At 42.5% G+C, this 140,206-nt stretch overlaps 2 protein-coding genes and 2 long non-coding RNA genes across 11 annotated transcripts; 2 read left to right on the top strand and 2 right to left on the bottom strand.

Annotated features, from left to right (window-relative positions):
* The first annotated feature begins 988 nt into the window (after nt 1-988).
* LOC110990299 (ankyrin repeat, SAM and basic leucine zipper domain-containing protein 1-like) lies at nt 989-108,020 on the top strand. 7 transcript variants are annotated; one of them, XM_022255204.2, is made up of 11 exons: nt 994-1,489; nt 10,885-11,116; nt 17,911-18,039; nt 22,555-22,666; nt 30,928-31,039; nt 52,600-52,731; nt 54,919-55,010; nt 57,079-57,265; nt 84,784-84,896; nt 105,291-105,516; nt 106,417-108,020. In XM_022255204.2, the coding sequence occupies exons 1-11, from the start codon at nt 1,367-1,369 to the stop codon at nt 106,576-106,578; spliced, it is 1,620 nt and encodes a 539-aa protein (XP_022110896.2). In that variant the 5' UTR covers nt 994-1,366; the 3' UTR covers nt 106,579-108,020. The 7 variants fall into 7 exon arrangements, 5 of the variants coding, with proteins under 5 accessions (XP_022110899.2, XP_022110902.2, XP_022110896.2 ...); XM_022255203.2 differs by having other exon boundaries at nt 995-1,489; nt 10,882-11,116; XR_015425082.1 differs by lacking the exons at nt 84,784-84,896; nt 105,291-105,516; nt 106,417-108,020 and adding exons at nt 78,114-78,425; nt 79,197-83,428 and having other exon boundaries at nt 989-1,489; nt 10,882-11,116.
* Nucleotides 33,071-33,900, bottom strand: LOC147799357 (uncharacterized). Its single transcript, XR_015425084.1, has 2 exons — nt 33,815-33,900; nt 33,071-33,618 (listed from the first exon to the last, which is right to left on the bottom strand). It is a non-coding gene; the product is annotated as an uncharacterized LOC147799357 (long non-coding RNA).
* On the top strand, nt 36,085-43,412 carry LOC147799358 (uncharacterized). Its single transcript, XR_015425083.1, has 7 exons — nt 36,085-40,395; nt 40,560-40,589; nt 40,899-40,973; nt 41,727-41,821; nt 41,969-42,016; nt 42,215-42,328; nt 42,716-43,412. It is a non-coding gene; the product is annotated as an uncharacterized LOC147799358 (long non-coding RNA).
* A 23,562-nt stretch (nt 108,021-131,582) lies between the features above and the next one.
* On the bottom strand, nt 131,583-137,545 carry LOC147799359 (uncharacterized). 2 transcript variants are annotated; one of them, XM_087136302.1, is made up of 3 exons: nt 136,071-137,469; nt 133,338-133,418; nt 131,583-132,281 (listed from the first exon to the last, which is right to left on the bottom strand). In XM_087136302.1, exons 1-3 carry the CDS (start codon nt 136,369-136,371, stop codon nt 131,752-131,754), a joined length of 912 nt encoding a protein of 303 aa, XP_086992428.1. In that variant the 5' UTR covers nt 136,372-137,469; the 3' UTR covers nt 131,583-131,751. The 2 variants fall into 2 exon arrangements, with proteins under 2 accessions (XP_086992428.1, XP_086992429.1); XM_087136303.1 differs by lacking the exon at nt 133,338-133,418 and having other exon boundaries at nt 136,071-137,545.
* Nucleotides 137,546-140,206: the final 2,661 nt, after the last annotated feature.

The raw sequence follows: 140,206 nt of genomic DNA on the forward strand, positions 1-140,206 counted from the left end.
AAGCATGTTTCCCTAACAAAAGTAATAAGACTGATTTTTCATCCTTTAAACTAAATTGTTTATCACACATTTCCCTTCAATGAATGTTTTTTGATTAAGTTTCAATATGATAGATTGGTATTTGTGAAAAAAGAGAAATTCGTTCAATTGATCATGGAATGGAGTACCGAGTTTTGGAGAAATTACTGGCTCGCTTTACGGCATGAATTATTGTTTTTGACGTGAAACCGAATCGCGAAGGAATATGTATCAACACTTATGACGCTCAATTCTCCAATACAACTGTGCATATTTCATCAACAGGCTTCACATACATATATTGAGCCTCATACTCCTGATCGCGTATACAGGCTGAATCGTCGGCTGGGTCTCGGGCCGAAAAACAAGCCGACTCTCGCCGGGCTACCTTCAGTACGTGTATCCAGGCTATTGCCTGCGTTCGCATTCGGAGGACGTCTGTAAGACGTCTGGAGACTAATTTAAGCCGCATTGAATGAAAACAGTGTGAAATCAGCACTGTTCAGGGCCCAATATCATGCATACCAACATCCCTGAGATTTCAGAAACACCAATGAAATTGTTGTCTGGTCCTTAATCTTTCAATTTCTTTTCAATTTTTTGCAGGTTAACCAATTACATTTTTAATTATTCCCACAAAACAAAACCATCCGCCGAAAAGTGATTTTTCCGAAGTCCGATTGCAGCCATTTGTCAAGTGGTAACCCTCAGAATGCGGGGGCACTTAGGACCATTTTTCAACCGTTGTTTTTAGCCATTCTGCTCTCATATAAAAGCTAAAGGACCCAGGAAGTTGATCCTGGCAACGATTTACACAATCTCACCATTTTGGGGGCCAAACAATCTCCTTTTTCAAAAGGTATTGATTTCGTGCGATAGTGATCTGCACCAGTCGACTATACCCAGTCGACCGTCAACAGGAACCAGTCTACACACCCGGTCCGTCCACGTGCGCACGCGTTGGCGGTGCACAACTTGACATATTTTCAATGCAAGTTAGGCCAAGGCCGTTTTCCAATACTCGATTTCGGCTCCGTCGCAGGCTTCAACTGTTTACTAGCTGACTTTGAAGCTGTAAGCGTAGTATTCAGCCTAATACTGCCACAGAACATCAAATAAGATGTAAAAAAAAACACAAATTACAGTAATCTAATTTAATTTAAACGCTTCAGGCCCACAATCAGGGATTGGTTTTGGGAACGAAGCCTCAAACGGAGACGAATCGAGTTAAACGGCCGTAGTTCTCACCATGGAGGTAGAATCACACTTACATGCGACTAGACTCAGATCGATCAGGGACTAGTATATAGTAGAAGGAAATGAATGACGCGTAGCGTGCGAAAATCAAATGACAGGCATGGCAGAGCATCGTCTGGGCTTCACCTCTGCTTTTCCTGCAGGCACTGAAGATTATTCTGACGACGAAGATGGGCTTTGCATCATCGACGGCAATGCACTTTCAAATATGAATGTAAGCAACTTAAGGCCTATTATCAGGGACAGGGGTAAAATAACCTACAGACATGACAGATGGGAACAACGATTTTGCTACCGTTAGGCCAACCAGCCATGGAGGTAGACCAGCCAACGGTAGGCCTAAGGGGGGGGGGGATTGGGGGGTTGCAAACCCCCCGTTCAGCCGCAGACTCAATGGAACTATTATTGTGAAATGACAGAAAATGAGTAGGCCTAGGTCTACTAGCTCTACTAAGTGGAGCAATACTTCAATATATTGGCAGTAGTATTCCTCTTTTTCGATTTTGGACGGGATCGTCAAACCTGTCATACTAACGCTCCACGCCTGTACATGAAACAGTTCTCAAAAATTCCTAAGACTCACCAAAAATACCTCTATCACCACCTACTGGCTTCCGTAAATGCCAACATCAAACAGTTGGGCTTCAGTGATATTTCGAAAATCCGACCGTTCGAACCGTTCACTCGACACACACATAGCACTTTTTTTCGCTGCCTGTTCCTTTCAAATGCGCATGTTGAGATTTGGAATACGCAATAACACTACAGGCGAAACATGGACCTCCCAGAAACATGCATATGAGTGTCCTATATGTGCTCTTTGGCACAGGACTTGTTGATCATGACGGTTGGGAGAGCTACAAGTACGGGCGACTGTTTCCTAGATAATACGTCTTGTGCCCCAACTACATTTGGGCCTCTTCTGCGATTTCGTTAGAGGACCATGTTCGCCCATAGAGGAAACAGTCGTTGGTAGCACTCTTAACCGTCAAGATCAACAAGTCTTGTGCCCAGACCATAGGACACTCATGCGTGTTTCTGGGAGGACCATGTTTCGCCCGTAGAGTTATTGCATATTCTAAATCTCGATACGCACATTTGAAAGGAACAGACAGCGAAAAGTTTTAGTGCTATGCATGTGTCAAGTGAAAATAGTCGGATTTTGAAGTCAGAAATATCACTGAAGCCCCAACTGTTGAGGTTGGCATTTACAGTATGACGATCTTGTCCAAAATCGAAAAAGAGGAATACTAACGCTCCACTTAGTAGAGCTATAGGTCTACCCAGAAATCGATTTCCGGTGGATCCCCTTAGCAGGGCATCCCTTCATTATGCCCATCATCCCCCCCCCCACCCTGTTTCCTGAAAGCAACAATCCTGGACTAAACTCGTTGGAACATGCCTCCCCCTCACCCCCTGTCAATGTTGGGTAAGCTGTGCTTAACCTTGGTCTTATAAATGACCACTACATTGAATGGGGGAGAGGGGGCTCTTTCACAAGGTGTTCCTACTATTTTGTCCAGGATTGTCTGAGTTTATCAGTGGAAAGTGGGTGTCATGAGTGTGGGTTTGTGTTACCTGGGAGGGCGGGGGTTTGCCGCGTTGCTGTTTTGGGTGCTGCTGTGTGATACTGGAAGCATTAGATGGTTATGGAATGGAATAAATACATGTAATGACTGTTATAGGCGAGGTGTGGTAGTATGCCCTATTAAGAGCCTAATAACCCCCCCCCAAAGAAAGTATATGATGTAAATAGTTATTTAATATTTAGTGATACAACAACTATGGGTTATGATCACCCATCGGTATGGGATTTTTTTCAGTGGAAGGGTTTATAGTAAATTTGCAAGGATGTGATTGCTGCTCACAGGTATCAGCAACAAGAGTTAAGTTGACCATTGAAAGTAGGATAAGTTGGGTGCATTGTGAACGGTGCACCATACAATTTCAGCACACATCTCTCTCAAATGAATTTTTTTTATTTGCTCTGAAGGGCTATATGGCTACATGAGAAGTACACAATTAGGTCTGAGCTCTTTTTACTTTCTGGTTGGGTTTCAGATGAAACATTTCAACAGTGAACCAGAAAAAAAAGGATGTGAGTTACTCTCCCTTTTTCAGTTGAGGTGAAGTACCGTTGCGGTTATTATCATGCATACGCGTGCAGCATTTTTTAAGAGTGGGATGTACGCGCTCCCTATTAGGATTAGGCAGACTTTTTATAGATAATCCTGGACAAATCTCATTGAAACATGCCTCCCCCTCACCCCCTGTCAATGTTGGGTAAGCTGGGCTTCATCTTGGTCCAATAAATGACCACTACATTGAATGGGGAGAGGGGGCTATTTTCAGCACGCATCCCACAAGGTCTTCCAACTATTTTGTCCAGGATTGTAGATCCGTCTATGCTAACAGTGGGATGGGGACCCCATTCCTATAGCATGGTGTTATTTGTTTTCGCTAGGTTAATGGAAAAATTTCTCCAAAATGGAAACAAAAAAGAGAAATTTCAAAAAGTTTCAAAAGTTTATGATCTGTTGATATCTGCAAAATTGAAGTCTTTTCCTCCGACCTATCACCTGAAATTTGTAGTGACAGCCTGTCCGCTAAGTAAACAGCGTGTCGTGTTTTCGCTAAGTGGCAGAGAGCGCTCTTTCATCAATATGAGGGATACAGTTGTGTGCAAAACTGATATTTATGGAAGTACTGCCCAGACTGTCTATGTACATGTACGTGTAGTTTGTAAGTAAAGGTTCTGTAACAGTTTTGAACGGGGAAAATGCATCTGACAGGTTCCTCAAAATATGGACTATTAGATAATGTTCAACTTTGCAGTTCATTTTTCCTGAAATGAATAGCAGTGAATTAATTCCCAGTGTCTGATGAAATGAGGGAAGTCATGGCTGATATCTGGAACAATGATGACCGTGTCCATCTTTCTTTGAGTCGATTAATTAAAGTCTCGAACGTCAGCATTGTGACGGACATGAACAACCTGTTGAAATTCTAGCCAATAAAAGTTGGTGGGGAGTGATTATACCTGAGGCTGTTTTACACAGATTTATGTGTGGTGAAAGGTGATAATATTTTCACATATTCAAACCATAATTGCGTAATTAAAAAATACCTCTCAAAAATAATTGGGTCCTGAAGTCGGCAGTCGTGACATGTCTTTCGATTCTGTCATTAGAATAAAAAAAATTGACTGCAAAAAACAGCCAGTAAAATCAAAGTCGATGTACAACACAAGCTTTGAAAAAAGTGCAAAAAAGCACCCCCAAACCATCATCCTTTCACGAATGGACCGATCACATTTTCTTCAAGTACGTTTCCGAAAACCGCAGTGCAAAATACCGATCGTGGCAATTTAGTGGCTTCCGTCATTAATATACTGAATTCTCCTTGTTGTTGAGAGGAGTTTTGAAATCGAGTTCTCTGATTCAAACACTTTGACGTAAAACTTTAAATGAATTCAACTCCATTTCATTTGCACTGGTAGCCAACCAAATGTACACAGCATGCCTAGTTATCCTCAAAAAATCATTTTTATAAATCTGAAGGTGCTAATTTGTATTTTACAAGTCACTCTTGTAGAAGTTTTGAAAAATGACTTGCGGAGTTGCATTTTGGTCCATTTTATGAAGAACATGCCATCTTATAATTTATTATTTTCTCTTAGTCTTAGGGGACCTATATGTTGTTGAATCAACCAAAGGAAAGGTTTAACAAGGGATCACTTAAAACTGAAGTTTTGGCTGTGAACACAAAGAGTTTTCTCTCTCTTTATTAACATCTTTTTTGAAGGGTGAAGGGGGTGCCAGCTAGAACAGCATGTGATACATTCACTTAGAAATTTCCCTTGCCATATCATCATAATGTATTTTTGATTGCAATTTGTGGTCTTTAATAAATATTGCCACAGAGTATTACAAGTTGAAATACTTTAAAAGCCAGATTGTTCAAAGTATTTGGGATTTAAAACTAGTACAGTGCTGTACTCAAAACTTCAGAATAAAATCATTCCTTGTGATTCCTCACATTCAATTTTGTATCTGTTTTATTCTTCTACTGATGACGAGTTCACGAGACTTTTGATTGAGCTCAAACAACAAAAAAAGGATTGATTTCATTTCTATACCTGTATTTATTTATTTACATTTTTTTGGGAAGTTGAATTAGGACTACAACTGTATGGTCTGTCCCCTTGTGTAAACAAAACTTAAATGATAAGTTTCCCTCCCATCACTTGGCCTTGTTTCATACCCCAAAATCAACGATTTCTCATGTTCTGTAATCTTTTTTTGTAAGATATATTACAGAATTTTGTACTGTGAATTATGTTTCTTCAAGAACCTTTAAGAATATTTGGCATTTAAATACATGTAAGTCAGTATATTATCCACTGCAATTTTGCTTCTTTGTTTTATTCTTCTGACTGATGATGACAGGGATAATAGAATTCTGAGGTGGCTTTGGTTCTCATCTCAAGTGATCAAGGTTTCTGCACCGTGACTTATGGCCAGCATACCATGAAGTTGTAATTCCACTGCAGTGAGAGGGGCTTATCTACTTTCTTCCTCTTCCCAATTTGTGGGACACATTTTTTGGGTTCTTGAGTTGGGGGGGAGGGACAAATCAGTAAAACAACTCCCACACTGGTAACTGTGACGTTTTGACTGTGATTTATTATGAAAAAAGGATGGCAGAAGATACATGTAGACTGCTGAAATGTGTAGTTCACTCTAAAGCACACACTGCTAAGAGTGACCAGCACACCCAGCACAGTCCACCCTCTGTCCACTTGGCTGGATTGCAGCATTTTCCGATGGGGGTTCTTCCACCCTACAATTGTCCCACATTATAAAGTCATCCTCCTCGATGACAGGTATGAGAAACAAATACAGTGTGCCATTGAGCACATCCAACCACTGCTGCATCCAAAGGAATACAAAGATGTAGTGAAAGTGAGGTAATATCGGTGATCTAATTTTTTTTCTTACTGGCTGGATGAATATTAAGTTATTTAGCAACAAAGTGCAATTATTCATTTACACAGTGAATAGCACTAATATTCAGAATGTCCTCTCCCGTGCTGAGTAGGTGGAGCAGCTCAAAATGGCTTGGTCATTCTGTGTTGGAAGAGTCTGCATTGATGTCATTTGTAACCAACTGCTTGCTTTGGTAGAGTAGCTGGATGATGCTTGACTGATACCTGTACCTCACTGGTGGCTTACCCTTGGTTGCATGGCTGGAACTTCAAGGTTGTGGGCGAGGCTCCTTGGTATCCGCATCGGTGGTAGATTGGGCGCTTGTGTCTCTGTGAATAATGTTTAAGCCTGGCTCTCGCATGCATCCTGTCAGCCATCTTGGCTAGTGCTGGGAGGGCAGCATTGTGTGGATTCTTCTGGTAGGGGTAAGACTGGTGAGATACGTCTGTCTGTGCTGGAGTAACCTACCAGTAGCTTGACAGCGGGGTCACTGCTGTGGAGGAGCTGTTGGAGAATCAACTGGGGGACGTTAATCCGCAGCTGGTAGCACTGTAGCAGCTATGTCAGCCCCATCAGCCTTGGGTGCCTAGGTAAGTATCTTCCCCATTGAGCGTTGCTATTTGATGGTGGAGTTGAGAGGCAGACAATGAGGTCTCCTTGGAAGGGGCTTCCGGGTGTTTGAAGTGAACTTCCCAGGGGCAGTGTTTAAGCTCCATCCAATAGAGAACTCTTTGCTACCAAAGGAGTTACAGACTGTAGACCAGCTGGCCAGTGTATGGGCACCCAACCACCATGTAGGGCCTGAGTTCCTAATAGTGCTGGATCTTGGCTCTGCCCCAGTGTGATATGGCTCGTATAAGCACATACTCTCCTCGGTTGACGGGGCGCTCAAAGATGTCCTTGTGACGGGCTTTCCTTGCTGCAGCATTCTTGTCCAGGTTTTCAGTGGCTATCTGCCCCACCTCAATTCGTTTGGAGTACGTCAGCACATAGAGATGAGGGATGTATCCACACACTCGAGGATGGTCTACCCCTAGCAAGAGATGCTGAGGCAAGCGTGCTGTACGTCCGAACATCAGATATACCAGTTCATAACCAGTTGAGGAGTGAGTCGTATTGTAGAGTGAAATGAGGTGTGGAAGGCTGTCTGTCCACCCGGCTTTCTTCGCAGCAGGAAGTGTGACGAGGAGATTGTGTAGTGTTCTGTTAAACTGTTAACACTGCACTGCCTGTCCCCCTGGGGATGATGGGGGGGTGGTGTGTGAGCGATCAGTACCACAAAGAGCACACTATTCCCAAATCACTCTAGCCTCAAAGCATTTCCGGTTGTCTGAGTGTAGCCATAGGGGTGCTTCAAAGGGAGTTATGACGTGTTTGACCAAGGCTTTGGCCACAGTTTCAGCACGCTGATTTCTGGTTGGCACTGCCCAAGCATACTGGGTGAAAACATCCGTAAGTATCAGGATTTCTTGTATCCATCAGACAAAGGCTCCAATGTAGTGAAGTCTACTGCAAGCATTTCCAATGGGGCAGTTGTACAAAGTGTACCCATCTTCTGCATTGCTCACACCACGACTTGACAGTTGCCTCCATCCTGGGCCAGAAAAAGAGGGCCTTATCAACTTCAAAGTCCATTTGGCTCTGAAGTGCCCAGCGTTGTCATGAAGATAACAAAGCACTACATCTGTGAGTACTGCTAGCATGACCAGGTGTTCACCCTCTGACCTATCAGGGTACTTCCACCGGCAAAAAAGTACAACTTCCTTGAAGTAGAGTTGGTTCTAGTACTTCAAAATCTTGAGGACCTCATGCATCTCCTGAGCCCTTTCATCCCTGGTAGGTTTCTGCCCCCCTTGAAGATACATGCTAACCTTTCTCAGGGCAACATCATCTCACTGAAGTTGTCGCAGCTGAGATGATGTATACCTAGGCAGGCATCAGCTCCCATTTGTCTTTACGATTCGGATTTGGTGACACAACACTGGTGGGACCACAGTGGTCTCTGGTACAAGACCAGCAATAGCAGAGATGGCTCCATAGGAGATTTCAACATCTGAAACTTCTGGACTGTCGGCAGGTTCATTGGAATGGTTGCTGAGCTGAGACAGAACATTAGCTACCTTGTTCTTCTTTCCTAGGTGATACTCAAGATTGAAGTGAAATGAAGACAACTGTTGAACCCACTGGATTCAATTGCTTTCAAGTTGGCACTATCCAGGTACTTCAGTGGCTGGTGATCAGTTACAATCATGCATTTGTTCCCCATGAGGAAGTCACAGAAAGCCTGACAGACGGCCCATCGGATGGCCAGAAGCTCAAGCTTAAATGCTGAGTAGTTCCTGTCGTTCCTCTCAGCCCTGTGTAGCGTCTGTGAGGCATATGCAATTAAAAGACACAAAGCTAAAATCAACTGGCATCCATCAGGAGCACACTCTGTTACACTTCAGTGCAGTGTCACTTCTATACAGGTAGAATAGTAGCATGAAAATCAATTTATGCATAGTGTTTACAGGGACCATATCATAGAAAATATTTTTCTAAAACCTTGAAATTTTTTTTACATTTACCTTATTTCAATTTTTGTTTTGTCATTTTTTGGGAGTATTTTGGGGCCTTTCTGATTTTTATGCTATTATGAATTTGCATACTCATAAGCAAAACTGTTCACAGCACCAAATCTGAATGTTGTGTTGATTTGTGCACAAAAAATTGCCAGATTTTTGTGTAACTTTGCTGTCAAAGTTATCCATTTCCTTTGGCAATGTAATGTCGTAGTTATATTACCATAAGTCGGCAAGCAACATTTTCTCAGAAATATTTTGTTAGAGCAAAGTTTGGGTTCAAAATTTCAACAAGAAAACACGTAAACTGAATAGTGTGCTCTAGGATTTACATGCACATACATGTACATCATACAAACATCGCCCTCACTTTTTTGAAAAAGCTAAGTCAATTTTGAATGTTGGGAAAAGTGCACTTCACAGTTCTCTTAACTCCAAAATGCTTTCAAACAGTTTCATACTTTGAAAAAGGGTTAAAGATACACAAAAAGTAATGTAAAAATCATTGCATTGATCCGTTAAAGAGGGAATGAAAAGAAACCCTTCTTTCCCCAATTATAGCTTTGTTTACAGGTGACAAGTCCATCTTTCAAAATTGACAAGAGAAAATGGGACAAATTTCTCATTTCATGGTCGAAAACATGTCAAAAAATTGGGCTCCTGTGAGACCCTTTTTCACTGATTTGAGAAACGCGCCTTATATCAATGATATGCCGGTGACCCTGAGATGTTGGGGGGAGGGGGGCTATGGCTGTAGACACTGCATATTTACATGCGAGTTTCATGGTGGAGGGCATGCTAAAATTGCAATGTTCCAATATGTTGATTGTTCCATCCATGAAGTTAATGATTGAAGTGCATGATTTGTTGTGTTCTTGTCATAAAATAAAACGTACCCCAGCCTTGTGCAGTTTGTAGTTTTGGACAGGAATCTCGTTAAATGAGAGTTGGTGTTCTCCAGGTTTCTGTGCCATAACGCCTTGAATCAATTGTTCCGGGACATCACTCAACACAATCAAGGTAGATTTGAAACCTTCCTAGTTGTTGTAGAGGAGTAATATGCAAAGAATTTTGGAGGACTGCTTAGACAAATACCCAGTGTCGGCATTTAGAAAAGCAACACATATGCAGCTGCCGTCATGGCCTTGGTCATGTCAGTACTGTGCTGCTAGACCACCGCCAGTTTGTTTGGAATACAACCCCGTAACACAGACAGGTTCCATGCCATCTTCCTCATTCATCGAAAAGTAAATTAGAGTTACTGTCACAGGAATTGAATCCACTCACTTTCACCATTAGAATCCGATGTGTGTTCATCACTTTTTCTGTGACACACTAAAAACTGTAGACAGGCAATCAGGCAGTCATGTGGGTTGCTACACATGTGCGCACATACACGTGACTGACTGTTTGATACAAGTCTGGATACTCTACGTTGATTGCGGTGTATGAATAGTCTCGTTACCACTGCACATGCACATGAGTGCACATGTATGCCACGCAAATATGTTACGGTTCCACTCCACCTTCAGTGACTCGTACTTCTTTATTTCAAAACCAATTTCACCGTTATTTTTACCAGCTAAGAGAAAGATTTTAGGTTTGTGAAGAGTAATGTCTATGTTTTGTATTTTCTGCACATCATCAAAACTCCTCATTTCAATGCATTTGGGGCACAATGAAGCCAGCTTGCATGTACCGGTATTTCGCTGCATGCTGGTCGTGCATTTCTCCCTGTTATGTCTTCAAACCAACACAAACACAAACTTTGACCTCATGTATTTCTGAAATCAGTTCGTTGTGGAAAGAAAATTACCCTTATTTCTCTCGTGTTGATTTTTGGCCCATAAACTAATTGTTTATTGGATTTTGGGTAGCAAATCTATCTCCAAAGCCCCTAGATGTCAAAATATTTGGAGCCTTTTCAGTGCCTCTTAAAAAAAGATACTGAATAGTTTTTTGAATTGTGTATTGTGTATTTTGTGAATTGTGTCAATATATAAATATGCAGGTAAGCTTGTGCAATCCATTTCTTTTTCATTTACTCTTTCTTGTAGCAGCAACCATCATCTGCAAATGTTCCCGAATGGGATACTGTAGGTTCAGTCAAATCATCAACAGAAACTCCATTTCAAGATAATGACAGGAGCTTGGAGGGTGGTAGGAATGCTGAGTCATCAGCAAACAGTTCTACAAAAAGGGACAGGCAGGGATTTCCAATTATTTTGGATGACTTTCGGAAAGCAGTATGCCGAGGAAACCTACAGGATGTGGAAGCTTTCAGATTACAAGGTATTTGCATAAACATCCTCAGAGAGAACACCAGTTTTGAGAATTAGGTTGTCAGAAGTCTGTTACTGGTTCGCAGAGGGTATTTTTTTTCTAAATAGATTTCATGAAATGAAATGAAGAATTTTGTTCAAAATCAAAAATTTACTTCTGTGACCACAACGACTGGGAGCTGCTGGGTCTGTGCGCAAGTGTCTTCCACTTTTGACATAGCTACATGTATTGTGTCTTAACCTCACCATAGTGGGAAGAAGGACAGACACTGGACATGTTCTTGCCAAGGTTTTTCCTTTAAATTAATTAATTTAATAATTGGTTTAAATTTTTAAAAATCATTAAAAAATCACATTAGAGAAACCTGTTCTTTTGGCAATTTGAAAGGAAGAAATTGCTAAATTTGATATACATGTACTGATGCCTTTAAAACATTTGCATACAACCAGAATTAGTTCATTTTTTACATAATTTTTCTTTTCACACATACTCAAAATTTACCTGATACTGTATACATGTACATGTACACCGCTCTCCATGTTGTATGTGACACAATTTTTATTTGTTTGTTTACATAAAGTCTCTTGAAATGTTATATAAGGCATGTACATGTTTTAACAAGTACAAGAATTCTATCCCAATTTAAGACTACAAAGATTAATCTGTAATCATCTTGTTTTATCATCAAGATTTGCATGAACAGTGTATTCATACCAAGAGTTTGTGTATACTTCAGGGTACAGGTACATGTAACTGTACTAAGCCAACTTTGTTATTTGATTAGAAGTAAACAATTCAATATATGACAAACTTAGTAGCCTCAGCAGTCAGCAGTGGATCCTTTAGTCATCACATGGTGTTTCATGTCTTGAACTTCAGGACCAAAAGCCACATAAAAAGAATGATTTTAAAAAAGGGATTTAAAATTTTTTTTCCTAATTTAATAAAAAAATTCGATTTTCTTGCTTTTCCACATAGTGTGGGCAAGCCTTTTTAAAAACTTTTTTAGATTGCTTTTGTTTTTAATTTTTGTTTTTAAGTTGGGGCACCGGCCATAACAGCTTTTGTTTTTCTTATTCTTTTTTACAAATTAGCCGTTTTGGGCACCAGTCGAAACAGCTTTTGTTTTCTTGATTTTTTTTAGCTGGTGCTGCACCGGCTGAAACTGTTTTTATTTTTCTTAACTTTTGGGGGAGGGAGGCTTTATTGCAGTTTGTGAAAAAGGCATTCTTTTTGTGAAGTTTTCTTTTTGTCAAGATTTTTTTCTTTTTTTTCGCCTGTTCTTCCTCGCAAGTCGATATTTTCATGTAATTTGCACAAACCAAAGACCTTAAGGCAGAGATGTGCCTTGAAGCATGAAATTATTATGATGTCATGTGATTTATTATGCAATTTTGAATATTCATTTTGTGCCATTCATTTTTTTACACAGATTGCAAGGGTCATTTTGGTCACTTAGCAGTGATATATCTTCATAAAAGTTACACCATAGGAAGACCAAAGAGCACTGTTTACTCTAATACACTGACGACCTCCTAATTGACTTTGTGCACAGTTTTCAAGAGGCCTTTTTGGTTGAGTAGCAATCTTGAATCTTACAGTTACACCAAAGAAGGACCTTAACAAAGAAATGGTCCTCAAATAGTGATGTCATGATGACATCATCAGGTGTCGAACTACAGTCCATTAAAAGATGGTTGAATTTTAATCTTTAAAAATCCATATGAAATCAACCATGACTTCCCGTGACTTGAGGTTTGTGGAAAGTGGTAGTAAATAAAAGGAGATGTTCATTTCATCTTGTGTGCGTAAAGGTCACATGACCCTTACTTCCGGTCGAAACCGGAAGTTGCTTATAATTCAAAATTGGTGAAAGATATGAAATTGCTTTAGTCTCTAGCCAAATGGTACTCTTCAAAACATCTACCAGAGATTTCATGAAAATTTGGAGCGCCCTGTTGTGACGGGTTGAAATTGTTAAAATTGTATTTTGAATAGATGTCTGTGGCAAAGTTGGTTGGAATTGCTTGAAGTTAGTTGATATAATCCTTTATGCTTGCCGTTTGTTTGAAAATTTGGGATGATGACACCATCAGACTGGAAGTTGTAATGAAAAGACCTTTAATCTATGATAAATAGCGGAAAAAGCACTCCCGACAGTTACAGTCTGAAGTTGCCCATCTAAACTAGAGTAAATATCTGCATCAGTTGTTTGTAATTGCAGAAATTAGGGGACAAATTCGTGCCCCTGTTACATCTGACGTTTGTTACTTGATATGGAAATATCACTGTGGAATTGATTTCAAACTATTATTATTTATTTAGCAGGTAAAGTGTGTTCTGAACTTACAAAATCATATGTAAGATGTGACAGGAACACACAAAAAATAGACCCCCAATTTCTGGAATTACCCTTGTCCAAGTTGTTTGGCTTGTTGCATTGTTTATACACGCTGAGCACTGCTAATGGAAAATAAATTGCCATTTGCTGGTAGTGCCAGCAAGGTGACCCGTAGGAGTTCGAGCTGTTGCGGTGAGAGCCATATTGTACGTGTACATGTATGCTTTGCACACGTATGTAACGCGTATAATGGACCCACACTGTTTCGGGACCATTGCTTTGGCGACGTGCAAACCACGTGGCAGGGAAATTGTGTGTTGTCATGCTTTGGCAAATGGGTGGGCAGATTCCTCAAGCTGAAAGGAATCAGTATGTAGAGTAACAGCTGTAGCTAGGAGGGTAGTGGTCACATAGACCCAAGTTTGGTTGTGTGCCAGCAAAAGCATGATACATGTACATGTATATTCTGAAGTGTTTGTCCGATCAGGTCAAAACCATGCATGTGCTCTTAGTGTACATATATTTTTTTTCTTTTTTACAAAAATGCATTCAATTTGTACACTTTTTTCTCGCCTGGACTTTGACTTTGTACACAGTTTTTGTTCAATTAGCAATCTCGGATCTTACAGTACATGTACAACAAAGGACTTTAGCAGAGAGATGGTCCCCAAGTAATAAGTAAATGTCATGATGATGTCATCTTGGACTTTATTATAAATGTTGAAGATTGAGGTTGGGAGAGTGATTATGGATTCGCCTGCAAAGAGCTGTAAACTGGATCCCATTCCATCCACGCTACTTAAGAAGTGCGTCGACGTCTTGCTGCCAAACATAACTCAGATCGTCAACTTTTATCCCTGTCATCTGGGGTTGTACCACAAAGTTTCAAATCTGCTCGTGTTGTTCCTTTGATCAAAAAGGCCAAGCTTGATCGAAACAAATTGGGAAGCTATCGACCGGTGTCGCTCCTAAGCTTTATGCGTGAGAGATGTTGTATGCAACAGTTAAAGAACTATTTCACAGTGAATGATCTTTATGCGAAAGCCCAGTCTGCTTATCGATCTCATCATTCTACTGAGACTGCTTTGCTCCGAGTTCAGAATGACGTTCTTCTCGCCATTGATGAGCATCAAGAGGCAGTTCTTATTCTCCTCGATTTTAGCTCTGCATTCGACACAATAGACCATGCCATCTTACTTGATCGCTTGGAGCATCACTACGGTTTGACTGGGTCTGTCCTTGACTGGTTTCGATCGTACCTTGCAGATCGTTTGCAAACTGTGGTTATTGGCGACTTTGAATCTGCTGCACAGCTTATGCCATGGGGTGTTCCACAGGGATCTGTATGTGGTGCTCCTCTGTTCACCTTCTACACTGCCCCTATTAGTGACATCATGGCCAGACATAACGTCAACCATGTCATGTATGCTGATGACACGCAAGTGTATCTGATCTTTAAGCCGACTGAAGCTGCCAGAGCCATCCACCGCCTTGAGGAGTATGTAAGTGAGATCAGGGCTTGGGCTGTTCAATGATGAGAAAACTGAAATCCTTCATTTCAGATCTCGATTTGTCGACCATGCAAACTTGCCACCAGTTATGATTGGAGATTGGATGTCATCAGGGGTCACATGAAATGACATTAGAATGGAATCTTCAGATATATACATGTGTAACTGAAATTGATTGGTCCTCAACTTTGGTTTAGGATTCCATGAGAATTAAAAAGAAATTGTATAAAAATTTTCCCTTCATTCAATTACAAATATAAGTGTCAGAGTATCAAGTACTATTTTGTAAAAAAAATAGATTAAAGGTAGTTTTCTCCATACGGTTTTACATGTACATTGTACATGTGGTATGTCATATGCTCAAGCATATCCATCTGACAGACTTCATCCATCGTCCCTAAAGGGTTTCATGAAAAATTATTACTGATGTTTTGAGGTGTTACGTGACATGAGATTAAAGATGCATTTTTCTTCAAAAATTTCCTATACTTTCTTATAGCCACAGACTTGAGCATTCTGTTTATGTGAGTGACTTTATTTGTAGCTCTTGGGTATATCTTTGAGCAAGAAGTGTGAAATTGATAAGTAGTTTGCAACCTACATTTACAAACATGCATTTATATCTAATAAAAAGAAAATGTGAAAAAGCCATTTGCTCTGTCTCTAAGACAAGCAAAACTTCTAGTTTCCAATTAATGTTGCTAAGTAGTAGCACCAAGTCCATCATATCCATTATCCAACAGCAGTGGTAGTTGCCAGCTTAAGCCTTCAACTGACACCCACTCAACTGGCACCCGCTGAATAAGAAAGTTTTTGAGGCATGTAACAGGCTATTGTTTACTTAATTTCCTAATTTGTCCCCTTATCACCAGTGTTGTAGTTGAGTACTTTTTTCCGAGTACAGAGTACGGCTGTGTACATGCACATGTACTTAAATTTCCAAGTACCTGAAAGTCTGAGTACTTTATCAGCCGAATACAAGAACTGATTTTCAAGAATAAGTACTTGTACCTCCAAATACAAGTACATGTATGAGTACTTTTATCTCCGAGAGGTAAAATGTAAAAGCATCAAGAATTTAGCAAATGCTTTTGATGCATAGCCCAAATTTACAAAGCTGCTTAAGTACAAAATTTGCTGAAGTGCCGAAAAACCCTGCTCAAAAACAAAGGTTACCAGCTAAAACTCTCTGTGATTGTCATGCCAACCCCAAACATGTAAATTCTGGAACAACATACATTGCAATGTAGTTGTGATTGGTGATCTGTGCTTAGACGTGGCCATGGACATGTACATGTACCAGTACAACTCCAGCTCATGATGCATTATGCATTTAGATGGGTGAAATCTGCTTTCCGGACTTAATATTCCTATGCCAGTGTTTTGTCTATGTTCCATGTCAGGGCCAGGAACCAGACTACATCGTAGCTACAACTGAATTGAGTGTTACTAGTCTTGGACTCTAGATACATGTACCTTTTGCGGTGCTGCAATTCGTCATTGCATGCAGTGTGCTGTGTACAATGTATGTGTACTTTACAAGGGGACACGCAGTGACAGTACCCCTTCTGGCCGTTATGTCTAGTGATGATTTGTGTTGCGGAATAAACATGAAGGTCTTGGAACCAAGACTAGGAATATACCGGCGTTTCGCATTCGTAATTAGCGAAGGCGGTGAATGTGTAGGCGTTGTACATGTATTTGTCAGACCGTACTAAATATTGGTCTTTGAGGATTGATTTTCTTGCACTGTTGTATTTCAATGGCCATTATGAGATTCAAAGGATTTTTATCGAGTACTGTTAATCAAGTACCTCCGTGCTTGAGTACAATTTCATTCCGAGCATTTTGCAGCCCAGGTACAAGAGCTGTTGTTGGAGTATGAGTACTTGGAAATTTGAGAACAAGTAAGACACAAGTACTCTGAAAACTTACTTGAGTAGTACATGTACTTGAGTGCAAGTACTACAACACTGCTTATCACATGATGAGTGAAACGAGGTCACACCTAGTCCCACGTTAGTGCTCTGACATATTGTGCGGTTTCAATGAGGCCACCATCCGGAATAATATTACATTTCTAACAAGGCATGTGGTTTGCCATGTTCAATGATATACATTTCTAGACATCTAGTGGTATGCCAAGCACTGTTCTAGCTAGAGAAATATGGAAGGGCTGCGTAGCACCGTGATCGGAATATCAACAAGAATATATAATATCAAATCAGTGCTCTGAAATCACTGATTTGATATTATGCTGTTCTAGCTAGGACCATTTTAGTGCCATTTTTACCAAGCGCAGCAAGCGCAGTGAGTGGAGCTCTCACAGCCCATACTGTAGCTGGGTTTTTAGGGGAATCCAAGAAGGGATTTCCCCCTACGTCATTGTGAAGGCATGTTTACAATAATGCTTCGCAATCAGCGGCTGAGTCGATACAAAGAAAATGAGAAATTTATTTCTTAGGTCTTTACTTATTTAAAATTGCAAAATAGTGTAAAACTGCAACTTTGTAAGCTTGAAATACGATCAAATTGGTACATTTTCAGCAATATTTCAGTTAATTTTTTGGAAAATCCGTGCTGGGCGGCACAGCCAATTTTAATCCCAGAGCTGGGTGGAAATTTACAGTACCAGGTGGTACCGCCCGGCGCTGCCCACCCCAGCTAGAACACTGATGCCAAGTGTACCTTTCAACTTGTTTCATGCTCTGGTTAAGCTTTGACTGATTCTACAGACACTCATCATGACGTATACAAACTAGATTTTTGTCTTTCATTGCAGCTGCCAGTTATTGCAATTTTTAAAACTGAATCCCATGTACAAAATGAACATAACTTTGAAAAATAACTTTTAAGCCTGCTTTAAACTTTTCCATGTGTACATTCTGATTAAGATTAAGTTCTCCCCCCCCCCGAAAATCACAAATGTACGTGTATTTTTTGTTTATCAGGTGTTCCAGTAGATACTTCCTTGAGAGCAGGATGGACAGCTCTCATGTATGCAGTGTTCTATGGAAATACTCAGATTGCGGAATACCTTGTGCAAGAAGGGGCTGATGTTAACTTTAACAAGGCATCATGTAAGCAAGCTGTCTGTTGATTTGTTAAAAACATATTAGGATGCCATAAATTCTTATTGAATTTCAGTGATTCAAATATTACTCCAAGTTTTTAAAGAGATCTAACCTTTATGAAGTAGTGGACCAGGCCTGTAAAAATGCAGGACACTGTTAACAATTAGGAAGAACTTTACAATTTTACTTCCAAAGCTTTTCAGCTGAAGCTCATCTTTGTTTCTGGCATTTCTACCAAATACTGGTGACAAGTTGGAAACCAAATGAAAAATTTATTTTGAGTTGATGTCTGTTGCAAAGTCTGTTCTAATAACTTGAAAATTGATACATTCACTTTAATTCATGCTGGTGGTGTCATCGGGTACAGTGAAGAGGCCTATTTTTAAAAAATTGCCAAAAAATCAATACTGTAGGATGAACTTTTGAATTGCTTGTCAAATAATAGAGTACTGAAGTGTGAAGTCACTGTGAACCAGAAAGTGCAGTGCAAATGAATGGAGTACGTGCGCGTGTTGGTTCACGCGCTGGTTCTCACGCTAATGCCTTTTACACACTAATTGTGCGTGTGACGTATTCACTTCGATACTCTATAGATTAAACATTGAGTAGGCAAGATAGATGTGTGGATTGTTTGGAAATTTTTGGCATCATAATTGCATTGTCAAAAAGTACTACTTCTGATTCTCATATTGAACACCGTCCGGTCAACTTGAAATTCACTAGGTAGGTAAAAGCTCCTTGGCCTATTCATGTAATGACATCTTGATGACATCACCATTCGAAATTTTATTGAATATTTGAATATTTACTACTTTCTAGTAATCACTGATTAACCCCTTCACCGTGGAATTATTTTAACCGCGACTGTTGGGCTGTGGTATGCCCTGAAGGGAGGGCTTTGTCCAGCAGCAGGCCCCATTGAACCAGCAGCTGCATGGTGAATGGACTGTATGTGTGGTATGCACTAATCCTCACACAAGGGTGCGGTAGTAGCAGTCCTCCATAGCGCAGGGGTTAAGACATTATCTTGCATTACATTGTACTTGACACTTAAAATATAAAAAAAATTAAAAATACATGAATGTTTTCTCTTTTTGTAATGTCGTGATCACTTTATCCAGTGAATTTTTCAAGATTTTTATGCATTTTTTGCAAATCCAATAGACTTTTCATATGTTTTTCACTCCACTGTGAATGCCTTAAAGCACATGCCTGTACCATGTGACAAACTGTGTATATTTTTCCAAACCGTAGACCTTGTTTCTTTTTCTCCTGGTTCTCCCCCTGATCCATAGACTTTGTTCATATTTTTCAGCATGGGAATTTAGTCCTTTGGAAGTGAATGTAAGCACCTTCATCAAAGTTTACTCATGAAAGACCTTAGATAGTTCCAGAAGCATACTGTCTTGGTGATGCTATCATGTATCGCAAGAATTCGTTGCAGGCCTTGTTTCTAGAACCATCCTTCCAACTGGGTTGAAACTTGGCACAACACAAACCAAGATGTATCATATGCCAAAATTAGACAGATTCCATATGATGATGTTATCACATGATTTTTTCAATGAAAATTTTACAGTCATTTTCTTGATTTGGTTTACATACCATGTTCCTACTGACCCCAAGTTTTATAGTGAAACAAAAATAACTTAAAAAAAATTTTTTTTTAAATGTGCTGTAAGTTTGAAAAGTTTGCCAAGAGCAATAATTGTGTTGCATTATTAGCCGTAATTAACTCTGCTGAGCTGCCTTTGCAAGAGCTGGTTTCATTTTACTTTGGAACCCTACACTCCTATGCTAATGAAACTTGGCAGCGAATCAGAGTTACACTGTACATGTTGGTTCATCAAAGGATTTAGTGCATGATTTTGTAGCAGCGTGCATTCACGTTGCTACTTGTACTTAAATGTCAGTCCAAGTTTAGTGAAGTTTATGGATGAAATACACGTACCTCTCTGATCAGAAAATTTCAACTTCCCAGGAACAGACTTGGATTTCCCGAGTAAAGTATAAATATTTCACTGAATATCACCAGGAATAATGCCTCACCAATGAGAGTACTACTGTAGGAGTTTGCAGCCATTATAAGGCCATTTTATGTGAGCCATGTGCATTGCATACTGTAGGTTGGCAATATACTGTTGCACACCCACAAATCAAGCACCCCCTAGCTACATGTAGCATGCCTAGTTTTACTCGTTCTCGGTCTTTGCATTTCTCAGGGTCTCTCATCTAGCTCAGCTATGCATTATGGACATGTAGCAGAGACGCTAATTTTGTATTAAGTTATTCATGCTGTACTCTGGCGTAATCGCGTGTTCCTTCACTCCTTTGTCCTGGTGTTTTCTCTGCTCAGTTTTGGCATGTCGAAATTCCCCTCCACCTGGCTGCGTGGTTTGGCGTGGTAAGGTTCCCTGAAATGCTAATGTTCAGAAACCTCAGACTTTGTAACTATCAATCATTCGCCACAGATGACTGGGTAAGCACTTTCACGCACGGGGCTCTACACTTTGTACACATGACTTCCTATTCTGTATTTTACCTTTTTACACACAACACTTAGATTCTTGCACACGACTCTAGCAGGAAGTCATGTGACCTTTGAGATGGAAGATTTTCATTGGTTGAGCTGTTCAGCAACACTCTCAATTCCTAAGCCTCTAGAATCCTATAAATGGAGCAGATTTTCCCTGCTCGTCGGTCAGGTGTGGCGGACCAAACCCTTGTTGCCAGAGCGGAACCTAACGTAGTGCGGCGGTTGGACCCTTTCCGAGAGAAGTGTGATAGTAACCATTCTTATGGCAAAGAAATGTAATCATATGAATGGCTAGCTACATGTAGCTTAGCTTGGACCGATGTGAGAGCGGCACGGACTAGCCCAGGGTGCTAGCGAGAGTCCTGGCGGCCCGTCACTGCTACGTCCGAACCGATCGCCGGGCGAGACACCCCCGTGTCCCTCGCCACCCTTGTCTTAATAACTAGCCCCAGTCCTCCCCGTCTCTATGCTGAGCCAATGGTACATAGTGCGGTGACTTTATCATTGCGCTCATCACATTGCGGTCTGAGCGGCAGTGCGGTCGGTACATACCGGCGCTGGCCCCATCCAGCCCTTGCTAGTCACCGTGGTGGTCCGGGACAGCTCCCACCACGGCCCGGCCTGATGAGTGTAGCCTAGCTGTGCGATGCTACACACACGTACCGTACCCACTCCGTCTGACTTGCATTTCCAATGGTCCTGCCAAACCGTAGTTTAGTTACACTCGTGTACAACTTCGCCTCTCTATAACTTTGCCTTTTGTGTGTTGTATTATGTTAAGCTACACCTTCTTCAAACCCACATTGACCTTGATGAAGAAAAGGGATCTCGAGTAATAAACCAACTATACAGTTTGACTGTCACCCAACGCCCCTTTTTCGGTCCACTTTTTAATAAATTGTTGACCCCAAATATCACATCCTGTAAACACTAATAAAGTCCATGCTACCATTGACTTGATATTTCGGGAACGCAACAATACCATGTGTGTGGTACTAATATGCATATGTGTATTGATGGTGTGTCTATATATCAGTACATAGTTAGGCATGGTTCCTGGTACACGTTATCGGATCCATGGACGTGATACTCGGAATATAATCAGTGTATTAAAGTGGCCTTGTTTTTCTGTTACATTATAAATTGAATTAAACGGGATTTTCTACATTTTTAAGGTGTAATTGTGTGGTAGTAATAATAATATCTGTATGTTCATGTGATAGGCCTATGGTTGATGCAAATGTCAGAAACTGGTATAAACCTGCTGCAATGATGAGAAACTTTAGTTTGGCTCTTGAATTTAAATATTTCATGCTACATGTTTCTGCTGCGAATGAAACGAAAGAGGGCATGTTTTTTGGGTATGTACTCACTGCATACTGGTAGGCGTGCGTTTATAATGGATATCAGTGGCACGTTTGACACAGCATGCTGAGTACGCGTAACAAATTTATTCTTGAATGTATGGTCTTTGTGTACATGCAAAACGTGTACAAAAACCTGCTTGGAAAAATTACTACCATTTGTCTTTCTTTTGCTGCTCTGGGGTGCACTTCATCTTGGGGCAGATTACACTGTACTTGACATCATGATAATGAAAATCTGAAGTTGGTATTACGTTTAGCACAATTTGTCACTACATGTAAATCTGCCAAATTTTACTGAGATTCCATTCACAATTCATTTTATTAACTTTATTTGAAAAATACATGAATGCTGAAACCCAAGTCCATCATCACAGAGTTGGGGAATCAGTTGTCCTATGTAATCCACCTCTTTTTTATTCTGCATTCTAAAATTATCCCATTCTGGATATCTTTGAGAGATCATAACTCCTGAAATAAATGACCGATTTTCAAAATTTTTAAAATACACTATTTGTCAAACTTTTCAAGTGTTCGTGTATGAATTTATTTAAAGATTATAAAACTCATTTACTTCAAGTCCGTGAAGTAATTTTGACTGTCATTTTTTTAATGTCACAGATATGTACACGCCATTGATTGCAGCTGCATCAAGTGAACAGGAAAAGGGTCATGTTACATCATGTTTGACCATTTTACTTGAGATGGGTGCTAATCCAAACGTGCATGAAAGGTAAGTGTACATGCATTAAGACATCAGATGAACCACATGTCATACATGTACATGTACATGTAGATCCGTGAGCCCAGTTTCATGGAGCTGCAAAGCAGAATATAAGGTCGGTTTAATAATTATGTTCACATTGGAGAAATCAGTGGGACACTGTTTACAAGAAAACAGTATCATGAAATTGGCCATTATACTGTTTTTGCTTTACATACTTTAATAGGCAGAAGTTTATGGTTCACATCTTGAAATTGGACCTTCATCTCGCATCATGTGTTGTACATTTAGGACATCCTGCTAGCTATTCCTCAGCTTTATATTCATGTGAATGTACATGTATGATGAGGTTCCGTTGCAAATTAAAATAATAGCCCTGGAAAGTTTTAAGCTGATATATACATCTTTTGCAGCCATTTACCTTTTTGAGCAGTTCTGCTTGTAAATACTATTTGTTTTTCACTATTTGCCCAGGAGTATAGCCAGGGTTTGTAAAAACATGTACAATATTTGGCTACTCTGGTGACTTAAACGGTGTACAGCTAGAAACTGTTCAGGAGGCATCGTAAAAATGACCAGCTGTTCCTTGCCAGGGAATTATGGAGATCACGCCAGTCCCTGCCAAACAAAAGACCCCTTGACAACCAGACACACCCACAGAAGGAACACAATATGCAAGTCTTATGTACATTATCAACCTCATGAGTACATCCAGTATTAGGCGGCTAACACGCTACTTGCTTTTGTAGATTTTTTGAACAGAAAAGATGGAGAAAAAGTAGTCTAAAACACTTCCCTTATACATGTAGCATATAGCATAGATATAGATATAGCATTCTAAAGGATGCATCTTTCGTGTCACAAGACTTGATGACATCACCTGATGACATCATCATCAGATGAGGTCAAATTTCGCCTTTAATACCTTCTTTTCTAGCTAAGTTTCAACCAAATCGGATATGTACATACATGTACATGTAGCTCAGGAGGTATTGGGCTTAAATGATGCACCTTTAATTTCAGGCCATGTGACACCTGATGGTGTCGTTATGACGATTTTGTTTTGTGTAGCTGGTTGGTTAAGACATATGAATTCCATCAGATGGGTAATAGTGCCAAAGTGCGCCTGTTGAAAAATGTGTGCAGAACCTTTGGAGTAAAAGTAAATCTTGTACAAAATTTGTTTGCAGAAAATTTGTAGAAAGAAAGTTTGGCCAGCTTTCCAATTTGCACTTTGACATTTTTGAGGGGTTTGTAAAAAATCACAAGTGACAAAAAACAAAAACCTAAAAAGGGCGATAAGTCGCTCACTATGTGTGATTCCATAGTCTTTCGTCATATTAAACAGTCATATCAACTTTTGCATCTATTGTCTGTTTAATCAGAATGGCTTTTAGAGTTTCCTTTTTTAAGAAATTGGCTGAAAACTGAACACCTCCCCCCCCCAGTTTCAGACCACGCGGCAATAAGTGCACTCAAATTCGTTGCAAACTCAACTATACTGACGTAGCAGAAATGAGTGAAGTAATGGGTTCATCAACTCTGCGGTGCAGGGGAAAGTATCTTGGTCAATACCGGTAGCTCCTTGGGCAGATGAAAAAAGTAAAGATGGCACAAGTATGCACAATTTTCCGGAGACAGGAAATTTCTGAAAATTTGGACGACAAAAGTCAGGCTCACACAGGCAATGTAACAGCTGTCTTACATTGTATCAACCACCAGGGAGGTACAGTATGTGCTCGCCTGACCTGTGCCTCCTAACCTAGTGCCTTCATCACTGGACCACAGAACACTTGACTAGTCTCTATGCCAAACACATTTCCGGAGCGGAGAACAATCTGGCAGATGCTCTTTCCGGATGGTCTGTCCTACCGAGCGGATGCTTCAACCTGAGATAGTCAAGACTGCATGATTGACAGACCTCACATGAGTTCCTTTGCATTCCCTTAAACGCTGAGCTTCCAACCTTCTGCACTCGATATCTGCATCCCCAAGCATGGTAGACCAATGCTTTGCATGTCCCCTGGGATGATGACTCCAGTTCCTTTAACATTTACAAGAATGATTTGGTTTTGTGAACAAAACCAGATTTTTTATCTGTTCCCAGTTTTATCAAGTTCCCTTTTTATGCTTCTTTATGTCAAATGCAATGTTGCTCTGCACAAGTTAACTTCAGTGTTATAATCACGTATTGATTTTTGTTGTGAATCTTTGTTGAGTCTCTCAAAATTGAAATTTACCATAAACCAGCCTTTGACTATCTGCTGATCTTTTGATAAATTCCTGTGCAATTCAATGATGCCAACCTATCTACATGTAGATGCATACATGACAAATCATGAGGTGGTTGAGTCGTTGTTAGGTCATGGTGAGCTTGCTGGGGAGATAAGTGGAAAAAGCCATTGCGCTAAAGACTTTACGTGGTTTCGGAATTTCTCCATTCCTTTTTTTCAATTTTTAAATCCTGTTGTCACAAATGCATCTTCTGTGCATCGGGCCCATTGGGACAGCTTTTGTTGGGAAGCAACGGTACACTTGTGGTGTAGTACTCCTCCAATGCACTCATCAAAATGAAGCCATGGAAAGTCAACGAACCTTTGTTTTTGGAAACGTAGGTTGCGGTTTTGAAGTCTTTGAACCAGGATGCAACTACTGTAACTGGAGATTGATATGGCTGATCTAGGAGTGTTGGAAAAGTGCATGTACAAATGTACAATTGCACTTGGGGCAATAGCTATTTCCTGAGAACTGTGCTTCCCTTCCAGTGAACTTGATGTTGCCTTTTCTGTCAATGAGGATGATGATGCACTCATATCAGGCTTGGAAGTTGAAAAAACTTCCTGATGTCCATTCTCTGTGGAAAAAAAAATGAAATTAAGAATTATTCAAATGTAATATTCTTCACTTACTGAAATATTCCTCAATAATTTAGCATAAGGTTTGATCCAGTTTACAGGGGTGTGAGAATTCAGCTTTGTAGCTGAATTCAACTTTTTTGTTCTGCTGGTCTGTACCGTTTGGAAAGGGTGAAAGATTTCATGTATTGTGATTGGCCAACGTGTTGCAAACTCTTAGAGGCACACTATTATGAATCGCCCATATTGATACAATATTACCCAATTGGAAAATTGGGGGGGGATTGATGCCCATGAAACAAAAAGTAACAGTAGTAAACAAAAATCTATCCTCACCCAGAATAATACCAGATGTATGTAAATGTAGTCGTCAAATGTGTCACAAAAAAAGTGGTAGAGCTATTCCTGAAACCATCAGGTCTACTGCTTTCAACCATCCTATATGATGTAAAGTTAGCATATTTTCCAAGTGCCATCATGTAAGCACCGTCAATATACATGTATCAATATATCGATATTCTTGATATGAGTTTGATATTGATATTGCCGATGTTAGTTATTTGGTAAGATCGATATATCAAAAAATCAGATTTTGGAGAAATATCTAAAATATTGAAAATTTGAAAATGTTAATATTGAAAAATATATTGAAAATGTCGCTGCTGAGGAATGAACTCTATTAAAAAAGTGCATTGTCACATTACCATAATTTTCGATTAGTTACAGCTTACGTTGGTTCTCACGCCGAGTGAAAAATATCCCTGTAGCTACTCTGAGCAGCTTGTACGGCGACATTTGAAGAATAAATTTCCCGTATACATGTACTTTGCCTAGAAAATATCACAAAATTTATCCTCCAAAACAGAGAATTATTTGCTCAGCAAACGTATGTAGACTAGCATCACATGCTGATGATATCGCTAAGCACGGCAGCGTGTATCCCATCCCATGTAGGCAATGTATACAATATGGACACTAGAACATGTCGACAAAGTGAATTGGATCACACCATTAGTTGTAGGGGTGTACCCTTAGAACAATTTATCAGCAATTCAGGCCTGTTATAATGCATGTTCCTTGAAAAATAAAACTACCATGCTTACTGTGACTATAGAGAGTTCCATTGCTGAAGCCCCTGTACATACATGCACACTGTAGTTGGTAGTTTGTTAGAGATTGAAGGGTGGGTCTTGTTGGCACGTTTACTGGACAAATGGGTGCTTAAAAATCACTCAGAAGGACACAAGCTTGGGTTCACGAGTGCTCCTCCATCTGACACATTGCTGAAACCAACTCCTATTCTTCACAAGAAGTCTAAATGACAAACTTAGGAGGCCAAGATGAAGGCTCTACTGCAGAAGAAGACTTCTTACCAGTTCCACACAGCAAGATGAACACTAGTTTCCTGTCCACCCTTTTCCTCACCCCAAATAAAAAACACACAACAGGCTCTGTATCAAAGCAAAATATTTTATGGTAGCATTAGGCCCATTCCCAACATACATGTATTTTGTGAAAATAAAAGTGAGAAATATTAACAGGGGCCAAAACTAGTAATTTTGTCCAAAGCTCTTTTTATGAGCATCAGTTTGTGTACTTTTTGGTTTGACTTTTTAAGGCCTAAAACAAAGAATCAAAACCTTTTCTGAAATTTCCAAGATTTGGCTGTGCCAGAGAGCGGTGTGAAAGTTTCAGATTTGTTGACATTTTATGCAAGATTCTTTCCTTTTCCCAACTGGATGAGTTTGCATGTCGACCAAAACTCAACACTGATGGCGTTACTTCCCACATTAATCGTATGCCTTTATGGGCGTAATATTGTAATTGAGTGCTTTGAAAATGAAAAACAAAGAAAGAAGTATATTGAGTTCACAAGAAGTTCATCATTGAAATTGAAATCTTTTTACCCTTAAAACATTGCAAGGAGACCTACATGTACAAATTCACAGTGAATAGCCCTGTTGTACTATACATGTACATGCGAACTACATGTACTCTGCCATGCTAATATATGTCAGCATATACGTAGGTGCTGTACATGTACGTAAGGAACTGGCCATTTATGGTGCCATGCACAGTACCTTGCCGGATCAGTTTTGTACAATTCATAGATTGTGCCAGCTGCACAGATAGTGTGTAAAACAACTCACTCAAGTCAAACAAAAGCAATCCTTTTTAGTCAAGGAGGACATTACATCATCACGGAACATGTATGCTACAGGGATACACATGTATGCTAAATGTATGCTAAATTTGACTATAGTGTGCAACTGCCCAATTGTCCCTGGATTTAAATTTGTGATATAAATCAAGGTGCCTTTTGACAAGATTCAAGGGATAAGCCAGAAAGGAAGACGGGAAAGGCAATGTTTCTGTAAGAAGTGGGCTTAGGGGGTGGATCCAGCTTCGGGTGCAAATTCAAAAGAGAAGTGTGGTTTTGAACTCATTAAATATGATGTTGGGGACACAAATTAAAGCCTTACTCTTGGTCCCAACATCCTTGCCTTTATTTGTTGGTGTTGTTTTCTTAGGGTTTTGTGGCTAATATATGATTGGAAGACACCAAAACACTTTCTCTCTCACTCACCTAGGATGTGTTCTGTGTATAAAAAAAAGAAAGAGAAAAGTTGACGTCACACTGATTGAGCCCTTACATGTATGGAATGTGTACAAGGAGTACAAGGGACCAGTCAACCTGGCATAGGTGCAATGGAAGGCAATCAGGGCCCTGGTGATCATGGCCGGGAAAGGTGATTGACCTATATCATAGCCAACCATTTTAGTTTTATGCCTTTGAAACAGTTTTAACAACTCCCCCTCCCAAAAAAGGAGCTTTAAAACAGTAGCAAAGACCGTAGAAATGGAAAATAAAAATGTATGTGTGTATGTGTATAATTATATTAAAGGGCGAGGAGCCCTCTGACTATGAAAGTAATCGAAGATTAGCTCTGTGAGAACAGGTGAGGGGTAAACGAATTGCCCAAAAGGGAGAGCAAACAAAGTTTGGCTCGGCAGAAAAGCCAGGAGACTGAAGAAAAGAAGAATAAGCCCCGTAGCTATAATAAAGAAAAGCAAAGACAAGCTCGCCAAAGGAAAGGCTGGAGCAGGGAAAAGTCAGGGGAAATCCCAGCAAAACTGGGAAATGCCCTCCAAAATGTTGGCTTCTCTTCCAAATCTCTGACTCCATTACTTTGAAGTTACTGGTTAAAAGAGCAATATGCCCCGTTTGCTTTGAAGGCATGCTTAGAGTCACTCACCAATTGACGGGAGCAAAGTAAAAGGGGAATGAGGCCTTAGAAATGGGTTTTTACAGAAAGAAATTGCATTTGACAAATAAGTCGAGTCAAGTGTGTATTGCATTTCTGGTGTACTGAAGAGGAAAATATTTACCTTTACATTATTGTGTGGTGTACATGTACTGCTGGTGTCCTCAGCAAGTAAATAAAGATTAAGTGGTGCAGATCTGGTGCAGTTAAGTGGGGACTGATTGTTTCTAGTGTAGTTCTGGTCAAAGTGTGTGTGGTGCACTTTGGTGCTATTACGTACATTTATTTATTAGTTGTGAGGTATTCTACTGGTGTACAGCATCAGAGAGATACTAGATGTGTACACCTCAGTTCAGTGAGAGGGTCCTTTGATTTTGTCTATGTATGTTTTTTTGTACATTTTGCCCCATTTTCTTGTACAGTTTTCAGGGTTCTGCCCGGGATGGTTTTAGTGCCGGCAGGACTATCTAAGCGGAGCGCCACCATCGGTTGGCGCGGAGCGTACCAGAAAATTTTTGGAATCTAAAAGCCCCCAGATGGCCGGAAACAGTACTTTCTGGGTGTTTTCAGCTGTGTATACGCAGCCTAGAATTAGGGATCTCATGTCCGAAATTTCTGAAATTTAATAAAAAAATTGAAAATTTGTAATTTTGGTCAACTAGGATGAGGTGATAATTTTAGACGGGCAATTGAATTAGAAAAAAGAGTAGAAATAAATATTGATTTTATTCTGTAAATCCCTTAAATATTGAATTAATGAATTAAATCTCTATGATACCCATAATTTTTCATTGCTATTCAAATCATTTTTTTTTGTGTGTTGAAAATAAGGCGAAACATGCAAAATCTTGGCGGAATATTTTCCTTATTTTCTTTGTACGAACGTTCGTACAGTATGCATATGGGATAACGACGTTCATAAATGTGGGCAGGGATTTTCTGAACAGTCATTTTAAAGTCTGCATGAACATAATGTAGATTGGCCATTTGCTTTTCTGACACATCTGGCCATGTGTCACGTGCATACTGAGCGCGTGTATCTTGCCATATGGAACTCGTTTACGGAAAAGGCAAAATCATGCTGTTACTTTTGAATAAAAAAATTGCAGAGTTAATATTTTCACCGTGGGACAAACAACAATTAACGAATGCGGTGCGATCGTTGGTTTAAAAAACGATCGCAGTGATCGTTCTATGCAACATCGAGCAGAAAATACATGCACCGAATGTTGCTAACCATGGTCGGCGCGGCGAAAAACAGTCACGGTCGATTGTCAGTTTTGCAAGTACATGTAAAATTGTTTTTCTGCCAGATTTTTAAGTGTTTAAACGAAGTGTGAATGGGGTCATTTGCAATTTTGTCTTTCTGAAAGTTAAGCCAAATTTTCTTTTCAAGTTGTCGAACTGGGTAAAATGCGGAACTGGACAAACAACGCTGTACATCATGGAGAGGGGGTTTTCCGATCTTCGCGCACTGAGAGCGTTGCATATGTGTGGCCTTCCAACCAATGGAAAGATTTGTTACGCACTATGTACACGTGCATTGCGCGTACCAAAGCCTCCTATTGGTTCATGTTAATATTTGGTCCAGATATGTTGCATATGCACGTACGTGGGTGCGCAGACGATATGCATGGCAGTGCAAAGTGAAATTTACGAAGAAATTTTACGGTTTCTTCACGATCTTCATACATGTATCTTCACGATCGATCCCTCGACCAAGATGCTATTTTATTTGGGTTCTTATCGGGAATACGTGCCGGTCGGAAAAGTTGATTTGGCAGATTGTGGCGGTCGGCAATTCTGCGTGTCGGTCGGGCCTGACCGGCGCCGACCGGCAGCGGCAGATCCCTGAGTTTTAGTATCCTTCTTTTTATGTGTAATTTTTTTCATTGTACTTCTGCCATTTTTATCGTCCAAATAAAAAATAATCATGATAGTAATTGTTACATATGACACAGGAATAGTACTTATGAAACAGTGTAGTACATGATTGAAAAATCAACATTTATGTTTTGCTTTTTAATCTCAGGGGTCTTCTCAGAACACTTATTGTGTTCATGTAGCTTGAAACCACTTTGACATCGTGCTTTCATGTCAACATTGCACATACCGGTAGTGTACATTTATTCTCTGTGTAATATTTCAGAAGTCACATGACTCCACTGATGTTTGTTGCAAAGAATGGAAACATGGATGCGGTGCAGAAATTAATTGACTTCAGAGCTGAGACAGACAGACAAGACAACCGTGGGTGGACAGTGAGTTGTTTGTTTATCTTACATTTTGTACCATATTGTTAATAAATTTGAGTTTTATTTCTATCACTAAGTGTGTAAAGCCTTGTACTTATAAGGGCAGGGCTTCACTGCATTAAAGGGGACCATTTCTTTTGTTAGGAAAATGAGGGCTGAGTTGTACTGGTAGGTGGGGACATATCACTGTCACCATAATGTTATCGGTCCCCATAAAATCTGCCTTTATGACAACTGTTTTTCCTCACAACTATAAACAATAGAGGTCCACATAATGCAGGTTATGCAGGCTATGTGTGGAAGCAAGCTCTGCGTTAAGCTATGCAAGCTATGAGGTTACACAAGGTTACCTCATTTCTGCAAAACAGGTTGATGCTGGGGCGGGATATTTATCATTGTTTTCTGTCATCTTCTTTAATGGATACTTGCATCCAAACGAAGGACTGTCTGGTTGCCACTCTAGCCTGACGGACAAAATCTATTATTATAGATTTAGTGTTAGTGTCATATAACTTTCTTTTGTTCACGAACCTGGCACAGTGCACTGCTGACCTCTTTTCAATAGGGGTCAGATTGGCGGTTCCAGGTGGTGGAACGCTTTTGTCGCGATGTTAATCTGCTCGTTCTAAATGCCCCCAACCATGGTATACTGTTACAAAACAAGGCTGGATTATCTCCACTTTTGAGAGTGAAAAACTGTCAGTAATTCCCAGCAGCCTGGTCATTTGTTCCGAGTGCGGTCTTTTGTTACAAGGCCCAGTTCCCTTTGTCCGAGTCCGGAGACCTGGCCACGCATATAAAGCATACGTGTCCGGTACCAAAATTCCTGGCAGGAAGTGGTTAAGATGCATTGGGAGTAGTAACGATTATCTGTTGAAAAATTAAGGAAATAGGCATCCAAAATCTGCCTTGAAATATAATATACAGTAATGATTAAATTGAAGTACTCCTCACACTCGTACTCGCTCGAAGTTTCCGCTAAACCCTCGTATCTCCTCGTAAAATTTGCTGCCGGTAACGAGCGCTTGCGGGTACCCGTGAGCATTTACGAGCGCTCGTGAGCGCTCGTGAGGGCACACGGGCGCTATCGAGTGCAATAAACAGCGAGTGCCTACGAGGGATCACTCATGCGCAACACGTGACCTCGGTGGAAAGCCCGGTCTGCCGGCCCGGTTGCGAATCGGTTCCCCCACACTGATGTCGTTGCGCATACAAGTCCAGTACATTGTGTTTCGGGACACCGTCCGGCCCGGACGGTAGCACCTATTGACGGCATAAACAATCATGAAGACCCACTACTTCTGAGTGTGGTGGAAGTGGAATGTAAAATCTAATAACCTCTGTAGGGATATCCTGAAAATTTCAGACGGGAAACGTTGTTCATGGAAAGCAACATACATGTAATGACATGATTTATATTGATCAATGGTCTGATTGTTCGTTTTATGTACAGTTGGACCGTTCCATAGCTTTTAGCGAGACACAGATCTTTTCTCGTGTTGGAAAACTTTGTGGAATTAAAAAATGGTCGAATCACTGGCCCAGTAACTATCTAGGACTAGGCCTAACACGTGGGTGTCATGGGCACCAATTTTTGGCGGATACGGCGTGTTTTAATTTTTTATCGTTGTTATTGTTACTAAATCATAAATGCTGCGATTGATTTCTCTCTTTTTTTTTTAAGTTTTGGATTTGGGAGTCTTTTTAACCGACTACGGTTCGTTTTTCCCTCTGTTTCTTTGTTTTGATGACAAGAGCTGTGGAAACATGTTGACCAATAATTTAAAAAGGGGTTTGGACACATTTTACTGATTTGTAAATCCGTACGCCTCTGTCATGTCTGTTTGCTTCCAGTTCTGAATGGGATTGACCGATCAGACAAATAGTAAATTATTCTATACCTATCTTGGGCATTGCCGTACCTGTATGTGCATTGTTCTGTCGTCCAGAGAGCTAGTTGAAACACTTAAATGATGTGAATTTACTGCCAATGAGCAGTTTGGTTGGGAATTTAACAAAACAAGAGTGAAACCTTGGTTTTCTTTGAGTTCACTTTAATGAAGTGTCTGAACATGCCTTTAAAAGCGAAGACTTTTTCTGTAATTCCCCCTTTCATTGGATAAGCAAGACTACATGTACAAGAATTAAATTCTTCTTTCACAGTCATCCAAAGTTTACGTAACTACATCAAGAAAATGCTCTCTTCTTCGCTTATTAAAAAAAGTAACATCTTGTGAAAGGGTGGCGTTGTTATAATCTACACATTTCCTTCACCAAAGGGAAATTATAAGTTGGTATTTTATTGGCCTATTTATTATGGAAAACACAATGGTCGATTTCGTCTGCATGGGGTCGGGAAACGGCTTGAGGTGAAGTCACAGGCTTGCTGTGTTCTTGCTCTACGTAATACGTTGATTTTGCCCAATGGAAGAGTTCCTTTAATCAGTGGACATCCTTGCCATTCTATGTGAACTTGTATGAAGACTTCAGTTGCTTTGTGCCATTTCCGCATCAGCACCTCGTCCGTTCAAGCGAGACTTGAGACTTTTCAATCAATAGCGCCTTCTCAGTCACAAAGCAGTAATCTGAAACCAGACAGAAGAAAGGTGACACTTTTAAAAACAACCCCATTTGACACTGATGCCCGCCATGTTCCATCTGATTATTTGGATAAGAAAACGCGCCCGCAGGCACAAATACCAAACAGAAGTATATCTTGTGTATTTGATAAATCTGTTCGACGGATATTATTCAGAGAAAACGTAATATAGGTACATGTACGTTTTCACATGTATATTTCCTCAGCAAGTTTACGCCCTCCATCAAACACTGGTTCGCTAAACTAGTGAGCTGCAGGCCAACACAGGTTGCTTGTGGGGATTTGGGGAGTCTGTAGATAAATAGAACACAATATCGATATTTTTATTCGATTTTTTATGAACATATAGTTTTTTTCTCGAAAAGTTAATAAATAAGCGGGACAGACAAATGGGTATTTTAGGTCAATTTTAGGGGTGTTCGTTTGCTGATGTAGGCAAGAATGCCGGAGTCGATCATCTGGAGCCATTTGCGGGTGCTTACGTGGGCATACGGGTATGGGTGGACAGACTTGTGTTTGTTTACGTGGAAATACGGGTGCAGACGTTTCTGTTCTGGTGCCCGCGAGGACATGCAGGCAAGTGGGTGAGTGTTTTCATGCAGGCGCAATAACAAAGCCTGAGTCTAATAAATCAAGCTCATGCATGTAGGAGGTTGAGCTGTTTACTAGGCAATTTCAAAATAGGCTACCGCTCCAAGTTTTCATTGTTGTATTTGTGTGTGCGATTTCAGAGAGTCTAGCGTCAGTAACTATTGTTAAAGATTGCATTCTCTGGTTCTTACAAACAGCACGAGCATGCATTGCAATAAATGATAAAAACATCTCAATGAGAAAATCGATACAGTTTTATTGGTGATTTTATGCCTCTTAAGACTCAATTGTAGACAGACAAACTAATTTTGAACAAAAAGGAAGAGACAAACTCTTTGGGCTGTGATCATGTGTCTTCCAGCAAAAATAATTCCAATAATTTTCCAACGAGGTTTCCCTCATTGCTCGGTTAAAAAGTTGAAGAAAATCACTTTCATGTAATTTTTAGATAATCAAAAGATCATCCCCGTAGTCTAGAAAAAGGGGACTATCTTTTTATGTCCCATTGTTGAAAATCTTTCCGTGCAAATTGTTTTTTATGGTTTTGGGTTCATATTGAATACAAGATCTGAAAAACAGGAATTTTCTTAAGCGATAATTGAGGCCATAAGCTGAACATGCATCAATGTCTTTATACATTATGTATGGATGAGAAATACAAGCAGCTACATCAGTACATGAGCCTCGTGTTCCGCCAGCTATGTAAATATACATGTGTGCAATGACGTGTACCGCTTATTAACCAATCAGCCCAACGCTTGGCTACACAATGGATTAGAAAAATCACTTGTGTTGTCATCTCCCCCAAAGGCCGGTGTTCTGAAGATTAGGTAGAGTTGCTGAAAGCGCCATTAAAACAAAACAGCAACATTAGGTTCCAAAGTTTTCTTCCAGCAACATGGTGCGGAGACTGTCGCTGTACGTAAAAACTAGAATTAATTTGCTGCACCCGTCCGGAGTTCGGCAAAAAAAAAATCATCAAAGACCTCAAGAAAGACGGCATTTCTGTCACGGTAAACGGTTCGGTTGTTCCTCAAGAAAGTAAGAGAAACAGGCTCTTTCGCAAAGTCCACGTGTGGGCTGGAATATCCAAGTGGGGGAAAAGCCCCATACTCGTCTTCGAAGACATCATGGATGGACAATTCTACTGGGAAGAGATTTTGCAAGAAACGTTGCTTCCGTTCATCCACAAGCGATTTCCTGACGGCCATCGCTTTCATCAAGATAACGACCAGAAGCACACAGCTAGGGAAACGCGGGAGTTCATGAAAGAGGTCAGAATAAATTGGTTCCCATTCCCCGCCGAGTCCCTTGACCTAAATCCGATTGAGTGCTTGTGGCATGAACTCAAGCATTTCTTAAGACGCCAGGTAAAGCCAACTGGCAAAAACGAACTTATCCAGGGTATCCACCTCTTCTGGCGCACCAGAGTGACCGTAGAGTCATGCTCGCGATACATCAACCACCTACAAAAGGTGAAGATTCATCATAATCCAAAAGGCCCTTCTCAGGGCCACCACATCTTCGAAAAAGAGATAATTCCCGTTGCTCTGCACTGTTACCAAATAAAAAGAAATGTTTGTCTGTGTTTTTGTTTTTATTGTCGCAGCTGCAGGTGGACTTGAACAAAAGGTACCAAAGACGTTCCTTCTCACAATACTAGTTAAATAAAATAAAAACAATTGAAATTAATTTCATAAATTCAATTTCAATGCTGGAAAACAAATTTTGGAGCATACCGAGTAAGGTTAACTCAAGGGACTGGGGGAAGAAGACGGAGTGATAATGAGACGGAGTGATAATGAGAACTCGGACGTACATGTACAATGTACATGTATCTTGCACTTATTAAACAAAATCCACTACATGATTAATAGACAAGTGATGTCTCCAGACAACAACTTACAACATGCAGTCAAAATCATCTGCATATTACATTTTATAATACTGAAAAACTAATGTTAAATTGGGAAAATGAGGGCATCATGCTTATTCGCAAACAGAAAAACAGGGCAGTGAGGAACTTAACGGGAAGGAACTGACAAAATGCTTCGTTAAAAATGAATGTCAGAATTGAAAGGAACAAGATCTGCCCCAAAATGGGTACATTGGGAGTATGGAAGGGAGAGACGAAGGGCTGAAAGAAAAAAAATCAACGTAAAGATGTTTTGAATACAGGTACATGTTGTGGGGGGGTGTAAAAAAAATTGGAACGTGAGGTGCGGGTGTTCGGTTTCAATAATAATAGCGCACAGAATGTATGCAAGAAAACCATGTAAAAGCAAACACAACAAAAATGGATGAGTTGTGCCGCACCGGTGCTGCTCTAGGGCTCGACACTATTCTTGTGCTGTTAACTTACGATGGCCCTGGATCACGCTTGTGCGATGATTGTAAAAAGACGTGGAAAGATTTCACTATTGATCAACTGAGAACACGCAAGATGCAGCATTTCCCCTGCACAACAATTCTAACTACATCCAATTGTGCTTATGTATATTCAAACTTAGCATTATGTTTGCCAATCTCCGGCAGCCACGCCCATACGTTCCATATTAGGCCAATGTTGTAAAAAAAATGGCGCCGTGCAAAACGTTTGATTGAATACTGATTGGAGTAGGACTTGAGCTCATTCAAAGGCAACTCCGGAAGGAAAACTGAAAACCAGGCGGGCCGCGCCGGTGCAGCGCTTGTGCTCCGGGCGGTGGTAACACAGGATTTTTTTAAGTAAAGGAGAGGATTGTAAAACGTAATTAATAAATTGAAATTAAACAGTTCAATCTTTGCAAGCAAAGCAGCCATTGGTAGGATTATCCGCTGATGACAATAATACATAAAAGGGTACGAGTTGAATGGGGCTCCAGAATTTCCTAAAACTTTGCTGCAGTTATTGTTGTAAACGTTAAAATGGACAATTGGACCGTGCGATTATGGCAAAAATCATTACACCTGTAAAGATATTACCAGTAAATTGTTACATTTCTTTAAAGGTTTTTCTCGAACTCCTCCCCATTTCAAGCACAGTGAAGCCTGTTCTCACTTGATTCTGCTGCCATTTACAAGTACAGGCAGTTACAGGTGGGCGTCGACAACCACATATCACATCTCAAAACCACCAATGCTCGTTTCCACTTAATGTGGATTTCCGTGTATGGCATGTCGCGTCGGCAACCTTTGAGCGATTACTCCAGCGTCGAAGTCAGTTTGCTTTGTTTGCCGATGCCGGAAAGCGACCTTGTGCTGGGGTAGGGTCCCTTGCTTCATCACCAACAAAAGCTCCTTGTCAATTGTTACCCTCCGTCTACTTCCCAATACCGACCAAGACCGTGGTTAGAATAATCCCTTCAGGTCGAAATCCTTTGTGTTGTTTTACAAGGGACATACATGTAAGCAATGAATTGCTAATGTAGAGGAACAGCGTTGGACTTTGCAAATCAAGGCGTCCATCCCTGAATTCGTTGTTGGTCATGATGAAAATCTGGCTTCACAGTACGACTTGCAGACACGGATGTATATAAAAAACTTGGACTTGCAACGCCTTTGTATGGAAAAAGAATCCAACCAATGGCCATTTTACCGAGCCGAATACAAATGCATGGGTTGGCTCCCTGCTATTGACGTCAGGAAGAACAAAGGTGAGCATTGCCAGGAAAGCTTTGTATTCGGCTCTGTAAAATGGCTGCCAGTGGATTCAATGATCTCTATATGCTGATTTAGGGCATTGCGAGTCCAGATTTCTTTGTACACGTCTGTGCTTGCAGACCCAAACCTCTCCACTCAGATTGATTTTAATCATGACTCCGGCGATATTACAAGAATTGGGATGTTTATTAAGATATATTCTGCCTCTGAAAGAAAACAAAAGGTACTATACTTTTAGTTTTGTCCGAATAAGAAAGGTCTCAGTGATTATTGCTTAACCATCTACTCAAGCATCTTTAACAACTTGCTTAGATTTAGAGGAAAGTTTTGCCCACCGCATGAAGCTTCATCAAGAAAGTTCTTGGGATAAGATCAACTATAGCGGGGACTGCTGGAGTTACTCTGCAAAGAATATACATGTATCGAGTATTATCTAAATGGAAGTTGCGTGGAATTACGTATACACTGTACTGTTTTCATTTCTTTAACTGACTGCCATGAATGAAAACAGGTAAAATATAAAACGGGCTTCTGAAAGGTTACCTTTAATTTACATTAATCAACACCAGTAGGCTGCCTTAAAAATATTATCGGCTTTACACTAATTTGGCTCAAATACTTTGTGGTCTCTGTATAAATGGCGTAAGAAAACATGATCTAATAGGTTGTGTGACCTCAGCAAAATGCTGAACCTATGTTATATAATGCAAAACCATTAGTATATACATGTATACACTTCTAGCAAATGCTTTCTCGATAAAGATACAGACAATGGGAATTGCAACAAATGACTTGGAGAAGACCAGAGTAGGAACAGTGTAGAAAAGCCACACGATCACGATCAACTAATATAAGACACGGATAGAAATAATATCTAAATGTGAGATCATAAATCTTGCAATTCAGTATTCAGCAAACAGTGTCTTTCTAATGCAGATTATTTAGGATTTGGGGTACACCCTCCAACAAAAACGTTTGGGTCAGCACATAAGCTTCGGTAAATCAAACACTGCATCATGAATTCCTCCATGTTTGCAGCATAATGGACTATGCTTTCACTTGAATCAGCAGCTATTCGCAGTAAACGGAAGGGCATCCACGGCCCGCATTTTTGAAGATCAGAGGTCGGGCCGCGGAACCTATCCAGCTTATGCTGCTTCGCCAATCTTTGAAAGATTACCATAGCCGGTTGCGGTCGTTTGCTTGCCGATCGGCAAGCCACCGTTTGTGTTAGGGTGGGGTCCCATTGCTTATCCACTCACAAAAGCCACTGTGCGCCTAGTAACTTTTAATCGCTTTCTGCTGGACAATACAACGTACGGACCAAGACCGTGGCCAAAGTGACCGCATTGAAATCCTTTGCAATTGCACAAGTAAGTTCCCTTGTCGGGATGGTACATGTAGCTTTTGGGGGGAAAATGCGGTTTCCTCGTGATACCTGGGCAACATGCCTTTCGTAAGTGGCTGCCAACAAAGACTTTGCGTTCCTTTTGAAGAAGGAGTTTATCACGTGACACCCGCATCATACCGATAAAAGTTCAGTGATCCGTCTCTGACACGACAAAGTTGCGTCGCACTGCAAGGAGAAACTAGTTAACGAGAAACAATGTCGCTCAGGAACTTGTGCAAAATCCCTTGCGAAGCACTAGTTGCTTTCGAAGATAAATCAACGAGCATTGTGCCAAGTAAACTTGTGAAGGACGTAAGACCGGGTTTAGAAGCGGGACAAAAAGTTGAAGTGCTTTGGGAGGGAGAATTTCTTCCATGCGAAGTTCTCTGAGTATCGGGTAAGTGAGCATCTTTCCTCTAAATTACACATATCATAATTTGATAGAAACAAAATGGACAAATTTTCAGTGATTTAATTGGGAAGTTGGAAAAAGTCTCATTGCAAGAAAATTACGATATCGGGTATGAAACAACAAGTAAACAACATCCGTAAGCCCACACAGAAAACACTTTTTTTAAGTGATAAGGTAAATCTGCTGTCTGAGGGCGATTGGAATCCCAGAGAGGCATAGAGAGCAGAATTCATGATATTGGATCATTGTACATGTGCTACAAAAATACGATGTATAATGGGGTTTATGCAATTGCATACAAGGCGCATTTTGCGGTAACAAGCGTCAAGTAAATGTTGGCAAATTATAAAGGCATTTCCATGCAATTACTTTACCGATATAACTTACCATGCAAAACATGTTTAAAGCTCAAATGCTGAATTGAACTCAGCGGTGTACAGGCTAAGTATTTCCAATCGTCCTTACATGTTGTATTAATTTGAGAAATACATGTAACTTTCATATGGCATTATTCTTGCCAGATACCATGCGCTTGACAACATGCAGCAGTTAAAGAACGACCGCCCGAGCTCGAGATCTACCCTTCCAGGCTATCGCCATTGCATCCATTTTTCCTTTAAAGAGACAGGATTGGACAGAGACAGCCGAGAAACGTGGGTCACTGAAGTATACTGGAACGGCCAAAAGACTCCCAGACGGCAAGGAATGGCAGAGTTTCCAAGGCGAAGGTACGCAAAGTTGAATGCATAAATTAGAGTGTCGCAATCTAGAGAGTTTACACAAGTATTTAATTTTTGGATCATAAAATTCCATTTTTGCTGGGCACGGCATTTCACTACATTCACGAGTGATCAACAACAGGTTTGATTCTTCATTATATATTTTGTAACAGGCACAGACAGCACAGAAAAGGCCAGTTGAGGTGAGTGTCGACAACTTTTCGTGTTCTTATGAAACTTAATATTATAAACAGCCTAATACATCGTACACCCAGGGCACCGTCATGGAAATAATTATATTAACGTGATCACTTAAATGCTGTCATATAGCCTAAAAGTTATCACATAAACGTACTATTAATTGTACCTTACATATAAACTATACATATAGCTGCTCTTTTCAACAGCACAACTTTAAATACATGTTGAAAAGAGGAGGGTATTTCGTCTTTTAAATAAGGAGAGACTGGTAATATATATTTTTTGTTTTTGTCCCTTCCATCAAAATAAAGGAGAAGAAAAGAGCAACAGTGCTGGCCCGTTTCTGTGTTGATGACGACGACGTGGTGATTGCAGAACATGAGTTGGTAAGTTGAGGAATTATGCAATGTATATAATATTAAAAACTACATGTGCTCAAAGCTGCAGAGATTAATGATCATAAAGTTTAACACTGCCGACTGCTTCCCTGCGAATAGACCTGACCATTGTTTAGAGACAAGTGAAAAGAAAAGATCATCTTGTTGATGCCTTAGCAACCGTCCAAGCAAATTTGCTTCACTAAACAGTTTTCAACGTACCCAGTGTTACAGTGCATTTTTGGTATTTTTCTCATTGACTAAGGTGTCATGCTTCCTGCAAAGGTGCACGCGCATAAGCTGCGTATAAATCCCAACCTTCGACAAAACCTACAGTCAATACTTTTTTGCTATGCTTTCCAAAATGTTCTTAATACCACGGTTAGTTTTGTTACATTTTAAGCATTGTTGGACAACTCTTTGTGGTGCTGCATTCACATTTAGCAGAATAGGTTTTCCAGATTGGAGCCATAAAAAATCTCACTAGGGACTTCAAAACGAAGTAACCAGAACACTCCAATATAGAATGTCAAAACAATGTGCCAAGAATGGTGTCAAGTGGGGCTACTGGTGAAGTTAGCCGAAAAAAGGTTTGTACCGAAAATCCAATCTCATCCGTAAACAATTCGTGAAGTCTTCGTGTACTCTTTAATATGATACCACATTAAACTGTGGTGTGCATTTTACAATACCTTTATTTTTTATTAAATATACTTCTGGTCGATTTGAAAAGTAAATTTTCTCTCACCTATTTTTCTGAAGACTGTATATCAAGGGCAGCAAGTTCAGGCTTCATCCCCCACGCCTCCATCTCTACCAGGGAACCGTCTCCACTTCACACGGGAAGCCCTGTCCAGGTATACACCAAAAAGTTAACTCTGAATATGGAGAGATGTAATGTTACACATATTCATCAAGAGGCAATTACATCATAATTAAGCCCTCTCCAAATTTATGGAAATATAACTTGTTTGATGAATGATATTTCTCACTCTTTTCTGCAGAGCTTAGGCAATCAGGGGGAACAAACCCTCCAGGCTCAATCTCCCATGGTAAGCCCTTTCAAGGTGTACATCAAGAAGTTGACAAATGCCAACTTCACCCGCATGTTTACATTGAGAATTGTTATGTCGCTGTTTTTTCTCTGTGCGCAAGGAGAGATGTAATGTGAAATGTTTACAGTGAATGTCAATGAAATTTTAATAATAATGGAAATGTAATTTTAAAAAAATGACTGACTTTTTGTGCAGAGCTTAGATGACCCAAGCTCTCCGACCAGCCAACAGGGAAGCCCCAGCCAGGCATTCTTCCCGGAGCTCAGCTTCCTTTCGGATGAGGTGACATCTGAGCAAAGCCCAGCTAAAGTAAGTACAAGAACTCCTTCCAGATTAATTCCGCAACGCATACATTAGGATGTGACAGGCAACTTACCACTTGTCTCCCCCTCCGTGACTTTCAATTCAAAACTTCGAAGGTTGGGAAAAACACAGCCTAAGCTCTAGCATTTTCTTACAAAGATTACACCGAGCAAATGTTAAAGCTCGCCTGGTGAGAAAAACTGCAAACTGTTTGATTTTAACTTGTGCATTTCTGAAAAGTGAAGCTTAATTTTGGGCTTTTACGTGGAATCGAAATTGTCCAATAATACCACTATATGAAATACACTAGGTCATATAACAACATAAAAATCTTTTGTAAGAGCTAAGATTATACATGAAATACTATCTTTTCCATTGTTCTTCAAAATACAGGAGTCGTGGTCACCCAAGCTCACCACTGGTGACCATCCCACTGCAGGATTTGCAGATGCTACACAAGATGGCGAGTCAGATTGATGACTTGTGGAAACACAAGTTTGTCACTGACTCGTCATCTATGCCTTCGTCTGCTGGCCCTACACATCCCCTGTCACCATCGAATATCACCAGACCGTCTGCTGCCTTGGCCTCCTTTGCTTCTCCTGACCCTTCATCCCCTGCAATGAAAATCGAATCTCTCTCTTCGGAAATAATCACGGACCTAAAGAATGGTTCCTCATCTGAGGCAAATTTTGCCCTTTCTTTGGTCCGTGTATTATTTTCCAAGAGGGAGTTGAAGATGAGTAATTGTAAGGGGGTGCGGGGGAAGGAGAAGCTCGATATCGTCCGCTTCAGTGCCGTCAAGGCCATCGTCAGGGAGAAGTCTGCACTTGGCCTGGGCCAGTTTGAGGTGTTCTGGCGCCGGGAGTGCGTCAAAGCTATCGATGAAGGATGCAGACGCCTCAATCGTTGTTAAATAGTTCGTTTAATGTTTATTGTTTCATAATTTATAACTCGGCTGTACAATTCCCACAACTTGGTGTAATCTTTTTTTTCCTGATCTACTGTAATATTCAACTTAACGAAGACATAAAGAGCAAAAAGATCACAGTATTGTGCAAATAAAAGTTCATTGACTGAATGAAAGAAAGGGTTCACTTGTATCATTTAAGAAATGTGAGTTTTAAAATTCTGTTAAATTTATGTGATGTTCATCAAACACAGTGACCTCTTTGCTTATTACTACTCCCAGCTCTAATCTGATAGATCTAATGAATATCTGTACCCCAACTTTGGTATCAAGGTAGAAGAGTGCCATCTGAAAAATGGCTGCGTGCACACTTCGGAAATATTTCTCTGGGAGGGGTGATTTTGTTTTTTGCTAATTTGTTAATCAACAGAAAATAGAAAAGAAAGAGAAAAATTAAGGACTGAAGACAAATTTTGTTTGAGAAACCTCAGGGATTATGGCTTGCCCGTTGAGCCCTGAACAAAGCTGATTTTATCAGACGAATGGGTTGTCGATCGACGTGGAAAACACGGCTACGCCGAGACAGGAACAAAAAGCGAAATTTTGCTAGTGGTGATTGGAAAGGTTCCTTGGAAAGATTTATTGAGGCAAATTCTTCTCAATTTTTAAGACATTTCTAATTTTTTTTTTAACAATTACATTACTCTGATTTGTCCTTTCATGGAAGTGTTTGAGGTGCTTTTGGTATTTAGCTGCATGCTGTATCAATGCTTTTGCCCTGGAAGTACCGTACTTGATACGAGCACAACACTATTCACACCATGCTTCTCCAGGGTCGTAAAGCTTATGAAAGCAGTCGCCCACCACATGCTCGTCTTCCGTATCAGCATGTAATTATTTGTCACACCAAGACAAGTTCCACTTGTTTTTTACCGTTATATCAATCTCTCTCAGATCGGCAGCCCCCGCTCGCCAAACTTTAAGTTCTTTCCTTCTGTCATGATTTAGATCTTGTCCCCTGACTGCATGTGTACAGTATGTACATGTACGTAGATGTACACTGTACAACGCGCACTTTGACCATGTACTGTTCATGTACACGTAAGGTATACACTGTACATGTACCTATTTCCAAAAAGCCACTGAATTCGGCCATGCGGCTTCAAGCCTCGCAGCACTGCCAAGAATAAGTCTCTAAGGGTGCATCCGAATCTCTGGTCTAGAGCTAGGTCCAGGTCTTCGCTCCATTAGAAATGCGTGGAGACGCGTAGACAATAGACCTAGCCATAGCTCTGGAAGCCCGTTTCTTACACGGCCTGTGAAATACAGACCCATTCGGAGTCATGCGCATGTATGATAATTAGGAGAAAGGCCAGTCATGTGAGAGGAATTAACCAATAACAGGTAAGATTCTGATTTTTATGCGAGTGGGATATTTGTGAACACTGGACATATTCACGCGAAATGGCTGTGGAGACAGCACTCTTCACCGGTTCCCGCCTTTGGTTACGCAAAGAGAATTCCCGTTTTGTGGGAATCCACGAAATTAGTTCCTGGTACATTTCGAATGGTCCCGAAGTGTCGTGTAAATAGAATTATTTTAACGTACAACTTTCACTAAGTTTTAGGGAAATTTTGAGCTCCGTGTGGTCAACTAACATTTATCCCACCAAAACTTACCTCCCAGATTTTATTCCATTTTTACACTGAACTCGAAGATCACAAATTTGAATGTGAAAAACCGCAATTCCGGTCTAACCGCAAAGATTCCCATTCCTGTTACAACTTTTGATAATATCAGCGTTCGATTGAACCTGATTGATTGCACCGGAATCATTGCACGCGCGAAACGTTTCACTCAGCTCCCCAGCAAGCTATGTGCGACCACAAACCAGTCGACCTGATACCTAGTACCTAAATGTGCACCTATGTATCTGAACCTAAATGTATACTCATGCTGTGTGTACAAACTAGTAAGATACTGCACGATATCCTCAACTTCGTCTGTGTGTCAGGCTTCGTGTAGTGTTTTGCAATTGCATGATTTTCTACCATTTTCCTATATTTGGATGTGAAAAAATTTATCATTTGTGTTCAAATTTTCAGGAATAAGCCGAAATCAGTCTTCGACATCATGCGTCAAGTTTGGGGTCAAAAGATTGAACGGTTCAAATTTTACGGTGAAAAATGTGTATTTAGGGATTTGCCATAGTTCCGAGCAGTTACATGATTTTCCATCATTTTCCTGTATTTGGGTTTGTAAAAATTGATTAATTGTGTTGAAATTTTCAGGAATAACCCGAAATCAGTCTACGACATCATACGTCAAGTTTGGGGTCAAAAGATTGAACGGTTCTCTTTTTGTGGTGAAAATATGTATTTAGGGATTCGCCACAATGCTGTGCAGTTACATGATTTTCTATCGTTTTCATATATTTGGATGTGTAAAAATTGATCATTTGGGTTGAAATTTTCAGGAATACCCCGAAATCAGTCTTCGACATCATGCGTCAAGTTTGGGGTGAAAATATTGAACGGTTCAATTTTAAGGGTGAAAAATATGTCTTTAGGGATTCGCCACAATGCTGTGCAGTTACATGATTTTCTATCATTTTCATATATTTGGACATGTAAAAATTGGTCATTTGGGTTGAAATTTTCAGGAATAAGCCAAAATCAGTCTTAGACATCATGCATCAAGTTTAGTGTCAAAAGATTGAACGGTTCAAATTTTACGGTGAAAAATGTGTATTTAGGGATTCGCCATAGTTCCGAGCAGTTACATGATTTTCCATCATTTTCCTGTATTTGGATGTGAAGAAATTGATCATTTGCACCTGAACAAAGAGTGGCGTTGATGACAAAAACGTACAGTGTCTGTCAGTCTTTTCCTTTTTTTAAATTCATACATTTCAGAACTAATAATAATAAATAATAACAAAGGGGAAGGAGGAAATAAATTGCATACATGTATTTTTGCCCCTTGAAAATAAAAAAGATCCAATGATACTACTTTCAAATGGCAAAATTTAATTGCCAACAACAGACAAAGCAAAAATATCTATGTGAGCTTCTCCACAATTGTCCGAGTTGAAGGTACATGTACATGGTATCTCTTGTAGAAACATCCACCCCAGTATCTGTAAAAGAATAATATAAAAGTTAATCACAATCTGAACCAACTAAAATAACGGTACGCAGAGTCATTCACGAAACTTAAAGCCGTGACAATTGTGTGTAAACACGCTAAATTGGAGACCATTGGGTCACGAATTACATTTAGGTACGAGTTGAGCAAAGTTCATTCTTAACTAGAAACTCACACGTAATGAAAACTATTCGAATCACATGTGTAAACTCCTTCACGAAAGACGAAGGCACTAAACCCAGTCACTACAATGAACACTGGTTTTGTTTTTTTTACGAAATTCAAAACGGACGTGAAATGCTGGCGTAAACATTCAACGGACAAGCAAGAGTCGTTCACTGGTCACACACACGGATAAAACCTCACACAAAAAACTCATTACCACGACGGATATTCACCTAACAACTACGATGAATACCACTTTCGACATTGTATGATACAAATGGATAATGACCTGCACATTCAAGCCGTATTTAATTAATGGAACATAGAACAAAACATATCGATAGTTTATAACGAAAGCTATTCTCTAATACGTCGCACTAAAAAGGAATCCGTTATACCAGGCCCGACTACGAAGTTGCACATGTCGCGTTGACCGTCATTTTTCCATCTTACCATTCGACCGATCAACAGTCCGTCCGCATTAATGGTTCGTAGTTGGGAAGTAGCCATCGTTTCACGGGTCAATGAACCCTCGCAAACGCTCGTTCGAAGGTTGGTCTATTTACGTGTGCACACGAGGGTTATCGAGCGAGTTCGAGCGAGGCGGGTATTGCGAGGGTTTGCGGGACCTCTCGAGCAGTTACGAGACCCTCGAAAGCGCACGTAAACGGCCGTAAGTCCTCGTACTCGCTCGCATTTTCATGGGTACTTCAATTTAATCATTAGTGTAAAATGTAAAACCAGCATGTCTACATGTATGTGTCACCACTGTTTCCTTGGGAAAATCTAGTTGTACACTTGGGCTTGGACAGTCAGTCAGTAAAGAGCACCTTCTTATGGTAACATTTGTCCAGTTTGGGGGACATCTAATTTTTTTCCTTATTTCATTCTTTAGCTGATTCCACTGCAGAAGCAGCCACTTTTTTCCTTAGAGGGTTTACAGTTTTGTAAAAAAAACGTTCTTTTTCTTTTGATTGGCATTTTCGCAATGATTTTTATTTCAATTTTGCCAAAAGAGGTGTCTACTGCCTGCAACCTACGCAGATTACCAATACATATACATTATTTCCTAGTCCATTACTTCCATTCGCTAAATTCTTGATCACCAGCAGTGCACCCTCACTCGCTCAACTCCTGCGAAGGCGGCCGCCATGTTCTTCCTCTTTTTCTTAGCGCCATTACTATTGGATGTGTTTTTGTCCGGCTCCGAAAATTTCGAGAGTTTTTCCTTTGCTACCTGTCAGTTGTTTTTGTCTGGCTCCGAAAATTAAGTCGTGATGAGCAAATTAAATCTGTGCCCAGCGTGTTGCTTGCCTTCGTCAGTATGCTACTTGAAGGACCTAACATTTAAGACCAAATAGATCAGACAAGGGTCCAGCGAAATGCTGGATTAACAATTGGTCAATTACTTGTCTTCAAGAGTGTCTTAAAGAGTTGTGCTGTAAGACACAACAGATCACAGGAAACCCCTCTGCTAATTAATGTTGGCCTAAAGATGCATTCAGAGACCAGGAAGCGTGAACTTGTGGATCGGTTGCAAACCGTCTTTGCACACAGTATGAAGAGGACGGTGTGGTCTGCCCACTGCAGCTTTGGAAGGGTGTATTCACCACAGGTCAAGCTGATGATATAGATCACAACCCAAGTTCAGTTTCGGCAAAAGATTCCATTCACGGGACTGCTCATTCGCTTTGTCAGCATCCAGATGGAACTGATTCTGGCCAAATACGCTCGGATGTGTCTCTGTTTCAGGAAGAATCTAGTCAGACTGAGCATGTTCAACCGCTGCCAACACAGTACACTAGCATTCCTGCTGCACAGGCTCTTCCTAATGATGCATATGTTCCTGTATACTATGGTCCTGTTAGGCCACCTATAGATCAACTGTAGATACTGAAGGAGGACCGTAAGCTGGAGTATATGTGGCTGGAACACCAGATGAAGCTCTGCCTAAAGGAGACCCTGTGTGACACTGATAATGCGTCTTGGGCAGCATTCCATACGTCAAGGAAAGAGGAACCCCCAGCTACAAAGACCAATGTGTTGTTGCTACCATTTTTCCGTGAGAAGTCAAACTCTGTGGCTATGATCTCCCATATCTTGCACAACAATGCCGCTGCTGCACAATTCCTCAATGCAGGACAAACACCCGTCCTCACAATGGATCAGCTGTTATATGCCATAGCGAAGCAAATCCAATGGCCGTTTCCCAACTTGTATGGCGAGGACAAGTATGTCATTATGCTAGGGGGATTGCATACAGAGATGGCTGCTTTGAGGACGATCAGAGATATTCTTGACGGAAGTGGATGGACAGACGCTCTGACTCAGGCAGACATTGCGACTGCAGGCACCTGTGAAGGATTCCTTCACGCATCGCATGTGACCAAAACCCGCAGGGCCCATCAGGTTACAGCTGCAGCTTTGTATCAGTTAGATGGAACAGAGTGACAGTGGTCAGATCGAAGCAGATAGATTCACACAGTGGTGTGCTGAGAGATCAGAAATGTACCCACAGTTCCATTTTTGGTAGACAGTCTTAGATTTTGAACTGACTATTTTCCAGTTTGTGAGGTCCTTGCGAGTGTCCGATTTTGGCCTGTACATTGCATCGCAAGCCGAGTTAGTACCCTGGCTCTTCGCATTAGACCATCCAAATTATGCACGCTGGTTACCGGTTCATGTGAGAGATATGTCAACCTTGGAGGAGAGGTGTCCAGATGTTTTCGCGAGTTCAAATGTAAGGCATTTACTGCCAAGAAGACAAGCAGACCGTTCTCTGCCTTTTCATTGGGCCAGGCACACGAACAGATTAATGCTCTGGTTAAGGGCGACGGTGGAGCTGTTGGCCTAACTGAAATCCCTGAAGCACTTCGGAGATGGATAGTGGCTGGGCCCGAAATAGCGAGACTAGTTGAAGAGTTCAAGGATGACTTCGACGAAGGTTGGACTGTCACGACCCCTGATCGCCACAGTGAGCAGAAAAAAAGCATCCAAGAGGAATTCGTTCAAGATGTACAGTCACTGGTGACCACAATTGAAGAGATGGGCAACCCATTTATGGAGGAGAGTATGGACTTGCTAAATCTCAATTCCAAAGCCATCATGCCAGAGAAAGTTGTACTTGCCACGAGGAGCGTTCATTCACTGGGGAAGGCAAAATATTACCAATTCATGGAAGAGCGTTTTAAAGTCCAATTCGAAGTCAATTGGAGACACCATTTCCCGCAACAATCTGGCCATGTTTAGCAAGCCTGGTGTGGAGAAGACCAAAGCAGCGGGGAGACTGATGGAGCTGAAGAATGACAGGGCTCTGTTTTCAAGGTTGTACATTGCCAGTCAAACTAGAGAAGGTGATGTTGATGAATTCTTTAAGCATGAGAACCAATCTACTCCACCGTCATTGGCAACTGGAGGTCAAATGTGCCAGGGTGACAAGCATTACCTTTTGGACTGTATCAAAGGAAATGTGACAACCAGTCACGGTACGTCCTTGGTGATTGATGGTAAAGTCCTTGATGAACCTGCTGTAGTTCACTTTCTGGTTCCTGGAACCTGTGGTACCTTCGAGGAGTATGCCCAGGAGGTCTTCCTACCATATGTTGTGAAGGAACTACATGGTGTCAGACGAATTGATATTGTATGGGATGTGTATCTGTCCGACAGCTTGAAAAAACGCAACGAGAGAGAAGAGGGGCCGTGGCACTAGGCGTCGGGTTTCATCCTCCACGAGAATTCCAGGCAACTGGCCAGGATTTCTTCGGAACAATGAAAACAAGCAGGAGTTGTTTCAGTTTCTTGCACAGAAATGTGTGGAGTATGAAACTGCAGGTGACAAGACAATCTACAGCGCGGTGAACAATCAAGTTGTTTGCTCATCCAAAGGTGCCATAACTTCAGCACTAGTTCCTTGCTTCCACGAGGAAGCAGACTCAAGGATCTTTGTCCATGTTAATGACATGGCCCAGCAAGGACACACGAAAGTGATGATCCGCACTGTGGACACTGATGTTGTGGTCATGGCAGTTAGCAAATTCAAGGAGATTGGACTAAGGAGCTTTGGGTCGCTTTTGGGACTGGTAAGAACTACAGACACATTGCAGTACACCAGATAGTCAGTAACATTGGGGCAGAGAAGTCACAGGCGCTGGCATTTTTCCATACATTTACAGGCTGCGACAAAGTGTCGTTCTTCTCAAACCGTGGGAAAAAAATCTGCTTGGCAGGCATGGCAGGCATATCCTGAGGCTACAGACGCCTTCCAGGCACTGTGTTGGCAGCCGGCTGCCGTACCCAACACAGCCATTGAAATTCTGGAGCGATTCGTTGTCCTAATGTATGACCGCACTAGTGAACTTCAAGGTGTAGATGTGGCAAGGTGCTATCTTTTCTCCAAGAAGTACAGGGAGATCGAGAATATTCCTTCAACGGCAGCAGCTCTACTAGAACACACAAAAAGAGCTGCATTCCAAGCAGGCCGCATCTGGGGTCAATGCTTAGTCGCCAATCCAGCTGTTCCTTCACCAGGTGACTGGGGTTGGGAGAAGTGTGATGGACAGTGGAAAGTTTTATGGGCCATGCTTCCTGAGGCCGCTAAAGCTTGTTACGAGCTGCTGAGCTGGATTTGAATATGGCAGATATGGGTAATTAAGTTTAATACGGCAGCCATCTTGGAATCCAATATGGCTGACACCGGATGTGCAAAATAATGACTTGACCGAATTCATTGATCCTGAAAATGGGGGGGTTAGACACTGAAATGGCATTTCTGTCTGCCTTAGTTTAGAAGTTATAGGCACAAGTCTTTCACCCTCCGAATCTCGCCTACGTCTTTTACAGCGAGAAATGATATATGCTCCGGGGCTGTCTCCCCCTATCACCTACTGACGACGGAGAGCGCCCTTCATTCAAGCGTCGTTTGCCGAGAGAGTCATCATCTTCTCTCTTCCCAGTGTTTCCCGTGACCGCTCTTGCATAGACGCTATGGATAAACTGGCTCAGGCCAAGCGGTGGAGTTCAGGCTACCGTCCACACCACTTTTTCAAGTTCCCATCAGGTGATTATGATCACTATCTCTCGGTGCCAGAGTTTCCAGACGTGGCCAGAGATAAGATTTTTTCGAACAGGGGCAAGTCTTCCAATGTATTCCAAGATGGGAATCTTAAGCGGATGGAGACAGCTCACAGGGCTCGAGCAGTTTGCCAGGGTATCTCTTCGAGCTACGGCCTCCTGTAGGGTATTGACTATTCTTGCTATGAAAATTCTCCACGAGTCAGATAATTCTGCCCTCAAAAGCCTCCTTCTGTTTGATAAAGATATCTTTGCGGGCCAGTTTACTTCTCTCCTCGAAAGTGAGGTCAAGTGGATTAATAATGCTTGGAAGATTTCCTTTCGTCAGCCGACCGACTCTCGTTCGGCTCCCCCGAGACCTCCACATCATTCTGCTCCTCTAACGTTCCTTCCTGCAGGGCCTCCTAGGCACGCTCGTCGACCTTTGCAACCTGTCTGGGATCAGACACGCTACTCGGCCCCAACTTCCTCCAGTGCCCAGCGTGGTGTCACCCGCCGCCCCCCACAGTCTTTTGGGGGTCGGCGTAGGTGATTACTTTACCCCTCCTTCAGTCGTCAATTTCAAACCCGTTGGTGGCCGTCTTCTAACTTACGCAGGGTTCTGGGGGGAGATGACGTCGGACAGATGGGTTCTTGATACTCTTCTTCACGGTTATCGTCTAGAGTTCACAAGTGTCCCTCCGTCCAACACAGTTCTGCGGCCGACTCAAATACCCATAAATCAGTCCAAATCATCTGTTCTCCTCACATTAACTCATGGTAACTTGTTTTCTGGAGTTGGCCTTCCTCACATTATAAGTCTTATTATTATTATTAAAGATGTGGTAAAATTTGCAGAATCAGAAGAAGAAATTACTGGGATTACATTAAGGGTTGCAATAAAAACAACTCTAATGTGGGGGAAAAGTTATTTGAACATCAATTTTGCCCCACATTTGTTTGCATCTTACTTCAATTTATGCTACAATGTTTATGTGTTTTCAGGCTCTTTGTCATGCTGCCGACCAAGGATACACCAGTGTTGCAGAATGTCTGTTGAATGCTAAAGCTGATGCCAAGAAAAGATGTTCTGAGGGAACAGCACGGGATATAGCCTGTAGTCATGGCTATATTGAGGTAGATGGAACAATTTGGATTTTAGTCAGTATTCACTTCATTCTTTAATAAGTTTTCAATGTGCATAGTTGTATATTTCCTTATATTTAAAAATAGGTCATTTGGGAGACATTTTGCGGTAAATTTTTCAGCATTAGGGAGACATTGTCTTTTAGGGAGACATTTCAGTGTCTCCCTATTTTCAAACTACCAGAAGGAGGCCGAATTTTACAGTCCAAATTTTGAGAGATGATAGATTAGGGTCTAAAATGAATGCATACAAAGTTTGGTTCAGATCAGACTAGGGAATATTGAAATATGAAACAGTTCAACACCTTTCTCATTCTGAGCTAACTTTTTTTCCAGCATCAGCTCCATTGCCATTATCATTATCATTGCTTTAGCACGTGGAAAAATGAGATTAGTGCTCAAATATTTTCCAGTGTTCATATTTTTACTGGTTCTGCTAGGGTTTGTAGATATATCAATATTTTTTTCAAATCGATATCGTTGATGTCAACTTTGATACATCCGGACATATTACAAATCTGTAGATTAAAAATGATATAAAAAATGTCATAAGCAGTTTTAGTCATTGACAAACTGAATTGTCAGAATTGTATATGCAGTTTTTACAACAGCTGTGAACTTAAGTACAATTGGCTCTGGAGAAAGGAATTTACACAGAAGACCTGTTTGCCTCTTCTTTTGGTTTGCCACCACCGCTAAGCTTTTATAGTGTAGGATAAGAGAGTGTAGGATATATGTTATTTCATTGTGTAGAAAAGTTCTTCCAAAACTAATTGACCCAACTGCCATATTTAATCCCTTCGCGCCGGGAAGCAGCTAGACACTCCGTAAAAATTGAGATTTAAGATGCCTTTTCATATACTCATCAATACTTGCACCAGGCGTTGCATATCTGCCAAAATCGCTCCCAGGGCAATTTTGACAGCCGTGTAACATAACACACACGTGTGTTATGTTAATGGAGTTGTATAAGTGTCCGTGAAAGTAAAACGTATATGCTGTGTAGCCAAAAAACGTACATATGAAAAGGCGCCTTTTTTGGTTGAACGAAATGCCAATTTCCTGCAGCCAATGAGTGGTAATTTATGGGTTTATATTGTGAGAATGGAAAATGGCATGTGCCTTTGCCTAGTTTCTAGCAAATGTTAAGAGCAAAATAAGTTTTTGCTTGTTGATAAATGTAGTTAGGTAAATAAAGTGTGTCATTATTACATGTAGTCGCTTTAATCTTACTTTTCCAATATCAGAACATTTTGTAGGATTATTGCCTTGAAATTTATTTACACAATAGAAAAAACATTGAACAGATGTTTAAAACTTTTTAGTCGCATTACATTGGCTCGGGTGTACATGTACATGTACTGCAGCACTCATGCCTATCTTTTTCCATTCCCACCCCCCTGTGGTAGGGATTTAGTGGTTTAGGAAGAGGGGTAGAAAGTAGGGGATGGGGACATGGCAGGGCTGGGTAAGATTTCATGGTATTTGTTGGGATTTTAGTGAAATAGAATGGACAAGAGAGACATGTATATTGGTTTGTAGCTTTATGATGTTGAATATGGTTGAACTTTGTTGGGGGGGTAAGAGATATGTTAGTGTGGAATGCAGATGTATTGGATGGGTGGGTGGCTGGATGGCTGGCTTTTTCGGTGGGTGGCTGGCGGGGTGGCTGGGTGAGTACATGTAGCTGGCTGGTTGGATGGGTGGATGGCGGGGTGGCTGGGTGCTGGCTGGTGGGGCGGCTGGCCGGCTGGTTGGGTGACTGGCTGGCTGGCTGGCTGGGTGGATGAGTGGCTGGCTGGGAATTTCATGCACTTGTACAAAATGTACATGCATATGTATACATATTTACACTGCACCTGTACATGTATGTAATGCTCACATGTAGGTCTTCTCCTCTAAAATTAGATTGGCATCTGTTCCCATGCAGGCCAAGCCAACCCTTTGGTGGGGAGTTGGTGGGATGGGGTGGGGTTTGATGGTATGGATGGGGTTTTGCAGGATAGAATGGGGCTTTGGTGGAACTGGATGAGAATTACATGTTGGTAGGATTAGGTGGGAATTTGTTACTATGAGATAAGGATAAGGATTTTGTCAGTGGATGGGGAGGTGGTTGGGTCGGGGATATTTTTGGAATATTGCCAACACATAAACCACTTTAACAACTTCTATTTTCAGCTTACAGAACTTATAGAGAGAAGTATGTCATCTGGCAGGACAAATGATGAAACTCCTCATCCAGAACAACATTCCTTTTTATCACCATCTAGGTGAGATTATCTGCATCCCTTGTGAACAGTTACTAGGAGCTGACCATTAGGAAGTGTTTATTAATGGAAAAGCACAAAATACAGCTACCTTTGTGTGTTAAGCCTGTGAAACAGCCTATTTCATGTTCTTTGTTCAGTATGGCTCATGAGCAAATAAACAATTTTGTTACATGCAGCGTCAGTGTCTGAAACTTGTACCACCCTTACAAAAGAAAAATCAGTGATGTACCACTGAAAAGTACCCTTAAAAATACCTATGAACTGCCCATTGACTGTACCAACAGTAACTGTTGCAGCGGTGTTTTGGAAAACTACCACTGACATACCATAGAGTTTAGCAGGCAGTGGAATACCATGGAAATGCACCACTGATTTCATTCAGTGCAACCAGTAAATGGCAGGTTCCTCAAAATAGGGACCATTAGATAATGTTCAACTTTGGGGATTCATTTTTCCTGAACAGCAGTGAATTAATTCCCAATTTCTGATGTAATGAGGGAAGTCATGGCTGATATCTGGAACAGTGATGACCGTTTCCATCTTTCAACTTAATTGGAGTTAATTTATTAAAGTCTTGAATATCAGCATTTTTGACAGACGTGAACAACGTATTGAAATCCTAGCCAATAAAATTTACCAAGGAGTGATAATCCCCACGGATATTTTACACAGATTTATATGTGGTGAAAGGTGATCATATTTATACATATTAAAACCATAATCACAAAATTAAAAGTACCTCTCACAATTAATTGGGTCCCAAAGTCGGCAGTAACGAATGTCATTCGATTCTGTTATTAGTGTCAAAAAAATTGACTGCAAAAAACAGCGAGTAAAATCCAAATTGATGTACAACACAAGCTTTGGAAAAAAATTCAAAAAAAGCACCGCCAAACCATCATCCTTTTACCACAGGACCGATCACATTTCTTCAAGTACGTTGCCGAAAACTGCAGTCCAAAATACCGATAGTGGTAATTTTCTGTCTTCCGTCATTCTCTTGCGGTGCCATTAGAGAAACGTTCGCTGCATCGCGGCCTGTTCGACCTTTGACATCAACCCAGATAGTGCGCTCTCTTTTTCATTCGGTATTTATGAGTCCCTCCACGGAATGGCGACGTTCAGCGATTTTGCTCTTCGGACCAAGGCTTCTTGAAAGAAAATTGGTCATTCTGAACGACATTAAAAAAAAAATGATGTCTGAGACAAAATGGACTTGAAGAAATCTAAAAGACTTTTTATTCATCTGTTTGTATAATACTCTGCAAGGAGAGCTTATCTTGAAATTATCTTGGATCTTTAATTAAACGTTTTATTTAACATCTACTGTTTGAATTTTGGTATGTGATTGTCATGCAAATGTGCGATTGCACTACACAAATTTAGGCATTCTTTTCACATGAGAGTTTTGTCAGCCCTGGAGCAATAGATCAATCCATAAATCCCTGCCCCATTGTTTTCTGATCAATCACAGCCATGATTTATATCCGACATGCATGCACGCGCATATAATACACACGCATATGATACACTTGACTGGAACACGTCGTGTGGCATTGGAGAAGAGCACATGCTAAATGCTCATGTGCGCGGTGGGTGGGGCTTATGATAGCTATATATTATACCTGTTCAGAATCCTATCACATGTACCTACTGCAGTGATAAACATTTTACCGTTACATATTGCAAAATGTTTACTGATTTTTTTTTCCTTAAATTATTGATACCAACATGAACAGGAGCCTCTGAAAGAAGTTATTACCAATCACTGGTTGAAAATTACATGCTGCATGTACATGTGTATTGGGGACAGCTTTGAGTCCAGGTTGATTTTTGGAGGCATTAGATCCTTAACATTTTGAAAACTGATGTACAGTATTCAGGTGTCACATGCAAAGGTCTTGCTTTGAAGTCAATACACGGCTTAACCACAACATTAATTGTGTGAAATTTGAAATTGCAGCAAAACCCTACCATGAAAAGCTCAATTTGTACATAGCTCTCTTATGTATAGTCACTGCCTTTGACATGAAGTCATAGTCTAACATTATGTCCAATCTGTTTACAGGTCTGTGTCAATGCAACCGACAACCTCTTTGTCTATAAATCTGACCAGCAGTGCATCTGGAGAAGCCTGTGATGACCTTGATTTGTTTCTTTGTGGTTTAGACCTTGGACACCTCAGTCCTTGTTTCCGTCAGCATGCAGTCAAGTTCTCTGTCCTCCTTCAGATGTCAGAGGCAGATTTAGAAAAGGTAGCACTGTCTTTAATATACTTCTTGTTATGGAATTGAACCTTGTTCCTAGAAAACAACTACAGTAAAATCTCGATAACTCAAAGTGGGTTAACCCGAAACTCCACTTAACTTGAAGAATAATTAATTCTTGCCGAAATAATAGGCTTTTATGTACAAAAACATATCCGTAACTCAAACTGCTCACGTTGCTGGATTTGTTTACCTCGAAGTTTTTGTGTAGCAGATCCAAAAGAAACCACCACCAAAATACTTCCAGAAAGTGTAAACAGAATGCGGGTCGAAGTTATGAATCATTTCTGACACGTACACTTCTTCTTTTCACACCAGAACACTTGCAAGCGCGCTACAATGATGATCAATCTGAACCATGCCACACCGTGACCGCAAAATCAGACTTGCAGGAAATTGGCCCAATTGTTACCGTGGGCCCATTGGAGCCAGTGCATCAGCAGGCCAACTGATAGGTCTTTGCGGTGACTGCGGCAATGCATTGGAGATCTTTGTGTATGCCCACTCACCACATGTACGGAAGTTAAGTCTGGCCTAATGGTCTGGCCCAACTGCTTGTGCTCGCCCGTGTGATGGCTGCCCAATTAGAGCCACAAACCACAGCATGCTCATGCGCAATGGACCAACCACGTGACTGCAGTGCAGAGCTTTTGCGTAGCCAAATCTCACTCCCAAAAAATAAACAAAAGTTTGAAAATAAAGAACGAAGAACAAAAAATAAAAACAGACACCAATAACATTTTTGTTTTTACGAAATTTTATTGAAGTGAAAAGGGTGCGCCCTTGTCATGAAAAAAGTCGTTTGACTCATTGGGAAACCCTGCCTGTACGCATGTGCAAAGCGCTGCGTTGCAGTGCGGTATTAGAAATGAGACCACCACAATGCATCACACGTGCACAAAAGAAAGATTTGCCACACAAAGGTACACATTTTAAATGATTTACAGTACATGTAATGTGTCATTTATCAACCGACTGACAACAAAAATCCTCTGCAAAAATGTCTTTCTGTGAACAAAAACTTGTGACACCAACGTATAAAATAACCACAATGTCATTTCAGAAGTCGTCATAGGGAGATTTACGGTAACTGTGTGTTGGCGTATAGGTACATCGTAATAATGACTTAAACTTCAAAAGAAATTGGGACCTTCTTTTAACTCCAATTTTGGATAAGTCAAATTTTTTGTCCATTCCCCAGAGATTCGAGGTATTGAGATTTTACTGTATTCAGTTACTTTTTTCTGTCGGTTATTAGCTGTTCCAATAACTGTGGTTGTATCATCGGTATTGCATGATAGCCACACATGCCAATGCACAAACGAAGATAATATCCAGTGCGATTCAGTAGGGTTTCAAGTTGGCAATTGAGATTTTGATAAATTAAACATTTCCTTTTCTTTGAAGTTTTGATTGTACACTTTTAATTTTTTTTCTCACTTGGCTGGATTTATTAACATTAACAGACAAGTGCTTAGTGCTGAGTTCCCAAAATGGAATTTTTTTAATGTGCTGCTGACCTCTTTTCAATATGGGCCAGATTAGCCTGCAGCGGTGCTGTGTGGCGCATCGCTGCGGTGGTAGAGTTGGATTATCTCCACTATCAAGAGTGAAAAAAAGTAGGTAATGCCCCACAGCTCAGTCTTTTGTGCAGAACATGGTCTCTTGTTCCAAGGCCCAGCTCTTTTGGCCTGGTTTCTGGCTTCCCGGCTTCATGTATAAAGCCTATGTGCTCGAAAATGGGTCCCCTGGCAGCAAGTGGTTAAGCAGTGCTATGAAATTGGCCCCTGCTGTTGAGCCCTATCAAGTTTTAGTGTCCATGCATGCATTTTTGATCTCCAGCATTCCTTCATTAGTCCAGTAAACCCAGCCAGGCCGAAGGTCATTTCATTTCATTTGGATGGTGGTGCTTGCCACTTTGAGCATTTAACCACTTCGTGCCGGGGCATTTTTCAATGTTGAGGATGCTGGGCCGGCATGACTATCATTTTTTCCGTTTTCAAAATCCTTCAACAATTCATCATTCCATTTAACAGTCGTTTATAGCCGCATGGAGTAATCTTTAGGCACTACTCTAAGTTGACAGGTGACCTTCATTGACGCCCGAATATTTCAGCCAGGCCTGCAGCCTTGTAAACAGAGCCCAGATTGTGCGGTGTTATACAACTGTCTTTTGTTCACGAACCTGGCTCAGTGCACTGCTGACCTGTTTTCAATAGGGGCCAGGTTAGCATGCAGCGGTGCTGTGTGGCTCATCGCTGCAGTGGTGGAGAGCTTTTGTCCCCGGTGGTAATCCGCTTGCTCTAAATACCCCAAACCCTGGTATAAGGTTTCAAAATAACGCTGGATTATCACCACTTTTGAGAGTGAAAAATGTCGGTCATGCCCAGCAGCCTGGTCTTTTGTTTGGAGTATGGTCTTTTGTTACAGGGCCCTGTTTCCTTTGTCCAAGTTTGGAGACCCTGGCCACACATATAAACCATACGGCTCCGATTTCGGAGTCCGCGACTGGTAGTGGTTAAAGAAGTGTAATAAACCCACCAAAAACACAGGAGCTGACTAAACTAAGGAAGTCAACGAATATAAGATGAAGGTACATGTACATGTAGTTGCATATACTCCAAGTAGTATCTGCTGATCACAACTACATGTACATCTCAGGCCAGCTGATCCCAAAGCAGCAAACTGAAGAAGTACATGTGCAAAGAAAGATTCAAGTCAGGTTTCCTGAACAGGATACATGCACTAGCATTGGAGTCCATGCATGTACCAGTGTCCATACTGTGTGTTGTTACGTGACTGGTACAGAGGCAAGTTCCCTGACATCTTTCTACAAAGAATCCTACAGTGCATACACCAAGACAAAAGACCAGTGCATTGGGCCAGATGCTGTGGCGGGAAACTTCCAAGTGCACAAGCTTTTCATTTTGTGCTGGAAAGTCCATCCAGTTCAACTCATGACTGGATTTTGTGTTGCACCCCCAGTTGGCTGTCACCACAGGGTGGTCATTATAGAGATTAGTGAAAATCTGCACATAGATGACACAAAGCATCCAGTGAGTGAGATTTCTTAAGAAGTTCAATGAGGTGTTCTCTCACAGTCATCAAGTGTCAGAATGGCTGTGGGTGAACACTGACCCACTCACCAGGGCTGTGTGTCTGTAACCAGGCTGTTCCCTGTGTAGGCTGTTGAGAATTGGGGGGAGGATTCCAGAGGGGCACCTACATCGTACTTATATTAGTAACAAGAAACATATATGGCTGCTACACTCTCTCCTGCAAAATTAAGTGTTTCCTCAACACTTCTGATAATAAAAATATCCTCTGTGCATGTAACAGTTAATACACAAGCCAAAGTCTGATCCCCCAGTCACCAAGAGGGCAAACTTAATTATAAACCCATGCCATTCAACACTAAAGATATGGCAATAGCAGTATAAGTTCTATTATGATCATCAGCTACTCATCATTGTCAGCTACTGGTGTGACAAGAACGGGTGCCATTGTGGCCAAGGTTGTATCTGCCACGGTTGATAGGTAGGCCAAGGCGTCATTGTCGGGGTAGTCCTCTGGGGATGCTAAGGCCACCCAATCAGCTTGGGGACTGTTGGAGTCAACATTTGATTAGGCCATGGACCAGTTGGTTGTTGTTGGTAAGACAGAGATTGTTCACATCTTACCACATTAACTCCATCGGGCGCACTCTGATGGTTGGCCCAGTTGATCGTACGTCAAGCGCTGGGGAGACTGCCTCAGTCTTGATGGGTAGGGTTTGGTTTGCTCTTGTTGTTTTACCTGCAAATTCTAATTGTCATCTGGTACCCTCTGATGAGGGGTTGGGGCCACAGGATCTGGAACTGTCTCCACACCATGGGTAGCCGTTGGCTCCGGAGAAATCGCAGCTGGCTGCAGGGCTGGTGAAACCGGGTCAGGGATGACTTCAACTAGGCCAGGAGTGGCTGCAACTGGGTCAGGAGCAACTGCCACTGGATCAGGAGCAACTTCAATTGCATCAGGAGTGACAACAGCTGGCTCATCTGCATTTTCCGCAATTGTCCTGTCACCTTTGGGGATGAACACTTCAACGTCTTAATTTAACCTTGTCAAATGCGTGTCTGTGGTTCTCGCAATTATGGAGGGTCGCGCCATGAGTGAAGGACAGTTTGACACTGGGGTTAGCAGGTGAATGGTACATTCATCTTTACTGTCTGTGTCACTATCTTCTGGCTGGTTGCTCACTTCGGGAGCAGTTCTGGTCAAGGGCATAACTGGTTCTTCTAGGATGAGGTCGTTGCAGGGTAGCAAAAGATTCCTATGGAGGGTTCTGTGTGTCCCCTAGCCTCTTTTTGTACGTGGTTCATATACAGGGGAATCATCACTCAGCTGTTTTACTATGACATGAACTTCATTCTCCCAGTGTGCGCGAAGTTTGCCTAGTCCACCAGTCTCCTTCAGGTTTCTCACCAGGGCTCTGTCGCCAGGATGGACAGTGCTGTAGAGCTTCCTGTTGTACTGGCTTTTCCCTCTAGTTGATGACTTGGCTTCATTATTCCTTGCTATCTCGTATGCTTCTTCCATTTGTCTCCTCCAGTGGTTGCTGTACTCTTGGTGGTTCCTTGGGGTTCCTCCCTCTGTGACAGCCCAAATGCTAGATCAATGGGGAGTCGAGGGGGGTGGCCCTACAGAAGGTAGAATGGGGAATATCCTGTGGCATCACAATGGGTGCAGTTGTAAGCATGCACTACCTTGTTCAGGGATTCCTTCCAGCGTGACTTCTCTCTGTCTGGCAAGGTGCGAAGCATTCCAAGGAGTGTTCTATTAAAACGTTCCACCTGACCATTCCCCTGCGGGTGGTAGGGAGTTGTCCGTGAGGGGGTGATGCCTGATAGGTGTTGGAGTCATCTGAACAGTTGGTTTTCAAACTCCTTTCCTTGATCATGGTGCAGTTTATGAGGGAATCCAAACCTCAAGACAGTCACTGAACGTCTTATTGGCCACACTCCTACCAGATTTGTTGGTCGTTGGATACGCCTGCGCGAACCTCGTAAAATGGTCTATAATGACCAAAATATACTCGTATCCAACGCTCCACTCCAAATGAAGGAAATCAATAGAAACCATATCAAATGGGGATGTGGTGACTATGCTGCAGTGAGTGTCTCTAGTTGGTCGGTTTGGCTTTCTCTGCTGTAGACACCAGCAAATGTTGGACATGTAATGCTCAATATCTCGTTGCGTGTGGGGCCAGAAAAATCTATCACGGTCAAGGTGAATGGCCTGCTCAGTGCCAAGATGACCCATCTCTTCGTGTAATTTTATATAGACCAGACGCTATTTTCGGGAGAGGACTAATTAAGTTTTGCCACCAGATCTGTTATGGAGTATTCCTTCATAATTTAACTCTAGCTTGTCCCACTCCTAAAGGAGAGTGGCGATGTTTGACACTTCTGTCTTCCAGTCTTGCCTCGTAGGGTGATGACCTTGTTGGATGTAGCCAATAACTTGTCCGATATTCTCATCATGTATACATGTATGCATTCATATTGCACTCTAATCCAAACACAAGTCAATTTTTTAGCACTTCTTGAATCTATGGGTCTTCAGCAACATGTAAACATCCCCACGCATGAGATGGGTCACATATTGGACCTTGTCATTACTCTGCAAACAGAGATGGTTCTTGACAGTCTTCCAACACCACATCATTTCCTTCAAATCATTTTTCTGTTCTGTGTAACTGGAAATATAAGAGACCTTCTTTTCCTGTCAAGGAGGTTATTTATAGAAACATCAAAGCCATAAACATTGATTTGCTGAAAGGTTATTTTGGTTCTTCCAAGATGTGAACAGACACTCTTTTCTGTCTTGAGGAGCTTGTTAAATGTTAAAAACTACACTAGATGGAGTTTTAACAAACATGCCCCACTGAAGTCAAAGGCAGTTCCTGTCAGGCCCCGCTTGCCTTGGTTTGATCAAGAAATCAGGTTGGCTTTCAAGCTGAGGAGGAGAGCTGAAAGGAAGTGGTGGCGAACCAACAACGCTTGCGACCTTTTAGATTACAAACTGCATAGAAATATGGTCACTTCTCTCTTGAACAAGGCTCGTGATTTTTACAAAGAGTTATTGATAATAATAGCTCTGATCAAGCGAAATTATTGAAGGCGTCAAAGTTACTCCTTAGGCACTCTGTTACTGCTCCTCTTCCTCCATTTACTAATAAATTGACTATGGCTAATGATATGGGTAACTTCTTTATGGAAAAAATATCAAATATTCATGCCAAACCTGACAACTTAGTTTTTAAATACACCTGCTGGAGTATTTTACTTCACATCAGAAACATTATCTTGTAATTTATTGTTTGACCAATTTACATCCTTGACTGAGTGACAGGTAAAGCAGCTTTTTGTGAAATCTTCAAAGAAGTCTTGTACCCTAGATCCAATGCCTACCAGTTTGGTTCGTGAGTGCCTTGACGTTCTGCTTCCTGTATTGACTAAAATGATGAACCTATCTCTTGAGACTGGTACATTTCCTGATGATTGGAAGGAAGCTTTGGTTTGCCCTTTGCTAAAAAAAGGACAACCTTGACCCGATTGTTGAAAATTAGCGGTCAATCTGTAACTTACAATTTATATCCAAACTAACTGAGAAAGCAGTGTATGACCAACTGCATTGTCACATGTCCAAACCTTGTCTGTTTCCGGTTCATCAATCATCTTACAGGAAACATCACGGTACGGAGACTGCCCTTTTGAAGGTAAAAGATGATAAATTGCTGAAGATGAACTCTCAGCATGTGACTTTACTTGTTCTTTTAGACTTCAGTGCAGCCTTCGATACGTTTGATCATGACATTTTGCTGAAACATCTGCAGTTGAAAGCTGGAGTTTCAGGCAAAGTTTTGGATGGGTTTACATCCTATTTGTCAGATAGAAGCCAAGACGTGTCTATTCAAGGAACCCTGTCAAAAACATTCAAACTTAACTTAGGGGTTCCTCAGGGATCATGTTTAGGACCGCTTTTATTTACTCTTTATGCTTCTAGATTGTTTGACATCATTGAGCACCATCTGCCTAATATTCATTGTTATGCTGATGACACACAGCTGTATCTGTCTTTTAAACCGGACGATGATGTTTCCTGTCAGATTGCTGTAGCTGCAATGGAAAGTTACATCCAGGACATAAAACAGTTGATGCTGTATGATAGGTTAATGATTAATGATACTAAGAGTGAGCTCTTGATCATTGGTACTAGACAATTGCTGCAAAAAGTAAAGATTGCTAACATCACTGTGGGAGAATCTGCTGTCTATCCATCCATATGTCAGAAATTTGGGATCATGGTTTGACTCTAAACTTAAATGAATACTCATATTAACCACTTGCTGCCGGGTGCTTTTTTAACCGTTACATGCGCTGCTGGGCGGTTTTTTCATATTTTCGTTTTTCAAAAATCTTCCAAAATTCATATTTTTTTTTCCTGAACACCTAAACCCCATAAAATGGGTGTCCCGTGGCGAGTCTAGCCCTCACAAGCAACTTCCATTGACCCTTCAGTTTTGCGGCCATGCTGCCCGCTCTGTATAGAGCCCCCATTGTGTGTGTTACATAAGGGCTCGTTTGTTCCGGGCCTTGGCCCAGCGCGTTGCTATGCTGCCGTGTTGCTATGCAGAGCGATTGGCGGTCAAGACCTCATCGTGTAATATGTGGTGAGTGAATGGGAAGCTGTGCACGTGCACTGGGCTTTGTCAACTGTTTAATGAGTGCGGGCAATGACGGACAAATGAATCATGCTGTAAAAAATGGGGTCTAAAAGTGTGGCTTTTTTGTGGCGCTGCTGCATGTATCTTTCGCTATTTTTTTGAAGCTATTGGGGTTTTTTTTCTGTTATATATTTTCCCATCTACCAAATTTATATCTCCCCCAAACCACTCTCATATTTTATCTCCCAACTTGTTCATTTTCCCTCCCATAGTGTAAGATATTTCCCTTCCCAAAGTTTATTTCCCAAACCATTTCAAGTAAACTTTAGAAACCAATAAAATAAAGTACACATAAAAATACACACAGACAAATATTTGGAGAGAACTTCTTTTTCTCTTATTTTCTTCTTGTCATTTCTCTTGTGTTTTCTTTTCCTTTCTCATTGAAATAGTTGAACTGATAAAAGTAGTAAAATAAATTTCCACTCTGTCTAATCAAATAAAAAGTGAAACTCATAAAAAAGGCAAGAATGAGCAAACTCCTAACACCGGTGCAAAGAATGAATAGGATGAAAATACAACAACCTCAAAGCAGTACTTTCCAGAAACTTTGTCTTTTTTTCATTTTTTTTCAAAGGTTGAAAACATATCCATCTAGTAAAACCATTACAAGGAAAGTGCCACTTTTTCAAGAGATGAAAATACTACATCCTCAAAGCAGTACTTTCCAGAAACTTTGTCTTTTTTGTCATTTTTTTCAAAGGTTGAAACTATGACCACCTAGTAAAACCATTACAAGGAAATGTGCCACTTTTTCAAGAGATGAAAATACAAATTCTCAAAGCAGTACTTTCCAGAAACTTTGTCTTTTTCGTCATTTTTTTCAAAGGTTGAAACTATGACAACTCCTAAAACCACCAGTAAATGACATATTGTTTTACACCAGATAAGTGGGGCATCAAGTGATGAAAAACACAAAATATAATGTCAGTGAAAATGTCCATAAAAGTAAATCTTCAAAGTGTCAATTAGTGGACAGTAAGGTACTCCTTGAAGCAGGGGGCGACGCAGAGGGGCTGGTGGCACGTGTCGCACTCGAAGTGTGTCTTCTTTCGCAGACCACGGGAAGCGCAGAGGACACACCGCAGGTAGCGGAAGTCGCCATAGCTGGTCCTCTCAAAGTCCACGGGGAAGTGTCGGCCGACAAAGCGGAAGTTAGTGACTGGTGGAGTATCGTGACTGTTTCGCCCCGCTTCAGCTTGACGGACTGCAGGTCTTTGGGCATCCCTTTTCTCTTCGCCATGACGGTGCTGACGAAGTTGAACTTCTGGTTGTGAAGTCGTCGAAACAAATCGGGACTGCTGAAGGCCCGGTCGAGGGCAAGGTTGTAGCCCTTGCCACTTAGGTCGTTCACCAGGTCCATCACCACTTGTGTAGTTGCTGGGAGGTCTCCTTTACTTTGGCCGGTGTAGATTTTGAAGTTGTAGCAGTACCCGGCGGCACTCCCGGTGCTCTGGCACAACTTGTACATCTTGATGCTGAAGCGGGCCCTCTTTCTGGGGTTGTAGGTAGCGAAGCGGAGACGCCCGTAAAACTTCAGCAGGGAGTCGTTGACGGAAATGTCCCGTTGAGGAACGTAGACAACGGCAAATTTCTGAGCAAGATGGTCGGCGACTGGGCGCACTTTGGAGAGGCGGTCGGTGCAGTCATCTGGCATGGCGGTGTTATCGTTGAAGTGCAGGGACTGCAGGATGGCAAGGAAGCGATATCGGGGAATGACGGACGGGAATAGGCTCATCTTCAGTAGTGGGTCGGTGGACCAGAAGCTATGAAGGGTGGGGTGCTTCGCAATTCCCGTCATTATGCAAAGGCCCAGAAAGGCCTTCAGTTGTCAAGTGTTCAGATCAGTCCATGATCGCATGTGCGCCGATGTCGTAGCGGGCCTCTGCACGGCATACCGGTTGGTCTCTTGCACTATCTTGTTGTAGAGAACGTTGTCAAAAAACAGTTCAAAGGCTTCACTGCAGGTCCAGCTGCGATGCAGGCGGGGATCGATGGCACCACCATTACCGGTGAAGCCGTACTTCAGCGGTGTACTGTCTTCATCTGTCCACCGGAACGGTGCGGCACTGCTGCTGGTCGACGCGGCGGTCTGTGTACGGGACTGTCTCTTGCGCTTGGCATATACAGCCAAGGGTACATCACTGTCAATTTCTGTACTTGACTGTACTTGAGCAGGTGACGGCGGTGATGAAGAAGACGAAGAACCTTCGTCTGAACTCAGACAAAACTCGCTTTCACTGGAAGAACTGGACTCTCCGGATATAACTTCAGCCATGCTGTCTGTGCTCTGAATAACACGATACCTAAGATGAACATATGTAGCCACTGCACGGCGATTTTATTCTCAAGCAGCGAGGGCCGTGCCCTGTCAGTCATTCATGGGGCGCAGGTGCATAATGAGCCCGCACAGCCCGCGCTTTGTCTTCAGTGCAGTGCAGCGATAATCCGCTGCGAGCGCCCGGCAGCGCGAACAAATGCGTTCTGCACAAACAATACATGGATTACCTCTGCTAATGTCAGTGCTCTGCGCTGAAAGAATACGGGGATTGATTGGCAGTGCCCGGCAGCTCTCAGCAGCTCGTAATTTTATTGCAGGCTTTTATAAGTGCAGTCACCCTGGCTATAAACAAAGTCCCAATTCTCCGGCCCCAGCAACCCATTATTGCCTTGGACCAATTTCTTTACCGCCAATGATGGCCTAAACTTTTTAACTGACAGCGCCAAACTTTTTAAGAAACGCCCAGCAACTTTTTTTTCATAGTAAAGTTCCAATTTCAGAGTCCCCGGCCACGAATATAAGGCCTATGGCTCCAGTACAGGAGCAGTACAGGAGCCCCCGGCTGGAAGTGGTTAACAAGTGATTCCCTATGTACACTAGTGCATGCATTTGCGATGAGCTGTCTGGACTATTGTAACAGTTTATTGTATGGGTTGCCAGTAGAACAAATAGCAAAACTCCAAAGGGCTTAGAATGCAGCAGCCAGACTTGTTACAAACACATGGAGGTTTGAACATATAACTACTGTATTATGTCAACTCCACTGGTTGCTCATTCGTTCAAGAATTCATTTCAAAATTATCCTATTGACATTTAAAGCTCTTCATGGACTATCTCCCAGGTACCTGCAAGATCTTATTATTGTTAAGAGACCTTGCAGGTATCAACTCAGGTCTGGAAACAATGGTCCTCTTTTGGATTATCCTAGTGGGAAGATGCTATCCACTCTAAGTGATAGGTCTTTTTCTGTGGCAGCTCCCAAGTTGTGGAATGCTTTGCCACATGCCATTCGACAGGAACAAAGACTTAACATTTTTAAATGCAAATTGAAAACTTTCCTCTTTAGACGAGTATTTTAAATGTATAATTATATTTTCGTCTTTTCTCCGTTTTCATTTCTAGGGTCACCGTGTCAGGTAGTTTGAATGGAAACTATGTAGGTAGGGTTTGAGGCATCTGTCCCCTGGAAAGGTCGAGGCATCACCGATGTCAACAGGGTTTAGGCTTATTTAGTTAGTTACCCTGTTGACGAGACAGACGTATCCCCTTACTCCGGTTTGGGCACTGGCATGGTAGCCTGTTTTTCTCTCTACTACTAATGTATAATTTGCTTTGGTTTTAAAAAGTTTTTGTGTGCTTGGATTTTAAAAATTTTTTTGTGTGTACTTGGTTTTGAATAAGTTTTCAGTGTAATGCGCTTTTGATCACTTTGGTGGAAAGGGCGCACTATAAATTCAAATTACTGTTATTGCTGGCATACAATTTTGTCTGGCAGGTAGAGGAAGCCTAGTAGCATGCGTCTCCGTAACATAACATCATGATAGTGGAGTTGGAAATGATTGAAATGTTGGAGGTTGGCTTGTTTCCAAGCCCTATCACTGCAGGTTGTGGCCGGAGGTCATCCACCTTGTGGGCATCTTCATATGGTTCCAAGAGGACTGCTGCACCAGAAGAATGGTGACCTTGGCGGGCACAACATGGTGCTGCCATGACACTCCTCTTCGGAATAATTACATTCTGTCCTCCAACTCTCACATCACCGACTTGGTCTGGGGTGTCTTCCTGGATAAGATGATCAAGGGCCCTTACTTCTCCCTTAGTCATTGATGGGAAGGCTACTTCCACGGTCTTTACTGGACTGGGTGGTGTACCTCCCTTCACTCCCTCCTCAATCACATTGTACCCGATTATTGGGGCTCTTGTGACTGCTTGTGTCACTAGTACTGGAACTGTGATTGGATGGTTCTGTCCCATAGTTAGTCTGAAGAAGACGTCAAACCATCCATCAAAGGGAATTGGGAATCTGTTGGCTGCCGTTAAATTTAATTCATCCACTCCAAGAAGCTCCGATAGTGGACGCAATTGGAATCTTGAATCCTGGTCTCTTTCCAGTGGGCACCAGTGTCCCACAATGCCCTAGTCTGCACTACTTGTATTCAGCAACTGACAAGGCATCTCTTTCCTAACAGGCGGGTCACTTCTGTCTGTTTTGATGGGGAAATGTTGAATACTGGGGACTCTTGCCTCAGTGGTTTACTGGTTACTGCACGTCCTGTGGCAGCAACCCTTGGCTGTTTCCCGATGCATTTACATTGCAGCGCTGATGGGAACCCTGTGCAAAGTGTTTGCTGGACCCACATTTGTAGCAGTGGTCACATTGGTCACCAGCTCCTGCTTGTTGGCAAGTATAGCCACCCCTTCTTCGCTTGGTATTGCTGTTCAAGACCAACAGGTCCATTGACGGTCGTTGGGAGGTGGGGTCAGTGTCTCTTGCATGCTCAGGATCTGACTCTTCAGAGCGGCGATTTCTTTAATGCCTGCCTTCAAAGCTTCCAACATCAGCGTTCCCTGTTTCAGCTTTTCCTTCTGTCAGGCTTCTTGTTCCTGTGGTCCCGCTGTGTCATGTTGGATCTCATAGACGGAGAATGGACAAGTCCCAGAACGACCTAGTTTCTCCTGTCTCTGGGCTTCTTGGCTGGCAACAAGGTTGACTTTCTCGAACAACTCCTCATCTGTTGTGTTTGGATTCTGAAGATAAGGACGGAGATCTGACTTGCTCTCTTGGGTCAAACGGGTCAGCCAATGATACAACTCTGTTGCTTCTTTCTCCTGGTTGTGTGATCTCAGGATATGGTGGAGCATAGGCAGGGTTAACCCAACTTTTCCTTCAAGATAAGTTAGAAGGAGGGATCCAGGTATCATAGCACGGATAACTCCTATAATATTTCGTTCGGTGTGACCCTTCAAGCTGGCGCTCTCTATCTGATGAGCTAAGCTTGAGAAACTAAGCTTATCCTTTATCCTTGGGCATTCTCCACTTGTGCTGGCTCAGGTTTTGTTGGGACTGGTTTCACCTAGTCTTCCATGTCGTCAATCTCTTCCCTAGTCAGGTGGCATGTTATCTTCCTAACAAGGGTCTGGGGACTGTCCTCTTTAGGTAGGCTGAGATGTTGGCAAACTCGCAACAACTGAACTTGTTGCAGTGGCTGGCTGATTTTTGCTGAAAATGTCATGGTAGACTGGAGCAGTAAGGTTTCCATAGTGGCTGTAGGGCAATCTGGACTTTCCCGGAGCTATCAACTCTCTTTCAACCTTAGTTGCTCTCTCCAGGCACTTCCCACCAGTCCCCACTTCTCCACGGTGTTATCACGTCTATGTATCCACTCTGCTCTGTCACGTCATATCCTCAGCCTTCAGTACTTAATGCTGATTCCAGTTCGAGGTCGCTGAACGGGCACTGTCGTTTTGCTCACATGTACATTGAAAGCATAATGCACCCATCCTGGCAAGGTCGCCAAATGTTGCACCCCCAATCGGCTGTTAACAGTTACCATGGGGTGGTCATTATAGAGATTCTTGAAAATCTGCGAATAGATGACACAAAGCATCCAGTGAGTGAGATTTCTTAATAACTTTAATGAGGTGTTTTCTCACAGTCATCAAGTGTCAGAATGGCTGTGTGTGAACACTGACCCACTCACCAGAGCTGTGCGTCTGTGACTAGGCTGTTCCCTGTGTAGGCTGTTGAAAATGGGGGGGGGATTCCAGAGGGGGCACTTACATTGTACCTATGTCAGTAACAAGAAACATATATGGCTGCTACACTTGTTACCAACTTGCTTTTCTGAGTACCCAAATGCCAGGTGTATTATTGATTATTTTGAATTAAAAACTGAGAAACCGTCAACTGTGAAGGGACAGATGTTGATGTTTTCTCATTATCAGGGAACATTCACTTGTAAAGTATTCATTGGTATTTCTCCACACGGATTGATTTCTTTGTCCCAGACATTTTCTGGAAGTCAAGTCACAATAGAGTCTGTTTTTTTAATTTACCTGAGCTAGGGCATGTAATCATAGCAGATAAAGGATTTCCAGAAATTGTGACATAGGTTGCTGGAAAAGAGGCAGTTGTTGCCATGCGGATGTCTAGGTGTCCCGACGGCAGCCGCTTGTGAGTTTCGGCTCTCATTTTAGAGTTGATTTTTCTGTTTAGCCTCCACTAAACCCATGTTTTAGGTACTTCTGTAGTTTGTTAGTGAAGTCTAGATGCTTTGGAAGTGATAAAGCCAAAAAAATCAGTGCGAGTTTCTGCCTTAATTCTTGCTCTCCAATATTCTACAATGTTAAGAAGCCCTACCTCGTGTCAAGGACCAGTGCCTCCATGATATTTCACAGACAATCAGTGTGACAATGATGTGGAATGCCGGGGTAAGGGCGTGTCTGGTACTGTTTGTCATATTGCTAATGCATCCCAAAGTCTTTGCAGGAACTTCCAAGGACCCCAGTGTGCAGTCAGTGTGAAATCCGCCATTATTCCTGGCTACAAACACCAATCATTTGGACCACAACTATTATACTACAGTAACACAAGTGCTACATTTCGCCAAGAAATACTGAAATGTGGCACTATTAACCCTAACCCTGGTCCAGAATATGTGAAAGCACCCTGTCATGACCAGGAAAGCTGTACAATGATTACTACGACTAGAACTTGGTATTGAAGAGAGGAACAACTAGAGTTTTGCCACATCAGTTACTGGATCCCAAAGTTCAAGTAGTCAATTTTCACGGCCTTGGGTATATGCAAGCAGCTACCCACTCATCGGGGATGCCGTGCTGGGGTTAAAATTAAAGGCTGACAAATGTTAATCCACCCAAGAACACATACATGTATCTCGAATCAAGATTCTTTTGGGAGAGACACATCAAATCTGGTTAACATTTTGGCAAAGCTGGAGTATGAATCCAAGACCATACATCCTCTGTTGATCCTGTTATTGAATGCCCAATTGCTTGTCCTACACATACATGTAGATGAACTTCAGGTAATGTTAAATGCAACTGATATCGATGTTGCTGCCGTTACTGAAACATGGTTTCCGCCTACAGTTGAAAACATTGCATTTTCATCCCTAATTATAGATTGTATAGCAAACCCAGAGACAACAGACGAGGGGGAGGTGTGGCATTATATTTACGTGATCACATCTATTCGCAACCTCTGTCAGAAATTCCTGTCCCGAATGAGCTTGAGGCATTGTGGGTGTGGGCCTGACCTACTCGCCTACCCTGCTCCATCCCGGGCTTGATTTTTTGCGTCGTCTACCACCCACCTGTGTCACCGTACAAAACGGAATTGTTACAACATCTAATAACATCCCTCGACATCTTGCAGAACAAATATCCTGGTGTAGGCGTTGCTCTTCTGGGAGACTTTAATCGGTGTGATACGAGAAATCTGTGCCAGGTGTGTGGTCTTGTGCAAATTGTAAACAAACCAACCAGAGGGGAGGCCATTTTGGACAAAATTATATCTAATATTGACCATCATGCCAATCAACCGGAAATACTGACACCTCTTGGTATGAGTGACCACAACTCGGTGATCTGGACGCCTAAAAAACACAAAAGGCATCACAACTGCATAAACTCGTCAAGCTCTCTACAAGCAGGCCTCAACATTAATTTTTAAACTACTTGCACGGAAAATTTACTTGCTCGAAGTAAGATTTTACTTGCCTAAACCCTGGTTTAGTTGCTCATTGCTTCCTGGGACAGTAAGATCCTTCTTTCAACCAGTCACCATGATGAAATTGCTATGCCACAATACAACAAGAATATACCTGTACATGTATATCATCCCAACGTGCGCAGGACTCTGATGCATCATTCATACAAGTTCGGGCAATGGCTATTTCTTAACCATTCAACGATTTTGCCTTGTATCATATATACAATAAGCACACACACTTAAGTACCAGGTAAAATTCACTCATATTGAAGTCATGACCACGTGTAAAACAGTCTTCGAGCTTTTAGCGACTTTCAATACATATAATTATTACATTATGAGGAAGCGTGGGTTATATTTATATTATTTTTATGTAATATCTTGAAATTTATTTATTAATGTAAAATAGAAAAACTAATTTATATAAACATGAAAATAATATGTTTGATGTTTAGTCATAGTATTAGTATGTGCAAAGACTTATAAACTTAAATGTGATTGATGGATGTGTGAATATATTTGCATATATACATGTATGTTTAGTACCATCCATACTTGGCCATAAATGTAAAGAACAACTTTCCCTCCGTAATTTCTCCGCTCTGTTGATTTTGTATTTTATTTCCCAAAATCCGGGTTTAGGTTCTATCTCACACAGTCATCAAAAGTTTTAAGCTCCTCCTAAACTTAATATTGAACATCCTGGTTTCTGTCTCATTGTTAACATAGGCCCAGGCATGCAAAAGTGCGTAACAAATAAATTGAGGAATGCATTCATGAAGCAGCAAAATGTAGTTTGTATCACAGGAGTCATGGTTGCTAGGAAAGGTGTGCCCTTACTTGGTTCTGCTTGAGGCCCATAGTCAATATTTTAATAAGTGCAAACCCCAGTGACCAATATTAAGAACATTTTTGTGTACAGCCTTGACACACTTCGCAAAACTGGAGCATACTATCATTGGCACCATTTTTTATTTTGACCTCTTACTAAAGGAAGAATGATTGTTTAATCCCTGACATGTCAAAAATCTGGGCAAATTTTACCATTTTAATTGAGCATTTTTTAAAACTGATTTGTACAACCTGTACACCTGCTACAACATTGGACATGTCTCCTCGCATTTTCTATTTAAGACACTGTTACATTCTTTGACCACTTGTTAACAGGAGACTGATCTGAGAGCAAACCCCTTGCCCAATAATTGTCAGTATTGCAGAAGTGCATACTTGATCATAAGTTCAAAAAATAATCACAAGCCTCTATTGCACGAGTACTTGCTGTAAAATATGGACATGCTTCTTCATTAGCTCATTTTGCGCACTTTCATTTTCTTGTTTATTTCTATAAGTATTAATTATGAATATCCCTGGTAGACATGGTACACACCTAGTCACATTAGTCTAATTTATCCACGGCTCTGCAGTATTTAGAAAATTAAAATAAACATGATTCAGGGCAGTTATTTTTCCTCCCTTGATGGTGTTGTTAATATTCACGTTAAATCATATTCATGATCACACTTGTGCTCCAGCTTGAATTTAAGGTCAGATTCTGAATACTGTTAGACTCTGCAGTAGTCAACTTGATTATTTCAGTAACAAATGTTACCCACTCCTCTTTGTACAGATCTTCAGAGGAGCTAGAAACCTAGAGTGAGTAAAAAGGGGCATGAAGACCCTTCCCTTTGGCAGGTTCGATCTATAGGTCAGTTAGGAAAGCTATCATATTCTATCCTGAAACACGCCAATTTTCAATTAGATGAAGTCTTGATGTGCCATTACCAACCAGGCAGGGCCATGTTAGTTTCTTTTTGCTCCTTTGAAGGACAACAAAAATTTGGGAATTTTCCTTCAGGCCCCTCAACAGACAACCAAGTGTTCTGACAATCTAAAGTTTGTCAGAAGCACAAACAAAGTTTGTTAATCTTTGAAATTGAGCTTAACCAGCTCTTTGCAACAATCTCAACTATTTCTTTGGAACTTAGTTCTTGCATTGAAAGAGTTTGCTGACATTTTATCCGTGGCCAGTCAGTTAACATTCACTTTTTTTATTTGACTTTTTTCATATACAAATTGTACAAATTAGAGATTGCTAATATACAACCAGCGACACTTGCACATCATGAGTTAGGGTTTAATAAAAAACACCATGTTTTAGCAACTGTCATGTATTAAAGGTCAGTGAACTATCACCAGTGATCTAATGCTGGTTCACTGACGCAGAACTTCCCTGATTGATAACACAAATGCGCACTTTGGGATCACTGATTGAGATCCAGATTCTTAGGAAACAAATGGGCCCTTGTGTTTCACTGAACCTGAAATCTCGTAAATTATTTTCATGTGAATAGTTCCCTTCATAATAATATATGAAATTGGTTATTGACCCTGCCCTGGGGCCTGGTGCCATATGGTCAACTAGATAAGTCCAAACCATCCACCATTTGGGCAATGTTATTATTATTGCTGGTTTATTTAATTCAAACTGCCAATAGCGGCCCAAGGGCTGGATTGCAGAGCAGTTTTACAACAGAATTTAAAAAGGCTACATAGATAAAAAATTATTGAATAGCATACACAGATAAGTTTCAATTTCAATTTACATAATGATATTAAAGACATTTGAAGCAAAGAAGAAAAAAGGGTGATTGTATGGGGGAATTTACATAATAAAAACTACACGTTTGTTAAAAATGACAGAGGGTTACACTTGACAATACATCGGAGACAGATGCCGGAGCGGCCCCACATCCCCAGCGCTATCTACACTGGCCGCATCACCCTAGGTGCCATTGTCTCAAGACACCCTTTTAACCGGGGCAACCAGCCATGACAAAGACGCCCGACTCTCCACGGGCAAATGCAACACTGCTCTCTGGAGCGGTCCCTGCAGAGAAAATACCGGGCTCACCTGCGCCTGGGACAACAGAGCCCTTTGACCCACTGCGCCGTTGGGGCTTTTGATTTCTGTATGTCACCCTGTCTTCTGGCTAACTTCTGGGCCTTTCTGGGGAGACTGCTTCTACCTCTACAATGGCATCCATACCTGCCCAGAGCTTCAACTTATTTCCAGTTTGCTAAGGAGGACTTTGAAAATTTCCTGTCTGTCCCTGAGATTCCAGCTGAGGCTAAAGCTAAATCTTCCTCTGATGCTCACAAGCCTACAGGAAAGTCTCCATTTAAAGACAAGGACAAGTGTTTCGTCAAGTCTACTTTTACTAGACTCCACAATGCCTCACAAGATGGTCTTCACTGCATTGTGTTTATGGCACTCCTCTCAGAATATTTGGCCCGAGCTTGTGACGAAGATTAACCAGTTACTCTGGACTTGGCAGCTGTCGCACTTTGAGCACTTGATGAGGACATCAACTCCATCTTCAAGCAGTTTGTTTGTATCTCTGTTTTAGCCACTTCTGCACACAGATCCAACACCTTAGACGCCATGGACATTCCCTGTGACGGAGTCAAGTCAAGACTTCAAGAACTTCCCTTTACGGCAAAGACCTTTTCGCAGGGAAGTTCATGAAGATGATGGAGTGAGAAGTTAGGCGCACTGACACAACATATAAACTTAGCTTCCGTGAACCTCCACCGGCGGCTCCACTTCGCTAATTCTGTCCTAATGACCACCAGACTTGACCCTTCAGACCTCCATGTCAGGGCGGTTCTGGTTCCTTTCGCCCCTTTCGTCAACCTAGTTACCAGATGAATCACGGCAGTCCATTCTCCTCTCGACCTACCAAACCACCCTTGAGGAGCTTCAAGGGAAGAACTACCGAGTTGCACTACCCCCAACTTTTTGGGGTAGACGTCGCTGACTATTCAGACCTGCCTCTGCCTGCCGATCCCAGACCTGTCGGCGGGCAACTTCAACTCTTTGCAGGGTCTTGGGAGCAAGTCACATCTGCTGGGTGCTCGAGACCATTCGTTACAGATATGCCCTCAAATTTGCGAGCACCCCTGTGTCTGTACCTCTCCTCCATCTGACTTCAGGTCCTACTGACAGAAACGAATGACAGGCACTGGAGTCTGACATAGACTCTCTCCTTCGGAAATATGCTATCTGCCCGGTTACCGAATCTCAAGCGAACAAGGGCTTCATTTCTTCCTCACTCCAAAGATAGAACTCAACAGCTGGTGACCTATTATCAACCTCAAACCTCTGACACTTTTTCAGCTGATACAAATTTGCTTTTGAAAAATATTTAATAGAGTACAGAAATTTGCATTTACTTTTTACAGTAAACTATGAAAAGTATCAAACAAGAAAGATACACATTGACATATATTTGTTGATGCATTTTTACAATTTGCCATAAACGGCCTGAGAAAAAATGTCTAGTTTATTCATAAATTGGTTGACTGATTAATTGGCTACAAATATTATCGAGCAGAAAAAGTTGTGGAATTCATCATTGTCCCCCCCCCAAAAAAAAATCAACTTTCTGAGCCATCGTCAGCCAGGAATTGACCTTTTTTTGAGCACAATGAACAGCACCCTCTATTGTTGAGATATGTAGAGTATACTGAATGTTATTGCTTTTGATGACGTCGGGCCCAGCATGCTGTGTCATCGCATTCGCTTGAATGCCATCGACTTCGTTGTGATTGTGTGGACTTTGTGTGCGAAGGGTATTCGTAATTTAAAGGTTATAACACAGCTTAGGTGGAATTTAAATTGAAAATTAGTTTTAAAAATGTAGCTTTTTCTCAGGGGTAATGTCGATTGTCGATCCCAACAAATGCTAGAGGATGAAGAGATATATTTTGCACTAGATGTCATGTCAACGAGCCAAACAATGACATTTCTAGCTGCTCGTGGCTTATATCAGACTCCATATTGTGTCATGGCCTGGAATAGCAGATAAGATTGAGTTTCTCAAACCACCTAGCTATTGGTCCAATAGTATATGTGATTTGGAACTCATCCCTTCAGTGGTGAAATATTTGGACACATTTTGTGTTGTTTATTTCTATGGAAATTTTAATCAAAACTTTACTCAAAGACTTCTGAGAAATAAATGATACTAAAAATTAAAATTGTTTTTTGCAGATAAAAATCATGACGGAACCTGCAGGTGGAGCTACACATACCTCCATGGACAGATGCATGGTCTATCTCAGCTTGAACTGGAAGATAATTGAAAAAAAAAAACAATTGAAAGGAAAATCATGGGTTGAAGAAAAGAGGCCAATTTTATTGAGATTGCCAGCAAAATACATTAATAATTCCATACCCTGACCTCGCAGGTTCAGAACGCACTGAGGGAACAGTCACCCAACAAATATTGCTTTTTTAGGAAGAATTGAAAAACACGATTGAATGGGAAGTAGAGCAAATAGGAAAGAGAGTCACTGGGAAAAGGTAATTTGTTCAATTTTTCAGATTGCTTCATACTTTTAATCACTAAAATGCTTAGCGAAAGAGAGACCCAGACCAAGTGAGGAACTTACATTGTTGAAATAATAACTCTCAAATAAAGAAAAAAAATCATTGTAATTTTATTTTAAAATTCAATAAGTTCAAAGAACATTAAGTGAAAGTGAAATGAAGTCACATGATTTCTTTTCGTTATTTCCCCCTTCCTTTCCAGTTTTGTTGCATTGAAATACAAATGCATAATGATCTCATTTCCAAACTGAGGTGATCATCTCTTAAATGATCACAGATTTAAAAAAAAACTGCAGTAGCAGCGGGGTGCGTGTGTGCTCTTTCCAGAAATAACTGTCAATAGAGGGCACTGTCATTCATGGAGATCAATAATAATGTGCTTCTGCCAATGCATCCATTGCAAAAATGTCTTTCTGTAGCCAAATTTAAAATCCATGAGGACTTTAAATAAGTTCTAAAGACTTGCTAAATTGTTTTAATTGATGTGATTGAAAAAATTTGATAGTATTCACTGATGACTGGGTCAGGTAGGGTTTTAACCCTAACCCTCCTGAATCCTTCACCTGTTGGAGGATTGAGGAGGGTTAGGGTTAAACCACTGTGGGACGGTCACCCAATCTCTACAGATTCCATTTTGGGCCTCTCCCATAGACTTGAAAGATGCCTACCTTCACATTCCGATTCACCCATGAAGCTACGAATACCTATGCTTCCTATACAATGGGAACCTCTTTGAATTCACAGCTCTCCCCTTCTGCCTCTCCACCTCACCCAGTGTGTTCTTGAGGGCTGCAAAGATCGTTGCCGCTCACCCCCGAAAGCGGGACATCATGCTGTTCCGGTGGCTGGACGATTGGCTGATCGTCAGCAGATCGTTCAACAAAGCAGAGGTTTCTACCCGCGTTACTTGCAATATCACAAATTGCCTGGGCTTCATCATCAACCATGAGAAGTTGAATCTCACCCCAACGCAATACCCGACCGTATCTAGGGGCATCTATCAACCTTCAACAGGATCTTCTTACAGTATATAAGGGATACCTGCTCCCCCTTCTAGAGTATGCTGTGCCACCCAGGAATGGCAGAATAACTAAACATCATGCAAATCTTCTTGAACGTGTACAGAAATGTTCACTCAAACTTATATTAGGATCTGATCATAATCATTATCAACATGCCTTAGGTCCTCAAATTTGCCACAGATGTGAAAGCAAACTCAAAGTTGAATAATGTTATCCCCACTCGACCAAGCAATGATAAAGTGCTTCGAAATTCCAGTGATCCCCAGTTGCAATGTAGAACAAATAGATTCAAGAGTAATGCAGTACCCTACCTCACTGACTCTAACTGTAATTGATTCCACTTTATAAGTTGATGACTGGTCTCTGATATGTTCTTAAACTATCTTTTAACTTGTTCTTTGTTCTTTGTTTTAAGTTGTGATGACTAGTTTGTTCAAGGTGCATGGATCTTGTAACCTTTAAACAATCTTCACCTAGTATTCTTTTTATTGTTATTAGACAAATGTTGTGAGTTGTCAGTCTCTGATCTGTTCTCAAATCTTTTAATTAATTTGTGGTTCTTACAGTTTCCTCAGGTTGTGGCCATTATTTATTTTGAAGTGGTAAAATGGACTTGAATTAGTACTGATGTTATTGACGTCCCTGCTCTGCTGTCCTTGTCATCGTCTACACGTATTGCTGGGGTCCTGTCTGTGGTCATTGTTGGTTTTTGTTTATTGTGAACCATTTATTTTTAACTTAATTTAACCTCATAAAAACTATTGTGGCGAATGCAACTGACACCTCTTGTGGTGGACCCAGTAACCGGCCGGATCAGGGATGGAATTGACCTGGCCTAACCCCACAAATATATTTATTAACCTCGAGCAAGGATGAGCGGCTACCCTGACTCAAGGGGGATATCAGTTAACGAACGGCGGACTAAGCCTAGGGGCAGTTCGTTGGGTGGAAGTTTACCACCAATTAGGAAAGACTGGATTTATCTGGTGATACAGTAATGAAACACAGGGAAACCTAAATGAACCTCACAGTGACACAGGATTTCCAATTACAATAATCAAGTATTTGATTTATTGCAATAAAAATCAATAAGGTATATAAATCACACAAGGTTTATGTACACAATACACCTCATAAGGCAATACAATATGCCTCACATGGTTAACTAACCACCCGACTAACTTAAACACAGCTAGTATACAACCCAAGGGTTACCTCACTAAATAGATAGCCCTCACACAAATAACACAGAGTGTCATGCAAAACAGGGTCGATCTAACGAAAGGGAAATTACCCTCACAGCGATCTGAATACATCAAGTAAACATCAATGCTAGTTAGCACAATGACAAGATTGCATTCCAGCCGTCACCCCACTATCAGTGCTTACAGACGACAAGCAATCCAACGGCAAAGACCACTAGCTCCCAGCCTAGGTTCACAATGCTCAGCTCTATCACTAAAGTAATCTAGACCCAATACGGTTCGCTACTACACCTACCAGTTATAGTCACTACACGCAGCGCCCCTGGTGCAGCGTCCACGCTATACCTCGCACAGCACAGAACGGTAGACAGCGTCCTCCACGATCCTGCCACTCTGCAACCCAGCAGCGAAACCAACTAACTGATTGTGCGGGCTCTAAGCACGCCGCAAGCGCCCAGACCTAGTGCTTTACGCAACACTGATTGGTCAACGCAATGCTTAATAATTCATGACTTAGACTGGCATTCATGCCTACCCCTGTTTCGTCACGCTATGTTTTCTTGATAGAGCAAAGAGGATTTTAGTATCTTAATGGAAGATGATAATTAGAGGAGGTCTGAGGTTTGCATATCATAGAGAGTACTGATATGGCATACACAGCCTTGTTGGGGTTTCATAAATAGGCTTTTGAGGGATGATGTCCATTATTTATAATTTTATATGTTATATGTATTTTTAACTGGATCTATTTTAAGTAACGCTTAATGGAACTTTTTGTGCTGACTTGATGCAATTCAATCTCTGATTGCCTTATCTCATTTTAAGAGAATAAATCATTTAATGAAAAAAAAATGAAACAAGGCATAATCTCACCAACGACCCAACGCATCAACAATCTTCTCGACTGCGTGAAAGTCTTCTCTACTGAGCAGTCTGCTGCGGCCTGTGCCTGGCTCCGTCTCCTCGGCTTGATGGCCAGCATGGTGGACCTCATCCCCCTCTGCAGGCTTTACATGCGTCCACTACAACTTCATCTTTTAGCTCTCTACAGGCCAAAATGGGACTCAATCAATCTCCAGGTCCCCATATCGGACTTCATTTGCCCCCATCTCCAGTGGTGGTTAGTGAAGAGACACCTCTCTCTCGGAGTTCCCTTCCCCAACGTGAACCCGGAAATAACTATAACTTTGGACGCTTCTCATCTGGGCAGGGGAGCCTCCCTACCACTGCTTCAAGCATCGGGAACATGGCAGCTCCAAGGGAGTCACATCAATATACTGGAACTTCAGGCCATATTCAACGCACTGAAAGCTTTCTGCCTGAGCATCATAGGCAAATGAGTCCTCATTTGCTCGGACAACTCCACAGTGGTGTCGTACATCAATCACCAGGGAGGCACGCATTGTCCCCGCCTATGCTTCCTGATGAGACAGATATTCTTTTGGGCCCAGGATTATGGCATCAACCTCCAGACGACCCACATTCCTGGTGCTGACAAATCCATAGCAGATGTCTCTCTCAGGGAAAGGTACATCCCATAGAGTGGACTCTGCACACCAGTATCGTCGAACAGATCTCTGCCGAAGTAGAGAAACCAAACATCAATCTTTTTGCCTCAGCAGAGAATGCCCAACTGCCAGTGTTCTGCACCAGATTTTACCACCCACAAGCCTGGGCAACGAATGCTCGTCAAATCAACTGGAAAGGGATGTTGGCCTACGCTTTCCCTCCAATATCCCTAGCAGTTCTCTCCAAGATCGAACAGGAACGCTGTCGTGTCCTTCTCATCGCCCCCTTCTGGCCACATCAGCCATGGTTACCGCGTGTGACCAGACTTCTCATCCGGGTACCGGTGATCCTTCACCCTCATCCAACATCACTTCACCTGACTTGTTGGCTATTATCGAACAGTCCTTCATCAGCAGGACTTTCTGATGAGGCTGCCAAAATGGCTTCTAAGTTTACCAGTTTACACACAGTATCTACGACTCTAGATTACAACATTATACTTTGTGGTGTTCAGAGCAAGGTCTTGCTCCAACCAAACTTTCTGTGACTTCTATAGCTGACCTATTCATGCACCTGTTCAAATCAGATCTCCAGGTTTCAACTACCCGTAACTATCGGTCAGCCATTGAGGCTGTTCACGATGTCTTCCCAGATGGCTTGACTGCATCCGACGATACTGCTCTTGAATATCTACTCTGGGGAATGTTTCTTGAGTGTCTTTCAACGAAGAGACTAATCCCTTCATGAGACTTGTCAGCTGTTCTCCAACTGCTTGCTGGTTTCCCCCTTTGATCCTCTCAGCGACGCATCGTTGATCAACTTATCGGTGAAACTGGCATTCTTGCTGGCAGTTAATACCTCACGCTGCAGCAGTGAACTGAAGGTATTGTCCATCTCAGCCACATCCGATGGGAACCTCATGGTATTCGTCTCACCCAATGATTGGGTTTCTCACCAAGAATCAGTCAGTTTCCTTCCTTCCTCCTGACATTTTTGTACCAGACATTACCAAACAAACTGGGACTCCCGACGACAAAACATGGTGCCCAGTGTGAACTCTTAAATGGTACTTAGCCAAAACTAGAAAAAGAGGAACAACTTTGTAGCTTTTCATCACTACAATAAAACCTCACCGAGCTGCGACCAGAGACACTATAGCCAGATGGACAGTTTCGGCTATCAAGTTTGCCAACCCAGATTTGCCGAACTCTGTGGACAATAAAACACTATGCCAATAAAACTTTACAGCTTCTTTTAATTTCGGTTGGTTACAGAGTAAATTTGTAGCCCTGAAATGTATTTCCATATAATACAAATTCTGCCATCGTTCCAGTTTCATGTGTCGATGACATGTAATGGGTAGGTTGATCAAGTTAATTACCAGATTTCAAAATTTAGGTTAGCAAAAATCTGCCAGATTCTTGTCACAAATTAGCTGGTGCTGTGAAATGGGTAATACAGAGAAGTAGTGGTCTCTCTTGGGTCTTTTTTTACTTCGCCTTTGCAGTCCATCTCATCCATTTGTACTTTCAACTACAGCCTTTTTGTCCCTTTTTTCTTGCTTGGGAATATTTGAGGGTTTTGGTTTCAGAAGTTTGTCTTTTACAATCTGAATATAAACTTTATTTTCACAAAGTGGTTTCACAAAGGAAAAAGTGTAATTGATTGATGGACACATTTGTCCTTAATAAATGAAAACATTTATTAGTTAACCTAAATCAGTTTTTGGGGGGACCCAAAAAGTATTTTTTTGGGAATCTTAACATAGAATTTCAACTAATTTCTCAAAAGTTTGAATAAATAAGATGTTTGGAGAGAACATGGCCAGTAGAATTTTATTTGACACATTGAACACAAGAATATTGTCATTTTACATGTATATTATAAACTAATATACAGAAAAAGTAGTCCTTATTTTGAAAAAAAATGCAGCCAAACTATTCATTTGCTAGCAAAAATATTTTATTATCATAATGCAGAAGTTAATTGCATTTCTATAATACCTTAGTTGCAATCCTGGGGTCATGCATCATTGAGCAACATTATCTTAAATATGTAACAAAATTGGTGATGGGAGTGATTCATGCTGACCCAAACTGGCAGAATTTGAGCACAATTGAGATGGAAGACAACAGAAATGAAGGGCATGGAGACTTAACTTCTGGTTTAACTTTTTCTTGAGTGAAGCATTTTGTAATGGGAATTTATGGCTTTCATTAGACATGGGCATTGGAGCTCTTCTTGTCTCTGCTTATCTTTGTTTTTACATTGAATATTTATTTGTTTTATTTTCAGTCTCCCATGCAATCCTGGTTCAGTACAGGTCCAGGTCTGGCTGTCTGTTGAGGTTGGGTTGGATTTGGTCAGTCTGGGTTGGCATGCCCTCACTTTGTGAGAGAGAGGACATGTATGGGGAATATCTGTAATGTGTAATTTTGGGAATGACAGACAAATTGCCCTTGGCAAATATTTTCAGATCCCCCCTTCTGTGAAAGCACTGAATAAGAGCGTAAGATCAACTACATCAACAAGTTTGATACCCACACCCATCTGTTAAAACCACCTGATTTTTCTGGTTTGTCATTTGTTTTACAGATTGGCATAGACAAGTACGGATGGCGGCATAAAATAATGGATGCTGTCCATGAAATTCACAAGAGAAATTGGGAACCCGGGAGTGTGCAAGCATCAGGAAAAAGGATACTAAGGTAATGAACAAACAGTTCAACAACTGGACATCAACAAATACACCTTATGGGGGCTTTTCTGCATACTTGCAAAAAGTATTTTCTGGCAAAGATTTTTTTCGTCTGCAAGTTCTCCATGAAAACACATTTACTTTGTGCGTGTTTATCTCACATGGACTTTTGACTTGAAAGGTTTATATCCTAATAAAATTTTACCCAGTTGAAGACCAAATGGGGACCTTATTTCTCGAAGCATGACATGATGACATGCCCTCAAAGTTTAATCTTTGAAAGCCTATATTTACAGAGCCATATGTCCGATTAGGTTTAAACTGGCCACAGGCACTGATTGAGGCATTATAAGAAGGTAGGAGTGACATAATGACTTCATCACCTTATTTTTAGAGTGTAACTTACACTCAGCTCCAATTGGCAGGAACCAAGTTTTCAATTTACTCCTTTTGGAATGAGGTGAATTTCTCCCCTCACGATTCAAGGGCCCACGTACAAATCACTGTCAGCATGCAGAGAAACTCCAATATTCATTACAAATAAAATTTTAAAGGCACCAGTGATTAAATAATTTATATAAAAGACCAAGTCTCAGAAAACTGCGTGGACTGTTGACATCATTAGAAGGTTTTGGTAGGGGTACTAATAACCCTACCAAATTTTGCCAGCACTCAGACCAAGACCTAGTTCCTTGTCAGCCTAGGCTGCTGTTGGTTAAATTTTAAATCGCCACAAACAGTATTACACCCGATTGGTTATTTAGTGACCTCGCAGATGAGACACTCATCAGCAGAGGCTTGTGGTATCAGTCACTATTAAAAGTGAAAAGGCAAAGGATGCAAAAGACATCCCAGACACAAATTACATCTTGAAATAATTTGCAGTACCAGCTGCTACATGTGACCATGGAGGAAGGACACAGAAGGAGTTGTAACTCAGGCACTTCAAAGCATCCAGTGATGGTCGCCGCCGAGTCTGACGAATAATAGAAAGCATTCCAAAAATGCCTTATTGCTGCCTGCATCTTAGCTGGACAAGTGGGGCCAGTAATACCCTGGCAACACTTGTAGTTTTTTGCTTGCAATTAAATACAAACTAAAAAAAAATTCCCGATATTAGACCTACTTTTGCCATCATAAATAAACTTGTTAAATTTTGACACACTGTTTCATTATCCATGCAAAGTTTGTAATTCTAGTCTCTTCCATCCAATATACATAAGTGCCAAAGACTTGGAACGAATTTGGCTATACTGGCCAACAAAATGTTCACTACTACTAGAAAGCTTAGTTCATTAGCAACAAAATGCACTATTTCATCACAAGGAGTGATCGTGAAATGTCATAAAATACGCCTTTGTACAAATGCCATAATAAAAATGATTTAAACAAAACACAAAATCTTACAAACAGCTTGGCTATTTATTCCTAAAAGCGTTCGATAAGGGCATCAACTGCACATGAACACTGCGGGTATGCAGCCTAATAAAAGCAACTGCACAAACATTACACTTGATGATGTTGTCGGTTCATATCAAGCACCAACGATGGCATGTATATTCAGCTTCCTATACTGCAGTACACAACGTTTTAGGGATGCAGATTACCTACGAAAAATTGCGGCGACGATCATCGGGTACAAAGGGGGCATATGGTTGCAAAACAGGTGGTAGGTAGCAGGCGTGCACTGTGCTCTGCCTATGGACATACCGGGCATGCCAGAAAGTGGTAATCGGCCAGATGTTATAGCCCATGCAGTTCAAACTCCTTCTGTGTCCTTCTTCCATGATCACATGCACAGGTCATGTAAATTGTTTGGATTTTCCTTCAAAAATACATGAATGCAATATGAAGGTACATGGAGTCATAGTGCTAAAGCTCTGCTTTCCCGTGGCCCAAAGGATGAAGCAAATTGCATTGTGAATGCACTGTGGCGGAAGTACACGAGACTCAACAAAGCATGAATAGCACACTGTTTCCCCGTAGCTAAAATAGCGAAAAATGACATGAAATGGACAGAAGCCTGTGACCCCCATGACAACTCCAAGCACATTCCACACTTTGACACTCTGAAAACATGAAACGATCAAAATACTTCAGCAACTGGTTAAGTTCACAGCACTAAATTCCTCTTTATGCATAGGTATTTTCCACTTTTATGTATTCATTTTCAGGTTTTAGTGCAACATATTTTCAGCAGTCCAGTGGAGTGTGTTTTTTCTGGGCTGTCAGCAGGCTTATGCAGCACTTACCAGTCTATGCAGTTATGCACTCCATTCACTCTGATGAACCACTCTGCTTAACCCCCATGTCAAAGAACTTGTAGCATTGTTACAGACACAAAGTTACGTGTTTTCATTGTGACTCAGATTAGACATTTTGAGCATTGCAACCAAATCACACTCATGTAGATTTGCATACATGTATGCATAATTTACCCTGTAATGTAAGTCGGCTTAGGGAGCCACCCCGCTCCCCTGTGGTATGGTGGTGTGGTTTTGCATTTTCTGATTAGCGGCCTCGACGAGGAGAGACACGATTAGGCTTGGGCTGAGGCACTGCAGGCCTGGATTGTCACGATCAGGTGGACCGGAGTACCAAGAAAGCTGATCGATACCCTCCTTGACTAGAGAGAACCGGAGTTACGTGACTCCTAGATCAAAACAGCCTCTGTAGATCAGGTGGACTGAAGTACCGCGAATCCTTTGATCTTTGATGACCACTACCAGGATTGAGGGTGCGGCACAGGGCTGACGACTCTCCACATGCAAAATTCACAATAGTCGCATACAACATTCTGCTAGATGGTGTGATGACCACGATGTTTCTCCAACCAAAGCTTCTGTAAGCTCAGTTTAGGCCTTTTTCATGCATCTCTTTCATTCAGGTTTCCAGACTGCTACTATCCGCAACTACCAGTCGGCCCTGGCAGCTGTTCAACAATTGATCAACAATTTCTGATAACACAGCCATCCACTATCTACTTCGGGGAATGTTTGTCGAGCACCTTATGTCAAAGGCCTTGTTCGTTCTTGGGACCTTGGCAACCTCTTGCGTGTTCTCGCTGGTCCCCCCTTTGAACCGCTGTCCGATGCATCTGATCTCCATCTTAGCATCAAGCTGGCATTCCTCCTGGTGGTCGTTACCTCTAGACGTGGCAGTGAACTGCATGCCCTGTCAACTGCTGAAGGTCAGATACGCTGGGAGCCACACGGAGTTCGTCTTATTCCAGTCATCGAATTCCTGATGTTTTCGGCCTCCGGACATTTTTGTCCCTGACATAATCTCCCTTTCGGCAGATAGCTCCGACAAGAAATGGTGTCCGGTTCGTACCCGCAAATGGTATCTCGCGAGGACCAAGCGTCACCGTGAGATTCGTCCCAGGCGAAAGACACCATAGCTTGTTCGACGGTCTCGGCCATCATCTTTGCAAATCAAGACTTGCCAACTCGACATGACGAGACGACTCGATCTCATATCAGAGCCCATGATGTTCAGGCCGCCTCTGCGTCCTGGTCATTCTTCAGAGGTGTCTCCTTGACAGACATTTGCCAGGCGGCTTGTTTGATATCTCCTTCCACCTTCACCGAGTGCTACCTGAAAGATGTCCTTTGGAGTGAGACGACTCACGGCGCATCAACCCTACTCTCAGCAATTGGGACAGCATCCAGCGCTGTCCCTCACCAAGCAAAGAATTTCTCACCGTAGATGCTATTCCTTTTTTCTAGAATAGTGAGTGTTCACTTGAGTAGCGCTTACCTATCTTGTAATTACTCTCCAGTTGCCAACCCTCCTCCAGGGTACGGTGCCACTCTGCATATGTAGGCTGGACAGGGGTATGTGAACACAGGAGACTCCTCCCCCCATTACTTACCCCTGTCCAGCCATTCCCGCTTGTCTTCCCCACTTTGGCTCAGGGGAACTTCTCCGCTTCGCATTGCATTGTGGTGGGTCAGGGAGCAGCGTGCATAATCAAGTCTTTTCAGCGAATTGTAACAGGCGCATGGGAAATTTGCATATGTAAGCTGGACAGGGGTAAGTACCACTAGGAGACCCGATCCACATTAATGTGGGGGAGGAATTTTAGGTATGGCAGACACAATAGGAGGGCACTATTTGGGTTAGGTAAAATCTTTTGTGTGTTTTATTCCAAATTTTCCCACTTCAAATAGTACCCTCCCATTGTTAGCCATGCTTCAAACACTCTTATCTTTTCTGAGTGTGTGTGGATGGGATTCGCTAACCTTACATATGTAGTGTGGACTATAATGGGTATGATCCACAAATTTTGAAGCATCAGCTGTAGATAGGAGGAACTACTGTCGACATCTTTCCTGAACAAATCAAGATATTTTTTTCCCCGAATTCTTCTACAGTCCTTGACAAAATAACTGGAACACCTTGTGGGAAGCACGGTGAAAAGATCCCCCATTTAATGTTGCAGTCATTTATTGGACCAGGATTAAGCCCATCTTACCCAATGAGAAACAACATTGACAGGGGGTGAGGGGGAGGCATATTGCAAGGAGATTTGTCCAGGATTGTCTCTATAAAAAGTCTGTCAAATCCTAAAACGGAGTGCGTACATCCCGCTCTTAAAAAATGCTGCTAGCGCGATAACTGCAACTGTACCTTCATATTATATTCATGCAACCTTAAAAAAGGAGAGTCACTCACATCCTCATCTTTTTTTTTTTTCATGGTCCACCGTTGCAATGTTTCATCTGAAACCCAACCAGAAAGTGAAAAGAGATCAGACAGAATTTTTTACTCATATAACTATATAGCCCTTCAGAGTGAATAAAAAACTTCATTTGAGAGAGATGTGTGCTGAATTTGTATGATGCACCATTTACGATGCGCCGAACTTATCCTATTTTCGATGGCCAACCTAACTCTTGTTGCTGATACCTGTGAGCAGCAATCACATCCTCGCAAATTTACTGTGAACCCTTCCACTGAAAAAAATCCTGTACCAATGGATGATCATTGCTCATAGTTGTTGTATTACTAAATGTTAAATAACTATGTATTTCCATGTACTTTCTTTTTTTGGGGGGGAGGTTATTTTGCTCTTAACAGGGCATACTACCACACCTTGCCTATAACAGTCATTACATGTATTTATTCCATTCCATAACCATCTAATGCTTACAGCATCACACAGCAGCGCCCAAAACAGCAACGCGGCAACCCCCCCGCCCTCCTGGATGACAAAGACTCACACCCATGACACCCACTTTCCACTGAGAAATTTAGACAATCCTGGACAAAATAGTTGGAACACCTTGTGGGAAGCGCGGTGAAAAGATCCCCCTCTCCCCCATTCAATGTTAGGGTCATATATTTGACCAAGATGAAGCCCATCTTACCCAATGAGAAACAATGTTGACGGGGGCGAGGGGGAGGCATGTTCCAACGAGATTTGTCCAGGATTCTAGAACGATGATGTCAGGATGACATTATTAGAGGTCACTTAGCGTGCCCGTTGGGTCGTCGTTAAAAAAACACTATACAAATTCTTGTAAAGATTGAAATTTCCTCCTCTTAAGCCATTTGCTAAATTCTGTATCATCTGGCTGTGTGCCCTAATTTCCCACAATACCTAGTGGAACAGCCACCATGTTCTTTTTTTAGCACCATAACAAATGGATGTGTTTTGGCGAACTCCAAGTTTTGAAGATTTTTTTTTCACTACACTACGTTGTGTCATTTCTCGATCAACTACTACTTCCTAATGAACTATTCTTTATTGTTATACAGCTTGTGGTTAGACTGTTCCATTTTTGACACCTTTTAACCGCCTTTCGTTGTTGTGTGTAGGTGTGTATTGTCTCCATTTTGTGACCGTAATAAAGCTTTGTGATTAGACTGTTTCTTCCATGTCACCTCTGTGCATTGGCTATCGTACTGCATATATAGGTGTGTTCTTTTTTGTGTCTCATATTTATGACGGAATAAAGGTTGTGATAAAAATTTTCTTTCTTGTCACGTTTCATCGCATTTAGTATTGTTGTGCATGTGTAGGTCTTTTTCTTTTGTATCTCCTATGTGTGCATTATATTATGTGATGCATTCACAGAAAGGGAGACTCATTTTGGAATACCCACCCCCCTCCTAGTTGCATTTGTGGTGTGGGGGTCAGGTCTCTGGTTAGGGGCTGGTCCACGTCATCGCACGAGCAAGGGTTTGCTAGTGTTTGTAAGACCACTGGTGTGGCAGTTTGAGTTCCTAACAAATGCTGGGAATAGGCTAGTGTGTCGGCTTACTATTCCCCTTTTGTTACCGTCGGTGGGAGGGGGTTGACCTAGTGATACCCAAATTTACATCTGTCTCCATTGTAGCTCCTAGATTTTCCAGAGTGTGGACATCAGGCTGAAGTGAGTAGCCCAGTTCACACTCTCCCCAGCTGGCATGGGCAGGGTCACCGGCAACATGGCCAAGAGGCACAACCCAATGGTCCCTATTCTTCACGATCCAGTCTGGCATGGCGGGCTCCGTAGTAAGCGTAGTCCCCTAGTTCCTAACTGCCCTTACTGGCAGTGCATGGTCCCGCTCCAAGCTTGAATTAATACTGGCCCATTCATGCTCCTCAACAGGCCTGCTGAAGCGTAGTGAGTCTCAATTCAGTACTTACCGTGGTGCAACGGAGCTACAGTGACCTCGGTCACCATACCGTGACCGTTGCCTATGCCAGGTGGTCTCACAGCATTTTCTTGGGCAAACCTACCACCCCAGGCTGGCTCACTATGCCCATTCACCGAGCCTTTGTGGCCAGGAAATCAGCAGGTTCTACCCACATCATCCACAGGCCCATTCATCACTCCGTCGACCATTGACCAGACAGGGTGGTCTCGCAACACTGCTCTGGCCAAAATACCACGCCCATCCTGCTCACCGTAGTCAGTCGTCAAGTCTCTGTGGCCAAGCGGTCAGCGGCATCTACCCACTCCTGCCCTGCCAGAAATTCTGCATCAGATATGGCAACAGGGGCCTGACCCGCAATGGCTATGACTGTCCAGTGTCCGGCCAGATCCACAGGAACAGTCCAGCGATTCCGAAAGAGCTATATAAAATGATCCGTCGATTTTTGAAAAAACATGTGGTTTAATTAAAGCCAAATGAAGGAACCTAAACTGTGCGGCTTTATTTTCGTTGCCAAAACTGAAGTCTGTGACAAGATGTGGCCTACATGCTTTGCAGAATCGCAGCGGCACCGTGCTGTACCCTGACCCATTTGTCTGCAGTACGCTGATGGCCCACTGTTGGCTGCATGCCAATTGTGACTCCCAAACATGATGAGCATTTGGGTGCTACATTGTGAGTGATGAAAACTACACGTACATAGGAGTTTTTCCCACACGCCAAATTCCTTGCAATGAAATTTCTTGTCGCTGATTACCCTCTATTTCTTATTGGAAACTCAATTGTAACATCTGAAGGATCAACACCAATTAGAAACTCATTCCTTGGAGTGTTTATTACTTCCCAAAAAAATTCTTCTGCTGGACCAATGTCGCATTTTAATCTTTAAGATCGAAGCAAACTGTGGTGGAAAAGTAGGCCTACATGTACTTTGTCACATATTACAAACGGAACTGAAAGAAAAAACCTAAACAATGCAGCCCTTTGCCTGATATTAATTCTCCCTTTACCATGAAATACTTGAAATGGAAGTAACAGTTGAAGCTTTGAAAATTCCCATGATGCTAGCTTTTGAACAATTTCCCAAATCCCACAAACCTTGACATAAAATCAGCAATCCGAAGTTATTTAAAGTCAAACATTTCCAGGGTTTGCCAACTAAACTTAAACCATTCATAAGAAAGAGAAGCTGGCAAGATCAGCAATGGCATCAGCCCAGATGGAAATCGGTGTTCAAATTCATGCATGTTTCTAATAGTTCTGCATGCATCGACCACTCTCCATTGGCGCACAGACGTATGGATCTGTGGCTGTGGGCCGACTGCAGGCGTTTCTTTGCGGATGTTTCGTGTTTAAGTCTTTGAGATGTGCACCATGATTACTGTCATTCACTCTGCCAAAACACAAATCTTTGACTGCTTTTCATCCTTCATTTCTGCCATAAAGAAAAAAAATTCTACTCAACCTATTGAGTAAATTGAAGGTCAAAATAATAAGCAATTCTCAAAATTTTCCATTTCTTATTGATTTCCAGCTAATCCTAAATCTCCCAGGTCGAACAAAATCCAAGGTGTAACAAAATCCCAGATGTAACAAAATCCCAGCACCTCGCCCACAATCTCTGGAATAATTACTTGACATGATGCATGATGATCAAGACTGCCCAGTTGCCAAATTGTCTCCCGGAACGCTGGAAAATCGTGTACTCAAGCCACAAACCCTCCCTTGTCCATTGGCATGGTCAGGTCAAGACTTCAGTACAGTGGACTGAGTCCCAGAGACTACTTATCCATATTCATGAGGTCCCTACAAGTTCCCTGCTTAGGAACCCTTGCCCTCAAGAGGTTCCAATTAGTAAAATTTATTAACCTCCTTAACATTTACATATCAATCATCAAAACCCCCATGCATCCATACGCTAACATGTTTGATGGGCACGGTAAAACTATAACTGTTTATATTAAACACTTTTGAAAACAAACTAGTTAACATTTACAAATGTCAAAACTTTCACAGGAATCACAAAATTTACAGAAATGTTAACAATTCTTCGAGGTAAATACCTCTCTCAAACCATGTGGTGGTTGGCGATTTGAATTTTGCTCTCAATGAAAACCTGAAACCCACCAATATAAAACCCTACTACTCCAAGGTAATTTAACTCGGAATAAGCGACACCCAAATTAAGGTCCATGTATACTGCATAAATAATCTTTTCACAAGAACAGGTATGTTTTCAAGGGAATTAAGTTGGAAAAAAGGAATGATTCTTAATTTCATTGACGGCTCAGGGATACAAGATTCCTAAAAAAATGTTCTTAACAGAGGCCACTGAGGCTGTAGCACAAAGTTACTTAAATGTGACTAAGAGGGTACAAAAATGTAACAAGGGTACATTGAGTTGAGCCGATATTTCTAATTTGTGAAACGGTTGGAGGCTCCTCTCTCAGAGTTTGGGACAGATTGAACAACAGCTTCACCCTCTTGCTTAGTACCGGGATAGAGGGCGTCAGCACACTTATTAGACTTCCCTGACCTGGACTGAATATCGAGATCAAAAGGGGCAGACTGAGCCACCCATCACTGCTCAACAGCACCGAGCTTTGCCGTTGGAAGATGTGCGAGAGGATTGTTATCAGTGCATACCACTGTGCCACGTCCTAGCAGATAATCTCTGAATTTTCCAGAAACAGCCCATGTAAGAGCTAAGAATTTCAACTTAAAGCTGGAAAGATTCAAGTACCCCTTCTCAGCACTTCGAAGGCCTCGGCTAGCAAAAGCCACTGGATGTAGCTTCCCTAACTCACCTGGTTAGGAAAGACAAGTGCCCAACCTGTGAGTGAGGCATCAACTACTAAGACAAAGTCTCGGCTGAAATCTGGAGACCCCAACACTGGTGCAGTACATAGAGGGCGCTATTCAACATGGGCGGTTGTGTTTTTATTTCTCTCCATTTCTAATCTACTTTTTATCTACTCTGCAATGGTTTTTTGCTTGTCCTTTGCCATCAGTGTGTTCTCAGTATAATCATCTTCAGATTTATCGGACTCTGATCTCCTCAGCAAATGTTATCTTTAGGATGGCGACGGATTTCTTCTTGATGATTTGAACTTGTGTGGCTATGTTCAAAATGGCCATCTACCTATCACGTACATGTTCAGTGGGACGTGCAGCAGCGATGACTTTCAGTTTCACAACATCTTGCTCTACACAATTTCAATATCGTCCCTCGCTCTCACTATTCAGTCTGGGATCTTTGACGGTTACTACCATGGACTGTCATCTACACAAACTCTCTGGGCAGATCACATCTTCCCTGGCACACATCTGTCTGTTGGAACCTGTTCCCCTGGACTAGGAACCGGGCCCTACACTACGCGACCACTCATAAAGCCAGGTATTGTAGAGTCCCTATTGCTTACTACAGCAACTGTACAGCAAGTTTCCATCTGACTCACCTACCTGTTGCCTTGTCAGGCGACATTGAGGCTAACCCTGGCCCTGCCAAATTTCCCAACACCCAATGTGAGAAACCAGTCAGGAAGAGCCAAGAATCAAGTGTATCCTGTATAACGCCTGGAGTATAACGCCTTCAATTCCAATCGGAACTGAAGTTACATAACTTGGACTTGGCGTTCGTCACTGAGACTTGGCTGGACAGTACTCTTTACGATGGAGAGCTTCTCCCAAACTCTAAATTCTGTATCTTTAGAAGAGATCAGAACAGACTTATTCTTATAGCTGCTGCCAAGCATCTCCACCCAGTACACGTTGTGGCCCTTGAACATGTAGACCTTGAACTATTGTGGTTAGAAATAACTACTAATTATGGTAAAATTCTTTTTGGTTGACCGTACAGACTGTCACCACTCTGACATTTGGCTATTCACAATTAGGATTGGCAACCCGGATCCTACAGGATGCACCGACAATCAAAATAAATAACAAGATCAAACGGTCTTCTTGAATTCCAATATTCTGTATTCCAATATTTACAAAATGAGCTCGGCATGGTATTAGAAAGTTAACTTCTTACAGAATTATTTAATTATTTACAGGTTTGTGATTAAGTCATAAAAGCTCAATTATACTCAATTAGTCAATCAAGTGACTCTGGGATCATCACATCAATTATAAAAAGAAAGGTGCCATCAGATATCCACTTTAAATTTTTGAAATAGCAAAACTGATAGGTCCACCATCTGTTGAAGTTTCTGTAGACCCCTGAATTTGGTGTCTAACAAAACTGCAGTAGATCAGCCCAAAGCTCGGTCAAGCAGAGCAAGTTCAGAGTCTATGCTCCTTAGCAATACACAAGGGACTCTTCTCAGTCATCGGTAGAGTCAGTGGGACCAGTCTCAACATAAGGCCATCTACAATAAATGTAAACCCAAAACCTTAACAGTTTTAAAGAAATAGCGTAATCATGCTCCAATTTGTTTCCTTGCCAACCTTTATCTCCACAATTCCAAATTACCACAAATCTTATATCATTATCCTTATTTTCATAAATGTAAATTTCCAGTCTTCTCAAAAATCATCAGCCTCGATCTCCAGGATCAGCTTAATAGTCTTATTACTACAATTATGATGAAACTTTATCATCTGAAGGCTTTTCCTTCGATGTATAAAAGCAAGAAAATCATCAATATTACAACACTTAACGGTAATTTCCTGAACAACTGTCTTGGAGGTGAACTGTTGCCATGAAGTGCTTATTCCGATTGGGACGTCTATGTGGCTGGAATTACGCCCTAGTTTGCCTAATTCTCACAAAAACAGATTTTTCCGTCCTTTTCCGAAGTGGTCAAAACAGATCCACAACAAAGCTAAATCTGCTGGCTCAGATTTCTGATGCTAGGGAGTCAAAACCGGTCTTACATCACACAGTCACTCTCCAAACCGCATTCTTTCTCGAGCGACTAAAAAATGACTTCTGACTCTCTATCTCTCTCTCACATAAAAAAACTCCAACATGCACCCAAAGATTCTAATTGTGTCCGATTGTACAATGCGACCTATTCTTCATCAACTGGCATGATTTGATTCACAATAATATGATTGGTGTTCTGACAGTTACCACGGCCTGAACAAAAACCGTTGCTTAAGACGGGAAGGCGTTTTCCCACTTTGCGAAAGCCTTCTCTGGATGGCAGAGTTACGTCTACGCGGGAATGATGAACAATTCATTGGCTAAAACTTTTGGACGATTCCATTACCTTCGGGTTGGATTGAGATATACTCAGAATAAAAACAATCAACGGAACACGGTAAAAACATAATCGGAAAACACAATGTTCAATTCATGCTCTGGTTGCACTGTAACACAGACCTCCCAATTCTTCAGCTCAATTCTTTGTTGACTATCAAAATGTCCTCGAATCAGTATTTTACCGGTGCCATAAGTATTCTGCCATTTTCGTGGTTGGTGACCTTTATATCAATTTTGGCCCCTCTGTAATCTGTACAGCTGGGTTAATAGATTGGCTCCAGCTTGCTTCCAATATTTTAAATTTTCATCAAATGGTTAACCTGGTTACTCGTAGGAGTTCTTTTGACAACACGAAGGTCTCTACCCTTGACCTGATTTTTACTAATAGACCTGATATCGTCAGTCATGTTTCTGCAGTGCCTTAGTGATCACAGTGGAGTCTTATTTGATTGTTCTACCACCTTTGACAGTAAATCTTTGAACCATACTTTTTGTCAGTACGATAAAGCTGACCAAACTGTCCTGTGTGACACGCTTGATCGGGTGCATTGGGACACATATTTACATGTATCTCCTGACTTGGGTATTGACCAAATCTGGGATAACTTTAAAGATTTACTCTTTACAGCTGTCCATGATGTTGTTCCATTGGCCAGGCGAAAAAATAAAAGAAGGCGGCCTTGGATCACTGGTGAAGTAGTTGCCCTTACTGGAAAAAAACATAGGGCTTACAAAGCGGCTGTGAGAAATAGTAATAATGCCCATCTCTGGCTTAAGTATAAAAACCTATGTAACCTATGTAACAAGGTTAAATATGCCATCAGGAAATCCTACAGTCATTATTTAAAGGATTTGGCCGACAACTGTAAAACTAATCCTAAGCGTTTCTGGTCGTTTGTGAGCTCAAACCATAAAAAAAACGTCTACACGTTGAGGGGAAAACTATAACTGATTCTGTGACCATTGCTAACGAATTTAATCGTAGCTTTCTACTGAATTTTTATACTGACAGTAATTCTTTTGTTCCTATTCAGCGTAGCCATACCTGTAATCAGTTTAGGTTGACTTCAATTCAGACTTATCCACTTGAAGTCAAGAAACTTTTAGATAACCTTCAAGTTCACAAATCACCTGGGATTGACAACATTTTGCCTAAGCTCCTTAAATTGGCTGCCAAAAGTTTAGGTTATCCGTTGACCAAGATATTTAACTCTTCTCTTGCTATGGGCAAGATACCATCCGAATGGAAATTCACCAATGTTGTTCCTATGCATAAAAGTGGGTCTCCCCACAACCTGTCTAATTATAGACCAATCTCTCTTTGTTCCGTAGTGAGTAATTGTGTTGAAAAAATTGTTGCCAAACATCTCACTGATCTTATGTACAGAGGTGGTATTATATCCGACCGCCAGCATGGTTTTCTTCCAAAAAGATCCTGTATTACTCAATTGACGACTGTTTATCATGATTGGGCTAAAACATTAGATACCCTTAATCCACCCAGAATCGATGTCATGTACTTGGACTGGTCAAAGGCCTTTGATCGTGTAAGTCACAGTGTCCTCCTAATAAAGTTGCACAAATATGGCATGTGTGGTTCTGTTTGCAGTGGTTCCAGTCTTACCTACAGAGACGTCAGCAACGAGTGTAGTTTTGTGGGTCATACTCTGATTGGGTTTCAGTTCCCTCTTCAATATATTTGCCTTTGATTTACCTTTTTTGTGTAAAGTCAAGTTTAAGACAGTATGCGGATGACACTGTGATTTATAGGACCATCTTTAGCAAGCATGATGAGCTCATATTACAAAATGATCTTTGCAGTATAGTTACCTGGTGTAATCTTCATCATATGAAGCTTAAAACCAACAAATGTAAACTGATGTCTATTACTCGCTTCAGAATCCCTCATAGACCCATATATCAGATTGATTCTCGTAACTTAAATTTTGTTGATCAGTATAAATATTTTGGGTTGGTTATCTCCAGAGATCTTTCTTGGAGTCATCATGCAATTCAGTTGTCTCAAAAGCTACTAAGACGTCTGGTTTTACTAGAAGACTGGTAACTCCAAAGACCCTTATATTTTTGTCACACTTTACTGCTCTCTTATCAGACCTGTTCTCAAGTATGCTGCCCCAGTTTGGTACTCAAGTTCTCCTTCATAATAACCATTACTGGAAGGAGTTCACGGGCGATTTACTCGTTCCTATTTGGGCCTCCCAAGACATCATTTGCCAAATTCCAGCAGGGATAATATAGAGCACTTGACCCGTTGTTCCAAGCTGGGTCTGTCCTACTTAACGAATACCCTTAACTTTTTGGTAGTCATCTTTGTAGCCAAATGTATCTATAACAAATTCGACATTGAATCAGAGAGATATATCAGTCTGAATTCTAGACACATTGGTGATGTTAAATGTATTCATCATTATTCTAGAACTATAGCTTTTCATGAGTCACTTTTTGTGGGATACTCTGCCCGCAGACGTTGTAGATAGCCTGATCTTGGGTCTTAACACTTTCATTGCCAAACTGAGGCTACACTGGCTGACTCCTGTTGTGAACTACATGCCATCTTGCGCCCTTATACAGACCCTGTTTTCTGTTTTTGTTTTTTAATCTCATGTTTTTCGGGTTCTTTTTTTTTCTCAATAAACTGCTTGTTTATTTTACTTGGGGTTTGTGTTTGTATGTTTGTGCAGTCGTTGCTTGTTTTCTGGGTCGTTTCTTCATCTGTACGTTTGTTTGTTGGGTTGTTTGTCTTCTGTCTGGTGTGGGTGGGCGGACCATTTGTTTGTTTGTTTGTTGTCCTTCCCTTTGTCTTACATTTTTGTTTCTTGTCGACTGTCTCTTTGGAGTTTGTTTTTAGATTTTTAGTTACCATCTGGGTGTATTCCTTACTTTTCTTGTTAATATGGTGCATTACATAGAATTATCACATAAAGTCAAGGATTTTGTAATACCTTGTAGGGTTAATCTCTTCACCCTTGGGATTTCGTGTTTTAAAGTGAGTCTGCTAAAATGTTGTGATTTTGCAATTTAGGGTTTTTAGTCATGCTTTGGGAGAACTACTTGATAGTGATTTAGTTCTTTTTTAGTAATCCCGCAGGGGCATGCAACTGTTTTGGTGTTTGGGTATCAGTCTTTTTATAAGATTTGATGTTATATTTTAACTTTGTCTTCTTTATGTCTATACTGTGTGTAATTTTTTTTTTGCTTATTTTGTTTTATCCATTGTAAACTTTACCTGCGAAATAATAAATGAAATGAAATAGAACCTCCTTCTGGATCATGAAAGCTTTGTCAGCCTCGTCAGACCAACAGAAGACCTGATGCCCATTCCCTGCTTTTTCCTCTCAGCCACCTTAGAGAATCCAGAGACAAACTGCCCATAGTAAGAGGACAAGCTGAGAAATGATCTCAACTGCCGGACTGCTGTTGGAGTAGGCCAATCTCTAATACAAGCAGTTTTGTCGGGATCAACAGATACTCCCTATTTGCTGACAATGTGCCCAAGATGCCTAACAGAAACCTGAAAAAGCTGGCCCTTCTTTCCATTTAATTTTAGACCATAATGCTCGAAGCACTCAAAGACCTTGGCCAGGCGGGCAAGGTATTCCTCAAATGTGTTCGAAAAGACTAAGAAGTCATCAAGGTACATGACTAACTTGGAAAGATTAAGGTCACAAAAGATCAGCTCTACTATGAGCAGAAAAATGCTAGGCGCATTGCTCAAGCACTGAGGAAGCCACAAAAATTCGCATATGCCCCATGGAACCTGGAATGCAGTCTTCCCGATGGAATCCTCATGCATGGCTACTTGGAAGTAGCCATGCACCATGTCTAGAGATGAAAAGAGCTTTGCCCCCACCAGAGACTGTAGCATCTCTTTAATCCGGGGTAAAGGAAATGCATCCTTTGTCTCAGCGTTCAGTAGCCTATAATCAATCCATAGCCTCAATTGTCCACTCTTCTTTCGAACAAGGACAATTGGGCTATTGTACAGGCCAGTAGACCAAGTGATAATCTGTCAGTCAAAAAGATCTTGAAGAAGCTGTTTCACCTCCTCAACAAGACTAGGTATAATCCTGTGATGTGGCAAATTGACTGGTTTATTATCATCAAGCTTTATCTGATAAGGGATCAGATCACACCGACCCAAATCAAATGGGTGGCATGAAAAAGTACCAATGTGCTTCCTTACCAACTCAGCTGCAAGAAGAGCTTCCTCAGAACAGAGGTGACTCAAGTAACACCAAGCGAAACACTCACGAGACTAGGTATCACCTTCTTCTGGGTGAACTGATGATATCAGGCTAGCCTTTTTGTGCTCAGAACAGTCAGACTCAACACTTGAACAATTTGATCCTTCAAAAATATACAGGTCATAGAAACACTAAAACCACCATCTACTGGCCCCATGAAAATGTGCTCAGTAGGCACAACCTGCACTGCAACCACCAACTTTGTAAACGGAGGAATAACAATAGGCTCCATACTGGTGTGAGCCACAAAAACATCAATTGACGCACCATCAAAATGATCGATACCATCAAGTACCTGACACAAAACACAGAAGGATCAGAAACATCAGATGACCAGACTTCCTTGAGGCCACCATGGCTCGTCAAACATAAGGGGGACGCCCTTATCAGAAAATCTTTGTCATCTGGTAAAGAAGTGCTTACATCTAACTTGCACTGAACACATTGAACTGTGCTTGCATGAATAACCTCTTGGTCACAAGAGAACACATCTAGAGCCAATGAAGTAGAAACATCCGAACCACTGCCTTCAGCATCAGATATGGTTCGTATCCAACAAAGTGCTAATTCCCAGTCAGGGTCAAGCTGCGTTGACCCCATAACCTTCACTCGAGATGCCACTCGCCGCAAAAAGGTTGCATCCAAGGATTACAGGACATTTATTTTAGGGAGCATTACAAGAGGCTTCAGTCTCCTTTGACACAAGAAAGCTACCCTTAAACTTCTGGCCAAACGCTTCCAGGGTGGTCTCAAGATAACCTTGAACAGGAATCTCCAAATTGTTTGTGCGCATTAATTTAATGAACGTACCCACCGGTTCCAACTACCCAAAACCACTTGCAGTGTGTGCATTATAAAACCTGGCAGACATCAAAAAGGTCTAGCTGCTCCAGTATCCAGCAAACATTTATTAAGAATGCCATTAATAATAACTGAAGCCGTTTGAGTTCTGGCCAGAAGTCTGCGGCAAACCTCAGATGATGACAACTTCCTGTCAGCCAACACAGGGTCATCTGTTGCCTTGTCACAAATAAGATGCGCTTGGTCATTATCATTAACAAGAACCTTGCGCACTACAAAAGATCTAGTACCCTCCCGTCACACTGCCCTCTGTGAAAGAAGCTGGCCATTTCCCAAAGGCTCACTGGAGGGCTGCTTTCCCGAGGCCGTAACTTCAGGTTTCTTGCCTTCAATGCACTGACGCATAAAGCAGTTGTCCACTGCATGCCCTGGTTTATGGGAGTAGGAGCACTGTAATGGACTTCTGCCCCCCTGGCCTTGCGTGCACATGGTTTGATTGCTAGCTTCGCTATGCTTTCCAACATGCTTTCTAACTTTGCACTGATATCCGACAGTTGGTCAATCAGTTTTTGCACCGACGAAACAAGCTGTTTCTGGCTTTCAACTAACTGCGTTTGTTTGTCATCACTTGCTTCAATTGATTTGCTGGAGTGCGCAGCATGTTCAGTTTGAGCATTTTCAACTTAACCTTCTGGCCTAAAAGTGCTTTCTGAATTGGGATAAAGCCGAAGAACTAACTCCCGAAAGCCAAAGAATGGCAAGTCCACATGGTCGTATGACAACATACAAAGTTCTCTCCATAAGGCAGGATCCCCAACAACCCTGATGAACTGTTCTCTGAGTGTATCCTCCCTCAACTGACTAAGTGCTGCTCTACTTTCATTAGTATGAGCCGCACATTCCATCCTATCATACAACCTAAAAAGTGAAAGGCTGTAGTCAGCAAGGCTCTCTTCCAGAAGCTGACTGTGAGCATACAGTGCACTAGTCAATGACTGCTCAGTTTTGGGTGCACCAAATCTACGATGAAGCAAAGCTTCCAACTTGGTCCATGTATCCCTCTCCTGAGGAGGGGTACACATGACCTCCTCCCGCGTAGCACCTGCCAAATAATCAAAAGCCTGTTCTGTGCGAAGAATGCACTGCAGAAGAAAATCAAAAGACGGGAACAAGGACACTAAAATACGGGCAAAGGACAACAAAGGAACTACTTTGGAATAACATTTCATTATAAACTTAAAATAGCAGTTAAAGTTAAAGCAAAGTAAATCTAGTGATTTTTTTCAACTTAAACTTCTCATGCAAAAACACCGTGAATTTGGACAAGCAAAAGCATAAAAGCACACATGTTTATATTAGTACAGCCAAGCACAATTATACATTGAAAATTAGCAAACCGGGAAAAAAATGAGGCAAATTATATTCGGCTGAGCATAATTACCTTAAGGGCCCAACACAAGAAAGAAAAGCTGAGGCCCCGCCCAGTCAGTGCCATGGCTAAAAGAGCACAGTCTTCAGGCCAAGCACCTCCACACCACCGTGCCAGAAAAGCCCAGCTCAGACAGGTAGGTCTGTGTCGGTCTTCAAGATTCCGCTTCAGCATGGAGCCACGACACTCCAGGGTCCACGGTCCCTCAGCAGTGTCAGCCTTGGCCACGTTCCAACGGTAAAGAGGAGAAGATGACAAGGAGGTGCTGACCCAATGCCAGCTATTTTGGAACTGACTGAGTGCGAAATCAATGACTACGGAGTCTTTCATAGGTTTTAAAACTGCGTAAATTTCACACGTACCTTTCCGGGGAGACACAAAAGAATTACGATCAACTGGGATCGTAACAAAGCTGTATTGACTTTTTCGGGCTTTGGCAACCCAAGCTGCCTAGCATATGTATTTAAATCTCGTAGCCATTCAGTAATGGTCTGGTCACCCGACTTCCTTGGCTGTCCACGAAATTTGTTCAACTTTATAGTTGAGGCGCTTTGATATTTTAAGCCTTGAAATGCACCAGCCAAAGTGTCGAGGAACGCCTGATTTGATCAAAAGATCAAATACCAGCAATATTATCTGGTGGTGCCATGGTACCTATCTACCACTGATGTTGTAGTGAGAGGCTTGTAGAGTACAACACTACTAAAAAAAATTGACCAGCAATGGTCTTAACTAATACAAGTATAGCCAACAATAAAATGGGCTAACACGTTCCTTTGATAAAAGATTAACAACAAGGGGCTACATCTACTTAACTAAAATGTACCCCCTCTGAGGCTGAGCCAAGGCAAGTAAAATGTCTCAAGGGAAAATTTACCAAGGCCTGCATAGACATATTATAACATGTACATGTTTATACTCAAAGGTTGCACACACTGGAAATGACTAAAAATATTGGCATACAGCTGTGCAACCCCTCAATAAGACTTAATGGCAAGGTGCTGGGACTACTTGAGAAATAAAAAACTTTTTAAAATAAATCAAATACAGAGCAGAACCATTCCCCACATCCTGTCTACGATGCACGTTGAAGTGAAGCAATGCGTGTGCGTCGGTTTGGGGTACGTGAGCCCTGAGCCCACGTTGGGTGAGGTGCTATCCCCTGGTAAGGAAGGCCGGTCAATCACACACTTGATGATACTATATCTTGGGTTTATTGATTTCTAGCTAATCCCAAATCTCCCAGGTGGAACAAAATCCAAGGCGTAACAAAATGCCAGCCATTACAAAATCCCAACTACTTGCCAACAATCTCTGGAATAATTACTTGATATGCTGCATGCACTCAAGACTGTTCAGTTGGCCAAATTGGCTATTGGAATGCTGGAAAACCGTGTACTCAAGCCACGAACCCTCCCTTGTCCATCAAAATGACAGAAAAGTGGGCGGAGTCCCAGAGACTACTTATCCATGTTCACGAGGTCCGTACACTTGGTTAAGAAGAGACGCCTTGGAACAATATACCGTTCTCAATGCATAAGAAGGGCACAAAGGAACCAGACAATTCCAGAGATGGTGGTTGTGAGGTAAAAGCTTGCCCTTGAACATGAGGTATAGCAACAGCGTCTCTAGTCTGGGGAATTCATATTGTTATGTTGATGTGTAATCAGACAACTCTGTGTACCAAATTCATTCAAATTTAACTCACACTATGCTTAATTAAGCCATTCAGGGTGGTAGACTAGGAAAAGATCCATTTTATTATTCCTTGACAAGTCATATTCTGTCAAAAAGAAGAAATTAGAATATTCAATTTTTTCTTATATGTTTTTCCCACTCCAATCTCCAGTAGAAGATATCGATAATTTCAACTCACACCATCCCCCATATTTCTCTCAAACATTCAAGCATCTTGGGTACACATTTGTTAGCAAAGCATGATTAACAGTGCTAGTTCTCAAAAGGTCTGGATCAGGCTATGCCTGTTTAACTGTTGACCTGATTTAACTGATTTACCTTAGAAATTGAATTTTACTTTTCATTTGTCTACAGCCACTCAGAATCCATTGCTCTTATTAAAAATGTTACCAAGCATGTGGCTTACATTGGAAGCAGTATCATGTACATGGGCAGTAATTGGAAAGCCCATGGCACATTGTTTGATGAGCTGCAAGATCCAGCCAACCTACAGAGACTGATGATAGAAACAGATGAGGGACTTGAGCAGGCAGTAAGACTCTTCAATGAGGTTCGAAAACTTAAAGGTCAACTGAACCAGGCAAGTTGAATATTATAAATTGACCAGACTTTGGCCTGTTGGTCTGATCACCTCATTTTTGGCCAATCTTTGACTTTGTTTTTTTTTTTTTTTCAAGATGTTTTTCTCAGTTAGTCTTAATTTTTTTCTCCTTATACTAAAGACTTTGTATCTTTTTTATATGGGATTTCTAAAGTTTACATCTTAACCACTTCCTGCCGGAGAGCCCCGTTTCGGGCACCGTGTGTTTAATATGCATGGCAGGGGTCTGCGAAATCAGACAAAGGGAACTGGGCCTTGTAACAAAAGACCATACTATCAAAAATGGAGATAATCCAACCTTGTTTTGAAACGATAAAGTACGGTTGGGGGCATTTAGTGCAAGCGGATTACCACTGGGGACAAATGCACTCCACCACTGCAGTGATGAGCCACACAGCACTGCTGGCCCCTATTGAAAAGAGATCAGCAGCGGCGGTGAACTGTGCCACGTTCGTGAACAAAAGAAATTTACATTACACCGCACAATTTGGGCTCTTTTTGCAAGGCTGCAGGCCTGGCTGAAATACTCAGGCGTCAATAGATTTTGTCTGTCAGGCGAGAGTGGCCACCAGACAGTAATTCGTGTGGGTGTAAACGTCCATTAATTGAAATGACGACTTTTTGAAGAATTTTGAAAACTGAAAATCTTGAAAAGGTCCTGATTATGTGCACTGCATTTTTCAAACAACCCGGCTACCAAAACTTCCAAAACAGTATGGAGTGTTTTAATATTTGAACATATTACTTGCATTGGTGTTTTTTCTTACCAACACTTGTCTGTCACACTAGAAACAGAAACGGTTGTACATTGTATTTCACAACCCCTCAGGTGAGATTTGTGTTGTAGTCAAGCTTTGCATGTCTGATTGTCCATTTCAGGTGACTTACTCTAAGGAAATACTGCCTGCAGATTTGATCTATGAACCAGAAGACACGCCAAGGATTGGAAGAGGCCTCACTGCCATCTTCACAGTAGCTGTAGTGACTACAAGTGTATTCATTCTGTTTAGAAACAGCTTTCTTCAAACGGTAAAGACTTAAATGTTTTCCTAAATTTTTTTTAGGATTTTACATACATGTTCATGCACATGTGTATGTATTACTATACTTTACTTACCTTCCTAATTCATCCTCGTTGCTGCATGTGTTTAAGGAATATGTCCCCCCCCAGAGTTGTATGTAATGTTTTCATTTGCAAGTACATGTACATTTAGAGGGATATGAACCAGAACACACCATGACTAACAATGTTTATGTACATTAATAAATAAATTTTCACAACCTGTTTGTATGACTCTGGTTTTTCAAACTTTCCGTTGTCTTCTCATGTAATTATTACATTAAATTGTGTTGGATATTTGCAGTTTATGAGTACAAAATTGCCACCTAAAAAACACAAACTGTGGACTTGCCTTCGTACCAGATTCAAGTCTTCTATTCAACCTCTTAAAATCACTACCTCTATGTAGTAGCTTGTGGGAGATATCATTTTCAGTAGTATTGTTTGTGTTTTTACAATCCAGCAAAACGAGCAAAGTAAATGGCAAGAAAATAACTTTCAATGGCCTGGGAGATTTTCAGAATTTCATGTAATTTTCATGTTTGCAAGTTGCCTACAATGATGAGTGTTCTTTGAAAATGAACCTATGTGTTTGATTCACAAATGTAATTGTAGTAATTATAATTAAATCTTAATAAGCTTTTAGTTTGTTAAACCATTTTCTTCATTATTTGCTAATGTGTACTTCGTGAGGGTTTTAAGAACCGACACAGACTATTTTGTCACTTTGTAAAGGTAATGTCATTGTGTGGGCATCATGATGCAGTGATGGTATATTTCCCAAACTGGAGCTGAATGTGAAAATTCACCTAGATTAATTTTATGTGCCAGGTTCTCATTTGCAGACAAATGTTAGTGTCCGTTGTCAAAATGTTGAGTGGAAAATCTTCAGATTTGTTTTGTATTATCTAAACTTGAATAATTCACTTACTGATTCATTGTAACATGGAATTTCTCAGTGCACGCATCGGTTTCATTTGAAACTTAAAACAAAGTCGAAGGCACTTTTGAAGCAACATATCATTTTATCTTATTTGGTAACTTTTTTTCCATTTTCATGCAGTGCAAAATTTAAAATAACGTAGTACTTGTAACAGTCTTTCTAAACATAAGGATTTTTTCATCAGAATTTTCCCGCATTTCTGGATTTTTTGGTCACGATTTGAAAATCTGGCAAAGCCATCAGACTACTGGTAAGGGGATTTTACCTCTACAGGTTGATTTAGAAAACATGAAATAGTATTTCAAGGAGTGCCTTTAGGTAAATAGTTGAATAGAAGAGGCTCTGAATTGCTGTATGGCCCTCAAAACCTCTGTGGTTTATTATAACGTGGACAATTTTTTTTCTTTTCATTGTGCCCTGAAGGTTATAAATTCAAAACCCTTCTATTTAAGTTAATAAAGTAACACCATGTCAAAGAAATATCATTGCTCTCCGCGATTATTACAGTTTTAAAAGCAAAATGAAATTTCTTTACATGTATATGCATGTGTAACATTTGGACCTATAACTTCTAAAAATTAGCTCTCTGGGCAAATGAAGATTTAATGCATCAGTTTCAATTTTGATGCTGCCTCTTGCTACTAATGTTGTATTTGACGTGCCAACCAACATACTTTGAAGGGACAAGTTACCTCATGCACAGCAGTCATCTCTTAAGGTTCTCCGCTTGGTCATCAAAGTTGTACAGTGCAAATTTAAACTGAACCTGTTTCCCTTCATTTGTTGTTTTCCATTTTAGGGGTTTCCAACACAAATGTGCATTTGTGTTTTTAAAGGAAGGCAAGTTGTGGTTGTGGTTGTTATTTTTTGATTTGTAGATTTTGGATAGGGTAGTAGTATCATACTGTTCCAACAGTGGCACAGCTTACCAGCGTCAGGTTCATTGATAAAAAGGGTATCTGGATAGTCATCATTGTGACTCACTGGCTGCATCATCTCAGCCTTTACTCAAGGCACACGTGGCTACCTGGACACACGACGTACACCCCACACAACGAAGACTACCAACACAAGTGACAAAGCCACAGGCGCCTTTGAAAGCTCTTTTTTTTTTTTTTACATTTATCTACCTATTTGGTGGAGAGATCTCATACATCATTCATTATGCATTGTGGTTATTGATCAATCAGAATGTAGATATTCTGTCAACTGTTTTGCCTACCTGACATCACAGCACTTGTTATTTAATTAAGCAATTCAAAATGGCAACTTTTAACAAGTCTGCACTGGCATCTATAGATCAAAATTTGTTTGAGAAAGGTCTTGACTACGCATCTAAGAAACTCAATATTCCAGGATAATAAATCCAAGCAATGACAGGCAATCCAAAGAATTAGAATTACAGTGACTGTTCTACATGTACATGTATTATTGCTGTGGCAGAAATGGTTTCTGTACACATCGCAGATCTCAAAGAACATTTAGAGTCTGCCAGACACTTGTGACAGCAGATCTTCCCTCGCATGGTTGGGGCAACAAGGGACTGAGATCTCTAGAGGCACAAAAAAATAAAACCAGAAACTGTAATTCTGAACAGTTGTTGGCTGAAGAAATTGGAAGTGGAAATGGCTGTTCCTAATATTGTCAATAGGAAAAATGAGAAGCATGTTTGCAATGGATGCTGATCATTTCCTGTCTGTAAAGCTGTCCTGAAATGCTGCTTTTGAAAGTACTACTGTAATGAGACATTCCCAGTGGTATTGGTGCACTAAGTTCAGTTATTTTTTTATTTTTAACCAAGCAGAAAGATCAGAAGTTGCTATATTCAAGTGAAGACCCTGCATGTGGAATCCCAAAGAATTCACTGGATAGTTATGGCAAACATGGAGTGCTGAGGGCACCCTCTCTTTGACAAGTTAACCTCTGACTAATACAGGATTTGTGAACTTTGACTGCTTTTTTCTCAAATCTATGTTATGGGTGGACCACATGAGGCAAAAAGAACTGTGCTCTCCAGAAGATGAAGTGTCTTCAAATTGCCTATGGGTCTGGAATACGGAAATCAGCAACCAGTGGCCTTCTGGTGTAAGGCTCTCGAAACAGAATGGTCTCAAAATTATGTTAAAAAGGGCAATAAAATGGAGTAAAGCTTGGCGTGCCTGAACTGATCAGTTGCGTAGCTTAAGCAAAAAACAGGGCACTATACTAAATTCAACCACAACTCAAACTGCCACAGGCAAAAATAACACCCCCCCGTGGTGATTCCATCATCACAACGTGAATACAATACAAAATGAAACATTAACCCTCCTTTTATTGTAAAATTTAATTGTAAAATTCCTGCCACTTGATTTCCCCCATAACTCAGACTCATATGGGAAATTTGACTGGTTTTGACTGATAGGACAACTGGTTCAAGAATATGACTTTGCAAAGGAGGATTAAAAACGGTTAATAACAAGCAGAACAGTAAATATGAAAACAGCTAGTAAACACTTGATAAGTGGTGCCTACATGTCTAAGTAGCATCTGGTAGAGTCCAAGCTTCATGAGTCCATGATGATCAGTTCCTCCAAGGGAATCAGAAGATCCAAGTTGTTTATTGGTTGCAACATCATCTTTGCCAACTCATGGGCTGGTGGTTGGAGCAGGCTCTTCTGGTCCGCAGCTACCATCTCCACGCTGGTTTTCCTGATGTGTCCATCTCCACGTGCTTTAACGCCAACCACCTTACCCAGAGTCACATTTGACAATGACAACATCCCCTTCTTTCGGGGCTCTCTTTGGCTGCTGCCACTTCACTCTAGTCTGAAGCAGAGATAGGTAATCCTTCCGCCACTTGTCCCAGAACATGTTGGATAGGTAAGGAATGCGTCTCCACTGGCTCCTCATGAAATCTTTGGGATCAAATGGTCCTGGGGCTGTCACATGCAGTGGCTTCATCGTGAGCAGCATATTGGGCAACAGGTTTAGGGGTAGCTCTGTTGTGTCGCTGTTTGGCATTAATGGTCAGGAGTTTATTATGGCAGCGACTTTTGCCATAAGAGTTGTGAAGACTTCATTGGTGAGCTAGTTAGGCTTGATATCTCGCAGAATACCTTCAAGGATGCAGCGAGAAATGTTGATTATTCGTTCCACCGCTCCACCCATATTCAACGTGTGGGAAGGTTGAGAACCCAATCGCAGCCACGGGTAAGTAGATACCTCTTGATAGGTTCCTTGTCATGGAGCTGTTGTCCAATTTCATTACAGGTGCCAACAAAATTTGTGCTGCAGTCTGAACAAATCTGCCTGGCTGGACCTCTGATGGAGAAAAAACGTCTTAGGGCATTGATGAGACACTAGCTGTCCATCGCTTCCAGGACTTTGATGTGGACACCCTGTGTTACCATGCAAGTAAACAGGGCAGCATGACTTGTACTTCCTCAGGTCTTTCTACCGTTGAACTCAAATGGGCTGAAACGTCTACCCTGATGAAGGCGAAGGGCGGTGCTTGTATGACTCTATTTTGGGAGGTCGGCCATGATCTGGTCTTGACACTTACCTCTCAGCCTCTTGTATGCCATACAGTCTTGGATCACCTTGAATATCTGCCTGTGGCCAGGCCACACGGTCTTGGATCACGTTGATTATCTGCCTGTGGCCAAAATGAATCCAGTAACCTTTGTTCCTTATCGTACCCAGGGTGACGTGTCGACCTTGGCGGCTGCACTGCTGATGGAAGTGCTTGATGATGAGCTTTGTGACATGGTTGATCTTTGGTAGTATAGCTGGGTGTGGTGCTCTCTCTGGTAGTTGAGCTTTTTGCAATCTGCCTCTGACCTGAGTATCCTCAGAGTCAGAGCTGTCAAGGTAGGGATTGAGCGAAGCCAGCTTGTTGTTCTTGGTCAACTTGGCACTTCTTAATCTGGCTAACTCCGCAGCAAAGACTTCACTCTGGGCGCTCTTTATTATGATGGTCTGGGCTTTGAGATTGCCTTCTCACAGACATGCCAGCCCTTGCAGTCGGATTCTGCTCTGAATGAGTTGGCTAGGTGGATCAAGTTAGTAGTGGCCATCTTGTGTCATGTCTCACAGCAGCATCTTTCCCTTGATGATCACAGGTGCTGCCAGCCCAATCGGGTCAAAAACGCCATTGACTTTGGACAGCACTGTCCTCTTGGTGCATACATTGGCATTCGGTTCCGCCATTTGGCAGGTGAAGGAGTCTGCCTTCAGGTCCCAGGATACCCCCAATGTACGTCGTATGGTGCTTTCATCTTTGCTGAAGAGGTCAGCTGCAGCCAAGTTTTGGCCAACTCGCTAGGCTCAAATGCTGCCAGGACATCAGCATTACTGGAAGCAAACTTGTGCAGTGGACAGGAGATTCTTCATTCTCTTCAGCGCATCAACTGTCTCGTCCTTGGTTGGTAAGGACTTTAGCAGGTCGTCCATGTAGAAATTTCTTTCTATCAACTCTCTCACATCGATGCTAAAATCTGCTTCACCTTCTTCATCGGTCTTTCTTAAACCACAGCTGGGGATGTTTTGTTGCCAAAGACATGCACTGTCATGCAGTAAGTGACAATGGCTGCATTTGGGTTGTTGTCCTCACACCACAGGAAACGTAGGAATCTTCTGTGGTCTCGGACTTTGAAGGCATAAAACATCTGCTCGATGTCTGCGATGACTGCAACTGGCTCTTCCCGGAACCTGATCAAGATGCCTAGATGCTGGTTCATCAGATCAGGTCTGCTTAACAAGACATCATTCACGGAATGCCTTAGAAGACGGCACTTGAGTCGAACACCACCCTCAGCTTGTCAAGCTTCTGAGGGTTGGTATACTCCGAAGTGTGGGAGGTACCAAACTTCTTCACCAGTGCTAGACGCTGATGACATCTCGCTGCAGGTAGGAGATGTCTGTCTGGATGTGGGCGCTGTTCAAACAAACCTCGCTAACAATGACCCAGCCTAGGTCGAGATGGTGCGCCCATGGCTGGTCATCTTTGCCGTTGATTACCTCTCTCACTTTGTGGAACTGCAGAGCATCTCTGCCAAGTAGTACTGCTATTTCATCTTCTATGTTCAGGGTGGTATCATCGCAGCAATCGACTTCAGGTGTTCAGAGGCCTCTGCTACCCCCGGTGTGGGGATCTCTGCCAGGTCTCCGGAAATGTTGTTGCACTCAAACAGCATAGGTTTTGGAGCGGAAACTGCGCCATCCATAGTCCTGATGACTAGGTCAGGTGGTTTTCTACCATGGAATTCCTGGAGGCCATTAACCATCTTGACAGCATACGTTGATGTAATTTAGAGGTTTGGTCTTTAATTTAATTAAATAAAGATAGAAATAATTACCCCTAAAGGAAAAACTTGAATCTTGGTCTTCGCCGGCCGCACGAAACAGTGAAGATTTAATATGTACAATAATTAATACTAAGGAAATGTGTCCTTCCGCGGGAACAGTCACGGTAAGGAGAAAAAAATGCCTAATCAGATCCTTTCCCCGCATCTGGACACGAGTTGAACTAAGAAAAATGGCTGCTAGATGAAGTAGTGGACCAGTGACTTGTAGAAGCTCGGCTGCACAGCAAAGGAGTCCGGGGCATTCTGCATGCACTAAGCTTTTATACTACTTTGCTGGAATGAAGAGCCCTACCCTGTCCATTGAATTTAATTATAAAAGCCACAGGTCTGAACAAAGAGGGGGGTTAACCAACCTCTAAAAAAAAAACAGGGCAGGACTGCAGCGCTAAAGCTTTTCAGGAATTCACTACATCAGCCCCCTTCAAGATCCCATGTTGGTAGAAAAGGTGATCGATATAAATTGATAAATAGATATTTACAAAGAGAGTATGTGTACAAAACTTTAATTTAGATGAGAAAAGTCTGTATGTATTTTCTTGGTCAGCGCACGCGTCTTCCAGATCTCGTGAACCTCTCTGCCTCTCTTGGTGTATTACTGGATGGAGGTTGTTCTGAAGCTGGCGTCTGGGACTTGGTATCAGTATAAGTGACCTTCAACCTGTCAACACTTACAGTACTTCGTTTGCCATTGATGTCTAGAATAAAATATTTATTTTTTTCTTTCGATCACCCAATAGGGGCCATCATAGGGAGGTTGGAGTGGCTTTTTAACAGCATCAACACTCAAAAACACATGTTTACATGTAAACAAATCCTTAGGAACTTGACTTTGATGTGCACTAGTTCTAGGTGGTTTTGGTTTAAGCTCCGACATGTAATGACGAAGGCGGTCGACATAACTGGTTGGGTTTAGACTTTGTACATTTTTTACTGGAACGAGTAATTCGCCAGGGAGTCGAAGAGTGGAACCATAAACCAGCTCTGTGGCACTACATCCTAAGTCAGCTTTAAACGATGAGCGAAAACTAAGCAGAATAAGTGGTAATGATTCTGTCCACTTGTTAGGTTCCCTTTGAGCTTTTAATGTTGACTTGAGGGTTCGATGAAATCATTCCACTGATCTGTTTGCAACGGGGTGGTAAGCAGTTGTACGAATGTGTTTGGTGCCAAGAAGGTGCGATAGATGTTTGAAAAGTTTTGACTCAAACGGGCTACCTCTATCAGTAGTTATAGTTGTAGGCACTCCAAATCTGGCTATCCAATTGTCAACAAAGGCTTTTGCAACAGTTTCAGCTACAATATTAGAAATTGGTATTGCCTAAGGCCACCTTGTGAATTGGTCTATGTAAGTAAGCAAGTAAGAAAAACCATGAGATGAAGGAAGAGGGCCAACTAAATCTATATGTAGTTGGCTAAAACAAACGTCAGGGGTTGCGAAAGTACCTATCGGTGTCACTGTGTGACGCCTTACTTTTGCACACTGACAATGGATGCATTGCCTGGTCCAATTCCGAACATCTTGATTGATGGATGGCCATACAAATCTCTCAGTGATTACACGTTGTGTAGCCCGAATACCTGGATGGGATAGCTCATGTAAAGAGTGAAAAATATCACGCCTAAATTCTTTTGGAATATACGCACGTGGTTTACCAGTTGATGTATCACAGATAATGTTATTCTGTAATATGAGTATAGGTAGTTCTTCAAAATGAAGACTAGACGATTCGTGAAGCTTTTCTAGTTCTGGATCTGTCTTCTGTTTGATTGCAATTTGGTCAAAATCATTAAAATCGCTGGTTTGACAAATGCAGTGGAAGAAATTGACAAGTAGTCAAAGTGCTGAATTTCTCTCGGTGAGTAGCGATCTGGCTTCGATTTGAATGCATATGTTAGAGGTTTGTGATCAGTCAAGATGAAAAAGTCGCGACCTTGTAAATAATATCGAAAGTGGCGAATTGCTAAAGCTGTTCAGGAATTCATGACAGTATTCTCATTGAGGGAACCATCACTTTGGTCGTTGATGATGATGTATGTGGTGATAACATGGTCCGGCTTCTCTTCCAGGTAGGCTTTTACCAAACAAATTTTGGCGCATGACTGGCCTTTTTTACCATTGCCACATACTGTGGTGCATTTCGGTGTAACAATTACCCTGGGCCAGTTGTCGTTCTCCATGGTAGGGGGTGTCTGATTTGATGCTGGTGGAACATCTTGACTGGGTGCAGGCCTGTGCATGACAGTGACATGGGACTTGCCACAGATGTTGCATCTCACTCGGGTCTTACCGTTCTTAGCGATGTGGTTGGTCCTCAAACATCGGAAACACTGGCAATTCTCTTTTACAAATGATATCTTCTCATTTGGGGATTGTTGGGCCTCGGAAGGCCCAATAATCCTGCAGATTGTATGCTGTGTTGTGTATCGGGCAATGGGATGTCTCTTTGCTGCAGACCCTTCACCCCAGTTTTTCTTACGGTGAAAGAGGGCTTTGACAATCAGAAAACTGGAAGTTCTGGTTGCTTTGCACTTTGGCATGGTGCTGGATGAACAAGAGGACTGCATGCTGCCTCTTGTATTTGGACCCCTTCTCTCGCCACTTGTTCAGTAGCCACCCTGGCAATTTCTGCACTAGGGGCCGCAATCCCCTCAAGAAATCCAACACCAGCAACCCTGGAAACTTCGACTTCTTGAGGTATTGGACCTCAAGGAGTAGGTATCCTATGAGATCTCGTTCTGCTGCCTCAAGGGAAACATGTTTTTGTTCCAGGTTTGCTTGAGGCCCACTTCTGGTCTGTCAATGTGGATGGCATAGATCTTTTGGGCAAAATATTTTGTCTCGCCCTCAAGGGAATCCAGGACCAGGTTTAACTTCTCATATGGCTTCAGCTCCGGGTCCTTCGTTGCTTGTTGGAAGCTGCACTTCCAGGCCCAGTAGTCGCCCACACTGCCCCTAAATTTTCTGATTCCACTCTTTACCAGCTCATCATGTTACTGATGGAGTTGAGACTCTTCTTGATAGGTGGGCTAGGGGGCTCCGGTAGCTTGTCATCTTTGGGGATAGGCTGTGATGGTAGTGCAAGCTTGGTTTCGGCATTGTTCTTTTTGTCTTGTATCACAGGCCAAACTTCTGGTGGGAACTTTTCTTCGATCTTGAGCACTGGTTATTCTTCTTCAGGCAACTCCGTCTCAGGTTCCTTGAAGTGGTAGGATATATAGTCAATGGTGGGGAAAGCAGATTCAACAACTGGCAACCGCAAATCTTCTTGGATACTGGCGGGGCCCTTCCTTCAAGGCGACTTTAACTACAAATTTGGCTTTTTCCACTTCTTCCATCGCATACCCTTTTTTGCTTCAAATAGAAGAAGAGCACTGGCAACATCTACTTCTTACCAATGAAGATCTTCCTCTTTCTGGGTGAACTCCACCTTTGTTTAAAGGATTTGGCCTTAGCGCGAGTCAGAATGGCTGCTCAGCTCGTGCTTGACTTCAGGGAACTTGAGCTGATTTTTCGCAATTCCCGTGTTCGTTGAGAAATGGCACTGGTTGTGTCGTCTGAGTCGAGTGCCTCAATCATCTTAAATAATTTCTTTTACTGCGACGAACATGGAGCGCCAAGGGCGCCCTCTCTCTCTTCGACAAGTTAACCTCTAACTAGTACAGGATTTGTAAACTTTGACTGCTTTATTCTCATTCCTGTGTCGTGGGTGGACCATGTGAGGTGAAAGGAACTGTGCTCTCCTGTAAATGAAGTGTGCTGAAACAACCTATGGGTGGTGGTGGTGGCGATGGCGTCATTGTTATTCAGAAATCAACCAACTAAACAACAATTGTACACAGAGAAAACAAGATATGGTTGAATCATTCTGGAATAACCCAAGAAAGCCAATTACACAGGCTTATTTCCATTGGGGTCCCATAAGTACATATATGGATAAATTTACAAAATTACACATATACAGAACAAACAAAACATGAAAAAAACAGTATCAGTCCATTTATTCATTACTATCAGTCCATTTATTCATTAATAATTACAATCATTTTCAAGACTCCATATTATTTAAAAATTGGAACAATCATACCCAAGAAAAACATTATACTGAAGTCACTTGTTTAGTAGTGTTGTATAAAAAGGAACAATGTTGACAACAGGTACTAACTTTTGAGAAAGGAACTTTTATTCCAAACTATTTTTACAGCTTGTACAAGAGAGAGTGTGAGTACTGCGCATAGAGATGTTGCTTGGAGAGTGGTTGTGATGAGACTGGCTAAAAATGACCAAGTGGTGAAAATAAGGTTGGGAACACAGGCCGGAAGAACCAGGGTAAATCTAACTAAAATCTAATTATAAAGTAATAAATCCTAGACCAGAAGTCTGCCAGAGGAATGTGGTAAGAAGGCCAAAGCAATAAAAGTGGGTCCTTGTGTAGGAGTGCTCTTAAATCAATTAGGAGGCTTGACATTACAGGGTCAAAAGTTAAAGGCTCCTAATCTACTGCTGGGAAAAATGTACATGGGATCTACCGTAGATGCAAGTGTTCTTGTTTTTACAAGGGGGAAAAAAACGCTACACTTGACCCTCCCCATTTAAAATCCGTCCAATATTTATAAACACTACATTTCTCTAGTAATTGGCTTCTTGTGATAGATGTACTTGTTTTTTAGATACGTGAAGACTGGAGATGCATTTGATGTTGGACGGCAGTGCATTCCAGTCTTTAATAGCTGTAATCAAAAATGTATTTCTACTGGAGTGAGTGGGAACAATGAAGTTAAAAAGACATTGCCTTGTATTATTAGAGTATCTATCAAAAACACAGGTAAAGTTGCCAGACATATATTTAGGGGCTAAGTTATGAACCACTTTAAATACATGATGGAGTTTCAATTAAGTCACCCTATCCTGGACGTTACCACCCTATCCTGGACGTTACCACCCTATCCTGAGTGTCTGGAATACCGAAATTAGCAACCAGTAGTCTTCTGGTGCAAGGCTCTCAAACTCAGTGGTCTCAAATTGATGAAAAAAGAGTAAAGCGTGATGTGACCGATTAATAATTAATCAAAAAGCCACAAGGACCACAATGTCACATGTCTGACAAACCGACGAATCAACCATTTTGGTGATTTTAAGTTTTTAACAAAATTGCGAATAAAAACGTGTGAAGTTTTTATATTTTCAGTTTTCAGACTCAAAAAGTCTTGATATTAAAATGATTTTGAGTTTCCCACGCTGGTGAACAGAAAAATGCTGTCCGATGAACTGACGATTGCAATATTCGTCAACTGCTCAAACCTATGCGCACTTCCTATGTGTCTAATGAAGTGACGAATAACTTTGCCTTCGCTGGTAACCCTAACATTAATGCGTAATATCTGTAAAGAAATGTTAGGAAATCAGGGACACGGTATTTTCCGCAGTTGTATTGAAGGCTTTGTTTGATTTTCCGGGAGTAAAAATGGAAAAAAGGAGGTAAGAATAAATAGAAATGACCTGTAAAGTTAGCCACATTGACAGAGAATGCCATAGAACAAAAGGAAGACTCAATGACAAGTCATAATGACTACAGCATGAAGTAAAGATCAGGCCTAGGCCTAATCGTTTTTGCGTTTAGGCAAGGCCTGTGTGAGGCTTATATATACTAGGCCATGAACAAGTAAGTTGTATGACATTAGGCACAGTGCATGACAGGTAGTGCGTGGGGTTGTTACTGGTGGCCCAGCCAGTTTTATTTTTCACAAAATATTCAAGAATGATTTCATGGAACTTTCTGCATACATGTATTGAGTATATATTCAATTCTTAACTTTCTACCTACTTTTCATTGATGTTGCACTCCTGGCTTATTGAAGCGTTATTATTGTGCTCGTAGCCTACCCCATACTCGTAGCTAAGAAATGATTGACTTTGGGAGAATTATGTTGAGCTGCACATTTTATTATTTATTTCCTTCATTAAAAGAGACATTTTACAAAACAAAATTGCACACTTCACAGGCCCAATGTAACAATTATGATTCCATCCGTCGTTTTAGAAAAGTTAAAGGCTGTTGTATATAAATTAAAACAGACTCCATGACGTCACAAATTCATTTAGCATACTGTGTAGAGTGCTCGGCTAGCTTGGAATAAAGAGGTATTCCATGATACGTGTTTGAATGTCAGGTATGCATTTTTCTTTTTAAAACAGCGATACAGGTAAGAAATTCCAGTGAAAGTCATCAGTATTGATGAAATTCTAGTAATTGACTTATGTAGCGTAGAAGTAATGACAGCAGATGATGTTCCAGAGAACCCTGCCCCTGAGAGTTTTGTAGTTGAAGGAGCACAAAAAATAGAGGAGGAAGTGACTCCTGCTATTAAACCCCCTAGCAACAAGGAACTTATAACCTTGGACTTCCTCAAACTTCCTTGGGGTCTCAAACTTTGCTGTAATGGATCCTGTCAGAAAACCAATAAGTGCAGTTCTTTCTCGGAATCCCATCGCTGTGCACTACAAGAAGCTTACTTTGACACAGGCAGTTTGCATGAACAACGGATATGGCTTTCGAAGCATGTCAGCGCCATCTCTCTCAAACAAACAAGCGGACTAAGGAAAAAAAGAACTCTGAAATACTGTCTGCCTGATAACAATGGCAACTTAGTGCCTGTGTGTCGCAAAATGTTTCTTAACACGATGGGCATTAGTGAAAGACAAGTAAGAACTGCACTGGCAAAAAGTAGCCCCTTTGGTGTTGTAGAAGGTGAGAAAAAGGGAGGGGTTCAAGAAAAGAGACAAAAGTCTTTGGCAGATATCACGAGTGGAAAAAAAACTCACATTAACCGGTTTCCACGTACCGAAGCAGAAAAAACAACCATCGACAGTATTTAGCTCCTGATCTATCAGTAGGCAAGATGTATAAAATGCACAAAGAGGAAAGCAAAAGCAATACTGGGTCTTATGTAACTTACTGCAGAATATTCAGAAAACTAAACCTTAGTTTTCACAGGCCTAAGAAGGATTTGTGTGGTCTTTATGACTCGTATAATAAAGGAGATGAGCTTCAAAAGGAAAAGCTCCAAGAGAAGTATGACATGCACATAATGGAAAAAAAACAAAGCAAGAAAATTAAAAGAACAACTGAAAGAAGAATCATGTAGCAGCACATGAACATTTAGAGTAGGCACGTTTGACCTCCAAAAGGTTATCTATCTTCCAAAAAGTAACAGATCTGAAATCTTTTATAAGCGCAAGTTGTCTTGGTACAACTTTATGATTTTTGATCTGTGCAGCAAGGACTGCAAGTGCTACTTTTGACATGAAGGTATAGCAGGACGTGGGTCCAATGAAGTTGCATCTTCTGTGCAAGATTTTCTCCTTGACTCAGATAAGCGTGGTTTTGAAGAAATTGCCCTTTTTGCAGACGGTTGTGCTGGGCAAAACAAAAATTCTATCGTTGCTGTAATGCTACCTTTATTTGTGCAGTGAGCCCAAAAAGTAAGGAAGGTGACTTTGCACTTTTTTGAAGCTCACACGGCCAAAACGAGGGTGATTCAGTCCACAACACTGTGGAAAGAACCCTTGGACGAGGAGGAGATATACTTATCCCATCTCAGCTTGTCACTCTAATTTCTCTGGTAAGAAGTGTCCCATACTCTGTTAAGCAAGTTCAGAAAGAGGACATCGTGGACTTTCAAGGGTATTCGGAGCAACTCGGTGTTCTCAGAGTCAGGCAAACTGAAGAAGGTCACGATGTTTCCTGGACAAAACTGAAACAGGTCCAGGTGCGACATGACTCTCCAAGAAATATTTACATCAAGCATTCCCATCTTGATAAGGAATTCAGTACCATTACCCTTGCCAGTCGTCGTTCACCTGATGGGTCAAGGGACTTAGATTCACTTTGCCGAGCATATTCACGCGATGTACCCAAACTATCTCGTGCAAAGTATGCAGACCTGGTATGCACTGCTTTACATTTTCCATTTTGCATAATTACCCTTGAAAAAAGTAAGGCAGTTCAACTCAAGCAAAAATTCTCGCGGAAAACAGCAAGTCTGATAAAATTTTAGTTTTTCACATCAATTTGCACAAAATAAATCTGAATATTGCTGAACGGATTGTTTCGAAGTTTAACAATTCCAGAGGGTGTTGTTTGAAGAAAGTTTTGTTAACGGAATGTCAAAATGTGCCAAATAAACTCTAAATATGCAGTTACTTTCACTTACTTTAGTGTCTTGTTATTACTTTTCCTATGTCAAGAATTTTCTGTTGAGTTCTTACAAAATTTCACAACCTGTCCTTAATTTGATGTTTTGAAAAAGAAAAGATATGACTGTGGTTTAAAAAAGGTAAGTTGCGTGACTTTTCCCTTCAAATTCTTTTAAAAACATGCATGAGCTAAAATGACAAATAGGAGCTTTTAACACAAAATCATCCGTGTGGTCCACTATACAATCTCGCGAAGTGACGAATAGAGGGATCCCAATACGACGCTTTTAGCGTCGATCTGCGCACTTCCGCGTTTGAAAACGAGGCTGTATGTGTCAGCTTCAATTCTTAATAATACTATCAGACGATTGAAAGGAAGGAGTCATGATACAAAATAAATTTCAGAAAATTCAGACTTTTTAGGCTGCAAATTTTTGTGGAAGGGTCTTTCAGGATGACTCGACACGTAAAATCAAAAGAAAAAATAACGGCAATTTACCGCGAACTAACGTACTTGCGGTGGTCGTGTATCTGCATGTGCAGTGGACATGGTTTAAATTGAAGTGGCGTCACACTTACGAACCGGATACTGCATGTACTGTGTCGACTCCGCGGGTACGCGAAGAAGCTTAACACTGAGAGACTCGCTATCGATGCGGATATGCACAGACGTAGACGGCGCTAATGTGAAATCCCTCTATACACCCTTATGCCGTGGCAAATACGCTAATGGACGTCTTTTGCTATCTCACGAACTGACGAATAAGTTTGACAGCAGTATTCAGACAAAGTATTGCTCGCTCAGCTCCAAATCTAATGTAGCGTAGACCTGCGTGGGTTTTTCTTCACAGAACACAACACATTTATTCGGCCTTCCTTCTTCACGACTTTTTTCAGACTACCCTATATGTACAGTACATTCGTCATCAGCACAATTACATTCCCTAGATTTTGGCAGTGGCCCAATTGATTTTTCCCGGGCGCGCCAATCCTTATTGTTCTGCACCCGGCCGCAACCGCAAAATAGGTGTCCAATTACAGGCGTGTTTCCGGAGCCACAGCGCGACCCCAAAACACAATAGAGTTCACAGAGTTCGTGATTCACAGTCAATAGGGGGCTCCGGCGGTGCATGCTCCGGCGGCATCCTCAGGCACCGGAGGCATTTGTTACACTGCCCCCTTCTTAGATTGGGCCTATTCTCCCGAATAGGTGACTTTTAATATTACAAACTCGAAATTGAAACAGCGCTTACACCAGTGTCCACCAGAGAAAGTCGATCAATATGATTCTGGTCCGCGACTGCCGACTCAGAGTCAATAAGTGATACGACTGACCTGTCGACCACCACATTACTTGATTGGTTCACAAATATAGATATGCATACAACTTACAAAAATTCACTGAAGTCTTTTTTTTTTTTTTTTTTTTTTTTTAAACACTGAAAACTTGAAAAACTTGCTCCAATACAATTTTTGAAAATTATTCTTCAACAAGAACTTTACAATACTAGCTAGAATCTGTACCGCACAAAAAAAAAAAGAACTCCAAAACCACTCACGTTTGGTTTCCCCTGAGAATGTGGGTCAACGTCGATACTGGTCCCCAAACTGGTTACTCAGATCGAACGTTCATCCAGCAATCTCTGGTGACTACCAGAACGTGGAAAAGAATGATGGAATTTAGAAGGAAACAACTAGGGCCTAAGAGTTACTGTCCGGGAGTCCAGACTCCCGGTGCCACGTCTTCCAAAATATGTCACCAGGTTCGCGTATCCCTTTTGATCCAGTCTCGCGAATGGTATAAGTTCCTCGGCATTGGTCCTCAATTGACTCCGTCATGCGGGTGGTAAACTCCTCCCGCATGAAGACCGGCTGAGTCTGACATGCTACCTCACTGACGCATCTGCCATGTCTACTGGGCTGAATCCCCCTCGGTGGATCGCACTCGGTAAGACCGACGGTGTGGACAGAGCGGGCCGTGAACCACCGCCCAACGATGTATAGGTGAGCTCCTACCGTCTCGTCACTAGTGATTCGGCGGACAGAACTCCGAACCTGCGCCGTCTGATCCTGGTCGGCAGACCCGCTCGGCGTCGGTGATGAAGGCTCGGCATCGCCACCAGCACAGGCACTCGATGTGGCCTCCTGGCCATGAACCTTCATGTGTCGGGCAACGTACTCGGGGCGGCGGAACAGACTGCCACAGACTCGACAAGCATACTGTTTCCCTTCGTGTGCTGCCCTCATATGACGGCGTCGGCCGTACGCACTGGCACAGCTTTTCCCACACTTCTTGCAAGTGAACAAGGCGGAGTCTGTAGGCTCGTCTGCCATACTGTCGGTAGAAAGTCCGCCCTCAGATGAACTTATGTAACTCAAAAACCATGCTGGCTTCCGCACTGCTCTGCCCCGTCGTGTTCGTTGTTGCGTGCCCTGATTAGCACTGTCATCGACTTGCGGTGTCCCGTTACACGTAAGGCCACCAACGGTATCGCGGGTACCAATGATTTTATCGCGGGCTCCAGCGCGTGGGAAGTGTGGAGTATGTGGTTTTGGCAGACGATGACTGGTCGGAGTTTGTGGAACCGGCAGGGGTGACTGCCCCGGCAGAGACGGCTGCCCTGGCGAAGACGGCTGACCCGGCAAAGTTGGTTGAACCTGCGGAGGTGGCTGCCCTGGTGAAGTAGGTTGGGTCGGCAGGGTTAACTGCCCCGGCGAAGTAGGCTGGCCTGGCGATTGTGACTGCCCCGGCGGGGGACCCGGCGGGGAAGACTGCCCCGGCGGAGGACCGGGCGGGGAAGACTGCCCCGGTGAACCGGCTTGGCGGTCAGTAGTTAGGCGGCGTCTAAAGCCACAGTCCTCCTTCATGACTCCATAGCAGGGTTTCAGTCGGTCTGCATGTACCACAAGGGGGGTCGCACGGGGGCTTTTTTGAACTCGGTAGACAACATCAGATAGTTTATTGATGATTACGTATGGTCCAGCCCAGTGCAGATCTAGCTTTGGAGACCGACCTTTCGTCCGGTGTTTGCAGCGCAACCAAACCACGGCTCCCTCGCGGTACACAAGTTTAGATACGTTGCGGTCGTAATGTCTCTTTTGTGAACGCATTGCTTTGCTAAGGGCCTCCCGGGCGACCTCGTGGGTGAGTTGAAGTCTGTCTTGCAACTTCTGTGCATAGTCGGTGGCCACTTTTGTCTCGTCTGATGGCGCACCTGCACCTACTAGAAGGTCAACCGGCATCGACACCTCCCGACCCAGCATCATTGCATTGGGTGTCTCCTTTGTTGATTCGTGCTCGGAGGACCGGTACGCCATGGTGAGCAATGCCAGATGTCGGTCCCAGTCCGTTTGGGCCTTATTGACCCAAAGACTGAGCATTGCCTCCATTGTTCGGTTGAACCGCTCTATCATGCCGTCTGAGCGCGGATGGTATGGTGTCGTCCGTGTTTTCTTCAGCCCCAATAGGGTGCACATCCCTCCGAAGACCGCAGACTCGAAATCCCTGCCCTGGTCTGAATGCAGCTCTAGTGGAACGCCGAATCTGGCTATGAACTCCTCCACCAGCTTGGTTGCCACCGTGCAGGCCTTTTGGTCTGGGATGGGGTAGCACTCCGTCCACTTTGTGAAATAGTCACCTACCACCATGATGTATTTGTTCCCGCAGTCGGTCACGGGAAAAGGGCCCACAATGTCCACGGCGACTCTCTCAAGGGGTGCCCCTACCTGATAGTGCACCGTCTCTGCTCGCTTTGTCCTCGACGGCTGTTTTCTCCTCTGGCACATTTGGCAGCTCTGAATCCAGCGGCGCGAAGTTTGTCGCATGGACGGCCAGTAAAAATCACTGCGACACTGTCGGGAAAAAGTCTTTGCAACTCCGAGGTGACCAGCTGTTTTCTCGTCGTGAAAATGCTTAATGACTGCCGACCTCATTTCCGGTGGGATCACCATTCTCAGTCGAGCCCGGTCCGTAGGTTTGGCGGCCTCCCAGCGGATGTACAAGGTCCCCTGTCTTGCCTCTAGCTGTTCATACCGGGCCCACCAGAATTTCAGTTCCTTGCTTCCAGATGACACCTCCTCCCAAGCAGGTCGTTGCCCACGCACCTCCAACCATGACAGAACCCTGCTCAAATCTCTGTCCTTGTGCTGTAATCGACCAACAGTTCCCGGGCTAAAATCACTCGCCTTGTCCAGGGAGTCCGATTCTTCGTCGGCGTTGGGAAAGGAAACAGGTTGCAATACCGCCAAGCAATCTGACTGGCCTATCGGAGCCGAGATGGCCCTCTTTGCCGGAGTAGCTGCTTGCGCCGGCGGGGCTGCCTGCACCGACGGGGCCTGTCTGACGGTTCTAATCTGGTTTCTTGTGTGCCGTAGGTTTCTCACGTCAAGTTCCGCACCCGCACAGATATCTCTGTCCTCCAGCGAGTGGTCACATTGTGGGGAACACTTCCTTGACAGGGCGTCGGCATTACCGTGTTGGCGACCCGGGCGGTGCTCAATGACAAAGTCGTATATACTCAGCTTCTGAAGCCACCTCGCCAATTGTCCCTGCGGCTCTCTGACCCCGTGCAGCCACTTCAGCGGTCGGTGATCCGTCCGGATTCGGAAACGTGTCCCATACAGATAGTGGTTGTACTTTCGCACAAAGTAGGTAACAGCAAGGAGTTCCCGGCGGTTTACACAGTAGTTGCGCTCACATTTGGTTAGCGTTCTGCTCCCATACGCCAGTACTCGTTCCCTTCCGTCCTGCACTTGGGACAGCACGGCCCCAATGGCAAAGCCGCTTGCGTCTGTGTCCAGAATAAATTCAGCTTCGGCACTTGGGTAAGCCAGTATCGGAGCAGAGGTCAAACAATGCTTCAGTATCTCGAATGCTTGCTGGCACTCACTCGTCCACTTGAATTCTCTGCCCTTTTCCGTCAATCGATGAAGTGGGTGGGCGATTCCAGCGAATCCCTCAATGAATCGTCTGTAGTAAGAGACGAGGCCAAGGAAACTTCTTACGTCAGTAGTTGTCATTGGCTGTGGCCAGTCCCGTACCGCTTTCACCTTCTCCGGGTCTGTGGAAACTCCCTTCGCCGAGACAACATGGCCCAGGAATTCCACCTCTTCCTGGAAAAGGCGACATTTCCTCGGCTTCAGTTTTAGGTTCGCCTCACGGAGTCTCTCAAGTACCAGGCACAGTCTCTGCATGTGTTGCTCGAAGGATCTGCCAAATACAATCACGTCATCGAGGTACAGTACTGCTACCTGCCACTGCAACCCTTCCAACACCCGCTCCATCAGACGCTCGAAAGTCGACGGGGCATTGCAAAGTTCGAAAGGCATTGTTACAAATTGGTACAGCCCTCCACGCCCCGTAGAGAAAGCAGTTTTGGGTCTATCTTCCTCGGCGACTTCCACTTGCCAGTAGCCAGAAGCCAGGTCGAGCGTTGTGAAGTATCGAGATCCGGCAAGCGAGTCCAAATTGTCCTCAATACGCGGCAATGGGTGGGCGTCCTTTCTCGTCACATCGTTCAGTTTCCTGTAATGGACGCACACTCTGACCGACCCGTCTTTTTTTCTCACCAGCACAATCGGGGAGCACCAAGGGCTGTCGGACGGCTCAATTATGCCCTGGGAGAGCATTTTTGCAACTTCCCGGTCCGCTACCTCGCGCTGACTCAAGGGGACTCTCCTTGGCCTCTGTCTGATCGGCTGAGCATCTTCGGTCACAATGTGATGCTTGATGATGCTGGTCCTGACAATATCACCGTCTTCTGAGGAAAATACATCGCTGTACTTCCACAATAATGACGCCAGTCCCTCTTGCTCGTTCGGTGCCAAATTTTGGCAACTTAGGTCAAACATGCTAGTCAGATGTTCCGGGACCACCAAAACAGCTTGGTCGGCGTCACTGTCTTCCGTAGTCAGGGCTGCATCGGACTTTTCAGCTTGATGTTGAGCTCGAGTCGTCGTCACACTGTCCACCGGATCAAGCATAGCAGCATCGGTACCTGCCCGAAGTAGCTTAGGCTCAGATGACAGGTTAAACAACCTCACCGGAACTACGGAATCTTGCACTCCTACCAAGGCGCTGGCGACCAGCAAACTGCGATCTTCAGCATTGTGGTTCTTGTTTTGCAGTACACCCCAGGTGGGCACAATCCCCGGTCGATCGTGTACCACCTGGCATCCAACAATGACTTCGGTTAAAGGTGGCACTATTACGGTTTCTGTTACTCGGACACGGCAGGCTATAGGCTCTCCCGGTTGGGCCTGCATTGGCATCTTATAACTCCCCACCTGCAGACATTCGTCTTCCCAAAGCAATGTACACTTGTGTTCTCGTAGAAAGTCCAGTCCAAGGATCGCTTGATCGCTCACGTCTGTGACCCACATCATGTGGTTCACCTTACATCCTCCTAATGCTATTTGCATTTTGGCCCGTCCCACCACACGCAGCTCACTTCCGTCGGCCTGGCGGAATGTGCGATCAGGGGGGATGAGATTCGGTTTCCCTCGCAGCGCTATCCTCTCAAAGAGACGAGTAGATACAAAGCTCTCCGTCGCTCCGGTGTCTAGCAAGAAACTGGTAGTCACACCCTCCAACCTTCCCCTCACATACAGTCCAGCTGCAGTGGAGGACGAAGATTTCAACCCAGCTCCTAGTTTACAAGGCACCGATGCGCCTTTCTCGGTCGTTAATTTGACAGAGTTCTCTACCAGAGGAAACGAAAAGTCGGTTGTCGTCCCGACCGTGTTTAGTGGCAAACGAGACTCATGTGGGGCGGAATTGTTTGGCGTATCAGGCAACATTGACGACGTTGCCTCCGCCGGCGGTGCCACTTGCACCGGCGGGGCGACCCATTCCGGCGGGGCCTTCATCGCCGGTGAGGTTGCCTTCGCTGGCGGTGCAACCTGCTTCGGCGGGGCGACCCATTTTGGATGAGTCTCCGACGCCGAGGAGGTTGCCTTCACCGCCAATGGTTTGTCAGTTTCGAGCCTGCTGTCGGGTACGGCTGGGCTTTGGCTCTCAAGCCCAGCCTCCTCTAGTTTAAGGGGTTGTTTCTTCTTATTCTGTGGGCAACCTGCCCGAAAGTGTTCCAGGCTACCGCAAATCCAGCATCCCGGTTTCCAGTCCTTAGTGTTAGTCTTCTTCTGCTGGTCCAAGGTGGTCAATACGCCCCGCAGCATTTCCGCAATGTCCACTGTCTCCGCGTGGTTTTGACTGTCCTGCCGTTCACCTACTGGGGTTTTAACTGCCCGCGAGTGCCCTATCTTCTCAGCCTTCAGCCATGCCTCAGCCACTATCTCAACAGCATCATCCTGGGTTTTAGGCTTTCCCTGAAACAAGGCCTGCTTCAGGTCGTAGTCATCCAAGGAATTCTTGAACTGTTCTATGGCGAACTCATCTTGAAATGCCGGTCCACTGTCCGGGTATGCTCGCCTGACGAGCTTTCTGATCACCTGCCCCAGCTCTGCTACAGTCTCACCAGACCGTCTTCGTCTGGTTGACAGTTCTGCCCGGTGTCGCACTCGCTGGCGTTCCAAACCAAAACGACAATCCAGTACCTTCATCAGTTCTGCGTAGTTTGACTGCAGTTCCTTACTAAGAAAGCAGGCTACTTCCAACGCCTGTCCTTTCAGGGACACGAGCAGGTAGTCCGCCATCTCTGTTTCATCCCATTGGTTTATTCTTGCCACCCGCTCGAAGTGTACCCGATATTCTTCTAGGCCGGAAGAGCCATCGAACTCACGGGCCTTAATCCTCGGTGCAGCTGCGGCAGCGGCCCTGCTCGCGGTGCGCTGGTCGGCGATGGCAGCAGGAGTACCACTTTCAGCGGTTTCCGCTTGCCCCGCGACCGCCGGGTCCGTCGAGCCAGGTTCGCCGCTCGGAGTCGCTACAGGATCTAGGCGCAGAGATTCGTGGGACTTACCAGCCTTCATTTTGACACTTGCAGGCTCCCTGTACTGTCCCCCGAGCTGTTCGTTCAGGTCCGTTGGCAATTTTCTATGCCCAAATTGCCACGGTGTACTTTGACCTTGTAGAATGGCTGACTCCGTTTCTACCAACGACCTCTCGATTTCGTCCAAGGCCATCTGTATATCCGAAAATGATCTGTAGCTCGCCATGTCTCTGATCTTTGTGTCCTTAAATCGTCACCGCTGCCACCATTTGTAGCGTAGACCTTCGTGGGTTTTTCTTCACAGAACACAACACATTTATTCGGCCTTCCTTCTTCACGACTTTTTCCAGACTACCCTATATGTACAGTACATTCGTCATCAGCACAATTACATTCCCTAGATTTTGGCAGTGGCCCAATTGATTTTTCCCGGGCGCGCCAATCCTTATTGTTCTGCACCCGGCCGCAACCGCAAAATAGGTGTCCAATTACAGGCGTGTTTCCGGAGCCACAGCGCGACCCCAAAACACAATAGAGTTCACAGAGTTCGTGATTCACAGTCAATAGGGGGCTCCGGCGGAGTCCTCAGGCACCGGAGGCGTTTGTTACACTAACTTAATAAATAACTCAAAGATCAATTTTGTGTCTTTTACATACAGAAATCTAAGAAAGGTCAAATTAAATATCGAAAACAAGCATCTGCTTAACTAAAAACGCGTTTTTCTGGAAACAGTGATTTCCCAAATTCGTCGGTTCGTCAGATATGCGACGACAAGAGGGCGCTATACTACATTTAACTGCAACTAACACCTCCAATGGCAAACATAACAGTATAGTGAAAAACTGTGAGGTCATTAATATAGGTTTTCCCGACCAATTTCGGAAAATGCGCTGTTTAATTCGTAAAATAAAAATTCAGTTTGACGTGGATTATCAAAACGACTTAAAACCTGGTTTCATTTTCGCAATAAGAACATTCCACATCGTTTTGCATCCTTAAAATAAATGAATGAGCATTATGTTTCATTTAAGAGGTTACAAACAAGTGATTAGGATTTCGATTTGACGTATTCTTTGCCAGTTGTAACCAATGTGCAATCTTATTCACTGAAAAGCTGCCTTTTACTGTTAACCGTCGGTATTGAGTATTCACTTTCATTTGCTGTAATTCAAATTCACAAAATTTGCTTTCAATTTGATTGGAAATATACAGGGTTACAGAAATTATGACACCACTTTGATAATGGATGTAATGTTACTCATGAAGAATGATAGTGTGTTATCAAACTACACCAAATGTCTTCCTGTTCAGCCATTACAAGGACATGTCTGAACTTCAGTCAGTCATGAATGTTCAAACATTTAACTATTCAACTAAACACTTCAGGGAATATAACTTCTGTTAGCATACAAACGAATTCCAATTCTTGACTAGGCATACTTTAGATAACACTTCGGACAAAATCGCCAGCACATTTTGCAAAATAGATTGATTTCAAATCAACATGAATGCAGGATTGCAGAGGTACATTTGATTTCGCGCAAAAATGAATGTCAACTTTCTAAACCAGCACAATATCGAAATTGAATGCTGATTTTATACGACTAAATGCATCCTCACTGAAATAGAATTTTATTTGTTAAATAGAAACGGGAAATTGAATGTTTATTCCACTTCGCTCGAAAACGAATGCAGCCATTACTAATTCATTTACACATTTTCCGAAATTGGCAGGAAAAAAATACATTTAATACTCTGGGTAGAAAGGCCTGTATAAGTTTATCAGTTTCTGTGATATTGATATTTGAAGTGTATTTCATTTTGAGGAAAAAAGGTTTGTTGCAACAGTCCTGAAATAATTTTCAGTGAAGACATCTGGCCTCCAAAAAGTACGTGTGGTGTGGTATCCAACACTCATGATTATTACACGTGTACAACAAGGAAAAATTAGGTGAATAAAACTATTATAATAGTTAAACAAGTGGGTTAATGTTTCATACATTTTCAATCATTCATACACTGAGCAGCTTGTTTGTATTCTCCAACTCTATGTGCACAAACCACACATTGACACCACGTTTTGGTTTTTGGCAAAGATTTCGAGCGGCAAGTTTATTTGTTTTTGCTGATTTCAACACCACTTTCTATTGCCACGCTTGGCAGAAATTCTGTAAGATTTCTTGGCACACTTGCCATACTTGCCACACTTGGCAGAAACTCAGGCACACTTGCCAAAGAGATACTTGCCACACTTGGCAGAAAAACAGGAACAAACTCGCCAAAGGCTTGCCACACTTGGCAGAAAAAGGCAAGGTTGTTAGCAGAAAGACTTGCCACACTTGGCATAACAGGTTGGAATTCCTTGGCACACTTGCCATGCAGACAAACCCCACCGGAACAAGTAGGTGCTTGTCCTATAATGAATAGTCATGTGATTCTATTTATCCTTTACAACTTAAGAAAAACTTACATAAGGCACGCCGTTTTTTCCACCGCTTGAACAGGCGGTTGGAATAAGCCCCACCAGAACAAGAGGGTGCTTGGCGTAGTGTTTAAGAAAAACGAAATGAAACATTAATAACAACTAACTTTACGTTATAATCACTGCGAGATAATTCGCCTAAATTGTTTATTTGTTTACTTTGGAAACTGCGTGTCGCTCCCAGGTAGTTCCCGCCAGACGCGCAACGCGGACTTCGAGCCTCCCTTTCTGATACTACCTGCGCAAGCAAACCCTTGAACAATGCCACCCATTAGGCCCACATCCCGGGAAACGATTCTATTTTTCCAAGGCAGTAATGATGTAGTCTTCTAAGTTGGCCCTAAAATACGCGTTGCCCATGTCAGATAAGTGGACACCATCGTAACGAAACAATGCGAACTCCGACCATCGGAACTGAGGGTGGTGCAGCACTGACACTCCCAGTCGACTACCGAGCGAACATGCCCACCTATTGATCGCGCGGCGTTTCTTTTCCATTTTTGATGGATTAGTAGACCCAAAGTAACAGGCGCGCGGTAACATATCTGACCGAACCAACTGCGCCTCTGGGTAAGTGTCAAGACACTCTCGCATAAAAAGTGCCAGCCTTTGTCGGAAACAGAAAAAATCGGTCTGGACCAACTCGTTAGTGCCTAAGTGGACGATTAGCATGGCCGGACAAGGCCATCTTGCTGCGAGTTCCGCCATTAATTTGGTTACGTCACCATATTTCGCTCCACCCAGGCCATTCCAGCGGACGTCGTGCCTAGTCCGGAGTGTGGTCTCTGCTCGACTTATGATGGAATCTCCAAGTATCCAAACATCCCCTGTGAACAAAGGGGAGAGGAACCAGGAATGTTCCGGTGCCGTTGTTGCTGTTAAATATGAGTATTACTTTCAGTAGTTTATACATATGTATATATCGATATATATGGGGTTTTTTTGTGTGTTTGTTTGTTGTTGTTTTTTTGTTTGTTTTTGTATTTATTATTATTATTCTTCTTATTATTATTTTTTATTTATTTTTTTAAAATTTATTTATCCTTAATAATATCATCCAAAAGGTGGAAAGTTCTAGGCTATGCACACAAGACCAGCAATTGTCTCTGGCTGATTACACGTTGGGAAAATGACACGATATCAGCGGGCGAATATAACGCTGTGCGGCCTCCGAACGCCAGCGGCCCATTGTCTTGATCTGCTCAAGGGGAAAACCCAAGGCGAATGCGGTTGACGCCGCTCCGATGCGAAAGGAGTGGGAGCGAAAGTGGGTGTCTGCAAGCCCTAAAAAACAAAGAATTTTTCTTAAAGTGGCATTAAATTGATACTGTGTTAGTGGCTCGCCCCCAAAGTGGCAGAAGAACGCGCCGGGCGATGTGGGGCGAATCCGTGAGAAGTTTGTCAGCGCGCGGACCGGGCAGACACGTTCATCAACTGAGCGCACCAAGCGAATAACTTGAGGACGGCCAGTTTGATTAGCTTTCGTATGCCGGAGGGAAATGAACACCGCTGCATTGTCATCATCTGCCTCCTGAATATGTACGTCAGACACATGGAGGAGTGATTGTTGGATGTTAGACTTGGCAACCCGGTTTATCCCGGCGACAACCTGTCAATAATTTCGCCACCAGAAAATCTCGCGTGGGATCGGGCCAACCTTGAAGCTTATGAAAATAGCCCACCGCCGATACATAAGTAGCTATAGTTGACGCGGCAAGACGCTGGAGCGACAGCCATGCTATAAACTGCCGAACATCGTGACTTGAAGCACATTTAGTTTCATTAGGTCGTTGGCCCATAAATGAAAAACGCACGCCAACCCGTCCGGTAAGTTTTGTGCGTGTTTGCCGTTGAAGCAGCCACCAACAACCGATGCATCTCACCTTCTATTACACCCGGAGAAGGTCGGGGAGCGGTGTCATTGCTATGTCCGCCTGTGGGGCCAAGGCCCGGAAGCGATGCACCTGGAAACGTGAGAGGGAATCGGCAATTTCATTGTGTACTCCGGGGATATGCACGGCCTTAAATGTGATATTGAACCGCAGACACTGACACACAAAAGCTCGCACTAACTGCATGATCTGGTCGCAAGTAGATGACTGTTTGTTGATGATGTGCACTACTGCTTCGTTGTCTGTGCGGAAAAGCACTTTGCGCTGAGCTAACTGGGAACCCCAACAATGCACTGCAATCACTAGTGGATAAAACTCGCAGTATGCTATCGACGGGGATAGCGCCCTAAACTCCGGGGACCAACGCCCGTGAAACCATCGACCGCTGAAGTACCCACCAAACCCAATGCTTGCAGCAGCGTCTGTAAATAACTCAAAAGCGTCATTGTCGCGCCAGATCCGATCTCGGAATGGGGAAACCCCGTTGAAGTGCTCAAGGAAGGTTAACCACATACGTAAATCAAGTTTCGCGCCGTGAGATAGGCGGGCTTTGTGATGGGGCTTCCGCAGCCCGCGGGACATACCAATCAACCGACGAGTAAACGCCCGTCCTGGCGCAATTGCGCGGCATACAAAATTAAGGGAACCCACCACGGACTGGATTTCTTTCAGGGACAATTTATGCCGACCCAAAAATGACTGAATCTCCTCCCGGAGGGCAAGCACTTTGTTGTGTGGTACTCGGATTTCGCGCTTAACCATATCGATCTCTAGACCGAGATAAGTAATTACCTGGCTGGGGCCTTCGGTCTTCTCTGCAGCTAGCGGCACTCGCAACTGGGCGCACATGTCCTGGAAGGTATTAAGCAGTACTTGGCAGTAGCGCTTGGACTGCCCAATAAACAAGAAATCGTCTAAATAATGGGTGACAGTTTGGGTGTTCGACAGTTGCTTAAAGTGAAATTCCAGAAAGGTGCTAAATGCCTCAAAAAGCCTGCAGGACACCGAACATCCCATGGGTAAGCACTTATCATAATAAAACTGAGTGTGAAACTTGAAGGCAAGCAATTCATAATCAGAAGGGGCGACGGGAAGCAACCGAAAAGCCGACTTAATGTCCGTTTTTGCCAGCCATGTTGCTGAATCGGCGGACATCGCTAAATCGACAGCCGTATCGAATGATGCATAATGAACTACACACTCTTCCTTATCAATAAAGTCATTCACAGACTCACCTAGTGGATAGGAGAGATGGTGAATAAGGCGAAACGAGCCCTGTCGTTGCTTTGGCACGAGACCAATAGGTGAACACTGAAGATTTGGAAATGGCCGGTCCGAGAAGGGACCTGCAATCCTGCCTAATGCAATTTCATCGCGTAATTTCTGGAGGACGATTTCTGGCCTATCCTTCGCGGACTTAAGGCAATCAGAATCTTTACGTACCCTCGGACCATGATAGCTCAGCGAGAAACCGTTTGCAAAACCGTTATACAGCAAATTAGCCGCCGATTTATCTGTATAACCTGACAACCATTGCTTGAGGACTACGATATTAACGGGTGTTGGGGGGACGAAAAGTAGTATTTCTATCCCCGTTAGCAGTACCCGCCGATTGGCGGTTGTTATCGCTCACATTGTGCGTGTCCAGCCTTGTTACTGTACTGGGTAAAGCCGGCCGAGCCGCCTGCCGTGCGCCTGACGCTGCCAACGGCGTCTTCGTGTAACGCGTATACGCATGTGAAGCGCGACCGGGACCAATCGGCTGGTGCGCGGGACCTGGGGTGGCTGGAAATGCGGGCCCGAGCCCCAAAGCTATTCTGTAATCGGACACCCCGTGTCCAGAACGGCCACATCGAGTGCAGCTATGGACGTACCGGCACGAGGCCCACCGGCAACCCGTTGGGGAGTTGAAGGGAAAACAGACACGTTTATTGTACTGTTGGGTCCGAGCGACTGCCGCCGGGGCTGACGCTGAAGATAACGTACCAACGGCTGCACCAGTAACCCACAGTTCCATGTCGATGGTAGCCCAAGAACGAGAAGGGTTTACTTCCATACGCAAACGGAACTGTTCGTCATTATTGCGCCAGCCTAGGCCGGGGAATTGCGCGGCGGCAGTGCGGATAATTTCAGCATACTTCAATAAATCGAATATGCGGCTGGGGTGACGCATTGCATAAATTGCCATAAACACATGAAAGGCACTGAGCCATTTATCAACGGACTCGATTTTACACGGGTGCGTCGTCGCTGGCTTAAAAACTACACGGCCTTGTTCGACAGCTAAGGTCAGCTCGGAAGTGGACCCCAGCGCTTTAACAGCGTTGTCACGATATAGTAACGCCATGTCCACATATTTTCCGTTCCAAATCTTCTCTTTGGCTGACTGCGGAACGTGAATATCAAGGGGAGCCCCTTCTCCCATGGCGAGCAGTGGGACAGGTCTAGTGCTTCCGAAATCGCTAGGAATAGCGGGCAGGGCTACTGGAGAATTAAGAGAATTGTTGCCCATCGCCCAAGTTGTAAAAGGGGAGTTGCTTAAGCCTGTACTTGAGATCTGATGAGCCTGGGCCTAAGTAATTACCACGTTATCGGTTTCGATCTGAGGCTGGCCTGGGCCTAAAGCCGTGTTTAGAGCAAGCCCTACAGCTGAGGAATCCCCAGCATTGTCCTGGTGTGTCGTTGCGTCAGGTTGCAGTCCTAATGCAACTGAACTGAACTCACCACCTGAAGAGGTGAAAGTTCCGGGCAATCCGCTTCCGGCGGAACCTGCGCTGCGACTCCCGGCCTGTCCGCTCGTCACTGGGGTGGGGGACGTCGCTGCACCGGTATCCTCCGCCATCGATCTGCCGACTGATGGGTTGGCCGGATCCGTTTCGACCGTAGTGGTGAAGGCACTGGCACTCGTACGCGCAGACCTGGACTCAGCAGCCGAGGACTTGCGGGGCCGGCCGCGGGGACGTGGGGCATACGGTGTAGGCGACCGTTGGGTCCGGCGTTTCCGTGGCTGCTGCTGTCGGGGCATACTACGCCGTGACTGGTGCTCGGCAACCCAGCTGGGGAAAGGTGCTGGCAATCTCAGCAGCTCGTCCGCGCCAAGGAAATGTCGCAAACCTCTTGCACGCAGTCCCAGTAGACCAATCCGCAAGCCGACGCCTGTAATTTCAAGTAGTAACTTCAGCACTTCATATGGGTTGCCTCTTCCATGTGTAAAGGAAATGTCAGACACAGAACAAGGGAATCCCCCCTTGGCTGAAACAGCACGGCGGTAGAGAACAACCGTTGTTCAAAAGCAGCATTCAAACCAACAGAGTTTAATTTGTGTGTTGCCGCCTTGAAAATCTAAGCCGAAGTGGCCCATTTTTAGTGCCAAACTTGCTGTGGTTCAACCGTTATTTCCTTGTGGCCTTCTGGCTTCACCAATTATTCCCCTCGAGACAGTTTAGGTGTCTGAGCCCGGAAGAAGTATCACATTCTCTGAACCCTCTGAGGCCTCTGTTGATTGATGTAAGGCCATGCAGCCACTTTGCTGATCCCATTAAGCCAGCTAGTGCAAGACAGTGATGGGTGAGACAGTAGTGCCTTGTTCACCATGGTATACGCCAGATGACCAGGACTGTTTCAACGACTAAACGACGTGCGTTGTGGCGAATAATGCATTTTATCCCATAGCGATAAAATAAAATAATAGTTAAACAAGTGGGTTAATGTTTCATACATTTTCAATCATTCATACACTGAGCAGCTTGTTTGTATTGTCTTTCCTGACATTGAAACCCTACCCTGTTCATTAATTTATTAAGCCTTTAATTATAATCGAATTACTGTACAGGCTTGCCGCTTGTACAAAAGTCAGACACGTCAGGAAAAATTAGAGGTACTGCCCATCCTTTATTCCCATTTGAAGCAACAAAATTTCCATCTTAAGGGAGACTTAAATTACAACTGTTTAACCCTTTTGTTCTCAGGGAATTCAGAACAAATGCATTTATTAAGGGTCCACTGAGGTCAACTTACTCAGTCACTACATATGCATATTTCCCTGGTGCTCCTTTACTATTTGCTAAGTATTTGATAAATCGTAGTGTGCCCTCTATTAGTCCACCCCGGGCACGGTTGCTGCCAGGTTCATCATTTTTCTTGGCGTTTTTTGCTTATATGAACCTGTCTTTTGACCTCGATTCTATCGAGCGTTTCGTATCGCTAAAGCTGATCTTTGTTATCTTGATTAATTGTAAAGTATTACACTGTGTCATTTTTTTTTCTCACATCTGCTCAGAGCCGGGTATTAGTCCCAACCTTACCCTGCTATGTATATTCCCATTCGCTTAAGCGTTATTAGCACCCAGCTGGCTCTGGGTGGTGAACTGTCTTGTCGATCAAGCTTTGCATTCTTTTCCCTCTCACATGTGAGTTGGTCTCCCGCACTAATTATTGGGAATGGACCACCGTCTTCATTTTCTGGCTCATATTTGTACATGTAATCCATTATTTCCACAATGCCTTTGTTGGTGTTCTCATTCTCTGTGCAAACACCAAGACTGACCTATGCAAAGATAATTAAACGAAATGAAATAAAATTTCCTGAAGTTTAATTGTGATTCTACTGAGCAACCACTCGCACTGAAGGACTTACTTGAGATTGCACCTGCCACCGGTATTTCTTCGTTCAGTTGAGAAAGTCCTTTGTTGAAAGCCCCGCGGATCATGCCTCAGTGAAATTTTGTCAGGACTGTGGGTGGAGATTGAGAACCTGTGTCCACTGACATTTCGAAAAGATGAGGGCAGGAGGTTAAGTCCTTCAGTGCTAGTGATTACTCGGTAGAGTAAACTTCAATTACATTTTATTTCATTTAATTAGGGAAATTCTACCTCGTAACCGCATAGCACCTACTTGACACAGGACTTATTTGAGATGTTCGGAGCTACTGCAGAAAGTACAAGTGAAGAAAGTATGGTGATGAGTGATCATGAGTCACACGGTTTAATGCAGTTCTGATAGGAATTTTTATTTCCTGAAGCATGCCCAAATGAATAGCTCAGTACACTCCAAGCAAAACCAGCACATTGGTCATCCAAAGGTTTGCTATAATAAAACTCAGCTACAGTCGAAGCTCGCGACCATCCAGCTGCTTTCATAATTGTTTCCAATGGCACCCCGTCCAATATGCTGCACTGCATGACGCTGAACGTGTGCTATGGTGACTTTGTCCGTCCGTATGCCTGCTATTAAAAGGCCAAACTTAACCCATCGACTTAATGTCTGTGATCCCTTTGTGGGGTGCTACATATGGTTTTGTTTGACAGATTTGGAGTTTATAAATTTTGTGTTTTAGTGACAATGAAGAGTACCAGGAACAGTAATGATAATAAAAATGACTGAATATTAAGGCCGTACACAAGATTGTTATTATTATTTTTATGATTATTTTTTTCCGACACAGCTTTGATGCCGATAGGCCTACATTAATTTGGAATTAGCCCTAGAGATAATGTTCTGTGCAATTAAGCTGCCATTCAGATCCTGGTCTAGTTTGACGGGGAGATAGTTCACTGATTTGGCTCCTTTGATGTCGACCCCATTGCAGGTTATGTTGAGAACATATCTTTTTCGAAGGTTCTTTTTGTTAGTGAACACTGTAAGTGAATGTCTAATGATCATTTAAACTCCAGAGGAATGGCAGTGGGGTTGACCAGTGATACGATTAATACGGGTTTCAGGTTAGGTCCGGGAGTCTGGAAACCGGGGGCCGTCAAGTATGTCCAGTCAGGGGTATGGAACAAAGGGGTATTGGTGTAACTGTCAGGGGATTTGACAACGTATTTTCAGTGAGTAAATTATATTGTGGAAAGTGGGAAACTGAACTAATAAGACTGCCATGATGGAAAGGGGGGAAAGTTTGACAATATCCGGAGTATGATAAAAATTAGTAAGTGGAAGGAAGGCTGAAATGGGTATTGTGGACCATTGTTTTGCATTTTGTGCTAAGATGGTGTTTTCATGACTGTGGAAAACAGGGCTCGGGCAGGGAATTAAATCATGCTAGAATTGGGAAAATTAGTCAGTCTAAGCCGAGCTGCCGAGGAGTTCAGATTGGATCGACTAACACAATTTTGCTACCGTGATTTAGTTAATGTGTAGACGATTGTGACTGAACCGTTAGTTTATCTTGGTTGTGCATAAGGATTGGGTACTGACGGGACGTTTGTAACTAATTCATGTTAGTACATGAACCGGTACTGTACCGTTATTTAATTTTGTGACAGTGTATCTCGGCAGGGCGAGGGGGTGCGCGATGGGTCATCGTGCCCCTAAGTGTTAAGCATTAGTTTGCTAGGGTATCTCACGCGCTGAGGGAGTGAGTGGAAGTGAATAAACCAGCTAGAAGTAGATAGTATCACACATGTGTAATAGGATGAAGTTTGTGCCCCCATTTTTTAGAAATTCTAACTCCCCCAGAGTTAGGTCATGCAGTTTCTTAGAAATGTGTGGGTTGCTTGGCAGCGCGTGTGGGCAGGTTGGTAGCAGAACTTGCAACCAACCACAAGAGTCCTTGAGGAGGAGCAGATAAATTCAGTGGCCAGTGACCCTTCACTCCACTTGGCTACTGGACTCCACAGAGACTGTTCTGTTGTCTCTGTGATCTCTCCTTGCATTGAACCTGCCACAATTACATATTCGTCCCTGTCCTGCTCTAGGTGGGTTTGATAATACTTTTGTCTCACTTTTATGCCTAGATTGAAGTGTCTATTCTTCAACGCTTAGACCAAGTCGTCATAGGTCAATATCATATTGCGTTTCTGAATTGTAGTCATTGTAATTTTGGCTGAGAATGCTTTGAAAGAGTAAAAGAATGTGC

The sequence above is a fragment of the Acanthaster planci genome, linkage group LG04, assembly GCF_054643075.1.
Source record: "Acanthaster planci isolate LZ-2023a linkage group LG04, COTS_SCS, whole genome shotgun sequence".
Lineage (NCBI taxonomy): Eukaryota > Metazoa > Echinodermata > Asteroidea > Valvatida > Acanthasteridae > Acanthaster > Acanthaster planci.

What these genes read in the sequence shown, in the direction of transcription:
- LOC110990299 (XM_022255203.2), top strand. Translation starts at nt 1,367, where the DNA reads ATGACAGGCATGGCAGAGCATCGTCTGGGCTTCACCTCTGCTTTTCCT. An exon ending in ATGCACTTTCAAATATGAAT is followed by an intron (nt 1,490 to 10,881) that starts GTAAGCAACTTA and finishes TCTTTCTTGTAG; the next exon opens with CAGCAACCATCATCTGCAAA. An exon ending in TCCTTTTTATCACCATCTAG is followed by an intron (nt 55,011 to 57,078) that starts GTGAGATTATCT and finishes ATCTGTTTACAG; the next exon opens with GTCTGTGTCAATGCAACCGA.
- LOC147799359 (XM_087136302.1), bottom strand. Translation starts at nt 136,371, where the DNA reads ATGCCCCGACAGCAGCAGCCACGGAAACGCCGGACCCAACGGTCGCCT. An exon ending in AACTTTCACCTCTTCAGGTG is followed by an intron (nt 133,419 to 136,070) that starts GTGAGTTCAGTT and finishes TCACGTTTCCAG; the next exon opens with GTGCATCGCTTCCGGGCCTT. An exon ending in TTCTCCGGGTGTAATAGAAG is followed by an intron (nt 132,282 to 133,337) that starts GTGAGATGCATC and finishes CTTTGTTCACAG; the next exon opens with GGGATGTTTGGATACTTGGA.